Below are 134,887 nucleotides of genomic sequence, written 5' to 3'. Positions count from 1 at the left end.
GTGTTGTTGTCTTGTTGTTCTTTTCACTTTCTTTTATTTTCCAGAAAATTTGGATTTTTAACTTTTGATGATGAAGGTCTGGGATTGATTCCCTTCATCACGTTCCAATCCTATTCTTTTTTTTCCTTTTCAATTTTCTTTTTTTATTCATGTTTTTACATGCATGGCCTTTTTTAATAAAAAAAAAATGTTTATTTACACACGTGGTATGCTAAGTCATCTAATGAAGCGACACATAAGCCATGAAAAGTTAAAATTGGCCCAAAGGATCACAATTGCAAAGGGGCTAAATCTTAGGGGGCTAAATTATTATTTTTTTTTATTAGGGGGCCAAAATCTCAACATTAGCAAACTTAAGAGGTCAAAACTGTAGCTTAGCCTATTTATTATTTAGATAACAATGTAATCTTAGCCATCATTGCCAACAGTCAACACTACATAGGTCAATTGTATATGAGTCATGACCATTATTCCAATTGATAGTCATTAAGGAATTGATCATTCCTTCCTTAAGTATAGGATCATTTTATTGTATATATGTGGTCAACACTTATCAATAATATTCATTCAAACCGGAAATACAATTATTCATATAGTTACTCTTATAGTCGCGACAAGAGCACCGGTCATATTAAAGCAACTTCAAACTGTTCAACGCAAACCAAGGACATGCGACTGAAAGCTGCTTTGGATAATTGCATTGCTTCATACACCAAGATATCAAAAGAACTTGTGCCACAAGCTCAGAAATGTGTAGACAAAAGTGATTATAATGGTGTCAAGCAAAGTGCAACCACTGCTGGAAATAATTGGCTGATTCTTGTGAGAAGAAATGCAATGGCTATTTCGCCACTTGGAGATAGTAATCAATATGTGAAAAATATGTGTGCAATTACAGTCTCCATTGTTACCAAATTGCCTAAATCAATTCACCAAACTTTGACAGAGGTTGTTTAGTAATAATTTTGGGTTTGTCTTATTTGATGTATATATTGTATTGATATCTATGTCTTGTTTGGCTTTCATGATTTTTCTTTTATTGATCATTGTCCATAATTTGCAAATTATAAACAAATGGCAAGTGAAAAGCTGTGAGCTTGTTGTATTCAATAGTCTTTTAGCTAGGCAATTGTAAATGCAATTTATAAAGTTAGTTATTATCATATTATTTTATTTGAAGTGGTAGCTACATCTTGTAAAAAAGTGTGCTTACTAGGCTTCTTTTCCCCATCTAATTGTTGGATTTCCACTGTCTCTCTCTTGAAATTTTTGTTCATTCATCCTCATCACTTGAGAGAGTTTGTTTGGGGCCATTTTTTCTTTGAATCACCCATATGTATATCTTTTATCTAAATAAGTAGTTTCCATGTAGATTTCCTCTTTCATTTGTATTCTCTGTTTTGTTGTCTAAGTGTTGAGTTGTTTCGTTTATCATTTTAGTACGACATTGTTTAATTTTCTCATTTTCATTGCGGTGTTTGTTTGCCTTAGATTGACAAATCTATTTCGATCAATTATATATTCAATTTGACAAAGCGTTAACGTTGGAGATTTGGAGGCATATTATTCATATCACTTTGATTTTGTCACATTTGTATAAGCATTTTGTCATTTTATGTTATTAACGTGGATGTTATGATTTTTTTTGTAGATTAATCATTTTAAGTTTTAGCGATATTAAATTTGTGGTACTTTTAATATATTCTACCAGTTTGAAGGAATTAATATCATTTTTCCTCAAAATAAAATAAATTTGGTAGCTACGTACACAAGATGATTCAAAATTATTATATTAAAAACTTTGATTTGATTTGAAATAAAAGAATTTACACATCAGTTTGTAAGATCTAGTTCAACTAGCGATATCGATATTGTTAGACTTGATTTATTTGTCCGAATTCTAACCTAAGAACTCGTAGTTGTGTATGTATTTTAGAAGGTGCATGCATTTCGTCTACAAAAATAAAATTAACATCACTATATCCTTTTTAGTATGCGTAGCGGTTTATAGTTGTCAAAATGTATGTGCATTTTTCTCAAAAGCAAAAAAGAAAATAGGAAGAAAAAAAATATTAGACACCCAAATGTTATACAACAATTGGCAACAAGTCCACATTTGCTCATTCTCTCAAGCAAATAACCTCCTCTACCACTTCCAACCTTCTTCCCCAACACCCCATCCTAAGCAACACATCTCAACCACTCACACCAGACAATTCTGATAAATTAAACAGACATCTAAACCTATTTTGTTAGAGACCTCCCTCCAACCACTAGTCTAGCAAAAAATAACATTTTGGCCCCATCACCCAGAACCCCACAAATTCATCGTCGAACCAACTCACCACCCCTAAACATGGGCGAATGCAACATATGGCTTGGAGTGTCTATAGTCACACCATTTTTACCTCTTTTTTTTTATACATATGAAGGTTGTCAATAAGAATGAAATGTTAAAGGAAGTTGACGACTTATTCTGTCCTATTAGCAATTGTTGTTATTAATAGATTTGGACTAATAAAACTAACCCAAATAAAACTACTAAAACTGATATTTTGAATAAAAAGCACAGTTTTTAATTTCCTTGATCAATTTTTTTTTTCACTATTGTTTTAGCCATACCAAAAAAAAAATTCATGGATCCCACCCTTGCCCCCAAACTTGTTCCTTTACAAGTACTCACTATTTCTTTCCACCATCTAAAAACTTGTGCTCCTCCCTCCTTCACACGGTCACATTCCTTCCCAAAACAAGCTGCTAAAACTTTAAACCAAATGCTCCTCTATTTCACATGTATCCGTCAACATCATTTTCCTAATAGAGCCGTGTTAAACTTCATATTCCTTTGAACTCCCATACCCTTTTCCTCCTTATCCAAACAAACATATAGGTATATTTTACTAATATTAACATTCAACTTTTAGAAAATAATTTAGTACCACTGCAATATTTATTTTTGCAAGAAATATTAAATTTATATGCACTAATGTGGACAAAACAAGCAGATAAAGTGTTTGATTGCTTGGGCCTTGCGGATTTATTGATTTTGGAATCCACGTGCTTTGTTAGCATGTGACTTAGTAGTTGGACATGTGGCTTTGACGGGAAAAAAGAAAACAGCACATGATCGTGCAAAATACCGTATTTATTACCTAATAATGAGTGGATATCAATCCAACAAAAGAAAATAGTCAATGATAGTGTCTTGCTTACTAGTATTTCTTTGATAATGAATTAATGATAGAAAATTACTCTTCTCTCTTTTAAAATTATATTGCATTCTCTCTCAAATACTCCCTTAACTATTCGTCCACATCATCATTTATAAAAAAAATTATTACCTATTTACCGGTTACACAGGTTTAGAGGCACACCATTAATTTCTATTGATAATTTGTTCAAAAAAAAGTAAAATAGTGAAATTTGTCCAAAAAAAGTAAAATAGTGAAATATATTTTAATTTAACAAAGAATATAGTTTTTTTCAAAATTAACTATTTGTATGATATAAGCATTATAAAAGGATTTTTTTTTTTTGAAAGAATTATATAAGGACATTTTAACATTTATCTTATATGTGTTTTATTATATTACACATATAAAGTTGTTTTAATCTGAAAAAAGTTGTGTTTTATAAATTCCTCTATAAAATGTAATTTTTTTACAAATCCACTATCAAAAGTTGTGTTAAAAGTGGTCCATTGATTCATCGCTGCCAATTAATAACATTTTTTAATTAAAAAAAAAAAGGAATCAAAAGACCTTTGGCAAGAGATTGCTCCTAGCATTGCTCTATATAGATAACAAAAAAACATAAGATTGCAACTTTCGTATGTGTAATAATTTTCTTAAAACACCTCAAGAGATTAGTTTTTTGAGAGGCCACACCCTTGACTGTGTATTTGGTTTATGCCTCAACCCCTATTTCATTTTTCATTATGAATAATAATATGTTTACAAATATTGAGGTGGTACATTGGAGTGACAATATAGTTAAAATATATTATTTTACTTTAAAAAAATAGTTAGGATATCAGCTTATCACATTGACACAAATCACTTCTATTTTATTTATTTTTTTGTTATAAAAAACATTATCTGATAACAACATTTCTACCAAACAAACATCTCTCATGACATACGCATACACGGTTAAAAATTTGTTTAATTTTATAATTTAACATTTCTCATGACACATACATACATGGTCACACACTAGGCAAAATTTGGGTGTAATAGAATTTAGAAAAATGGATATAAAACAAAAAAATGGAATAAAAAACACAACACAATAGCATGCCATAAATAATGTAACGAAGAAATAATGTAAAGAATCCTTTAAAAAAATAATGTAAAGAAGAAATAGTTATTTTAGTATCTGAATATATATATATATTAAGAAATTAAAATGATATATTAATACAAAACAACAGACTATCTAGACGGCATAAGATGTAACATTTAAGACATCTGAAAAGTACAACAAGAGTTCAGCAAAAGGGAAAATAAACTAGCCAATACCCGCACATAAGAATGGGTTTTGGCATCAATTATGAAAGCTAAAATAAAAGTTTACATATTTAGCTTTAAACCACCAGAAGGAAAGAAGTTTAAAATCCTCCAATATCTTAGTCGGAGAACTTTCTTTATTTTGAAACAATCTGTCATTTCTTTCCTTCCATAACAACTGCGAACAAGCAAACCAAATCATATCCATAGCGAACATCGAGATTTGTCATAGCCGTAAGAAGAACCAAACTGATAGAAATGATCCACAATATTAGACGGATCTGCGGAGTAAACACCAAGCCAATTCCTAACCAACTGCCATAACTGGCCAAAAAATTGACAAGACTAAAATAAGTGGGTCTCTGATTCCTGTTGCCCACAACCAGAAACACCCAGTTGAGCCCCATAAGTAATAATGCCTCTACGGAACAGGTTTGTCTTAGAGGGCAACCTATTTCGGAAAAGTCGTCAAACAAACACGGAAATCTTCAGTGGAACGTCCTTCCTTCAAAGTAAAGCCATTGGGACATTCATAATGGTGGGCAGCCTAGATGTGAGCACTTGATAAGCACCACTAATGGTATATCCCACGACCGGATCAGGCGTCAATCTCCAAGAATCCTCAATATCAACCTGCAACACAACAGTTAGCAACATATTCCCACACTCCTCTACCAACGCCTCCTCCCACGCCCACAACCTCCTACACCACTTCCAAGCCTCTCCTCCCTCATCCCAGCCCCAAGGAAACATTTGTGCAACAATCGCCATTTTATTTTCTGATAAGTCAAACAAACAGCAAAACCTAACACAATGAGGGACCTCACCTACCCACTTATCCAACCAAAAAGAGAGATGACTTTGTTTCTGACAATGAGACGTAAATTGTTAGGAAACCAACTACCCGCCACCGCACCATCACCATCTCGGATGCTAGCTATCGTCCTCCACCGCACCGACCCCTCCCGCCCACAAGCCTTCAACCGACCACCAACTAAGCCGTATTTGGCGGCTAGCATTCTAAACCAAAGACCCTCTCTATCCACCAACAATCTCCAACACCACTTCCCTAACAGAGATAAATTAAACTCCCTAATTCTCATAACCCCTAAACCACCAACCTCCTTATCCAAACAAATGGATCCCCAATCAATCCAAGTAACTTTTATATTATCCTCACACCCACCTCAAAAAAATTAAATTAAAAGAGATTCAATAGAGACAATGACACATGAGGGAGCTTTGAAGAAGGAAAGGGCATAGAAAGGAAGCGAAGTTAGGACAAACTTTAGGAGAACAAGGCGGCCACAAAAAGAAAGATGTCTACTTTTCCAACCGGACAGGCGAGACTTAATTCTGCTAACCACAGGTTCCTAAAAATTCAACCGGCGAGGATCGTCCCCAACTGGGAGGTCCAAGTACAAAATAGGCAAGCTACCAACTTTACAATTTAAAACCATCACAGCTTCAAGTAACCAAGAATGATTAATATTAACACCAACAAGTTCACTCTTATGGAAGTTCACTTTTAAACCCGACATCGCCGCGAAAAGATGCAACTCATAGCCCTGACATTAGCACAACTTCTCTCCTTCAAAATGATAGTATCATCTGCGAATTGTAAGTGAGAAATGGAAAGAGATCTGTCCCTTCCTAGTTTGTAACAAGAGAAGATATTATTAGTAATCAAATAATCCATCATAACATGGAACCCCTGAGTCGCCAACAAAACAAGAAGTGATTATAACTACAATAGTCCTTTAATATATTAAAGGCTTAAATATGAAAATTGTCCCTGCAAATATCTAACATTTTGGTTTTAGTCCCCGTAAAAATATTTTTTTGGTTTTAGTCACTGCAAATATAAAAAATTTGGTTTTGGTCCTTGGTATTTTGTTTTAGTCCTTGTAAAATTGATTCATATTGGATTTGGTCATTGTAATATGTAGAATATTTGATTTTAGTCCCTCAAAATGAGGACTAAAATGAATATTATAGGGACCAATTTCAATATGAAATGATTTTACAAGGATTAAAACAAAATACCAAGGATCAAAACCAAATATTCTATATTTGCAGGGACTAAAACAAAAAAATATATTTTTATAGGGACTAAATCCAAAACGCCAAATATTTACAAGGACCATTTCCATATTTAAGCCTATATTAAAATTTTAAAATAGTCTATGATTGTGCATTTCCTTTGTCGAGGTAATCTCTAACGTTAAAATAGTCTTTCAACGATGACATTAACTATTTTTCATGTAAGATAGATATAACGATAAATTTCTATAAAGATTTGTATGACAAAAAGTAAGTACATATTAACGTCGATGATTATTTTGACTAACGTAGTATACAATCAAATAATTATATAAAGAAAAAAACAACAGAAATGTATAAACACACGGTTATGGGAGCATGTAATTGCCAACTGTAATGTCATAGATACATATCACCGTCACACCTCTTTCCTATCTTTCCTCAATCAAATCTGCCGTTAATCAAGATAACAACGCATTCCATTTCGAATCTTGAAATATTCATAAGGATCTTCCTTTTGAACAAATCTTATACTCATTTTTTCTATCTTTAGTATAATCTCGTACCCTTCTTTTCCCTTTACCCTCTCTGCATATTCCTCAACCCTCATTGGATCGATCTTTAAGGTTCCTTTCCCTTCTCTAAAAAGGTATTCATTTTTCTATTCTAATTACTTCTATTAGTTTAAAGTTTTTGTCTTTTTTCATTTTCATGGTTGCCCATTATCATCATTTACATTTTTATTAATTTTTTTCTTCTTCTGGGGTTGAATTTCTATTAAGAATCATTTTTTCTTTATAAATTATTATTTGAAATAAAGAAGATACTAAAAATTGTTGTTGAAATGTCTTTAATTAGTATAAAAATGTTGCATTTTTCCATTTTCATGGGTGCCCATTATCTTCATTTGGGGTATTGACTTTGAGGGTTAGAGGTTTTATATTTTTATTATTTTTTTCTTCTTTCTTTGATTGAATTTTTATGCGTGTTTATAATCTGTTTAAAAATGTTGCCTTTTTTTCATTTTCATGGGTGCCCATTATCATAATTTTGGGGTATTGACTTTAAGGTTTACATTTTTATTATTTGTTTTTTCTGGGTTTATTTTTTAATGTGTGTTTGTTAAGATTTATTAATTAAGAATAATTTTTTCTTTTCTTTGAGATTGCCATTTATGTTTACACTGCTTTGATTATTCTCTATAAAGCTTTTTTCTGTCTTTGTTCCTTTCTTCTCAAGGACTTTTTGTTTTTGTTTTTTTGTCTCTATTTGAAAATTGGGGCTTTTGGGTAAGCTTAAAGTTGTGTCATTTGGTTTACTTGTTCATGCTGCAACCTCTAAAGATAAAACCCATTTAAGGGAAAATTATCATAAGTTTGATAATTACGGTCGTGTCTTTTTGTGATGCAGGTTTAGTCCTTTCAAAGGATTATAACATTTTTTTTAGTAATTTGTTTTTAGAGGACTAGTGGAGGTAGTAAATAGAGTTTTAGAGAGGAAGAGAAATAGTTTTGGAGGTTAATAATTTACTTTATTACTGTCTGAATCTGTCTAACGTGGATGGTTTATGATTGAAGGTATCTGAATCGAGATTGAGTTGTTGTGTTGCAAGCAGTCATTTGATGGTTTATGATCAGTCAAGGAGTTAGTACATCATATTAATTGAGGAGGTTTTTCGTATACGATGGGTTGAATTCAAGGATTGAGTGTGGTGGAAGTTTAGAAGAATTGTGTTTTTGTAGTGTAATATCAAGGTGGGAGAATTTGGATTCGATTTCTGGTGTTTGGGATGGATCAACGAAGTGGAAGGGAGAAAGATATTGAAGTTGATCTTGAAAGTGGATTGCCACTAATCGAAGATAACTCAAGGAGAATCTCTATCATTTCTGGTGGATTTGTTGGAGGTTCTGTTAATGGCGAAGCCAGGCCAAGTTCTTATTTGAATGAATCAAATTTAAGTGAAGTTTCTGTGAATATGATGAAAGTGGTGAACAAGGCTCCAGCAAAAGAAAAACGGAAAAAGGCGTCGGGTAAAAAGGCTGCCAAACCTCCGCGACCTCCACAAGGCCCGTCTTTGGACGCAGCAGATCATAAACTAATAAAGGAGATGTCTGAACTTGCGATGTTGAAGCGTGCAAGAATAGAGCGTATGAAAGCATTGAAGAAAATGAGAACTGCGAAATCGTCGACGCCGTCATCTAATAGCAGCAGCATTGTGGCTATGGTTTTCACTGTTATCTTCTTCATTGTGATAATCTGCCAAGGTAAAATTTGTGGTACAATTAAATGTTATTTATTTATAATCTTCTTCACAACATGTAGGAGTTGAGCTCTAAAAGAATGACGACAAGAGTTTTAGATATCATTGTTTTACCATGTTTTGTGACCATTGGATCCTCCTTCATTTTCATATCTACCTATGCATATCTAATCTGTTTCCTCTGTTAGGCCATATAAAATTTTCATATTTGTACTTAATTAATAATTACTATGTTTGTGAATAGCGAGTACACGAGAAATCATGGGTTTGGTAAGACATAATAGAATTCTAGATGTTAGTATTTATAAATCAGCGAGAATTACTATCAAATTTCATCATGGTTTATCCAACCGTTTCTTTGGTATTTCTTTCTGGTGTGAAGTTTTGTTGCATTCATGATTGGATTAAACTACTCCCTGCGGTATTGTTTGTTTTTGTGCAATGTTTGGATTGACGGAGAGTTTAGAGATATCACGGTGGCACTGTGCTTTTGTTCAAACTCCAAAGTGTAGCTTATGATAGAATCACGATGGCACGCATAGTGATTCTGCCAAACTCACCACCAATCCAAACTTACAAAAAATTTGGTCAGCAAGAGAACACTTCGGCATTTTCTTTTCTTAATTAGAAGTTCCTTTTGCAGGCATGTCATCAACTGGAAAAAGCTCAGTGTCAAGTTTCCAAGGATCACCTGTATCAGCAGGAGGAACAGAGGAGGGTTTGATTTCGGTTCAGTACCAACTCAATCCATCAAGTGATTCAAATGCGCCGGGGTCGGAGTCCATCAAGTAAGTTGAAAACACACGCTTCTCATTAAGCTTCTCCCTTAGTGTTGCGATATTGATCCGTTGAATCCCCTCCTGGATCTCTAGAGAAATGTAAGCTATTGGATTAATCTAACAACTAAGAGACAACACTTCGCCATTTGATTAATCTAATGGTTGTAATTTCTCAAGAGGGGATAAAGAGGATCAATTTTCAATGTTAAATTTGACACGTTCTAATGTGAAATTTTCCGCTTGATGGTTGCAGTTTTGTACAGCGGGTATCAGGTTCAGATTTGCACGAAAAACTGAGGAGAGATTGAGGTTACTGCAATCTTTAATGACAAAAAGAATGTCATCCATCACTTGTGTATTAAAATATGAGATGGCTTAGTTTTGTTGTTGTTCTCATACAAACTTTCCTTTTTGTCTTGCAATATTTCTTTATTGTTTCTTTATGTGATTGGTAATTTATCCCTTTTTATGTATATTAACCAATATTGGGGGGTGAGTTAAATTACCATAGCAGAATTACCACTTGTTTTTCTCACTGGTTTGCCAAATAGGCCCTGTTACTTTTTTACCCTCAGCAACTTCCTGTTGCTCATGGTTGTTGACATTGAGATGGCTACTTTACTTTTGAAGATAAAAAACAATGGTTCTGATTATATTTGTTTAAATTAAGACAATTGTTTTATAGTGTTTTTGTTGTGTTACTTTTATTGATAATTTAAATCTTGATTCAAATTGCATTGATTTTTGTTGAGACACCCTAATTCCTAGCATCGAAGTGCCTTGGCAATTTGTTTAGGAAGAGTTCTAAAATCATGTTAAACCAAAGTTAAAAGGAAATTTATTTTGGACTTTATTATATTTTGAATTGCGTTTAGCTTAAGCCTAAATGGCTTCTAAGGTGAGAGATGTCACGCTAAAGAAACATTTAACATTTTCAAACTGTATTTTGTTAAGTGTGAAACTCTTATGGTACACTTATCACGTTAAAGACTAGACGTCTAAAGCGTAAATTGGATGTTTGATAGACTCTGAATTCATCTTAAAATTTGGATGGAAGTAAATAATACAAATTTGTTAGGTAAAAATGAGTTGAAAAAAAATATAAAAGGCTTAATAGCAGTTTTGGCTCCCTATGTTTCAAGAAGTTGCGATTTTGGTCTTCTAACTAAATAAACTACAAAACCGTCCCTTAAGTATTAACTTTTTTGCAGTTTTGATCTTCCAGACCAATTTTGATCAAGTCAAAGCTGACGTGGACGCCATGTTGGTGAACAATGACTACACGTGAAATCATAAGTCTTCATCATGGTTTGTCAAATTGTTTATTGTTGCCCTTTTTTCTTTGTATTTTTAAGATTATGGTGAATGGTACAAAGTATACAAGATTGTTCCCAGTAGTTTGGCTTCTTTTTTATCTATGTTTCAAGAATACATTCTCAATATGGTGTTTTTACCTTCTATGGTTTAGCTAGAAGTTCTCAACTTCTCAAGATATTATGAATAAATGAGAAGATTGTCAGACAAATCCAAATGGTTTTTTTTTTTTTTTAGTAGACTCTAATATTATCTATTTAGTCGAAATCAATTATATAATATTTCATTTGTAAAAATGAGTCAGATTAATGGATAGATCTAAAAGTTTCAAATTATTCAGTTACAAGATTCTACAATTCTTACAATTAATTTTGGCTAAGAACAAAATGGAATTCAATAGTAATTTTTTCAATCCAAATCGTACGGATTCTCCGCGTCACCACTGCTCTGCTCCAAACTTCCGCCATTGGCTTTTCTCACTGCCGGATTTCGGAGGTTTTGTTGGTTCCGTTTTGTATTTACAACCCGTAAGAGAGTCTGTTCTCAATAGCTTCGCCTCCTTTCACGGTGGCGGCTGCTCGTGGTTCATGATTGGTTATCCGCAAATCTTCTTGTTTTAAGTTGTTTTGTGTTTGTCTCAAAACTTGTATTGGGTCGGTCTCTTTGGTGCTACCGCCACCCACGATGATGTTTAGAGGTTCTGTTAAAGGTGGTGGTTCATACTACAGAGCTCTAAAAAAGACAGTGTGGCTGTCTTCAGGGGATACGTCATGCTTCTGTTGAATCATAAGACTCATTATGTTGTTGTGTTGATTTGCCTTGACGTGGTTCAGACGTCTCTTCACTGCAGTCAGAGTTTGTTGTACTCGAAAGAGCCGTGATGTTTGCTGTGCTTTTTTTTTTTTTTGAAGAAACTAAACTAACCCACCTAAATTGGTAACGGAGAGAGTCGAACCTGAGACTTTGAGGAGGAGCATACCCCCAGATCCCAAACTAATACCACTAGGCCAACTCAAGTGAGTTGATGCTTGTTGTGTTTTGTTGTCGCAGGGGTAGTTGGTCCGTGAATCTGTATGTAAAGCTTTATAAGCACCTTTTTCTTTTCTTTTCTGAGTTTAATAAATACTCACTCCAGTCATATTTATAAGCAAAAAAATAACTTTATGGAATAATTAATATATTTAGTCACATTTATAGATTAAATACATTAATTATTCAATGAATTTTGATAATTAACGTTTTGCTTATAGATGTGAGCAGAGGGAGTATATAAAAAATAAACCTGAAAAACTTAAAAAATTCAATGGTTTAAAATAAGTGTGTATCAAGCTACACAAAATCAACAATCTAAAAGTAATTATTATTCCTTTAAAAAAAGTAGTAACTATTATTATTAGGGTCTTGTTAACCACTGCGTTAATGATTCCATTAATAGAAACTTTGTCTTGAAAATATAAATTTTACTTTTTTCTTAACAATAATTAGACCAATTTTCGATACAAATTTACTTATCTTAATACTTTAACCAATGCCTCAAAGGTAATGGTTAACATTCTCATTATTATTATTATCCATTAATAATAAGAATTAAGAGTACATCAGCCTCAAAAATTATTAAATAAAGAGAGTACAAGTGTCAAGTATCCTATTTAACTACTATTATTACATCCACTACTACACTAAAGAAAAAGAAGTAAGGTTTAATAAATAACAAATCAACCCTTCAATAGTTGTTTAATAATAGCAGAAGCAACATCAACAAGCTTCTGAACAATACCATTTCTATCCCCTAAAGGTGACATACCAACCCCAGAAAATTTCTTATTACAAGAATTAACTTCTTTAACAGCATCAGAAATACAATAACTAGCAAACCCAAACCGGTTTTGATTTATAGCATCAGCAGCTTGTGGAAGAGTGTACTTCACAACTGGTATATATGATTCAGCACAAAATGCCAATGCTTTTTCCATTTCACGATCTGTAGTTTTCTTGATCAAGCTTTCAATGTAGTTCAATGTGTCACTTGCATTTGTGAGAATGTTGTTTACCATTACTAGGGCTACACCTTTGAGATCGGTTTTTGGAGCAAGTGGGTTTGAGTTTAGAATGGAGCTACATAGGTCGTAGAAGGGTGTTTTTTTGCATATTTGATCTATTAAATCGTTGGATTGGGATGATGTGAAAGGTATGGAAGCAAGGAGGATAATGTGAATTGCAAATGATGAAACAATGGTTATGGTTTTTCTCATTTTTTGAGGAGTGGAAGTGAAGGGTATGGAGTGGAATTTGAGAAATGAGAAGTGAGAAATGGGAAATGAGAATGAGAATGAGAAGGTGATTTCTTTGGCTTCTATTTAAGGTTAGTTTTAGTGGTTGAGTGAGTTAACAAATTGTTGGACATAGTTTTGTTTTCTTTTAGTTTAATATAATAGGATTTAAATCTTCTTGATGTGAAAAATATTTGAGTATTAAGTGGATAATTTCACCATTAAAATATATTAGGTTCTATAATTTATAAAAGTTGAATTTTCCGTTCGAGTCCAACTAACAGTTTGTAGGATTAATAGTTGTGGGAAATCGTCTTTGTCTTGTACATGATACTATTCGACTTGTGAGATTAATCTTTATAATTGTGTATGAGATTATCCAATTTTTTTAAAAAAAGGTATAAATATGTTTGTAATCGATTTTATTAAAAGGGAAATAGTTGGATCTCTAAACATCATTGTCGGTGTTTTTTCTTGAAATTCTATGTGTGTCCATTCTGTGGTCTTCCAATGTTAAAAAATTTACATCGCGAATAAAAAAAAAATTACATAGGTTTGTTGTTTGTTTTTTAACTTAACCATGGGCTACTACTTTTAATGGGTTTGATTTCACTCAAATTGTATTAGAGTTGATTGTATCTCTTAATGGACATAAAATATTTTAGCTATTGTCAATTAAAAATTAATTTTTTCCTACAAACCTTGAAGTGGGTATGTTTTTCTTAATCTATTTTTATATGTATCAAAAGGTAGCTTTTTCGTTAGGTTGAGAATTTATATTAAATTTGATTTTAGCATGGTACATTATTAGCATTCAAATATAAATGAATCACTTCACTTAACCAAAGGAAAAAAAATGAATCACTTCAAACCAAACTTAATTAACCAAATTATTTTTACAAAATTATTATCATTATCAATCGGGTCTTGTTAACCAATATTCCCGGAACACTAATTAAGCAACTAAAAGTGGAAAGAAAAAACAAAATCATTATTAAAAGCAGCACTTTTTCAAATTTCAAAAAGTAAAATACACAATTTTCGATAATATATTTCCTTTTATAATTCTTTAACCAATATTCCGGAGACATTTCCTTGTCAATAAACCACACTTACATCAACACATTGTTTAAGGTTTGGTTTGGTTTGGCCTCGTGTCACGAGTCACGGGTGTCTTTACTCACTTGACATGTGCTGCCAAAACCAAACATACTTTATTGTTCGTTCACTTCTTCCATGTAAGATGCCAAATTTGAGAACTTTCTAGACATTGCTCTCTTAATTAATTAAAAACCACTCTCCTAGAATTAAGAAAGACAGGACCACAGATTTGCTACTAAGATTTCGTTCATTGAAATAAAACAAAAACCCTCTTGATTGATTACACGCAATACATGATATTTTTATTTGTCAAGGATCAAGGTAGAATCATCAACAACCTCACTAAAAACAAATGCTAGCTAACAATTAGGTGTTGTAAATTAATTGTATATAAGGAGTTTGGACCTTGCTAACATTGACCACATTATTTATTCTTTAGTGTATGAATACATTTTCAATGATGGATCACAGTAGGGTGACAAATATAAGAATTAAGAATACTCTAGCTGTCCAGCAGATGAGTTTAGTAGTTGTTACTAGAAAGCTATGATACAGATATTGGATGGAAAACGTGCCTCATCCTATAGTTTCTAAATTTCTATGGCGTTGGGTCTTCTAAGTAAAACTTAATTAGTAGTTTTAAGGACAATAATATGCAGAGATTGTGGTTTTATTTGAACTCTAGGTTCCTTATTTTTTATGAGTTCAATATTGTGGTGTTGGTTTAGACCAATTTCACTGGACATATATGAAATATGATTAGATTTTCCACTTGCTTTGGATTTAAGGTAGGAATTCTACAATTGCTATACCAGATAGATATCCATTAATAAATTTAAATTGTGTTTAAATGTACATGATATTCATTATCTGTTGGAATATTAGTGTGATGTTGGAAGAAAAATTGGAAGATTAAACACCAAATAATTATACTTTGATCTAATGTTGTGTGAATTGAAAAAATAGAGTGTGGGAGGTCCCACATAAAATAGAACACACACATTAGTAGTGTTTAAATTGCGGTATTTAATTTTAAATACTTGATAATGATAAAAATAATAGTAATTATTATTTTTATTCGAGAATATCACTTCCTATAAATTTACCTTATGGTGGTTGTGATAAGAATAAGAATTTAATTAAATTTCTTATATTTCCTTCATTCAAATCCAATAGTTTGTTTCCTCCGCTTTTGTGGATTTGTTTCTTTTGATCATATCCACAAGTGTTGTTGAAATGATTAATGGATAAACTCCATTTTAATCTTATCCATTAGAGCGACTGTTGTCGCAATTTTCGCTAAAACAGTTACAAATTCTCTATATAAATAGAGGACTGCACTCAATTTAAAAAACACCAAAGAGTTTCATTGAGTTGTCGGAAACTCTTTATCTCTTCTCCCTTTCTTGACTTGTGTTGACGAGTCTTTCTTCTCTTCATCTCCTTTTTCTGTCCCTTCGGAATTAAGAGTGTTCTTAATACCATAGTCCCTTTTCGGTTTAATGTCCCTTCAGAATTAAGAATGCTCTTAAAACATAGTCCCTTCGATAATATATGTCCCTTCAGAATAAAGAGTACTTTTAAGATCATAATCCCTGTTTGGAATAACAATGTCCCGTCAGAATTAAAAATGATCTTAACGATATATATAAAAAGTGTTTCAATATTTTTCTATTCGAGGAGAAATGATGTATCACCATATTTGAGTGGTCGTAGTGCCATATTGATGTTTTGGAGAAATTAATATTAGAATGGTGGCAATACCATATTTGAGTGGTCTCAACACCATAACAGAGTGGTTACAATACCATATTAAGGTGGTTTCAGTATTAAAGAGTGGTCTTAGTACCATATTTGAGGGTGTAATTCTCGAACGGTTTTCTACGGTGCAGTAGTTAACCGCACAGTTGTAGCCGGACTTGTTTTATCCTGGAGACGGCGTGGTTGATAGTCTGTCTTGAACAATTTTGGGCAGTGCCACAAAACGTCTTAAAGAGAGCGATCTGGTCGTGACTCAACCTAATAACAACTTCGGCAGATAATAGAATTTGAAAATTCAAATACAACAGTGTGGAAATCCAAAAACAACATTATATATGTTTTTTTTAGAGAGAATTATCCATGATCACTTTTTGAACTTTCTACTACAATGTTAAATGGTTCTGAAAGCATTTTTTTTAACAAAGTTGTATAAAAAAAGTTCAATTTATTGCAAAAAAATAAATAAAAGAACTAACTTAATTAATTTTACTAACATAAATGACCAATATTTTAAAACTAAAATATTAATCCAATACAAATGTTAAACTTAAATAAACCGGTATAACCATGTTAGTCGTACAGCTTATTGAAGAAACATTCACTTTACTTATTGTCTTCTTAAGTTTGCTAACATGCATAGCTGCCGCCACCACATTATTGTCGTGTCTTGTTCTATTTTTACTTTCATTTTTTCTACTCATATTTGGAGTGAATGTTGTTAAAAAGAAGTTTTTTTTTTTTTTTTTTTTTTTTTTAAATGGGATGCTTGAATATGAATGAATTCTTTCTGTAAATAATGCATGAATGATTAAGGGGTTTTAAGTGGTAAAGCTTTCTTGTTTGGTTTAGATATTTTGGTTTGGTTCTCTTGTTATTATTGTGTAATATTTAAAATCTCTATAGATGTTGATGAAATTTTAGATTTTTACATATTGATTAAATTTTAGATTTTTAATAAGCTGAACTGAAGTGAGTATTGAGTATTGAAAAACATGCTATCCTAATTGTTGTTTTATGTTCTTTTCAGAGTCACCATTCATATTAGTTGCTCTATTTGAAACTGCTTGACTTTGTTTCTTTGTGCTATGATCATTCATCTCCAGTTCAGCTTGAGAGCTTCCATCTGCAATTTGGGTTACAGTACTGCTGACTCATGGTAGCAGTTGGATTTCGTATTTCTTTGGTAGGATGTTGGGCCAACAATACTACCAAGGAAATAGATATCCAGCCGCTACTGTCAGTCTTGGGGTCTGTTTGGATTGACTTATTTTAGTCTATCTACGTAAGTTTTGTGAGACAGTTTGGGAGAACGTATGAAAACAACTTTCATAAGCTTTTTTCGGCTTACTTGCATAAGCTCACCAATATAGCTTAAAAAACAGCTTATAGCATATACAAGAACAATTAAAATTTACTTAATCCTTTTCTATCAAAATAGCTTATGTAAGCTTATGAAAAAGTGCTTATCATGATAAGCACTTATGCTATAAACTGCAAATAAACTGTTTATCCAAACTGGCTCTTAATATGAAACATGTTGGCTTTCATGATATACCATGGCTTCCAATATTTGGTGTTCTATATCAATGTGAAAAACATGTTCAGTTGGGGATTCAAAACTTAACCTCACTGCATGTGGTGGTGTGAGTGCAAGTGATTATCAAGCTCATGATGTTATTTGGATTCAAAACTTGATCCTACTTCTGAAATTATGGGACTTTGTGGTATTGCTATTGCTGCAAAATCACCATATCATAAATTGTGTACCAGGGTTGATTGTGTCTGATAATTAATTTCCATGGTAGTATTTTGAAACTCATGATGTTTTTTGCCTTTGGTCTGTTGAGTCAATTAGGCTGAAACATGTTGAAATTGTAGCTCAAAACTAATGTTATCCTCATCCCCAGGTTTCCTTTTGGAGTCTTCAACTTGAACTTCCTTGCAACTAAAACCTAGGTGCTTCATAACTCACATTTTCTACGGGGCACCCCATTTTTCTTAGATTTTGGAACTTTCTTAAGTTGAACTATTGGACATTAGGGAATTTGTTGTATGTTTACTCTCTTGTCCATTTGAAGTTTTAAATTTCATTAATTGCTCATGGAGTTCTAATAATGTTCGATGTCTCTTTTCATTATTATGTTCTTAAAAATTCGTGTGAGTAAACTTAACATCACAAATTCCATTGGTACAGTATTTGGTTGTGGACATTGAGCTTGGAGAAGGAATAGCTGGTTCCGACGTATAATATGGTAAGCACTTGCTATCAACATAGTCTCTCGGTGGCGTTTGATTTGGTAACTAATTGTCTGTTATCGGTAGTTCAGTAGTGTTCCAGCGATTGTTGTGGCAAGTGCCTCTTCTACCGACTGTTGTAGTAAGTGCCTCTCTTATAAGTATAGTGTTCAAGTGTCTGATGTAGTTAAACTGGCCAGGACTGAAATAAGTGAATGGGATATCACTCCAGCCACCTCTATAATTGCTTTCGAATTCCCATACTGCAAACAAACATTCAAAAATGAAGCAGTGTGTTGATATTAAACCATTCATGTCTTTCACGGTGAAAGTTTCAACTAACAACTAAAAACTTTTAACAAGGTTTCATGTTCGATTCTCTAGTGCCAATTTCGGTGAACCAGTTTGACTTCTTAACAAAAAACAAAACACTAATGCTTTTGAGACAATTGGTTCATGAGACAGTGCAATAGCAATAATACTAAAGTTAATATCTTATAACTTCTATTTTCTATCCAATAGCATCAGAGCATATATGACCAAGAGTTCTACAATATTATGCTTGTTGCAGTGTTGCAGAATGCTATTTCTATCCATAAAGGTGAAAGAGTAGACCCTGAAACTTTCTTGTTACAAGAATTAACTTCCTTAACAGCATTAGAATGTACAGTAACTAGCAAAGCCAAAAACGGTTTTGGTTAATAGCATTAGAAGCTTGTGGGAGAGTGTATTTCACATTTTATCAAAATCCAGTGACACATGAAGTTATAGGAGAATGATACAGACCATAGACTCCCTAAAATGCAAAAAAATAAATAATCATTTTCTCATAGAAGAAGAAAAGTAATCTCTATAAATTAAAGTATAACTAAGGAAAAAATAATCTCAAAGCTCTCTTTCGTAATCTCTTTCTATCTGGCCCCTGTTCTAGAGAAGCATTTTCTGTCAAAAAAGAACATAAAAAAGGGTAATGAACCTGACGTGAATCGAACACGCAACCTTCTGATCTGGAGTCAGACGCGCTACCATTGCGCCACAGATCCATTATTGACCTTCTTTGCTTTGTTATATTATATACACATATACATATATATCATGACTATTGTATTTCAATTCAAATACGAGGCCATTCTCAAAACTACGATGGTATTGATTGCATTCTCAAACTACTATTGACTCAAACACAGTATGTTGGTGCTAGTTTGGTTTTGGGCTTTTATGGTGTTCCTTCGTGGACCGGAGGTTGTGCGGTGGTGGAAGCTGAATGATCTTTAGAGAAGGAGTTCTTCGGATGTGGCTCGGTGTTGGTGATGAGAAGTAAGTTCTCTTTTACAAAGGTGTTCTTTTGAGGTGAGTAGTGGTGACGAGTGATATTTATGTCGCTTTTTTTAGTGGCTGGTTAGCATAGGAGTCAGAATGTATTTCATACTTCATGTGTTTCATTTTGCATGACAAAAACTGATTTTAGCAATGATTGATTTTGTAAAATTTAAATTTAGTTAAAGTAATTTTTATGATTAAACCACATTTCATCATCACAGATTGAAGTTTGAGCCATCCAAACCTTGAAATCTAACATGATTTTCAAGTTTCAATATTGCAAAACACAAGGCATTGATAGTTTTACTCATTGGACACCAAGTACTTCTTACTTTGTCTTCAATACTAAAAAATATATATGTTTGCTGAGGTGCACCAAGTACTTTTTACTGTGTGATAAGGACTTGTTTGAAGTTACATTACCTTAACGGATCACCTGTCACCACCGTGCAACCCATGAATATACATACATATACTCACGAGGAGGAGATCTTAAGTCAATATCACCAAAGCAACTCAAGTGGATTATTATCTATTGAGTTATTGGATATTGATAACATTTCTCTCAATGAATTAAGGCAAAACAAGTCACTACTACGTTTCAAGTTCGAGCTAATAATCATCCGGATGCTAAATTATTTGTCTAACTTTTGATGTCAAATTTTTTTATGGAAAATTGTACACCCAACTGGCCAAGAGGATGGACAACTCCATCTTCCCAACCTTCTGTGGTCATTGTTGATAATACTCATGTTAAATACACCATTTTCAATCCTCTTTAGATTTCAATAACGAAAAAAACAAAATACTTTTTAGACTTCTTAACAAGTTGTTTTAGAATATTTATTAGCATTTATGTTAAATTAATACTTAATAACTTATTATGGTCGCAACAACCCCTTCAATAAAAAATTAATGGTCAAAACTGTGTAACTAACTGAACTCCACAAATTTGAGATTGAGAGTAACCTGATTCTCAAGATAACACAGATTCACAGCACACATTACAAATAGTATATACAATTCTGTCACAACTTTAATATTTCTAGGTTTTAATTAGACACACGAACTTTAGAAAAAGAAAACTATACAGACGAATTAAATATCATGAACTATATTGAAAAATCAGAGAGTACAACCGCAACAAAGGAAATAATAACAAATTATAGATAACAAAGCCAAAGACTCGATACACCTGACGAGTTCCCACAACACGTCATCAACCAACCAAAAGTTCCACCGTAACAGAGTCTCTTGAAAGCTCCGGCCAACGTTCCAATACGAAAGGTTCAACGCCGGCCACCGGAATACTGACCAAGGAAACGACAGATCTAACTCCGGCCACCGGAAGATTGACATGCCCCTTAACCATCTCGTGCCCATGCTTCTTCAAACTCTTTGAATTTTCGAATGGAATTTCCTTTTCAATTATTGAATGAAGTGGGTAATAGTAATATTCCTATCCTATTTATATTTTTTCTTTCTTGTTTGACGCATCAAAAGATATTTTTTTTAGATATATATACTCTTTTTTTTTGGTTAAGAGAATAACTTTTATCTTTTACTTTTTGTCAAAAAAAAAAACTTTTATCTTTTAATCTTAAACTACTATTTTCTTAACAGTATTAAACCACTCTTTGATTTACTCACTTTTTACTGAAAAAAAAAAAAATTTATAAAGTAAAAAGTAATTTTAATAATATTAAATTAAAGACCAACTCCTCAAAAAATAAATAAATTAAAGACTGATATTTAACCCAAAAAATAAAATAAAAAGGATACATAAAAATAAATTTTTTAGGTCTCTTAATATATACATAGACCGGAATTCAAACCCCCTAACATTTCACTTGTTCATCTTAAAAAGTGAATTCTTAATAGTTAGGTTTTTTGACAAATAAAAAAAAAGAAATAAATTTTTTAGAGTATATTTTTTTATTAAAAAAAAAAAAAGTAGTATTAGTCTCCGAATGATAAATGAGACAAGTGGATGGGCTGGAATGGGGTATATCAAAATAAATTGAAACAAACCATGTTCACCCAAAAATGAACTCACCTGTTATATCAAAATAGATGAACTTAATATTTGAAAATAACACCTTTCCACCATTAGATCATGTCATCTCTTGTAGGCATGGAGCTGTTCCTTAGTCTCAATGATTTGAATTAGGTTCAAGAGGCTTCATCGGAGTTGGAACTTCCATTGACTTGGTCTTCTGAGGAGTCTAAGAAACTCAAAAGATGGAGTCATGGAGAAAATGCCAACAAGGGAGAGAAAGATAGGCGAGGGAGAATATAGTGATGTGCTTCTAAACATGTTACTACAATATTAGGAAGAGAGGATATGGTAGTTTGATGAAGTGCCAACTACTTTGCATGTCAAAGATATTAGAGTTCATCCAAGAGCTCTCTCTTTGTTAATAAGGCTAGCCAACTACTTTATTAACAATTTACTTACAATTTGTTAATAACCTCTCTCTTTTCATTTTCAAAATTTAAAATTTGCGCACATTACGCATCATCTCATGAGGATGTGTGAATTGAAGATGCTCCCAATTATTTTGATATTGTCTTGGCATTTGATATATTGTCAAACACCTTATAATGAAATATTCTTTTCCATGTCAAAATAAATAAATAAATAAAGTCTAGCAACTTTTTCTATACAGATTAAGGTTATAGGGGATTTTTTTAATTAAAGATGTTCCAAAATCATCAAGATTAATTTAAGGGCTACAAGTAAAATACTTGGTTCTTATGTTCTGGCTAAATATGCTCCTTTGTATTTAAATGGCAACACTTCCAAACTATTAGTATTAATGGCATCTTTCCCTTCTTGCACAACGCAGGATAGGGCCATAAGAATTATAATAGCAACCAAGTTCGATTTATTTCAAGCTTAAACATGACAATGTCAACCAAAAACTCTTTATCCTAGAACTAGAAAGATGGTTAGTCATTGATATTGCTTCATACAAAAGTAAAGCTAATCAGAATAATGAAATAAAATTGGCCAAATTGCATTCTATATCACAAAGTAAACTTCAAGAAAAATATCCTAGAGAACAATTCAATAGACACCACATCCTTTGACATTGAGTCCTTCCCACTTGTAGTTCTATATTAAATTATACATGAACGAACATATAAGATAATGGAAGTAAAGTTTACATAGTTTAAAAACGGGAACATCATGGAGCTATCTAATAAGTGAAGGGTGTAAGTTGTAACTTCATTCTAAACAGCCGCAACGATGGAGAAATAACTCCTTCTCTAGAAACATTTGCAAATTCCAGCGGTCAAAATATATGAGCAATGTCATATGCAAATCTGTATATTGTCAAGGAACCACAACATGGTAGCAAGAATTTAAGTAGAAGATATATATGCAGGAACATCGGTTATTTTAGGTTGTGTTTAGTAGGATGCCCTGGAGTAACGACTGTTAAGTTGAGTGAGCATGGCAATGGCTGCTCAAGAACATCTGGGATTTCCACCCGTGTATTCATGACATTTCAAAGTTGTTATGAAACATAATTTATCTTACCCAAATCCTCCCCAACCCAAATTTCTTTTCATGTTTATGAACCAAGTTATGATGCAATTATGAAAAAACTAAATCCATAACTAAAATATATGATAATATTTAATTAAAATTAAATAGGCAATCATACTTCAAGTATTATTGACAAAGAAAAGGATACGTCCAGAACAGCACGAACGACTGCATAAGATCAAAAAAGGGGAAGTTATAATGTTGAACACATGCACATTCTAGAGAAAAATATATAGGGGGCGAGAAAGGATACACCCACACACCATTAATGAAACAAAGCTATATATTTTACAAATCATCACATTTCCTATAAGAACATTATAAAATCTCTTTTTGGACCGTAATAGCAAAAGTGAACAATTGAGCAGATTACACTGTACACTTGCTAAGATATAGACCACAGAAATACATGTTCTGAAAGATATCACACAATTGCATGAAAGTCATATATAATTGTTGAATAAATGGGTTAACAAGTATGGTTTTGCTAGGTGACCAGGTGTGGGAATCTTTTAATCCTCTTAGGCACTAATCTGTTACAGATAAGTAATCAATATCGGGTTAGATGCTTGGATTCTATGTAAGTTTTGGATTCTAGGGCACTAATCTGATAGAGAATGTTTTCAATGAGATTTCCATCTACCTTTGCTTGACTCTGTTTGTTTGTTATGTAACCTAGAAAAAATGATTTGGACTCTCTCTAGGTAATTTTAATATACTTATTCGTAAGTCATTCTTTGATTTTCTTAACCAATTTCTGAGTCCAAACAGATAAAAATTTCTGCCAGAGAAGGCCACTGATAATTTAAAAAGTTACTAGTAGATTCATAGGCTTGGGCAGAGTAGTACTTACTAGTATGATTAATACTAAAGGGAATTTTACATATACATAAGGCCAATAACACTCTGTTTCCAATTGTGTAAGTCACATGTACCTCTGAATTAGAAAATAGTCAAATAAAGCACATTTGCTTTACATTGCCAAGCAGCTAATTACATTTAGAGTAGGGCCATCTAGTGTATCTGGTGACTACAATATGTATCCTCTCAGTGGTTGAAACGTTTTCTTTCACAAGTTCAAACTTATGTGTAGAGTATCAGAAAGTATTATGGTAATGAACTTTGTAAGCTATCTCGTGGAATCTTTGGTTGGAGCAGAATGCTAATTTTTTAATGGAAAACATCTAAGGTACACGAGCCTTTTCCCAGTCTCTCTAAGTGCTCAACACTTTTTTTTTATAAAATACAAAATTATCAGGAGATATCTCATGGACATCTTCTGTCAGTTTGAATCTTTTTGCTGAAACAGTTTTCTAGACAAAACTTTGCCACTACATCTTTTATGGCATAAAGAATATAGTGACCTCAAGCATGTTGTTCAGGGGCTTCAAGTAGTTAATAAGCAAAGTGTTTTGCTAACCCTAAAATGTTGATGTGCTTTATTTGCTTTCCCTGACTTTCTAAATTTTATTTTCTTTGACGATGATATCCAGTTTCCTATTTGTATGTGTTTCTACCCATCTTATCCAAACTAATTTCTTCTTCAAAAGTAAAGTTTCTAATACACAAATCATGAAAAAAGAAAAATGAAGTGAACATAAACAACCTACCATTAGACCACCGAGAAAGCCATCAATCAGCACACGGTTCCACGAATCAAAGTATGTGTGGATTGAAAATTTTGCTTTGGCTATGAGCCCGACTGAAGTAAATGCCATGAGAAGTACGTAAAAGATAAATCCTTTCAAGCCTGTGAATCCCAAAATACCAGCAACAACTCCGCCAATTATAGATAAAAATGTCCGGCTGCAAAATAAAAAAAGAAAATCCAATTGTAAACCTTAGACAACATTGAACCAGGTGTTTCTTTTCATCTCCCAACCCACTAACACACACATCCTTGTTTCCCCTTTCTGTAAGAGTGTTATATATTCACACGTCAAGTGCTTGTGTGACTGTTTCATATACAAGGAAATAGAATCATACAATTCCATAATATACTAAAACTGCCACCCCAAACAACTTTGCCTCTCAGAATGTTCCATAATCTTGTAAAGAACAACAAAACTTCTTCTATTTCCGCTCTATGGTTCACCCCACACACATATAACGCTTCTAGTTGTATGTATATATTCAAGTCAACATAGTATTAAGAATGTGCAGTCAAACCAAACCTGTAATATATGGTTTTCATGTTGCTTTGCATATTCTCAGCATTAAAAGTCAACAACTCATTCACTCCATTGCTTGATTTCTTCTCTGATGAACCTGACCCAGAATGTCCAGCCATAATATTCTGTCTAATTTGATATGTTCCTGTGAACAAAAAGAAAACTGAATGACTTTTGCTGAAAGTAAATAAATAAATCACAGTGTTCGATTCTTAATTTTTCTTATAAGCAAATGTAGTAGTTATTTTGTTAGGGGGAGGGGGAAATGTTAGTAGCAGGGATTGAACCCTGGACTTCCTGCATATAACTCCTAGTGTAAAGAAAAACACTAAAGTGTTTGTCTGCTTGCACTTTGTTGTATATATATGTTTTTGTGTCTTATTGTATTCTTCGTTTAAATTTAATTGACTTTTCTGTTTCATTACATCTATGTTATATCTACTTGTCTAAATTTCAGTTTCAATAATCATGTTGTATGTTTTTAAATTTTCTTTTAAATTTGGAAAATAACTCCGTTATTAAGGGAAAATTTGTACAGAAAAAAGGTCCAAGCATAATTTCTAGTTACTTTTAGATTTCCTTTATATTAGTGTTACAAAGAAACACTTCACTGTGGTTAACAAACAGGTAGTTCTAAATCACATGGTCATACCACAAGTCATGAACTCAAGTCCGAGTCAGTACCATATTTGACACACTCACAAGTCACATGCATATATAATGAATAGGAAAAGTAGATTTAACCTACTGTATTTGATAGCTTTGTGCAAAACAATTTGAAGTTAGGCAAGTTACAATGTTCAAGTGGAGCTTTAGAAAAATCTCCAACTTCGGACATTTCTATCTGGATTACAATTATTTGACCACAACAACATTTTTGAATCCAGAGTACAAAATAAGGAATAAATAAGAGAAATTGGAGGAAAATAAGGAGACCACACAATATAAAGTCCAGAAATTATTCAATATGTATACGGGTATACCAACTAAAAGAGTTCAAATTAGACATTTTGATGTTTGATATATTCATGTTAAGCGCTAACTCTACCAATATATGCTAGTTGAATATTATCCCCCAAATAAATTGAAGAAACTTTGTGGGAGATATAAGATACATTGCTCCTATTGTTTGCAAAGTCCTCTTATGATTGGTGGGCTAGTTCCCATAAGGCTGATTATTTTCACATTTGTGTCCACATCTTGTCCCTAAAAATTACAAACATTTATAGAAAAAAATAACTTTGTCTTGGGGTCAATGGATTAATGTCAATGTACTTTGTATGTTAAGCTGGTAACTTTATTCGAAATAACCGATACACATGGTGTAACATGATCACTATGTCCAACACATTTTGTCACTTAAAATTTTAAAACTAGTTAATATTTTCAACACACTGTAACTTAAAATTTTAAAACTAGATGACCTCAAATATGTAGTACATACTTCTGATCTTTCTGGTTTAGTAGATATATTGTACTTTAGGAAGATGAGAACAAGTTTTGGTCCTCATGAGAGAGTATTCACAATCATTATAGGAAATAATTCCGGACACAATTTCTTTCATATTATACAGTGGATAACTAGATATAATTAATACAAGTCTCTTTCTTTTGTCAAAACGCACTACATTCACAACACTACTAATACCATATACTACTATTACCACAATTACAAACCCATTTCCTTTGCGTATGTCATACTCAATTTCAAGGAAGTGAACATAAATATCAAAGGGTAAAATTTTGATTAAAAGATGTAAACAAAGCATACACGAGCAATATTTATAAGAAAACAAACCAAGGGCCTATTTGGATTGGTTAAAGATGTAAATGAAAGATACATAAACAGTGCTTATAGGAAGGAAAACAAAAAACTAAGGACCTGGTTGGATTGACTTATTTGAGCATACTATACTACAACCGACATAAAAGACTATTTGAGAGAGCTTACGGAAACAACTTACGACATGTCCATAAGTTCTCCAGGATGGGCTGTAAAATCTGCTTATAGCCTGCTTATCTAAAAATATTCTGACTTATTTAATCTTTTGTTATAGAAATAGATCATACATAAGCACTTATTTGTATCAATGTATGATAATCCCTTAAGCTATAAGCACTTAATTAAGCATTTTAACCAAACAAGGACTAACGCTACTCCCTAACAAAGCCACCACTTAAGCTAAAACTAACTAACTAGTACTTAGAGTTGAAATTCTAAAAAAGGGGTTTCAAATCTGGATCAATCAAACAAAACAACAAAACTGATCTGGAGAAACTTTGGGTTAGATTGGTCAATTTAGAAATCACAGGAAAACAAATTAATCACTGTCACCAAAACTATCATAGAAAAATTCCAATGTTAATTACGAGAATCATTGTAATAATAAAGTGGATTAAATACCTAAAAATTGAGGTGAATCTGGAACAATGATCGATCGCGATGAAAAGACGATGGTGCTGTTGTTGCTGCGATGAATCTCACAGTACGAAGTAGTAGACTAAGGCGAGACGGAGATTTCTGAAGTTTAATTAATTATAAGTTTTATAATTTTTTTTCTTCTTTTGCTGACCTTTCCGATTAGTAAGCTGCAGAGATGGGCCATAAAATCAATAATATTAATAACAAAAAATGTAAAATTGCTCTTTGGGTCCCTTGAATTGCTTACAGCCCCCCAAATTGCCAAAATGCCCTTGTGTAAAACGATTGGAAGTTGCGAGTCAATCGAGTCGGGAGATAATAATTGCACTACATCAAAACATGAAAATAGTACCCTAAATGTGGAGTTACTCGCTCAATATCTTAAGTAACTCCTCCTCAGTCTAAGCCTCTATCGATATTGGGCAGCACTTCTGCTACAATCTTCTCGAGATCACTAGCATATAGAGGATGTTTAGTATATTCTGCACCATTATTCAAAGGTATTTTATAACCATATCTTCTATATGCCTTATCTTGCTCTATTATTACTGCTCAATTTGACAAGCTTTGATGGATAGTCTTTACATGAAGCAATAATATGAAACGAGCGACCTTATAGAACCAAGATCGAATGGCCAGTTTGTCTCCATAAATGGACACCACGTTTCATCATGTATAATATGCAACAAGTATTCATGAAATACTTGATCCATTTGATAAATAGTTCACTAAAGTACAACATAAGCATTATATTTATGAATGCTTGAAACACGTCCATTCTGCCTAAGCAATTACTCTGACAAATGGGGAAAAGACATCCAAAGGTCACACTTGATCCATTTAAAGATCAACAGATGTTCTATAACAGACTCGTCTTATTAAACAGGCCAGTCTAAAGTCATTTAAAAACCAAGAGAAAGAAGATATGTGGGTTGGATGGATCAGGTGTTCACCAATCTTTTTTCACGTTGAAGCTACATGACGTGGCTTTTGGTTTGATGTATGAGAAATGATATTTGTACAACCATTTTATAATAATTTTTGTGACAACTTTCTCTCTCATACTCACGTTATATTTTTACTTTCTCTCTCTCTATTACTTTGATTTTTATGCCAATGCATATTTTTCTTTGTAAAAACATGGTTGTCTATTTAGTTGTCAAGCAAATAGATGTTCAAATAACACTACTCTTGATGTATAGTATCATACACTAATTATACAATATAGAATTTTTATTATATTTTCAACAATGATATTTAGACATCTTTTATTTTCTACACTTATTTTCTCACTATCTTTCCCTTTCTATTACATCACCAACATATATATCACATCACCATTTTTATTTACTTCTCTCTCAAGATATACACAAGGTGTATGGATGTCCATACACATAATTTTTCTTATATTTACTCTCCATGGTCTTAATCTACAAAGTAGAGATAATACCTAGAGAATTAGTTTTCAATAACTCTAATTAAGTATCGTGTAAGTAATATCTTGCTATACGACCATCTGCTCCCTTAGGGTAGAAGCCACCAGGGACACTCTCATTACCACTTCCATATATAATCCTCAATATTTCTTGTGGAGTCCTTGGATATGATAGTGAATTATTATCAGCAGAAAGGATGTTTCCTGAGAAAGGAGATGTGAATCCAAGACCCTCATCTTTCACACCCTCATTCCCTAATTTATTCCTAAGGGTTGAGATACGATTAGTGAACTCTGCCACAGTTACTCCATAAGGATGCACCTTCCATGCTCGACGTTCGTATAACAATGTTCTTATAACTGCATCTTGGCCTGCTTCTACTCCTAGAAGGCCTGCAACTAGCTGTTAAATACATGCAACATTATTATACATCTAATGGTGAAATCATAGTACAAACATGAAAATTTGTAAGTAGATGCATGATAGTTTTTTAGTTATATACCTTCTTGGAAGTAGCATTTCGCAATAGTGGATTGGCTCCAACATAACCAGTAAGACCAACATAAGGAATCACATATGATGCAATCAGATAGTTGATATCATTTGCATAAGGATCAAAAGGAGGGTGAAGAGGATGTCCAAAGGCACTATCCATTATCTTGGCAAATGATGATTTGCTTAGATCTAATAAAGGTCTAGGAAATCCTCTCACTGTGCTCTTTATAGCCCTACAATAAAGATTCATACAACTTTACTCACACACATACAATGATTCAACTCAAAGGGAATGTATTTTTTAAAATTGAATTATTCAACACAATAACCAAATTAACAAGAAACTCAACTCAAGATATAGAGATAATAAAATAATATATATGATAAGTTATTAGATTTAAAAAGAGTTAGAGGGAGAACCTCAAGTGTCCAATTTCTTGCACACCAAACTGTAATATAACATCCCTAACAAGGTCACCAAGTCTGGCCACTTTTGCCCCAATAGGAGGAGGGCCACCCTCTGCTAACTCTGGAGCAACTACATCCAATCCATGACCTAATGATCCAAATAAAAAGAATTCAGCCTCCAAGTACTCTAAATTAAGAGGAAATTCGAGAAGATCAACATCTGAATAATTTTTGGGGGGAGTGAGCACAAAAGAACAAGATATTTGGGTCAAGATAAGGAAGGCATGCAAAACAACAATGGAAGCTGTGACTCTATTAACATAATTAGGTGCCATATTTTAGTCCCTTTCTTATGAGGACGATGGTATTATGATATGCCACTATATATATAAACAAATTGGTTCATTTTACCTACCTAAAAAACAAACTTTGGATAACTTTTTAAATTAAGATATTATTTTTAAAATTTATCTCTAATTAGTACTATTATTTTTCTTTTTGAATTCCAGAATTTATTATAATTACTATTTTTTACAAGATTAGGATTGCTATTGTATAACTTAAATTCCCAAATATTTTATGACAAAAGCAACTCCAAAGGTGACGTCGTTTGGTTGGTGGATATTACAAAACAAGATTCTTACTAGAGATAATTTACTACATCAACGAGTGTTAGCGCAAAATAATAGTCTTTGTTCGGATGGGTGTGACATGGAAGAAACGGTTAATCATCTATTTCCTAGTTGTTTGGTCTTTGTCATTTGGTACTTCAATGGTTAGAGATGCATTACGTTTTCTTATATTATTATCGAGCATGTTATTCAATTTCGTAACTAATTAATATATAAGAAGGTTTTTGAAGAAATTATAGTCTACTTTATATCTAATCTGGTTAGCTACAATGTGAATTATTTGGAAGGAGATAAACTCTCAAATTTTCTAACTTAATAGGTTTCAACACAGCGGCTTGTCGACAAAGTAAAGCTATTAACTTTTCCGTAGTTGAAAGCGAAAATTTCGGTTTTGTCTTTTGATGTTCAACAATTGTGGGATAACACATTTGTTTGTATGGGTTTGGTTACATAGTTGTGAGTTTTTTTCTTTTTGTTTTCTGTTTGACTAACATGTTGTTATACTTTGATACTTTAGTGTCATTTTCAAGCGCACCTTGTGCTAGTTTCGACACTTTTCAAGTTTAATATATTCCATTTTAATTTTTTTTAAAATCTCACATAAGGTTGGTGGGAATGTATCAATTTTAACCAATAAAAAAGAGTATATTGCTATCATATTTTATGAGAATTGTTAAAAAAAAAAAACTGATTTATTTTAAAAATACAGTTTTTTGTGTATGCAACATATACAAACAATGGGTAAACAGTACTGTGAGAGTTAACTTAAAATCAGAAATCTGGATAATCGTGCCACGATGGAGAAGCATCGCGCCACGATTGTTGAAGCAAGATTCTGAGGAAGCTACTGGAAATTTCGTGGCACGATGACCCTGTATCGTGGCACGATGGCATCGCTGAAGATAAAAATAAAACGTATTTTCAGTTAGATTTGTTTCAGTTTTTTAAGGGTTTACTTTCCACTATAAATATAAGCCTTGTATCAGATGATAAAGTGTGTAGAAAACAGGGTTTAGAAACCAACATTCAAACTAGGGTTTATAGAGAATTTCTCTTGGCAACAACACTAGGGTTGGGATTGTTTTGATTCACCTTAAACAAAGCACTATTAGGATTGAGTCTCTTGGTCACGGGAAGAGGCTGGGACTTGGGTAGAATTAGGTTTGAAAACTGATTCTTGGAACTCAATATCTCTTTGTAAAGAAACTCATATCATTATAGTGGAACGGAGAGCTGCTCTCTCCCCCAGACTAGGTCATCATTAGACCGAACTAGGTAAACAAATTATTGTGTTCTTTCTCTCTCTTCCTTTTATCTCTTGTCTACTTTTTGTTTGGATTATTTGCTACCCGCTTGATTTGATTACTTGGTATTAATTTGCTCCACGCATCAAGTTTTTATTGGTATGGTTTTCTCAACGAATTCACAAGTACTTTATGACCTGTCTGTTTCTACCCAAAAAAAGTATATACAATTCATTGGCCATATTCTACCTGCCTTTTAATTACCTCAACAACAATACCCAATTTAGAAAAAAGAACGACCTATCACCTAACTTTGATTTATATATATGTTCCATGCATGATTTGTTCACGTAATTTCCATTCAAGTTGAATTCACAATAAAAAAGAAATTCCATTCACGCTGTATGGTCATCATATTTCAATGTTAAAAGAAATTCTTATCTCAATGTTTGTGTTGAATATTACATTTTTGTTATTATTACGCTATGCTGCTAAGAAATCAATTTCCTAACAATAATTAAGATTGACTAAGAGACACCATTTTATTATTATTTTTTTTTTTTGAAGGGAGACACCATTTTATTATTTATTTATCACAAAATGAAGCGTGAATAAATGAAGCACTCAATCAAGTAGTTGTCGTGTGGTCACAACACATATCCAAATCATTTAGTAATTACTTCAGTAATAATAATTACTATTTTCTTCATACTTTTTTCAACGTGTGTGTACTTTAAATAGATAGTATAATGCTGATTGCTGAACACATGCACATTCAAGAGTGGAATATATAAGGAGATGATACAAAACCCTAACATAGATATTTCTATGATCTAAATAGTGTAAAGGATGAACGGATCAGATAAGATCAGCAAGACAATTACATATACCTCTTATTTTAAAGGGCAATGATAACCAATGCCCTAAAAAAAATTTAAAAACACTAAAAGTTTTTTTAATTGAAAATGACGATATTTAAACTTTTAAAAAAATTGAATAGCCGCTTTTAAATAAAATATATGTCTTGCTATTTTGTGTCTTTAGGAACAAGTTAAAGAATCTAAAATTGGAAGTTTTCCACAGACAATTATTTCTATTTTAAATTCCTTAATATGTACCGTTGAATATGAGTATAAGTGGTACTAAATCCACCTTTCTTGATGAAATGCAACTAGCATTCGAAACACCAAAATCATTACATAGATTACTTACCAATTCATTCTAGGGGATTTACAAACCATTCACAACAAATATGGATAACAAAAGTTTTTCTCCAAAAACCACTTCCAAGATAGATGTTTAATCCCCAAAACCACAATTTTACTTTTGACATTTTAGAGAGGAAAATATAATCATTCATTATCTTTCATATTGCTGATAACACCATGTGCCAAATTTAAGCATCTTTCCCTTTTCTAGTATAGAAGCAAAAACTTTCAAGCAACACAAAAAATGTTTAACACATAATCTAACACACACTTACCAACACACTCTTTTTAATTGGTTAAAATTCACATGGGTTTCCACTACTAGAAAAAGCAAAATTAGCGAGGGAAATTAGTGACGGAAAAAATGAAATTCCTCACAAATTCATTGGTCGCAAAATTTAGTGACGAAATTAGAGAGGAATTTTACGTTTTCCCTCACTAAATTTAGTTTTTTTAGTAGTGTTCACCAAATCATGTGGGTCACATATGAATTTGGTGGATCCCATGTGAATTTTAACCAATCAAAAGAATGTGTTGAAAAATGTATGTTAGAAGGTGTGTTGCTAGCATTCATCTCTAGGTAATACCGAAACAAAACCAATTAATCCACTTGAAGATTTCATACCAAATGGCCCTTGCAGTTTTACACATTCATCAAACAAATGTGTTTCCGACTCTCTAGCACACACACAAAACACAAGGAGATTCTTCACCTTCCCAAAAACTCTTCTCTTATAAAGATTTATTCTTGTACGGAGGCGACCTAACTATTATCATTTGACAAGAGAATATAACCACCTTTGATAGAGGATAGATTCCCCATAGATTTCCCCTCTTCCCGGTTCCATTGTAGAATTTGTAAAAGAATGAATGCAATTTATATGATTATATTGATTTTTTTAACTTGTGCCATTGGAACACTGATCATTAGCATTTTTCAATTTTAAAAACTATGCAACCTTACATTTAAATTTCAAAGACATAAAGCCCTCATTAACCTTTATCTGAACCATTAATAATTAAACATATCACCAACCACCAGTCACCACACATAAAACTCAAACTAGAAATATTAGTCGGTATATTTTAAGGGATGCCAATAATATGACTAGCTAGTTGATTCTTTAGTTTTCTTTTCTAAAAGTGGGAAAAAACTAATAGTATGATTAATGCTAAAGGGTTTACGATGGACAGTACCCGGCTCATGAAGTATGAACAAATTATCACAAGGAAAAGAAGCATTGCATTCTCTATAGCAATATTATAAAATCTCTTCTCAGCTATTAATAACAAATTAAAGTGAACTAAGTAGTTTATACTCCCTTAAATTATCACAAGGAGTAAGTGCTAAGAACACTATGCTTTCAATATTTACTTCAACGTTTTTACTCTTTTATATAAGATCTATTACCGCTTTATATGAGATCTATTCCTAAAGAGTGAGATCCACTATATTCCACTCAATACAAGACTATATATTAGAGTGAGTGTTAAAAAGAGAGTGTCTCTGACCCTCTTCCATTATATGCTTGATAGAGATAAGAGAAATACAAGATTATGTGGTAAGAAAACTAGATATGAACTCTATTGATCATTCAGGTTTATTAGATACTTTTTAGGGAGATGCAATCTAGTTTTAGTCCGGTGTATTCTTGAGAAAGACGGAAGTACTCATAATCCGTTGATAGAGGGAAGCATATTCTTCCATATTATACAGTAGATATAACTAATTACAAGTCTCTTTTTTGGTCAAAACACTACATCACAACACTAAGCATATTCTTCTTCCATATTATACAAAGTCTCTTTTTTGGTCAAAAGACACTACATCACAACACTACATGCTATATATAACGCATTACAAACTCATTTGAGGATATGATTTGATTACAACATATAAACATGCTATTTAAGAAAAATCAATATAATGTAGCTATTAGCCCTAGTAAGACTCAACAACTAGATGTCGTTTTATAGTTGCTTTGTATAAGTACAAAGAAAATACGAGGATCATGGATTAATCTACAAAGCAAGAAAGAGTATGTTGAGTTGACGACCTAGAACATAAATACTATTGGTCACCTCAAATCTCCATTTTTTTACAATGTCATCTCTATAAAAAAGACATCATGACTTCGAAAATATACTTTTATTGTGAACTCTAACAGAGTCTCACCAATATTTGATGTGTTGAGCAAATCAGTGCAACCAAAACCAAAAGGAATGCAATAATAATCTTGAACTCACACTACCAAAAAAATGGCTATTGGCCACACTAAAATTGCCATGATTTTTCCTTAGGCGTGGATAACAACAAAAAATGATAGAAGGGTCCACTTGCCACACTATAACTCTCACGGTTTTGTTTTGACCGTTGATAACTTTGACATGCTGGACAAAAAAATAGAAGGCGCGTAATACACATTTCATTCCCACACTTATTTTTCTCCAAAAATTTCACTCCACTTTCACAAGCCGCGCCAGAACATCCCACTCCTTCTTTCAATCTTTCATCCCATCATAAAACCCCAAAATCAGTTTCATCTTTCTTCCCCAAAGTCATGGCTTTCTTCAGAAAACTTAATCACATCTTTCTTCCCTAAACCCTAATCCCCAAATTAGTTTGTTACCATCCTCTGTTGTAAGCTTTCTCAATTAGTTCGAATTCGCTGCACCAGTTCGAATTCGCCATACACACAATCTACTGTAAGCTTTCTCTCTATAATAAGATGTTAATTTAATTTCCCTGCTTATCAGCTTGGTCTTCGCTCAATCTGGGAGTCACACGCTGTTGTATTTGTTATAGGTGCTTTTTGTCCCTCACGATTTGAAGATGTGAAGTCTGCACTTGGTTAGTGAGACATGATTTTAGTATTTATAAATAACTATATTTTTCTAGTGAGACACAATATTTGTTTACCAGATCGGTCTAATAATGACCTATTATGGGGGAGATAGCAACTCACTCCCTTCTACTGATCAAAAGAATAACTTTCTAGAGAGAATCCAAAAGGAATTACAAGAATCAATCTTAAAACCTAATTCTACCCTTTTCTCGAATCTCTTCTCGTAACCAAGAAACTCCATGATTTTGTATATATCTAGAAGGAGAATCCTTGATGATTCTCCCAACTCTAGGGATCTTACCAAGAGAAAGCCTACAAAATTTCTCCAACCCTAGTTTTAGTTTCGGCAGCAGAAACCCTTGTTTTTTCCCTAGCTGAAAACAGAAAAAAAACAGATTTTTATATATACTGCTGTCCCCCTGTGTTTGGTCGCAAATTGGCAGTAGCAAACTCAATGTTATACGCCTGAGCGCAAAACTGCCACGTCTTGATACAAATTGGCAGCCCTAAACACTGAAAAAATCATTTTATTATTTTTTGGTGATTTTCAAGTCAATCATCACATACTTGTCAGAAAATGGAATGGTTAATATCTTTTGGAAAACCAGAAATATGATTGTTCAAGCTGATCTCGACTTCTCTCCAACATAAGAGATTTTCTCTTTCATTCCTTCAGTTGTTTTCTCTGCTCTTAGTAATTGAGCAATACAATAGGCTAACCATTAGATATTGTTATAGATGTAGTTGACATACATAGAGTTACAATATGTTTTTTGAAATGCTTGTTAACTTTTTTCAATTGTTAATCTAAAAATTTATCAATTGCACTATGGAGCATATATTCAGTTGCATTATTTTAAAAAAAAAATGCTAACTTGTACCATTAAGGGACAAATAAGAGTCAAAAGTAGAAATATTGTATTGTAATCAATGCATTTGAATTTATTTTTTTTACATTTTATTAATTAAATGCACAAAATTTATTTTTAGTTTCTTAGGGCACAAGTTAGCATGACCTTTATTTTATTTTTTTATCAATTGTTTTAGATATGCATTGAATACATAAATTCAAAGGTTGATTGTCAAATGTATTATTTGTCCATAACTTCTTTTTTTCTTATAGATCAATTCTTTCAAGATTATTAAATCAACCACCTATTGTAACATCCCAATATTTTATATATGTATTTTTTTAAAATAATCTTCTTGACTTTCCACTTAGCTGTTCAACAATTTATTTTATGTGCGAGAAACTTTACAAAATCTTGACATTCTTTACTTTGGTTTATCAATTGAATCTGATTCCATCTATTTCATTTTTTTTTTTAATCAATTTGGTGTGACAAAAATAGGTTATCATTCCTTACATGATTTATTTTTATTCAAATCATTTACTGTTGTATTTTTACTTGTAACCTATTTTAGAGTTAATAATTTGTATTATATTAATTCCTTTATTTTATTTTTGGTCAAGATGATATTAATTATTTTATTAATTTGGTTTTCTATTTAGATATGGTCATACCACACGTTTTTCATTGTCTAATTGCCTAGTCAAATATGCTTCAAAATATCTCCTATTAAACTACTTTTTTTTTTTTTTGAGAGAAACCCAATTAAACTACTTATTAGCATCTCTTTCCACATTGGTTTGCCATTCAAATACCATTAGCATATATAATTCTCATACGATTTCAGTTATAAACCTTCTGCATAAAGACGTTTAACAAATATACCCCAGCAACCTCTTTTGATTATCCCATTCATCTTCACATTCTCTACCCATGACCGGCAATTAAAATTAGTTTCCAGATCCATCAATTAGATCGTATCATTTCTTCCCAATCAAATTCGTGTAAGTTATTAAGACTTCATGTCCTTCCATTTCATTCATATTCTTATTTTATGAAAGTACAATTTCATTCCATTTTTGTTTTCCTGAACCTGCCTCTATACGTAGGATTAAGAGTAGGCCTCCATTCGCCGTCAAATTGTGTTGATTTTTGGGAGTTGGATCGCGTCACATGATTCTTCGTTTTCTAAATTTCTATCATCAGAAAATGTCTCTAGTTAGAGGAGTTGCGTGTGTATTGTAGCTGCAAAGTCGAGACTCGTTCGTAGATGCACTTGGAAGGAAAAGTACCTAAAAGGTAAGGGCTTTTTCCCCATACGTCCATACAAAGTACTAGGATGATGTTGTGAATTAGAAGTACAAATTCTTATCTTTTGGAAAGAAAAACAACTAAAATATATATTTAGGTGGTAATATTTAACAGTTTACAAAAAATTATGCATGCTTTATTTGTTTTTGTGATGTTAGAAAAGAAATGTTAGATTTTTTTGAAAAACCAAAGAAAGGAAAAATATGATAATTGTGAGTATTATAAAAAGGGTATAAATTTTAGAAATAATGATTATATGGTTGCTGAAATTCTTCCTGGATAAATTAATAAATGCTTAAATTTATCATAGTATATATGTGACTATATTATTTCCTGGAGAAAAATGCTTGTAGTGTTATTTTTAGCATATATGTGGCTATATATTTCTTGGAGCAAAATGCTAAAGTTTATTTTATTTTCCTGTACAGTTAATAGTCTAAATTTGCAATATATGTATAGCTTAATTAATTCTTGTAGTTAGCAGACGATAGTTAATGTTCTCTATTCCGGTAGAAATAATTAAGTTAATATATGAGTATGGATGTTTTGGTAAGACTTAATATATGAACTCAAAAGATGAAAGGTAGACTCTCCTTTTATGTGGGTATATGTTTTGGATTGATGAACATAAATGTGAGATCGTTATCGAACTAAAATAATAATAAGAGAAATTAAATGAGCCTTTTATGAAAGATTTCTTTTGTCATGTACATGATGTTGTATTATTACTTTCTGTGTGGTTGCCTAAGTGGCGGGGATTGCATCTGTTTTTATTATCATGACATAAGCATTTGTGGTGTGCCTTAGTGGCGGGATAATATCATATCTCTTTGTGGTGCCTAAGTGGCGGGATTCATGATTCATTTTCATGATCATGCATCGCATATGCATCTGTGTGGTGCCTTATAGTGGCGGGTTATTTTTGTGTGGTGCATGTGTGGCGGGTTATATCTGGATCATGTAGTATTTAAGAGCATGCATTTTACACATAATCGCATTGCATTGAGTCTGTTATGCATTTGTGTGTTGATAAGTGATTAAACTATTATAATACAAAGGAAATGTGTGTGAACTTTACCTTAAAGAATATGACTTAAATGTATTTTTCTTAATTCTTTTTGATTGAGAAGTTTTGGTACTATCTATCTTATGACATTGTTTCTTGTGCTTTGAGTATGAACCAATTTGGATAAGAAAATTGACACTTACACTAACCTTTTAGGTACCAAAGAAGAGATAGTGTATGCTTCGGTGTTTTTGCTTGAAGCGCGCGGGGACGAAATTGAATTGTAATCTTAAAAATAATTTTGAAGGATATTTAGTTTGAGAATTTTAATTAAATTATGTTAAGAATTTTGTATAGTTTTTTTTTAAAAAAATTTATTATTGATGATAAAAAATAATAAATAGTAGTGATTTTCGAAAAAATAAAATGATTTAAACGTAATGTCTTGGATCAAAATCCGGAGCGTTACACCCACCATTTTCTTTCCTTTATTCCAAATGACTATTGACGATATCATCTATTTTAGGAATTCAGATTGTGTAGAATCTTATCAAGTCAAGAAGTACACATAAGGTGTATATCATCAACCATTAATAATAACTAAGTTCAATTCTTTAAGAGTTGGCTTAAGCAACATGTGTTGCTTTGACCATCGTTGTAATTTTTTGATCTGTTATTAGTTTTTAGGATACTATGTCTTGAATATTATAACAATTGATGCTTGTAGAAGTTTATGTATCATTGACGCATACATCACAATTTCATCAAAATAAAATTTCTAGTCTTAAAAGTTATTACATGAGGCTGAAATTCATGAGATGTTTCTTGTAACTAATATTATGTGTATGACACTTGTAATGTATTATAGGGGTCAGAAAAAAAAAATTAAAATATGTATACGTAGCTGAAGCTTGAACTGATTGATAAAGGCTAGTTTGAATTATACTATGGTATTCTGATATGTACCATGTATCACTCTTGACATTTAAGGAGGCAACCCCCAACACTCAATTTAATTTTCATATTTATCTTCTAGTTTTTTTTACCTAAGCAACGCTCAACACTCAATTTATTTTTCATATTTATCTTATATTTTTTTCATAGACTAACTTCTTGAAATAGAGGAGAGGCTAATTGTTTTTGTAACATATTTTTCACTGAATTATGTTTAACAAATTAAACACCGTGGTAAGGGTTTGGACTTTAAGCTTCAAGGACAAAATTCAAATTTCCTTGACCACAATTATAAAATAGTCAAATTTCCTTGATTAGTAATTAAGATTGCTGTCTAATTTGATGTCATTTTGGTTTAAGACACCACATAAAACACATCCATTTAAGGTTTAAAACAATTTCTACAATCAACAAATTACCCATGCAATCACATATTCTAAAGATCCGATATGATCCACATTTCAAACTTTGTAAATCGAGTCTAAATTATAATTATGAAATAGAGCGATGCTATATAGTATGAAAGAAAACATAGCAAAAGCTTCCCGAATCAAAACTAACCAATCACAATTTGTTGTTTAGCAGAATACAAGGAGGTGTTTGCTGAAAAAACGTAAATCAAGAAATAAATCTCCAATCAAAACTAGCCGGCTATTATCTTGGCCTATTCCCTTGACATTCTCTTGTGAGAAAAAGTATTTCCCTATGAAATATGAGTCGTTCAATATTGATCCAATTATTCAAAGTAATTCATTGATTGTGTGAATACAGGAGATTTAAGTCCATTCATATCGTATCCACAGGCCTAAGTTGCAGTAACCTTTAAATTTTTTCCAAAAAATACTAATTGAACCATATATATAGAGTGCTTATTATATATATTTCCTCTCCAGAATCTTTGTCTACATTGTAGAGGCAATAGCTCCTCTTTTAATTAAGTACATTAACCCTCAATAACTCTAATTAAGTACTAAGTAAGATTTTGCTATAACACCATCTCCTCCTTTAGGGTAGAAGCCACCTGGGACATGTTCATCACCACTTCCATATACAATTCTCAATATTTCATTTGGAGTTCTTGAATATGATAGTGAATTTTTATCACCAGCAAGGATATTTCCTGAGACGGGTTCATCTTTCACACCCTCATTTCCTAATTCATTCCTAAGCGCTGAGATGCGATTAGTGAACTCTGCCACAGTTATTCCATAAGGATACACCTTCCATGCACGACGTTCATATAACAATGATCGTATAACTGCATCTTGGCCTGATTCCACTCCTAGAAGGCCTGCAACTAGCTGTTAAAATACACACAACATTAAAATTATTTTAGTAGGTAGCGATGAAATCACGATAAACAAATAATTAAGTTTTTTTATATCGAGTCAAACTAATGTTTACGAAACTAACTTAAAATTTAAAAGGTGACACTATTTATAAACTATTTTTTAGCTTTTTTTTTTTTCTTTTCGAGTAAAACTTGAAATTTTCCTAAATAAAATCGCAAGTGAATAACACGCGTCAATCGGGTATTTTTTAAAATAGAATTGTGTCATTCTTTTATTACTAGTAAGTTTGAAAAGTTTTAATATGATGAGTATGATGATATACCTTCCTCGAAGTAGCATTTTGCAGGTTTGGATTGGCGCCAACATAGCCGGTAAGACCAACATAAGGAATCACATAAGATGCAAGCAGAAAGTTGACATCATTTGCATAAGGATCAAAAGGTGGGTGTAGAGGTTTTCCAAAGGCACTATCCATCACCTTGGCAAATGATGATATGCTTAGATCCATACAAGGCCTAGGGAACCCCTTCACTGTGCTCTTTATAGCCCTACAATAAAAATTCATACAATAGGTCAAATTATAAGATTCAAAAAGTACTAAAGAGATGATAAAAAAAAAAAAAAAAAAGTACTAAAGAGTACCTCAAATGTCCAACTTCTTGCAAACCAAATTGCAAGATAATATCCTTAATAAATTTACCCAGTTTGGCCATTTTGGCCCCAATAGGAGGAGGGCCACCCTCTGCTAACTCTGGAGCAACTACATCCAATCCATGACCTAATGATCCAAATAAAAAGAATTCAGCTTCCAAATATTCTAAATTAAGAGGAAATTCAAGAAGATCATCATCTGAAAATGTTTCTGGAGGAGTGCAGCATGAATAAGAACATGATTTTGGGATCAAGGTGAGAAAGGCAAGCAAAGCAACAATGGAAGCTTTAACTCTCTTAGCGTAATTCGGTGCCATGTGTTTGGCTCTTTCTTTATGATATATGGTTGCAAACTATATATGATGAATGCAGTTATATATATGAAAAAACTGGTTCATACCCACCTTCCCTAAATTAAAATATATAAACCCTCTTCGGATAATTTTTCTCCTAAGTATTAGTTTTTTTTTTTTTTTAAGGGTTCTCCTAAGTTTTTTATTTTTATTTTTCTGAATAAAAGGGGTTCTCCTAAGTATTAGTCTCTTTCTAAATTAACTATATTTTATTATTATTTTTTAAATACTTTCTAATTAGTATTTTTTTTTTTAAACAAAATACTTTCTAGCAATTTCATAAATTATTATGATTAAGGTTACTATTGTATAACTTAAAACATTGTCCCTATGTCAAAAAAAAAAAAAACTTAAAACATTGACCGTCTCAAGAAACAAATAACATTGTCACTACTCAAAATGATAATTGTAGAGATCACATTTAATATTTAGGGACAGTCCTTCACTTTGGAAAAAAAAAAAAAACTTAAAATATTAACTGAATTATTATAATTTAAAAATTCAAATATACATAGACACACTATACTACATTTCAGAAAATAAATATGGGACGTGGCAAGATCATGAAATATATTTGTTGCGATAAAATAATGTGTTTTTGTTGAGCATTATTTGGTGGGGGACTTCTTGGAAATGTAAAGATGATTTGTTTCTCCTTCATTTAAAGAGTGTTTCACGATACTATTTGGTAGGGTTGTATAACAATGATCCGATGAACTTGAAACATCAATATAAAGTTAGTTAAATTAGTTCGTATTTTTTTTTTTTTTTAAGTTCTGGTCTAAACCAATTAAATTGGACATCTATTACTTCAGATATATTCAAAACAATCCCTCGAAAACTAAACAAAACCATTATATTTATTATTATTTCTTCTATTTCACATTATATTAACAATTATATCTTAATTAAAAATATAATCTTAATTAAAAATATATTGTATTCATACATTTTTTTAAATCATTATAGATTTATTTTTTGAAAGTTTAGCTTATGTATTTGTTTTAACAGTATAAGAAATAATATATAATGTATGATTAAAAGTATTTACAATGGGTGGAGTACGTAACGGTACTTTACAACCTGTGGCATATATATCTCTAATCTAAAGGTTAATAATTAACTAACCATACATTTTAAACATATTTTTTAGCATCAAAATTTATTAAATAACTAGAGAAGTACAAACTGTTCTTAACCTACAAATCGGAAAGATTATAAGAGATACTCGTCCAACAAAAATAAACACCTTACATACATCAAGAACTAAGACAAAGAAGAGGGTTCGAGAACCATTCAAAATACAAATAAAGATTCCCCTAATTTTCTAGCAATAAACTCGAGGAGGCGGCAATCTCCCCCCTCCTAAATTTCGGAAGAAAAAATAACCTCCCTTAGAACTTCCCTAATTTTCCAAATTGTTGCATTCTAAATTGCTACATTTTAATCACTATATAATCCCTAGTTTATTTAGAAGAGAGTTGAAACAATGACCTATCACCTAACCATGATTTATACATATGTTCCGTGCATGAATTGGTCTGTGCACGTACGCAATCTCCATTCAAATTGTGGTGTCATCATATTTCAATGAAAATCTTCGGGATGAGAAAGTTTTTATTTCAATATTTTTATGTTGAATATTTCATTTTTGTTTTTTCCCACACGTGCTTCGTATTTGCTCTACGCAGCTAAGAAATCAATTTGTTAACATTAAAATTCATTAGTATATTGAAAAAAATGAAGCGTGAATAAAAGAGTTCCATACAAACTATTGTGTTAAATTAAAATTGGAGAATTGGAATTAGGTGTCAAAGTCAAACCATTGATACTCAATGGCATTATCATAGCTTGGCTTTTCTCCCTTCCTTCAATTGATTTGACATCATTTTTTTTTCTTCAGTGCGTATGTATATGCCATAGCCACATCACCAGATATGACTATTATTAGTAAGTGATTTTATTGTACAGATGTATCCAAATACGAATATTATAATCAGTTGGTTTGCTTCGGTTTTTAGGAAAAATAATTCAACCATTACAAAATAATTGATTTGGTTTGATTTGGATCAAGGGAAGGACACCTTTGTTACCTTAATTAATCCATGTTAGTTAAATATACTATGTAGTTCCCTCCAAAAAAAAAAACTATGTAGCCAGTATAATTGAGTTTTATAATTGAATAAAAAAAAGCATTTCCTAAAATTTAATTTTTTTAAACATTGGATGAATTAAGCATGAATTTTTTTCCTTTAAAAATAAAGGTATGAAATTTTAAACGTTCAAGGTTCAAGATAAAAGTAACAAAAATATGTATTTTGAAGTCAAATTTTGAGCTTTTAGGACGAACTAAGGAAGTTAGAATATTTGAGAGAAGGAAAATTTCTATTACTTAAGAGGATATTTTGATTTTAATTTACTTGCTTAGTTTACATATGATAGATTTTCTCCTATTTATAGACTTAGATAGTTCTAGGTACATCAATCGATTAATGTGTGAGAGAGAGTTCTACACAATTCTCTCTTTTACATATGTTTAGCACTAAGTAATTTTTTTTTGGAAAATGTTGTATTATTTTGTTATACAACTTTGCATGAGTGGATGGGACCTCACATTCGCACCATCAACGCTCCCTAGAGGTGGGGGTGGTTTGTCCGACGACCATGGGTTTTCTGTTGTTGAAGACCCCTCTCGCCTCCGCCACGTTGATGGGTTTGGTTTCTTTGTAGATCGATCCATTTGCTGGGTTTTTTGCTCAAAATTCATATTGAAGATGGATTTGTATCTCAGATCCACATGGTTGTCTGTTTTTATTTTATGGTCACCGTCGTTGTCGACGACCAAATAGGCCTTCTTTGAGGTCGATGTTGCCTTCTCAAACCCTTTCGGGTAGGTTCATCAAAACCGACTCATTCAGATCCGATTTTAATTTCTTTGCAGATCTGATTTGTGCTTCGATGGCTCTCCCGACCTCTTTTGTGGTTTCGTGGTGGAGCTAGGTGTTGAGCATGTTTGTCAACGTTTGTTGTGTTGTATTTCCCCACATACTTATTGGGAAAATGATTGGTAGACACACTTGTTTTGTACACCCTTTGATACCACTACACATGTGCCATTTTAATTAAAATAAAAAATAAAAAAAATTCACTCTCTCTCCTCAAATCCTCATCTCTCCCATTCTTACTCCTCTCTTTCTCACTCTGTACAAAACAAAAGAAACTCAACCCTTTCTCTCTCCAACTCTCTATGTTCTCCATCCATTCCTCCCCCTCCGCCTCGTCGCCGTTGCCGGACTTTCTCTCTTCTCCGGCCATCCATGGTGATCAGATCGGTGGTTGGTGGTTGTTTGATCAATGACAGTGGTGGTGGTGAGATTTGTATGTGAGGAAGTCGACGGTGGTAATGAGATCTAAGGATATGAATGACGGCGACTGTGGTGGGGAGCGACGGTGGACGTACAAGGGTCGAAGGCTGACTTAAGTTGTTAGATCTGACGGCGACGTGGTGCATGTGAAGTTTGAGGGTGATGACGGCGACGGTGGTGGGGAGATTTGAGGTTGAAAACGGCTTACGACGGTGGCCGGTGGTTGTTCCGGTGAGGGAGAAGAAAGAAGGGTCTGAAGAAGAAAGAATGTGTTGACAAAATTGTTTGGCCTTTGGACAAAATTATCCCTTCTTTTTTTGTTAAATGACTAAATTGCCCCTGCCATATGGGGTGTATAAGGATGGTATGCCACATGGAGTAGTCTATCTATCAGCACTCACTCGCACTCACTCTTGAAACTTTTAAAAGTACATACACCACCTATATGAGATCGCATAACCTTTATCTACCAGTCGCTTTCTTTCTCAACATTAACTTTAAACTTCTTAAAGGTGTTAAAACTTCCAATTTTCGCTTCAAGAAGCAGAAACATGTTTTCCTTAAATAATCACCGATGAAAAGGAGGAAATAGTTATTTTTACCTAGTGAGCTTGGCTTGATTTGACTAATAGATGTCAACATGTATAAGCTTGAGACATCACCTTGAATTTATTTCCAAGTAAGCATCATTCACACGGTTGATCTAGATGGTTGATTTATGGTAACCCTCACAACTTTTTTTTGTTTTGTTTTAACATCAAACTTAACCCTCCAAAGTTTAAATGTCAAAATAAAAGATGCTAAAGCCATGATGCATCATTATAGAAATCATTGAGACATATTTCCATGTCGTTTTGGATATTCAACAGTAACACCCTATTTATCGACATTACCTTGGCAATGAGATTATTTCTTCCATATTTGATGAAGATACTTAAATCTTTCATGTTTTTTTTTTAAAGAAAAATATTTCATGTTGATAACTTAGACTTTTTTAAATATTTTTCTAGGCTCAAAAAATTACTCTTCATGTTTGGGATATATTAGACATTTGAAATATATTTCTGTCTTCCATCATTCATGAAAATTAAAATATTGCCTAGTGCTCGAGTAAGCTCTACCACGTCTCTTGTTAAAGTTTATCCTTTCTCATAACAGTTTTTGATGAAATTTGAACCTCGTCCATCGTTGCCATGTCTAAATTGATCTCGGTTGTGGCCTCGTCCTCAACCTCTACCTTTAATTTGTTGGCTTCTCTCATTTCTTTGACTTTATTCTTTCTATTTTAGTTTCTTCTTGAAGAGTTTCTCGGTGATCTCTTTCTTCTTATCGTGCTTCTCCATATAAGCTTTCAATCATCCTTGAAGTTGTTTTATTTTCAACGTCTATAAATCTTTGGTTTCCTCGATTGTCACGACAATATGCTCGAATTTGAGATCTAATTAGTAGAGTATCTTCTCCATAATTCTTACATCTTCTAGCTTCTCAAAATATATTTTAATTAATTTGAAATAGCGATAACTCTAGATAAATGTTCAGAAATCATTTATGACTCTTTCATATGCAATGATTTGAACTCACCTTAGAGTTTCGAAAAACAACTTCTTTACTTTGCCCTCTCCTTTACAAGAGTTTTGAAACCTCTCCTATACCTTCTTAATGCATTTTGAATTTGAAATTTTCTTGAACTCATCTTTATCCAATGCTTGATAGATGAGGAATCGAGATTTCTTGTCTCTCTTTCTTGAATATTTCAAAACATATCTTTGTGCTTGAGTTAATAAATCATTGTCTTGTGATTCCTTACAACCTTTTTTAACAACCTCCCAAGTTCACCAATAAGAGCCTTTGTTTTCATACAATAATTATCATAGGTATTTCCTATTACAAGTGGAACTTGGAAGGATGTCGCTCCATTGTTCGCCGTGACTATAAAATGATTCTTTTCTGAACCTAAAGTCATATGCCACTTCTTTAGAAAATGATAAGGTTATAGAATCTTTTGGGATATATTTAGGAGGGGAGAATATTTGAGAAAATGACGATTTGTATTTCTTAATGGGATTCATTTGATTCTAATTTACTTGATTTGTTTACAAATAATTGGTTATTCTCTATTTATAGGCTTTAAGGTAGAGTTTTACATACATCAATAGATTATTCTCCTCACTTCAAAAGAGAGAGAGAGAGAGTTCTACATATTCCTTTCTACTACATATATTTAACACAATATCTCTATACTACTCTTCAACTTCTACACATCTATAGAACTTGAAAATTGCTCTTCTCCCAATAAAAAAACGATGACTCCCAACCTAACTGTCCAAAATACCCATGTGTGAGTTAACTCACATAGGTGTATTACCAGTGTGACTTAAGTCACGCTCGGCACATGACTTAAATCAACTTAAGTTAACTCACGTTGGGTTCTGTTATAAAAACAAAACAACACCATAGGAATTTTCAAAACTCCATTTGCGGTTTTGATCAACAAAGTTGCGATTTTCTCCAAACTTAAGTCATTCAATGGCAATTACAATCCCAAAATCAAATAAGTGTTTATTATCCTGTTGCATTGGTTTTTTTTTTTTTATTGAATTGTTAGATTTTTTTTGGATAAATTGTCACATATTTAGGTTTTTTTATTTATGATTTTTGATTTTATGATGTTAGATTTGAATGATTTGATTGAATTGTTGGATGTTTATTAGAGTAGAAATTGTTGATTAGAGTATAATTGACTAAATTATGGTAGAAATTGTTAGGAATTTGTGGTAGAATTTCTAACAATTAATCATCTCCCTCAAACAAGTCCTTCAACAAAAAAAACAGGTGCCCCACGAACTATCGAGGACAACCCAATTGACTTATGTGCTGAGGGAGATGATTAAATGTAATGGCTTGTAATGTCTTGGTTTTTTGGATTTTTTTTTTTTTTTTTATGTTTTTTGATATGTTGCGCATTTTGGTATTGAATAAAGTTGCGCATTGAATCAATTTGAATAAAGTTGTGTATTGAATAAATTCGAATAAAGTTGCACAAGAGCACGAAATCAATTCAAAAAATACACAATTTTATTTAGTTTTAATTTCATCTACGTTACATTACATTCTCCCTAAATATGTGGCATCATCATGATGTTGAGTTTTAATTATATTCTTGAAAGTTTTCTCAAAATGTTGGTATTAAAGTGTCTTATACTTAGTGTAGGGATTTGCGCAGTCTTTGAAAACTCAAAAGAATGAAGAGAACAGAACACTAGTATTCTACTAAATCAACTATATATATTTTCACATTGAATGACCTCATATAAGATGAGTAGCGACGTAAAGGGAATGTGTTCCATTACATTCTTTTGAACTTAATCTTACTGCTCTCCCAACTGACAAGTTTCAATTGACAAAGGAGCATGATCAAACACAAAACAACATCTTAGAGGTGCATTCCCTTTTTTTTTATTACATAGGTGCATTCTCTTTCGTCACACTCATCTTATACAAGGGAATTCGATGTGAAAACATATATAGTTGATTTTGTAAAATACATGTTGTGTTCTCTTCATTCTTTTGACTTTTCAAAGAGTCTTGCAAATCTTTACGCTATGTATAAGACACTTTAATACTAACATCTTTAACAAACTTTCTTGTAAAGGATTTGATTGAGGAATTTACTGTCACGATCTGCCACACTCTTAGAGAGGGAAATCAATGTGTAGATTTTTTGGCTAAGTTTGGAGCCTCTTCGGATAATGAATTGCTTCTCCATGCCTCCTCCTCCGGAAGATCTTCTGCCTCTCCTTCAGATGGACACAGCTGGAACTTTATATTCTAGAGAGTAGTCTCTAGTTTCTCCTTTTTTTTCTTTTTTTCCCTGTTTCGCTTTGTTTCTTTTTCCTTTCCTTTTAGCATTGCAACCAAAAAAATCAAAATGAATGATTGTGTAATTTAATATTGAAAATGAGTGTAACTGCTTTTGAAGCATATGGTAGGCCGATCTATTCAGAGGATAAAAATCCTCAAATAAAAAAGGAGTTAAAAAGAAAGATCACACATGTATGGATATGAAATAGAACTTTGAAAAAAATTCAAAATATGAATCCTGATAAGAAAGATGGAATCAAAATCCTCATAAATATCCCTTGATTATATGTATTCCTTTATTATCCCTTGATTTATACAATGTATAATGTTTTATTATATTTTATTAAACCAATATTAAGTAACTAAGATTGTAAGCTAATTTTCTGCTAGGATGCCATTTTAGTAAAATGCACCACAAAAACAAGTTTGAGATTCATAACTAGATTTTCTAATTTTTACGGTACCAAACACATGCATTTTAATATGTCCACGTGATCAAATGATTATATGGTCCACATTTCAATTATGGTAACAAATAATGAGTTGTTTAACCTTAATTAACGAGTGACAGGATACTCTTTAAGCATTTAAAATTAAGTAATTATTCTTAAAAAATGTTAAAATTTTCAATTTCCAATGCACTGTTTACACAAACTTTCAATGCACTCCTTATCAATTCATTGATCCTAATTGCAAAAAATTTAATATAAAATAAGAAAACACAGAGAGTATTTTCAACCAAGATTAATTATATCATATTGAATGCTTATTATATTTTCTCTAGGTGTCTTACAACCTACAAATAGGCACAATAGTAAGAGATTCAGTTCTTAACAACTCTAATTAAGATGTGTGTAGGAAAGATCTAACTATACGTCCATTTCCTCCCTTAGGGTAGAAGCAACCAGGGACACTTTCATTACCACTTCCATATATAATCCTCAATATTTCTTGTGGAGTCCTTGAATATGACAGGGAAGATTCATCACCTGCAAGGATGGTGCTGCCAATGCTTCCTGAGGCTTCATCAACTCCAACGTCTTTCACACCCCCGTGTCCTAATATATCTCTAAGCGTTGAAATGCGTTCAGTGAATTCTCCCACACTAACTCCATAAGGTTTCACCTTCAATTCGCGACGCTCGAATAACAATGTTCGTATAACTGCATCTTGACCTGCCTCTACTCCTAGAAGGCCTGCAACTAACTGATAAAATACATGCACCATTATTAATCACATAATTGCAATTAGAAAATGATGATTTCCTTAGGTTGTGTTTGAGGCTATTATACCTGTCTGGAAGCAGCATTTTGGAGGTGTGGATTGGTTCCAACATATCCAGTAAGGCCAACATAAGGAATTAGATAAGATGCAAGCAAAAAGTTGATATCATTTGCATAAGGATCAAAAGGAGGGTGTAGAGGTTTTCCAAAGGCATTATCAATCACCTTGGCAAATGTTGATTTGCTTAGATTTAACAAAGGCCTAGAAAACCCTTTCACTGTGCTTTTTATGGCCCTACAATTAGGATACATAATATTTACTTTAGTATTTTAATTTACTCATAAGATATATAATAAAACAATATATACGATCAAATTATAAGATTTAAAAAGTATAGAGAAAACCTTAAATGTCCAACTTCTTGTAAACCAAATTCAAATATGATTTGCTTGATCTTACGATCCTTCAGTTTGGCCACTTTGGCACCAATAGGAGAGGGCCCACCATCTGCTAACTCTGGAGCCACTGCATCCAATCCATGACCAAATGATCCAAATAAAAAGAATTCAGCCTCCAAGTACTCTAAATTAAGAGGAAATTCAAGAAGATCAACATCTGATAATGTTGTTTCTTTGGTTGCAACAACATTTGTGATAAGGGAAGCAAGCAAAACAACAATGGAAATAGTGACTCTGGAAGTGTAATGTGTAGCCATGTCTTAGGTCTTTTCTTATGATGATGATGAGTATGTTACTATATGATAATGCTCTTATATACAAATTTAGAGCTCTTTGGTTCATTGTATCGGGTCTCAAAAATATAAAGTTTTTCTAGAAAAGCAACTTTTTTCCTAAATATATCTATTTTTTCCAAATTATAATATATAGGTAATACTATTATTTTAAAAGATAGTCCTTAGTTGATACTACTGAAAAAGAAAATCATAACAATTTCTTTCAAAGGAAAAAATATTACTATTGTCTAACTTAATTAAAAAAAGAAAATCAATACTATATATTATATATAAGATAAAATTACTTGTTTAAAAAAATATATATAATATAAAATTATTATCAGTCAAAAAGTATCATTATTATTCTAGTACCCGAAAAAAAAAATCAAAATCTAATTTGCTTGCTTGTAATAAAAAAAAAAATTAAACCATTAATCTTTCAGAAAGTAAAGTAGTCCTTAATTGATCATCGGAAAAAAATAGTTTTTTATTTTATTTGCAGACTTGTAATGTTTTCACCGAATATATATCAATCAATTGTGTCACCTTATTATCTATGTGTTATATAATTGAATTAAGAGACATGATCCAAATCCCACATGTGATTGTTGCAATTATTAATAATTACAGTTGCTACTTCAAAAAACAATAATCCAAAGGCAATATGTCTCAAAATTAAAGTGCTCGAGTTTATTTATGTGAGAGACTACACATTGTATTTTTTAAGTCTTAGGGGCGAACTAGGTTTAAAAAATTTGTCATCACGAAATGCCTGAAAGCCACGACGTCGAACCAAGTCTATGACCTCTAAGACGGACTTTCAAAGAGAGATTTTTATCAAGCTAGAGTCTGACTCCCTCAGCCTATAGTGTGGGGGCTACTGTTCCGGATTGGGCTAAAGCCCAATCTAGCTTCGCCCGGGTTCAACCCTAGTCCACTAAATAGGCCACACCATACAATGGACATGACCTAAAACCCACCATATTATTGTGCAGGTCGAGGATTACACACGAGGTTCGAGAGCTAACCATACCTACACACAGACCGAGGGAAACTCACTAGGGCTGAGGGTTACACACGTCTGTATTATCAGGTACGATTGTCAGGATAAGGTTTGGCAATCAAGCCTTGCCTAACTTTTATATATAACCAAGCATTAGAATTGGAACATATATAACACTTATTACCCTAAACGTGGGACCTCTTCTCTTGAACCCTTGCTGACTTGGGTGTCGGAGCAAGTGAAGGTACAATACCCCATTCATCTCAATAGGGGTAGGTGGTCAACAACCTCACCAAAATCATCTCCATGCAGCAACTCAACTCTGCAGGCGGATGATCCAAGTAGATCTACCATCGTCTTAGGTCCAACTGGATGGTGCCACCATTTTTTTTGTGAAGTTGTATTTGTTTCTTTCAAAAAAAATTAATTCTATGCTTTTATTTTTTGAATTAGTATTTGTTTTGATACAGTGCTTTGTGCAAATATTTTAACAAAATTTTAAGGAAATTAATATAATCATCTAGGTCAAATGTATCTAAAGGTCATTTAAGTTTTTCGTTTTTTCCAAAGTCGTCTTTTAAGTTTCAAAAGTCCCAAACAAGTCCTTTAAGTTTCAACAGTCTCAAACAAGTCCTTTAAGTTTTTGAATCGTTTCAAACAAGTCCTTTTAGAGGATGATGGTGATGATTTAGATGATAGCAACAAAGAGCATTATCCACCATTTGTCATGCCTAAAAAGATGACTAATTTTAAGTGGGTGTTAGAGGCAAATTTGGTACGAAAAATGAGTTCAAGGAAGCAATTACCAACTATGTTATCTACAATAGGACTTGTTTGAAACGATTCAAAAACTAAAAGGACTTGTTTGAGACTTTTGAAACTTAAAGGACGACTTTGGGAAAAATGAAAAACTTAAAGGACCTTTAGATGCATTTGACCAATCATCTATTATAATATGTTAATTTATGATTACATAACTGGTACTATGTCTGACATCGCCGACACACGCTTCACTGTACAACTACGCACAATGATGCACCTCTTCCACATTACCCGTGTTGTCGTAATCCACAACAGTCATGAAAAAAATTCATGGTGATTAGCAACCTCATATACATATAATAATTATCACAATGGTCTATAAAAACATGACGTCATTTTACCTTCTAGAGACAGCGACTCATCAATCACAATCAAAAGAGGCTTACCAATTTCCAACATGAGTTGTATTAGTTGAACAATCGTTTATGTGATAACTTCTGAAACAACTATAAATTTACAAATAATATTAAATACTAACAACTATGAGAGAAAGAGAAGGTTATCACAAGTGTACAAGTATCATTTCTCCTCTCACACAATGGCCAAAGACGATAAAAATAGAAGTGTGGGGCATAGGAATCTTGGGACACCCCAACCGCATTCGTCAAGTCCATTACAACTCATTTTCATATAAGGTATTTGTACCCTCCTGATCTTTGACACAAAAGGTCTGCACTTTAACGGTTGAAGGTCACAAAAACCTTGGCTTCTCTTCAGGGCCGTCCCTGTAAAATTGGAGGCCCAACTCTCTTAGTAAAAATACGCCACTAAAAAAATTACAAATTTTTTATAAGAGATAAAAAACTATAATGTTATATTTTTTTAGAAAATAATTATAATGTTTGTTGGTATAACTTCGCGATTTTATACGACAAAGACGATTCTTTTATATGTAAATATGTAGTTCAAATGAATTAGAAGGAGAAGAGTGAGTATTGAAAACATATAGACCTCAAATTCATTAAAACTAGGCCTAAAAGAGACCTTATCCTGCTGAAAAAAAAATATGAACACTGCCTTCCCTAGGAGTTGAACTGCAGTCCCAAAGCATAAAACCACTGTGTTTTACCAATGGGCCACATCTTCAACTTTTTTGCATTTACAATTCTATATATATATATTTTAATATTTCGGTGCATTATATATTAAAAAATAAAAAGTATTTTGCGCCCCAAAATTGGGGAGGCCCAGCTCTATAGAGCTGTTTGCACCTCCCCATGGACGGCCCTGCTTCTCTTGGTGATCCTTAGCCTTAACGGCACCAAGGATTGAATATTAGACTCCAAAGTCTCAAAATAAAAATAAAAGAATCAAGGGAACATATCTTAATCAAGAAATTTATTCTTTGTAAAGGAATAATAATTAAAATTAAATGGTAGAAGATTATGATCTAGTCACAGCCCTTCAAACAGAATCAAAATCGAAGTAAAAAATGGGAAGAATATTGTGCTAGTCTTCTAATCTAAGAGAGATAAAGGCAATAGATAATAAGGTGACACAAAACGCAAAGTCCAAAAAGTTAAAATTCACTTCAACACATAACTTGAGGTATAATTAGGGATGGATGGACCCAGATCCGATGGATATCTACAAAAAATATCCACAATGAGTAGGGTAAAATCCCGCTTTAATAGATACGGGCTTGGGTACTATATTGCCTAGTTCCGCAACCCACATATACATATTTATATAATATGATAAATAATTTATTTATAATTGGTGTATAATTAATTAATTAATTTAGCTATTTAAGCCTAAACTTAAATCTAAAAACTACTTAATGCAATAATGATCTCTCTCACTGATATACAATTTTTGAAGAATGTTTTGGATGTTTTTTATTTTGTTAAATACTACGATTCTTACTATTTTATGAGCTGATTTGAAAAAAATTTAACCATAGTTTTATTTCATTTGTGATATTTTTATTGTCTTTTCATAATTAAAGTGCGGGTAATGAGTGCTACGAGTATATGGTATGAGGAATGACACTAAAATTGTTGTCCATGAAGATACAAGTTTGGGTACGGATATTTTTTACAAACGCGGGTATAAAAAATGAAACTGTAATACCTTACCCATAAGTACCCATTGCCATCGATCCCTAGGTACAAGTGCTGGATTCAGACGTTCTTTACAATGTTGGAAAGCTAAGTGAAATTCATATGCTAAGAGTGTAATAGAAGTTGATAAAAAAAAAAAATTATCATATGCTACACACTATATTGACTCTAGGTGGCTTATACTAGTTTAAGATTTAAGCCAAACTGAAACCAAATGAAGACAAAAATACAAAACCCTAAGTCTAAAGAACATAAACGCGGGTATGGTCATCTCAAATAGAACCGACACATACACGAGGATATGTTTAGTTTATCAAAAAATATGATAGATGTTAAATGATTCATATGAAAAGTAGCAAAATCAAATATGAGAAATATAGATCTTGCAGGGTCCTTTGTCTTGGCAATATCAGTTTGGTGTTATTAAGAAATGGAGGCAACAAAAGGAGAGGATCAAGGGCTTCTCAGGACTCTCAAGTGTTATCATTAGATGGGTTTTTTTTTTTTTTTTTTTTTTGTCAAGAATTCAAACCTCAGAATGGCATATATTATACATTGTTCTTACCAACTGAGTTAAATTCATGAAGACCATTAGATAAATTGCAAACATGTGGTAGATAATATACTCACTAAAAAAATATAGATCTTCTTTTTCTAAGGGTACGAGGATTGCTTTTTTGAAAATAGAGTGTTCTTCGCAGGGGCGGTTTCACCGCCCGGCGACCCCGGGTTCGATCGATAATTTTTGCGCATTAGACCCAACCCAAAAGCCAATTAACACACTTACAAAAAGAAAAATTTGAGCAATCTGAAAATTCTCACACGCAAATAAGTCTCGGAATTTTATTTAGCACACTATTGACGGGTTCATCTCTCTTATTTTAACGGGTTAATTGTTCAAATTGACCCTGTAATATACCTTATGTCTGAAAAATGACCCTTAAAAATACAAAACATATATTCTAGCATTGTAACTTAAATTTCTTCTTATTTTTGACCACCCTGTAATATACGTGTAGTCTAAAAATGTGACCTACATGTTGAATTTTTTCATTATTTTTTTCATACATGATTAGCACATTAAAATATAGCTTTACATAAAAAATTAAATTTCTTCGACTAGAGATAAATTAATTATGAATTTTCATTCCCTCATAATTATGAATTTCTTAAACAATTTATAATTAATTTGTATCTCGTTTAAAGACTACAAAATTTCACTGTGAAGGTTCTTATCATGTTCTAGTCATGCCTACAAAATTAGGGAACTAAATTTGACTTGTGAGTATACGCTTATGCGGAACAAAATTTCAATTTTCCACGTTTTGGTTGAAAAATCATAATAAATTTAAACGACTTCGAAATGCTATGAAATTTTACATATCCTTTTTATGTATTTTTATAGATGTCTCTGCAAATAATGAGCTCAAAATTCGATTTATAGGTCGAGATTCCATTGTTTTGTTTTTTGAGCTTTTGATACTTTAAAAATTCATAATTAATTTGTCGTTTGTCGAAAATTTATAAATTTTTTGTGTAAAGCTGTATTTTAACGTTCTTAACTCGCCTCTAACAAATCATGAAAAAATTCAATCTCTCGGTTGCTTTTTTGGACTTCGCGTATATTATAGGGTTATAAATAATAAAATTTTTGAATTACATGGTCAAAATACATGTTATTTAATTACATGGCTAATTTTCAGACTTCGCATATATTATATGGTCAATTTTAAATTGTAGTTTTATTGACAAAATGATAAACCTCTTTTATTTCAATTTTTTTAATTATTAAAATTAAAAAAAAAATGATTTATGACCGTTGATATAATTTGGGATAAATTTTTCGCCCGAGCTCCATAAATTTCCTGGCTCCGCCACTGATTCTTTGTACACAAATATACACAATCGATACAGTTTGCAACCTCTAGCATGTTTAATCATTTGGTTACATCTAATCATTAGCCATTGTACCTCCATTTTACCTCAACTATATAATCCTGAGTTTAGAAGGGAATTTGGAACTTGGAACAATTGCATATCACCTAACCTAGACTTTATATGTCTTTCATGCATGATTCTAGTACGCAATCTCCATTCAAACACCATTATATATTTCATTGTTTCTAAAAATACAGACAATTATTCACTTCAAGAATTTCTTATCTCCTTGTAACAAAGTAAAATTAACACCAATTTTTAAAAATAGAAAATATTTTAATAAAGTAAATATATTCTAAAATTTGAGATTTTTATTAGAATGTTCAATCGAATAAAAATTTCACATCCTTTTGCCAATATTCACACAAATTGTTGCAGCACCGAAAGGTGTGATATAGAGGAAGAGAAAGGTGTGATATAGAGGAAGAGAAAGATGTTAAAAACTGTGTTCATAAAAACAATGTTGTATTCGATCTCTCACATTACATTTACATGTGTTTTACTACTACGTTGTGTTCTCGTGACTATAAGAAAGTAATTGCGTGTTTTTTCATACATAAATAACTAATTAGTGTCACATGAGATCTACACGATCTTCACAAGAAACTAATGAAACATATAGGGGCTTCACACACATGCAAATCGAACTATAGCCATGGATGTAATAGATGAAGTTTCAATGGCACATATGCTAAAAGAATTACCCAATAGAACACTAAGAGGGACTCACCTAATTTTTTTTCAAACCATCCACTTTTTAGATTTCTTTTACTTTTGTTTTTGTCGAATACAATGTTCACTTTTATTCTTATCATATTTGTTTGCGATAATTTTTTTCTTTTTAATTTTTGGTTAAATATGTTTCTTCAGAAAAAAAAATTGGTTAAACATGTTGTTTACGATAATTTTTTTCTTTTTAATTTTTGGTTATATGGGTTTTTGGTCCTTATAAGTTGATCCAACTTTTTTATTTCTTCTAAAAAATTTATTCGACCTTTGGTCCTCTACAAGTATTCTATCATCACTTTTATTCTCTATTTTTAAGTAAACTCGTGTGAATGATTCGAAAATTTTGACTTTTTCTTCCGTCATATTAGTATATTATAGAATTCTATTTTTCAAAAGTTTAAATTTTGTTGACAAGAGATGAATTAAATATGAATTTTTATGCTTTTGGCCTTAAAAATTTATATTTTGTTTAAACATTATAATATTTTTTGTGTGAAAATTCTTATACTATTATAAACATTCATACAAAAACTCAATTAAAATTCAAATAATACACATAAGTTGATTTAAGAGTATGACCCAAAAATTATGATAAAAAAATTTTAAGGACAAAAAGTCAAACAATTATCTTTTATACAAAAATATTTATTTTTAACGAAAAACTATGGTTTCTCTTTTTGTAGGCAAATTTCTAATCGTTTAAGTAAACTAATATTTATACCCAATACATCAAACATTGTAAATAAGCGAGTGTCATGGACTGTATTTGGCAAACCATCGTTTTTCATGTCAACAGTTGTAACTCCTCATGCAATGAAAGATGAACTCGTTCTAAAAAAAATGAAAAAAAAAATCTCACATATTACAATTGATACTCAGCACATGAGTTTAAAAACGTCGGGATTGGATAACAAAAAAAAGTGTATTTGAAATAAAAACATATAAAGCACTTTTTAACTAGTATCACTCCTTGTATAATCGGAACCGTCCCGACGGTATTTTAGAGAGAGAAGAAGTAACCACCTTGTTCGATGTATAAAGAGAGGGACGAAAATAGGATAGTGTTGCACGCTTTTAACCAAATTCTAATATATATGTCAAGTTGTGATTATTGTGAAGGATTTAGCTCATACTCTTTACTTTTTGCTTTATGATAAATTTTTTAACTTTTTTTTGTTAAGTTTTCTCACTCTGCTTGTTTGTTTCTAGTGCACTTTTTTTTTTTTTTTAAATACCCTTCGTTCGGATTATATAATCCGAACTATATTTGGATTATATAATCCAAAACTTTTCAAGCCTTTTGGAGCTTGTAGCACCCTGAAGGATCTTGATGCTAAAGTGTATTGATTGAGTTCAGATTATATAATCTGGACCGATTTTACACTTTTTGGATTATATAATCCGAAATGTGTCAAACACCTAGTAAAAAGTCAACATTTGGGGTGAAAAATGAGGTTTCCAGAATATATAATATGAACTACATCAGCACAGAGACATTCTTGACTGGTTTGGTTGAAACATGCATTTGGCGCATTGGATTGCCTCTAAACGACATAACCATGCATTTGACCATATGTTCAAACAGAAAATTTAATTCAAAACAGCAATTAACAACACAATATAATTTTCAAAACATAAAATTAATCAAAAATAAAAATAATCGAAATGTTACATCACCAAATATTCAAACATAACATAATCAAAAAAATTCTTAGAAAAAAAAAAACATAATCAAAAATTAAAATTATCCAATGATTACACCTCTGCCACCCTCAACATTACGCCTATAAACCTTCCCTCCATGAACCTCTCTCAAGACTTCCTCAAAACAATGACATGCCTCAGACCTTTGCGGCACCACACCACTGGACATAACAACATATACATGGTCTCTAATACGGCTCAACCTTCCTCCCAGATCCAAGAACACATACTCTCCATCCTCCTCATCAGCAATCTCATCAAGGGCCTCCTGCTCTGGTGGTCTCGGAACCTGAACATCCTCTAGTGGAAGAATCATGTGTGGATGTGAGGCATTATAATACCATTTGATGTATCTGTCTGCTGCCTCCACACCCTACAGTGCATGGTGACCCAACTGTTGAGGTGTCATCGCATGATCAAGATGATGCTGAAAGCAGTAGGTGATATCCACTAAGGTCGCCTGGGGAGGTGCACTATCATGTGGATGTCTGAGGATGGTCTACCAATACCCAAACTAACGAAGCATCCGCTCCGGCAGATATCTCCCCTTGCGGTTACTGTATCTGAGCCATCAAAAGTAAAGGTTGACCCACTCAAACGGACATGCAACACGGTGCTCTCCATATGAGGCCATGATAACGCCCGCTAGACAAACCCACCCGTAGTACAAAAAGCATGGCGCGTGGATGCTGACGTTCCCGATATCCACCCCACGCACCCTTGTTGCCAACCCTTGAAATGATGATACACTCAAGCCTGCAACAAAGACCACCACATATAAATATACAAACAAGAGTTGGTAGTGCTTTACCTCCTATAATATAGGCCATTTTTGAGTTTGCCCCTGTAAAAAATAAAAATTTGAGTCGGTCCTTGTAAAAAAAAATTATTTCAGAATACCCCCTAGGCCATCCGACTTTGCATTTTCACTGATGTGACATACCGAGCCACTTGTTTCTAAGTAACTTTAGGTACAAGTGATGGATTCAGACATTCTTTACAATGTTGGAAAGCTAAGTAAAATTCCCACAATTTTATGTCTAATGAGAATTTTAAAATCAAACTCTAATATGACCAAGAGGGGAAGAGAAGTTGATAAAAAAAATTATCATATGCTACACACTATATTGACTCTAGGTGGCTTATTTAGAGTTTTAGGTATAAGATAAGATTTAAGCCAAACTGAAAAACAAAATGAATTATAAGAGACAAAGTTACAACTTTCAAACCGTTATAACACATAGCACACCGAATGAAGACAAAAATATAAAGGATGTATTTGTATGGAGGGTTTGGGAGGGGAATGGGGAGGAAGAGAGGGGAGGGTTTGCTTTTCGTTTTAAAATTATGGACACTATGAAATATTTTTTTAAAAATTAATATAATAATATAATAAACGATCATATAATACTTCAATCACACTTAAATTATTTTAGAAAAAATATGTTATATAGTTTAAGATTTTTTTTAAAAAAAATAACATCACTCCTTCCTCCCCCTCTTAAACTTTCAATCCAAACACACCTAAAGTCTAAAGAACAGAGATAGGGTGTTCCTCAAATAAAACTGACACATATACGAGGATATGTTTAGTTTATAAAAAAAATGATAGATTTTAAATGATTCATTTGAAAACTAGCAACATAAAAAAATGAGAAATATGGATCTCTTGCAGGGTCAGTTTGGTGTTATTAAGAAATGGAGGCAACAAAAGGAGAGGATCGAGGGCTTCTTCAAGCTCTTAAATGGATTATTTCTAAAGGACTCTCAAATATTATCTTTAGATGGATTGTAAACAAGTGGAAGATAATGTACTAACTAAAAAAAAAAAATCGTGTGAATATCTTCTAAATGAACATAAATCTTTTGCTTCATTTGTAAAACAACTTTTAAGTTATTTTTGTTTGACGATCAACTAATGATAGTGTTTATTCTCTTACATGAGCATCTATCATTTACTCTCTTCACAATACTTCTCATTATATTTTTAATTGTATCTTATCTTTCTTTTTTAGTCGTCGGGGTTTGAACCCCGAACCTTGCATATTCTATGCATTGTTCTAACCAACTGAACTAAGCTCAAGAAGAATAATTGTATTTATCTATTATTATAAATTAAATTATATGAGTTCGTTTGAGTGGAAAAATATATACACACACGATGGATTGCTTTAATTTAAAAGTAGTGTGTTCTTTGTAACAATCAGCAGAAATTTCATTCAAAACTAACAATTATTTCCTCCAAATATCAAAACAAACAAAGATATTTGAATACAACTCCTTGTGTTGTATTAAACAATTCATATATATATCTCTAAAGTTTTTAGTACCTAAAAATGGTTCACATCTTAATCTTATAGAAAGAAATAATCAATTGAGATTTTCATTTGTGATACATATACATATACATACATTTTGTATGAATTTCAATCTTAGTTTTTTCAATTGACAAGCATTTTATAATTTAATAAGTTGAGCAATTAAACAAGAAATTGGATAGCACTTTGATTTCCATATATATGTAAAGCCATAATGTTCAGAACTGCTTTATATTCTAACGAAAAAAGGAACAAAAAATGAAAAAAAATTCAAGATTAAAAAAACAAACACCTATCTACCTACATTCTCAATCCTCATTATGCTATTTTCTGGCCCTCTGATATTTCCAAATCATCATCGTCTATAATGAAAATTCCATCACCACCCTCAATATCATCATAATCAGATCCATCTTCCTCGTCTTCATCATCCCATTCTCCTTCATCATCCGATTCTTCTTCATCATCTGTGTTACCAACAAAAGTATTAAACTCGGGAGGAGGAGGGCAATCTTCAGTGATTGCTTCGTCCCTCTTTATCACTAGGTGTCGAATAACTCTTTCATCTCTGTCCAGCAAAGTCTTCAACTCGTTGATATATTTGGCGTCCATCTCGAAGTTCATCAAAATGTAGTGTGCGTTATTAGCTTTCTGGATTTTGTAAGCCAACTTTCTCATACCCCAATCACTGAATCTCCATACTCTTCCTTTCTTCTCCCTCAAAAAGTCTGCAAATGTTTTGAACAAAAATTGTAAAAAAGAACCAGAATAATCAGAAGTATGTTTAGTTATAAGATAAAATAAAGTAAAAATGATTTTTTTGGTTAAATACTTAATATACATGTTGCATAAATTTTTTAGAATTGACTCGTATGTCAAATAATTGTATCCACAACTAAGGTAATTATTAAAGAACTTAAGTTCAAATAGCAGCTTTTTCCGCCAACTGTATTGCCAAATTGTGGTATGCAACAGTGCTAAAGTGACGTCATGGCTGCTATTTGACAACATTTTGTACTAAATAGTGTAATACAGAACAATAATGATTTGGTCCAATTCCGCTACGGCATAACACTATAGCCTATATTTAACAACAGTGACATGAATGCCAGATAGAAATGGCAAACTAATGAACTCATTCTATTTGGCATCACGAGAATATAAATAGATTCGAAAAAATGTACAGGTAATTGCAATCTGTGAAAGGCTACCTTGAACTTTCTCATTAACAGCTACAACCTCTTCTGCATGTTTCTCATGAATCAAGTAAACAATCTCATAGTGGCGCACTGCATAGACAAAGAAGCAGAGTATTGTGAGATAGAGCACTTTACTGAATCTTTAAAGGGAACTGTTCACATTATTGTTATTAGGACACCAGGCATACACAAAAACACGCACAACAGTTCACAGCTATTATCAAATAAAAGAATTTATTAGATGATTGTCATGTCATGAACAAATGATATGTAGGTATCAATCTAGGAACGTAAAAAATGCAAAAAGTTAGCAAAAGATGGGCCTAACTAAATCCACCTAATAAATTTCTGATAAGACCCAGACTGTCCAAGAGAGCACGGTTATAACATCTAAATTATTGTCAGTATGGTTTAGGGCAGCATGATTTGTAAACATTATCTAACAAAGTCGGATAACCAAATAGTTTGTCATGTTACTGTTCTTTGATAATTTGAATAACCGTACACAACTACACATACAAGAGTGGATAGAGAACATATTTACAAAATGAAAATGAAAATAATTATTGAAGAGTGCTTATGAAATTCCTATGAATAAAAATTGCATTAGTTCAATGTTTCATATCATCTTGAACATAAACAAGAGAAAATTTACTTACATAGTTCAACGTCCATATCAGTTTCCACGTCAAGCTTTAGGGATTCATAGAGCTTTCCTGTACCAAAATGAAAATTTGGAAAAAGGGACAAACTCATAACATTAATCCAGAACCATATAGCCTACCAAAAAAACTAAAACAAATGGGATAACTGAACAATAATCACTCACTTTCATCATCATCTTCAAACTCCGGAAGAAGTTTACCATCCTCCTCAACTGTCTTCTGAAAATGACAAGTTGAAAATCCAAATTGAATATCAATGAAAAAATTCATCTCATAAAGAACAAATTCATCTCATAAAAAATTCATTTCAGTTGAAAACCAATATTGACTAGTCTCAATCATACACTTCTCTGATGTCAAATGCTAATAAGCTATGAAGCACAGACACTCCTCAAATTAGGCATGTCCCGGTGTCCGACACAACACCTATGATTACACTGAACTATGTCATTTTCTCAAATTATTATCCATGTCAGCGTGTCCGTGTCGTGTCCGGTGTCTGTGTTTCATAGCTAATAAGTCATACACCAAACAATGAGCAAATATGTATATTTCCTTACCCTAAATAGTGAGTTACTCTCCCATCTAACCAAAACATAACAAGATAAGATTTTGTAATATTGAAAAAATGGTTCTAAGAAAACTCCTTAGTAGTAACATTACAAGTGCAAATTCTAATGAATCATGAAAAGGGTATCTTATACTTAAACAAAACCAATGAAAACTAGCAGAAATTATACTAAAATGTATAGTATACCAAAACAAATTTGAGGGTATTGCAAATTCTACCAGCTTATAAGTATAAACTAAATAAATCTTCAAAAGGGTATCTAATTGTGAAAACAAAACAAATAAAAATTGAAGAAAAATACACAAAAATGAATAATAAACAAAAATCAAATAAAGGGTATGTGTAAAAAAACAACCTTTTTAAGAAGAACAGATTCAGGGAAGAAGCCGGTGGCTTCATATGATTTGGGCACAAAGCTATGAGTATCTTCTTTCTTATCTTTCTTCCGGGCATTCATAATGAGTGAGAATGATTTTCTGGGGTTATTTTGTAGAGAAAATTGGCGTGAAAACGATGAGGATGAAGAAAGGTGGTGATTTGGGAAATTGAAACGAAGAGGGTTTGATGCTAACATGGTAATGGTTTTTGGAGGTTTAGAGGAAGGTAAGAGATAAGAAGAGCCTTTAAATAGTGCCTCCATAGTTAAGACGAAATGAAGAAAAAGAGAAGAAATAACGTTTTCAAACGTGTATAATATGGTTTAACGTTAAATGTTTTTTTTTTTTTTTTTTTTTTTTCAAGTAGCCTCGTGACCATGCTCACACAATTTAATCGTGGAGTGTCCGGGGTTCGAACCCCAACTTCTGTATATAATATGCAATATTTCTACCAACTGAGTTAAGCTCACGGAGGATCGTTAAATGTTTTTTTAGGTGACTTTTTATTCATTATTTGTTTTTAAATAAAGGATAAAATTGAAAAAAAAAATGAAGTATAAAATTGAAAAAAAAAATGTTACATGAGTAATACAAAAAGAAACTATTAAAGTCAAAATAACTTTTTTTTTTATAGTGTCCCTGTGTTTTTTTTTTAGGGAAACGACCCTATGTTTCTTATTGTCGTGGATTTAATTAATTTTTAATTGATAACAATTAAATAGTTTTTTTTTCTAAGCAAAAGAGGATGTAGCAAAGAGCTAGCAACCCTCGAAATATATATATAAAAAGAGATAATAGATACAAAAAGAAGGGATGGGAAACCTATAATCAGATAAGCCAATTTTGTTTCTAACATAGGATTCCCTAACAAACAAAGGTATATTTTTCAAGAACTCGTAGTGATTCAGAGATAGCCCAAAGTTTGCAAGGGAATCAGCTACTTGGTTTCCTTCCTTGAAAATGTGAGTGACTATACAATGCATATTAGCTAATAACGTTGAACATTATTCCATCTGTTTCTGACTTGCCAAGGAACCAGAATGGAACTTTTAAAAGCCTGGACAACCAACATGGAATCTGTCTCCAACCAAAGAAAGTTCCACTGCTTTTGAGAAGCTACTCCTATTGCTCTCATGGCACCACACAATTCAGTCTGATAAGAAGTAAGAGTACCCAAACTTTCAGCAAAGCAACCAATACAGTACCTTCAAAGTTTCTGAAAACTCCAACACAGGTTTGGCCAGGGTTTCCCAAAGATGCTCCATCAGTATTACATGTAACCCAATGGAACAAAGGAGGCTTCTAGATGATTTCTGTGATAGTAGGAGCCTTTGGATGGTGAGTGGTAAAATTGAACAATTAAAAATAGTTCAAGTGAAGGGTAAAAATGAAAGAAAAATCCAATTAAAAAAGGTGCATCTCCATTATATATAGTGTTATAGATTTGTTAAAAGATAATCTAAAGTCAATATATGATATGATATAATTGAATCTATCAAACCCGTCTAGCTCAGTTGATAGAGTCCAACACTCTTAACTTAATTTTTTTTTTCACCCAAAAAAAAGCTTATCAAAGAATTGGGTAATGGTCTTTAACTTAAATAACAAATATAAGTCCTTAAAAATCAATTAATTTGTTGATTAAAAAAACCCTATTCAAAATTCAATGAATGGAGAGAGATATCATGCAGTGATATCGTTGATCTATTTTTTCACGTGTCACTCATCTATTAAAGGAACTGAAAAAGTGGAGCATGTTAGGATTGAATTCCAAAATACAAGGGGTTCTGCAAAAATTCTACTCTTGAAGCGACTATTTAAGGAGTTCAAATTAAGTCCAGAGCCGTAAAATGGATTCCAACTTGAAGTTAGATATTGTAGTTTGAGTAAATGGTCACTTTGGTTCTTGACTCTGCACCTCGCAGTCTTAAAGGTTCCTGACTCAGGATTAAATACAAAGTAGTTCCTGAATGTGCCCTTCCGTTATCACTTTAGTCCATAATGTTAAATAATTCTAGTAAGTGATTATGTGACAAAAGTTTTATGCTGACAAAGAGTATGAGGTGTCACAGGGACTAAAGTGAAAGTAGAAAATGATCATTTTGATCCCTAGACCGAAAAATCAATATCTCCGAAAATCAATAGCTTCAAACTCATCCCAACGAAATGTTGCTTTTCGTCAAGAACTGAGTCATCTTCCTCAATGAAGTTGTTTTGTGGTTGCGAGAGGCTTATTGTTAGGTCCCTGACATTAAACTTTTAGACTAATTCAAGAACATCAACATCGGGTTTAATGCTTTTCCAATAAAACAATCTACGATCAAAGTATATCACAAAGTGATTGGCGCGCAAGGACTTGTGCGCAAGGTTTTTGGTGCATAATGTTCGTGAGTGTTGTAGATTTTAGAGTACAATCTTTTATTCCTACGAAAAAAATATAAAAATATTGATCAAACTATGAATTAACTAACCATTGAATCAACCAAATCTATGATACAAAATAGGCATTGTGAATTGAAGTGTATTTATTGAGTAGAAAGAGAATAAAAGATGAAGCCAAAGTAAATCGAGATGCCATTGCTTATGCAAGGATCATAGCAATATTTTTGTTTCCACCGGAGCCTTGCATTCGTCTTTCACACAATCTAGCACGCACGCATCAAATCTATCTCCTATTGTTCTGGCATTGGCACACACAAATATACACCATTGTTCACAAAGTGCTTCATAGTATTCTTTTTGCTTAATTGACACAAATTCTTGAGATGGAGTGATGCATTCCACTTGTGTTGCAACTAACATAATCATCATTAACATAATTGCAAAACCTTTTCTTTTCATGCTTACTGCCATGATTATTTTCGATGTGTATCTTTTACCAATCTTTATTAGAATTCTCTTCTTATGTGATGTTTTAGGTCTTGCCAAAAGACAACAAGAGTTTTCAAACGTAGAGCTAAAGACATAATAATTAATTTTCAAATATAAAAATTCAAATCAATCTCTATTAGAATTCTCTTTTTTGTTATGTTTTAGGTTTTGCCAAAAGACTTTATTTATAGCTATAAAAAGTATACTAATAAAAGTTTTCAAACATAGAGCTAAAGACATACTAGTAATAATTAATTTTAAAAAAAAAATTAGAGTGCACTAGAAACAAACAGAGTGAGAAAACTTCAAAAAAAAAAAAACTTCAAAAAAAACAAGTAATAGTATGAGCAAAGCAAAACTTCACAACAAATTTATGACAAAGCAAAAAGCAAAGCAGAGTATGAGCAATATGAATCCTCTTTCATAAATAATCCGTTTGCTAATTTTACAACTTGACATATATATTGAGAAATGTTCGGTTAACGAGGAGCGTGCAACATTATCTGTTTTTATCGTCTCTCTCAGTCGCAACGTGGAACAAGGTTATTTCTCCCTATCTCTCTCAAATTCCGACGTGACGGTTCCGATTGCCGACGTGAACGATTTCTGACGAGACGGTTTCCACTTATTCTATGTTTAGTAGGGACGCGACAGTTTCGATCGCCGACGCGACGGTTCTGATATGCGATGAGACGGTTTCTACTTATTCTATGGTTAGGTTTAGATAATATTGACGAATAAGGTTTAGATCTATTCTTCGTATATTGATGAATTAGGTTTAGGTTTAGGTTTAGGTTTAACATCCACCACCATTCACTTGTTTATTTTGTAGAAATCTTTTCACTTTTTTTTTCTTTTCTTTTTTTATTTAGAATGTTTGATGGATTGAGTATAAATATTAGTTTATTTAAACGATTACAAATTTGCCTAAAAAAGAGAAACAATAGTTTTTCGTTAAAAATAAATATTTTTGTACAAAAGATGATTCTTTGACTTTTTGTCCTTAAAAAAATTTATCAAAATTTTTGGGTCATACTCTTAAATCAACTTACGTGTATTATTTGAATTTTAAATGAGTTTTTGTATGAATGTTTAGAATACTTTAAGAATCTTCACACAAAAAATTATAATTTTTAAACAAAATATGAAATTTTAAGGTCAAAAACCTAAAAATTCATATTTAATTCATCTCTTGTCAACAAAATTTAAACTTTTGAAAAATAGAATTCTATAATATACTAATATGACCGAAAAAAATTAAAATTTTTGAATTATTCACACGAGTTTACTTAAAATTAGAAAACAAAAGTGGTGATAGAAAATTTGTAGAGGACCAAAGGTCAAATAATTTTTTTAGAAGAAATAAAAAAAGTTGGATCAACTTATAAGGATTAAAATACCATATAACCAAAAATTAAAAAGAAAAAAATATATCGTAAACAACATATTTAACCAATATTTTTTTTCTTTTTGAAGAAACATATTTAACCAAAAATTAAAAAGAAAAAAATTATCGTAAACAAATATGATAAGAATAAAAGTGAACATTGTATTCGCAAAAAAAAAAAAAAAAAAGGTAAAAGAAGTCTAAAAAGTGGATGGTTTGAAAAAAAATTAGGTGAGTCTCTCTTAGTGTTCTATTGGGTAATTCTTTTAGCATATGTGCCATTGAAACTTCATCTATTATATCCATGGCTATAGTTCGATTTGCATGTGTGTGAAGCCCCTATATGTTTCATTAGTTTCTTGTGAAGATCTCATGTGACACTAATTAGTTATTTATGTATGAAAAAAATACACATGCAAATGCAATTACTTGCTGATAGTCACGAGAACACAACGTAGTAGTAAAACACATGTAAATGTTATGCGAAAGATCGAATACAACATTGTTTTCATGAACACAAAGTTTTTAACATCTTTCTCTTCCTCTATATCACACTTTTCGGTGCTGCAACAAATTTGTGTGAATATTGGCAAAAGGATGTGAAATTTTTATTCGATTGAACATTCTAATAAAAATCTCAAATTTTAGAATATGTTTACTTTATTAAAATATTTTCTATTTTTAAAAATTGGTGTTAATTTTACCTTGTTATAAGGAGATAAGAAATTCTTGAAGTGAATAATTGTCTGTATTTTTAGAAACAATGAAATATATAATGGTGTTTGAATGGAGATTGCGTACTAGAATCATGCATGAAAGACATATAAAGTCTAGGTTAGGTGATATGCAATTGTTCCAAGTTCCAAATTCCCTTCTAAACTCAGGATTATATAGGTGAGGTAAAATGGAGGTATAATGTCTTCGTGAGCTTAACTTAGTTGGTAAGAACAATATATAATACTAGGACTATTACCCGTGCTAACGCCCGGGACATTAAAAATGGAGAAGCTAAAAAAGTTCCGATATTATTCATTACATAAAAAATAAAATAAATAAACATAAAAAGTATTTAAGGGCATACAAAATATTGGGTCACACATTTTCGAATATCTCCTTATAAACTACATTTGAAGTGGTGCTGATATAATTCCCATTGTCATCCGTTAATAATTTCTTCAGACCATCCCTTGATGTAACACGTGATATTGCAACATATAGATGCCCATGTGAGATGACCGACTGTGGAAGATAGATGCCAACTTGCTTAAGTGATTGTCCCTGACTTTTGTTTATAGTCATTGCAAAACACAAAGCTATAGATCCAAACAGCTGCAACTGCCAACAGCACCATGACAACACCCTGAAACCACCAAAAACCTGCACAGCACCACCAGAAAAGCTCCCAAAATGACAGCAGAACCCGCGCAAGATAAAGGAATTGAACGTAAGGAATGTTGAATAACTAAATATACTTCGCAATCATATTTTCAATTTATAAACACAGAGCGAAGTGGAAAGCACAATCATTAAAGGTCAGCATCAATGGACATATTGGTGTGTTTGAAAAAAAAATACACATATGATTTTAAAGTATCAATCAATTTATTAACAGCATAATACATGATGGTAAAATCTATTTAAATATCATCAATTCACTTACAAACAAACCAAAAATGTAATGGAATAACAAAGTTAGGGAAAAGTTACAGGAACAACGATTTAGGATATATATAGTAGCATCTTCAACACACCTTGCTGATACGATGCCGCAGACGACAACGACGAAGGTGATGTCGGAATCGAGAGCATTGGTGAAGGGCGACGACAGGAGAGAGCTGCGGCGGCGGAGAGAGCGGCAACGGCAGAGAATTTTGTTTGAATGTCTGAGAGTGAGGTGGAAGATGAACAACTCAAAGGGCGAAGAGATTTTTTTGAGTAAAAGCAATCTGAATTCCAACACATAAAGAAGGAATAATGGGAGAGGAGAGAAGAGAACTTAAAAATGAAGGAGAAAGAGGTGGACATCGATAAGTGTGGAGTCAATTTGGGAATTGGAGGATAATTAATGAGTCAAAACTTGGATAAGTGCATAGGAAATATACATCAAATTTGAAAATTTGACTCAGATTAGATCAAAGGATGAGATGCATGCTTAGCCAAATGATGAGATCCAACGGCCTCCTTTGTTTTGGAGCCAAAACCATTTAGGTTTAGGGTTTGCAATTTCATTAGCAATGTTAACAAAGATTAGATGTATAAGTATAAGTATGATATGCAAGGTTGGGGTTTAAACCTCAGTTATCAGAAGAAGAAAAAAATCTCTTTTTTGTTATCTTTTAGGTTTTGCCAGAAGACCTTATTTATAGCTATAAAAAGTATACTATTAAGAGTTTTCAAACGTAGAGCTAAAGAGATACTAGTAATAATTAATTTTCAAATATAATAATTCAAATTATATAGTTTATAAAAGAAAGTAAAAATATGAATTAAATCAAAGAATTAAATTTCCATATCTGTCTAGTTGTTGTATCCTTATCATTTTCAAGAATATTACTATATAGTATACTAGGTATATAACCCGTACGTTGTACGGGTTTCATTAGGATTTTTTTTATAAATTTATTGGAAATAACAATTTCGGTAGCTGTAATGAATCATTTTTTATTTTAAAAAAATGACCTTTGAAATTTTTAAACTTCAGTCATTGCTAAGTAAGAGAGTTAAGTTAAAAGATTCTTTTGACATAAATTATGTGTCGTTCTTATGTATATAGAAGACACCGTCTTTGATAGACAATTTTTTTTTTGTAGCAAGAGTGAGATATTTGTAAGAATAAGATGATCACATGTTGAATCTTAACTTCTTTTAAAAAATAAAATTATTTCTATATATCTAGGCCAAATAAGTTAAATGTAAAAGTAAGTATATGACATCAACATTCAAACTTTAACAATAAGTATGTTAGATTAAATGTTCAAAGAGCTTTTCGAATCAACTTTGTCATGTGTAAGTAGTATTTTATATTAGATGAAATTGTTTTACAATCATTAGATGCCGGTATATAAACTCTACTAAACCAACCGTGTTTATGTCCATAATACATGTACAAATATAATCTATATGGACAACTTCTTAGTTGAGTTGCATCAATATTCTTTTTATACGACAAATTCAAAAAATTTATGTCAGACAATTTTGTTTCTATCATTTTCATGAAACCTAAGTAGATCATTTAACATTTTTTAGACAAAATATCAGTAAAAATAAGACGTATATATATTCATAAACTCATCAAGTTGTTCTGTTTTGATTGAATGTCTCCAACAATGATTTTCTTTTGATTCATAGTGAAACTTCAAGGTTGTACCTATAATTTAAAATGAGTAAAGTCAATAATTGAATAAATTAAATTAAATCAGAAAAATATAAAATGGATAAATAGCTAGAAAATATTGAAAATGTAAATGTAAAAATAAATGTATAACAATTTATAACAATTAACACTGCACGAATATAAACAAACTTTAAAATAAAATAAAAAAAAATTAAAGTTGATCTTTAATTGGTGCAAATATTAGACTTAAAAATATATACTTACATGAGTTGTAATTTTATAGGCTTCTCGAATATAAATCTCTTTTATCCTTTTCAACTCATCTACACGAAAAAATTATTCATATTAAATTGGTGTGAATACTATTGATGCACCAAAAACATAAATAAAAGTCTCTTTTATCCTCTTTTCCTCCTCTACAAGAAACAATTATTCATATTAAAAGATAAAATAAAATAAGAAAAAAGATAAAAATGTATACTAATAAATGTTATATCATCAATAAGATAAAAAGAAAGTGAAATAATTGGTAAATCTATATCTATATAATAGAGTTACTTGAGTCATTATTGTCTACCACAAAAACTAATAAATAGTCAAAAAATATAAGAGTAAGAAAGAGAAACAAAAGGGTATCATACAAAATTTAAGAGTATCATCCAAAAATCCTTTGGAAAAAGTGATGATGATCCAAAACTTCACCATTGAGCCCTTTCTTCCTACTCCATTTTTTTTCTTCTAATTTTCTTTATGTGGACACTATTTTGTTGGATGGATGGTAAGATGAATAGATCTCAAAGTCTTATCACATATTTATACACACAATGATCATGACTATGAATATGAAATTATAACCAACTTATTATTAAAATTTTGTATTAATTAATACAATGAGTGAATGAATAGTCATATTTAAGGAATGGAAGTTAAAGAATATGAATCAAATTGTACTTTAAAGGTAATTGATTGATGTGCTAAAGTTATTTTTTAAAATAATATGAAAATATCTTTAAGAAAAAATATGACAATAGACATTACTTAAAATTGTAAGTAATTAATTGATTAATTGTGTGGTTAAAATTGCAGTGTATATTATTTTATTACCCGTGGGTTGCTTTTTAAAAAGTATAGAAGTGTATGAGATTTTGCAAATTTATATAGAGTATTCTCTAACAATAAATTTATTTTTCAAAACATTTTTTTCTTCATATTGTTTATACCATATTAATGCCATTTTGTAGGTTTAATTGCAGGTATACTGAATTATGTATGGTTCTTGAGATTAGGCGTAAACATGAAGTTAAGATATCATCATTCAAGAATAATGATATGGCAATGGCAATAAATTTTATTAGAAAAATTGTGAAAATATTTTGAGTAAAAAGCCGCTATATTGTAACTTTTTTGAGTTGCAAATGCTTATTTATGTTCAACTTAAGTGAAGAATCAAGAAAGACACCTATTTTTATTTATCCATTCATATTTCACTAAACATTAAATTGATTTAGTGGGGGTTAAATAATGAATGAATTATTAGAGTATTATTGTTAAAAGAGAGTGGAAAAGTATCAATAGAGAATGAAAAATTAGAGCTCATTTGAACATGCCACATCATCAAAACTCTTGGATAAGAATAGTTCAAGCTTCAAATTCAAAGATATATAGATAGATAGATAGATACTTATGAGAAAAACTATAACATTTTCACGACAATTCACGAACTTTGGGAGAAAGATAAATGTTATCAAGATGCTAAGCTTGATTCGATTTGATTTTAAGAAAGCTAATGCAATTAGAAGTATGCAAGGTGCATGTTCCTCACTTGATACTAGGATTGAATCGTTTTTTCTTCAAGGATATGGAAGACCAAAATAATGGATGATTAATGTAATGGAAGGGTCAATGTTTTTATACTATGTGCTAGGTTTTCCGCTGCAGTAAGCATCTCTTGTGCTTATATGTAGTGTATTAATAAAGTTCTGCCTCAGATAATTTGCATTTTTCATACGCTATTTTAAGTAGCATTTGAGTTTATAACTTACCATTTTTTATTCCATTTTTACCCTTATTATTTAACCAAAAATCCCATTTTATCCTATACAATAATTATTTCTAAAACGGATGCACATATATCAATGGAGGCATGCAGCCACTCTACCTGTACATAAACCATTCCATTTTATTTACCCCTCTAACTGTACATGAACCATTGTGTTTCATTTATCCCTATGATCTGTTCCAATTGATTTTTCATCTGACTCTTTTAAATTTTAATAGCAACCATTTTTTTCCCTTCAAAAAGATCATCATTCAAAAAAAAAAAAATTAAACTAATATAACCATTTATTAATAAATTTTGAATTATTTTTGTATTAAAAAAAGTTCACTATTATTTATTTTTTAAAACTATGTCAAAGATTATTATTATTATTATGTGTTGAGTATATTTTATTGCTACGTTTAATTATTTATAAATTATGAACACTGAAAATTGAAAACAAAAATAAAATAACTTTTTAGGAAATAAAAATAATTTAATAATAATAATATATACGAGATATATCAAATTAATAAAATTAAATTGCAAAATTTTAAATATGAATTGATAAAAATTTAGTGTGAATTAAGAATGGCCTTTTATGTTATTTTATATTTATCAACTAGTTGAACCATTAATTTTACCAAATAATTTGATTAGTTTATCAGCTACCAACCATCAACTACAAGTCATCATCTATCAGTTATCCGTTATAAGTTAGCTTATCAGCTATCCACTATTTTTACCAAACAGAACCTGAATGTTCTCTTTGTCTAGGGAACCTCCAACTCCTTATCTCTTAGCTTCGATCAGTTGAGTTACTCAACCTCGTAAACACCAAAGATTAAAAAGGAATTAAACATGCTCGCATCTATCCTGCACCACTATAGTCTGTTACTTCACACGATTTGACCGGAAACAATAGGAAATATATATGTATGTTGTCAAATTTAAAGGAATGGTGCCCTTTTAGGCATGTATGAAAATTGAAATCACACAAATCTGTAGGTGCAGGGGATGTCCAACAAAAGAGATTTGCTGAGAATGGGATATCCCAACTTAGCCTCTAGCTCACACACCATAAGTAACATACTAGTAACTTAGTAACATCATCATAGAGCAAATATATACACGTAATTCTCAGAATATAAGAACAACCAGAGAATTCTTCAACAAAATAGAACAACCTGAGAAACCACAAACAAATAATACTTGGGTTTGATTTTTATGCAGTTCCACCACATAAATATGGCATTACTTTATCTTTTGTCAGCATAGCTAATGCAGTTTCTAACATTGATATATTTAACTAGATTCAATACAAAGCCAACCATAATCGTATATCACTCCAGTAATTATTATTCGAACTATGTATCACCATGGAGTTGAAAAATTTAGATGTAATATAGATATGAAGAGCATAGATGTATTGGTGCCGCCTCGGCTACTATTATATTTCATAGATATGTCTGTTGAATGTGGTTTTCCAGTAAAACATTCCTCATTAGATATGATCCATGAACGATGCATGATGTTTTGCATGCTAAAGATTGCATATTGACTAGGAAAATCATACGCACAAGGATCATTGCCCCAAGGCTGTATATTTTGCACGGTAAAAGTGATGAAAAAACAAAATTATTGGACAACAATATAGTTAAGAGATTAGGAAAATAGGGCTATACAATGACCTCCAAACTCTATTTTGGGGCATAAACAACAGATAGCAACTCTGAACTAATGCTTTTCAAGCCTTCAAAGTGCACAACAAGGCAATGTTACTAGTATGTTTAAACATGATCTGTTTAATGCTTTTTTCCTTTTTTCTTTCTTTTGCTGCCGCTACCAACGCTAGTGCCAGGATTTTTCATCCCATTTCCAGATTTGGGGGATGGGCTTTCTGTTGCAGTGCCACCGTTGAAATTGTCAAACGCGCCTGACTGTACTGCATTCTGTAACCACTCGACAAATTCTTCCTCGGTCATGGTTTCTTCAAAATTAGGTGTTGGCATATTAGGAGGAGTTGGCACCCGCCCACCCCTTTGAGTTGAAGAGCTAGTTCCTTTGCCAGGATTTTGTTTCGACATTATACTGGTGTTCACATGAAAACTTGGTTTATGTGTATTTGCTGGACATCTCATACCCTGCAATAAAATATACTAATGTTAATATCTATGGATCTTTTAATCTCCAGAGAAGGCTCAAAGTGCAAGCTATGAAGTGTTACGTGTGAAAAAACCTATGGATCTGTTAATTTTTAAACATTCAATGTTGGTATCTTATGTAAGCTGAAAAATAGTTCCCAGCATATCGAAACATTTACATGCAGATTCACTAGTCAAAACACACATGTCACGGTTGAGTTCTTAGATGATTTAAGTCAAAATATTGAAAATGAAGAACTAATTACCTGACAGATATACCATTCAGTGGCATCAAATATTTTGCTATCCGCACACACGTAAGCAGAAGGAGTGTCTACCTGAAGATATAACAAAATTATTCGATTTTAAGCAAACTCGTTCTGACTTCATATCTAATGCAGCCAGGAATTGGCTCAAATATAAATTAAAAGTCGAACTGCAGATTATAAGGTGTTCTCCAACAAGATGAATTTTTTGAAATGGTATATATTATTGATCAATACCTTCTGAATTAAGCCAAATAGAAATGGTTGAGAAGATTGTTCAACCCATCCATCACCATCCTTGGCTTGGTGAAAATCTTGACAATCCTTTAAAATGAAAAAACAGAGTGTAAAACATTAGTTCCATGCCAAGTACAAAAGTGATTTCTCTCTAAGGAATGTGCATGCTGACAGTGACAGAATACAGGCAAACATTTTCAAAGATTGAGTATTGCCAATTGCATCACTTGAGCATGCTTAAGGCTTCATTGAGAGACAGAAAAAAAAAACAAAAGGTGAAGAAGATACCTGGCACCATCTTGCCCGAGACTTTTGTTTCTTGGTGTGTATCCAGAGATGAAAGCCGCCACATCTTTTGCAAGCTATTCTCCTTGATTCACCAAATGGGTCCTCACCATCTGCGTCTGAATGGCCAAATCCCGAAGAAAAGAATCCATGTCTACTATTCTGGCAAAACAGTTTCAGCCACAGCTAAAGTTAGACAATAGAATAATACATTAAATATATAAAATAATTAAAAATGTGTTGTCAATCACAAATCACAGAAAGTAGTACTTTGTTCAAATTCCACTATGCTGCAGTGCTATAACTGCATTTCGACAACATCCTGTACTAAATCGTGTATCGCAAAACAATAGCGAATTAGTGATTTATTAAAATTCCACTGCACTATAGCAATCTCTTTATCTGCTATTTGATAACACTAGAAAAAAAAATAGCTACAAGGTTCTCGAAATGGCACCGGATGTTCAGATAGCACAAGAATCTCTAAGGGTATGTTTGGCAGTTGGGTTTTGAAAGGCTATTATATTTTGATATATATTTGAGATGTGAAAAAATGGAAGAATGTGTTAGTACCAGTATTATATGGACAGAATACTTGGTTACTGATGGATAAGATGGTTACCTCTTCAAATAGCTTCCAGAGGTGGTGGTTAGACAACAACAACAACAACAACCAAGCCTTATCCCACTAAGTGGGGTCGACTACATGGATCAAATTACACCATAGTGTTCTATCATAAACCATATTTGGATCCAACTCATTGACCTCTAAATCCTTTCTAATGGTTTCTCTAATAGTTTTCCTAGGTCTCCCTCTACCCTCTTTTAACCTGACTCTCCTCCATTTGATCTACTCTTCTTACCACGGCATCTACGGGTCTTCTCTTTACATGTCCAAACCATCTAAGCCTATTTTCTACCAATTTTTCTACTATAGGTGCTACCCCCACTCTCTCTAATGGTGTCATTTCTAATCCTATCCCGTCTAGTCTTACCACTCATCCAGCACAACATCCTCATCTCCACTACACTTGATTCTCATGTTGGCTCTAAACCGCCCAACACTCTGTACCATACAACATCGATGGTTTGACTGTTGTCGATAGAACTTTCCTTTCAACTTAAGTGGTACTTTCTTGTCGCATAAGAGGTGGTGGTTAGACAACGACAGAAAATGGCAACTGCTACAACAATGCAAAAACCGCAAACTACTAGCCAACCACTATGAATGTTATTTATGAACAATAAATATTTGTTCTTGACCAGAATGCATCAAAGGTTATAAAAATAAAATATAACTTTTATCTATAATTCCATGATACTAAAACAGCAGGAAGGAAACATAAATCGTACCCTACGTGGAGCATTCTGAAATCTGTTGAATACATTAAGAATTTCTTCTCTCCTTAGCTCATCATCATAAGCTTTTCTCTTCAAGGAATCATTTAGAATCTAGAAAATCAAAATAACCATACGAGTCAGGGAAAGGTTTCCTCTCTAGATTTTCAGTGTGAGAAAAATATATAAAACTGACCTCATATGCATTTTGAAGTTTCTTAAAGGCTTCTACGGCCTTTTCGTTTCCCATATTCTTATCAGGATGTACCAACATTGCCTGGTAATCAATGAAGACAGGTTATTAGTAATGAGAAGAATCATTAAGGAATGATAACACATTACAGAAAGGATTGTTGTTAAGCTATCAAAGACAAAATTCAACTTTTATCCAACCAGCAAAAAAATACAACTATTAATTCCATAACTCTGAAGAGTTTACTGCACAAAAAAAACAAAAAACAAAAAAACCCTGAAGAGCACAATATCTAGAGACACAAAAAGTAAAACATGGCTGTGCAAGTATTGGCACCAGGGGATAACCTTCTTTCTATATTCCCGCTTCAGTACTGAAACGTCTATATCTTGATAGCGCGTCAAGCCTAGTGCTGAATAGTGATCAAAGCAGTGCAACAATCGAACAACTTCGTCTTCAGAAGTTACATCAGAATCAGCCCCACTAGTCGAGGGGACTCCTGCATTACGATCTGCAGATGGTCCTGGTCCATTTTCAGAGGAAGAAGACGGAATTGATTCATCGTTTCCAAAACCTGGTTGACTGTTCATTCCAGCTCTTTGTTCAAATGGATTCGATCTACTCTGTTGATCTATGTTTTTCTTGAGAAAGTATATCAGAACATCACTCGAGATGAAAGCTAAATTAAAAGCCAAGAATAGACGAAGCCACCCAACATAGAGCCAAGCACAATAGACAGAATACACAGTGGTGATAAGAAGTGCCACGCGTTCATGACGTAACATAAATGCCAATCCTGAATTTCAAATTAAGTCAAAGTATCGGTAAGTGTGGCAAGAATATACATAAATCATCATATATCTATATTGAACACATATCTATATCGATGTCATATCAGAGTAGTCAATAGCAGCGACAAACCGCTACGGTAATCGTCGTAGCGGTGCGGAATCAAATAGCAGCCGCTTCAGCCACTATTTGATTTTAGTAGGAAATTTTCAAACGGCCATATTTTTAAAACCTTTTTGAGGGCATTTTGGGGATTTCGTAAATCCTAACATTTTTCAACACTTTCTCTCTTCTAACCTGCCCCACAAAACACACTCTTCTATCTTCCAACTGGTAAACAAGACCTGGGGATCTCTTCTCTCTTTCGCTGTTCTTTTTTCTTCCTCTGTTTTCTTTTGTTTTATGGTTTCTCTTGTTTTATGATTCTTTTATTTGTTCCTCTGTCTTTTGTTTTTTGGTGTTTTGATTTATGAATATTTCATGAGATTTGAGTGTTATATTTAATATTCGTATAATTTGTCCAAAAAAATCATCAAATATCGGTGACCGGTATTTGTCATACCGCTATACGCTATCCCACTTTTGGGGTTGGCTGCTACACACCGCTATCCGGGATTGACTACTGTGTCATATATACCCAACTTCCCGTAAAAAAAAAAAAAAAAAACAGCCAGAAGATTTCCGTATAAGCATAGAGACAAACAAATCACCTCCTAGAATGATGATAAATGCAGTTGTCCAAAAGCTACCATAAAACCACAACATAACAACTCCAATGATAGCAACTACCAAAGCTGCAATCACGAACCCAACAAAAAATCCAATCAAGGCAGCCAGGCCCTGATCAATTACAAAAATAAGTAATCACAGGAAGAGAAAAAATATATATAATATCAAATTTAAGAATAAAAAATAAAACGAACAGATGCACAAAGCATCAAAAAATAAGAAGCGTGTTAGAGAGAGAATAAAAACTAAAGCAATCATGCTTGCTATTTATGGAGTTCAAATTCACGAGTCGAACAGTTCTAAGCTAACTGAAACATTATTGCAAGAATCAGAACAAGTTTGACAGGGATTGTATCCAATATGTGCATTCTCATGATGGTGAAGCAAAATAAATGGAATTATAGAACAATAAAGAACAGGTCAATAGGGATAAATTTAAGTCACGTAGTTCAATAAAATGTACGTTTAAAATGAATTTTCCCTATGGTAATTAAATGAAGAAGTTGACAAGTTTTGCACTCGCATAAGGGGAAAATATAAATGACTGTGACTGAGTGATTCTATTTGAGTTAATCACAAAATGTAAGTTATCCAATTATCAAAATTTTCTCGGCATTCCAACTTGTAATATAATAGAAAGCAATAACAATTGTTACCAGGGCTTACCAGGACAACCAGAAACTTGAGCATCCCTATCATACTAATCACGGAGAATATGCTGCACCATATAACCGAGAAGAAGGATGTTGTACCCATTCGTACAAACGAATCAAAACCCCGAACGGCACAGTCCAACCAAAACACTGATAATAGAAGGATTATACTCCCAAAGTGCATGAGCCACGTCAGAACAATGGGATATGCCTGCTTAAATTTTGTTCTGAAATTAGCATAAGCTTCTAAAACGGTGGTTCTAATAGATGCAAATAACGGCTTCTGCCTGATTAGCCACTCCGTAACTGCGGTAAAAATGGAAAGAACTGACAACCGTAATCTCCTAATAGCCGGATGATCGGCAAGCTCTGAATTTTCTACCAAAACTCTCAACTGCAAACCTTCAACTAAATGGCTCAATCTACTCTTGATACTCTGTTGAGTTTGATTACGTCTACGAAAATTCCGATGTCCTTGTTTTGGAACTTCAACATTTTCATTTCCATTCTCTGAATTACTCCCAAAGGACGATGATTCCTCCAGGTCATGCTTATCTTTCCGAGAAAACCTCTCAGACTTTCGCTCATTGTTATTGTCATCACCAGCAGAACAACCCTCACATGCTTTCTGTGAAACACCATGACCACCATTTGCAAGTTCCTCCGCCGGAAAAACCTTCACCTGCCCTCCTTCATGACCTTTCATACCCGGAAGTACACCACCCGAACCCCCTTTTCTGTGATTAATTCCATTCTTCTGCTGATTACCCTTTCGAGCCATGAATCTTTTAACTTTTAAACCTTGATGAATTACTAAAAAAATCGACTCCAAGTTATTCCATTTCTAAACTCATCATCAGCACTCACACCTATCACTACAAGAAAACCAAAAACTAAATTCCTTAATCACCATATTCATATTCAATAAACCATTTCAGCATAAAACACTAGAAAAAATATGCATAGCAAGAAATTCATATTCAATGACCCATTTGAGCAAAAAAAACATTAAAGAAAGATGAATAGCAAGAATAACCCATTTGAGTAAAAAACACTAAAGAATATTCATAGCAAGAAATTCATATTCAATAACCCATTTGAGCATAAACCGCTAAAAAAATATTCATAGCAAGAACTTCATATTCAATGACCCATTTGAGCAATAAACCCTAAAATCGCGGAATTAACATAAAAATTAATTAATACACTAATGAAAAATATAATAAAAAGGGGAATTAAAAATTAAGACAAAGAAATGAAGAAATCCCAAAGTGAATAGTGATGAAATTTGACAAATTAAGCCAAAAAATCACTAGATCATAGCGAAAAAAACATACCTTGAGTTACGTAGCGCGATTATGGAAGAGAATAGAGTGAGTTTGATGAAGTATTGAAAACCCTAATTGGAAGAATTGAGTGCAAATTTTTACAGAAAGAAAGACAGTTTTCTTTTTCTTGACCGATACTGGCTATTGGCTAAAGCTATCAACCACTCACATCACATGTTCTATACTTCTAGTTCTAAGGATCTGTTTGGCAATATTTTTTTTCATTTTCATTTTTTCATGTTTTGCAATATTTAACCCTAATAAATTGGTTTTGGTCAACTAAAATATATGGTTTTGATCAAAAAGAGTAAGTAACAAGTTAACTCACTTTCAAAAAAACAAGTAACACACTTTTGTTGGTTTTTTTCAATATATGATTTTTAAGGTGGCAACTAGGCTATCCATGAAAGAATGATGGGTAATTTACCATAACCAATACACATTAGTCACATAAGCACATATTTATGAACTATCTTGACCCCACAAATAAATTGCTCATTTTCATTGATTGGTGGGTAAATTACCCATCATTCTTCAAAGGTAATTTAGAAAAAACCGATTTTTAAATACTTGAAATGAAATTCATATAAATTGTGTTTATAATTGGTTTATTTTCTTGCATAATTATGAATGGTGTGTAATAAAAAAGAGAAGCTACACTTCTCGGATAAGTGGAAATGGGATTCTCAAATGTGCGATTTTTGTAAGAGTAAATTGTGATTTTTTACCATTTAAATTTACTTATCGGAAGGGATATGCAAGGTTAATTTGATGGATGTGGTAAGAGAGTCAACGAGGTGAATGATAATGGAGTTAATATCTTCGGTGTAAACTAACAAATTAACTATTTATATTGATTGTTTGAAAATAAATTTACTTTGTCTAAATATTTCATATATTTTTTTCATTTGAGATGTCTAATGATTCATAACTATTTATTACTTTGAGTCCTAAATATTTATTTTTAAGTTTTTTAACTATTTTAATCAAAATTTTGATTCTTTTAGAAATGGACACTCGTTAACATTTCTCTATATATAATTAAGCAGGTTTTTTCTTTTGTTCCCTTTAGAAAACCAAACGCGAACATTGAATAAATTTTAATTTTATTAAAAGTTGTTTCATCTAAAAGATCAAACTCAAATTTTCTCGAATAATTCATCTTTTGATAGAATTCATTAATCACTTCAAGTGCCATTTTTAAAATACATTCATTTAAACATGCATGAGGAACCTATTGCAATTTCTCAAACATGTAAGTGTTCCATTAAAAGTAAAAGATAAAATATATTTTTCTGTCCGTAAGGGTAGCTCAATTGGTAATTACCAGAGATAATTTATGCAGGGTCTGTAACAGCCCGATTTTTAGCTAGATTTATTTTAATTACTTTTAATTGTGTTTGTGTGTGATTATTTATGCTTGTGTGTATTAATTGTCGTCGGGTGCATTTACGTGGATTACCGTATTAGAAGGGTATTTTAGTCATTTGACGGATAAGGGTAAAATGGTAATTTTGGTGAGAATTATTTTAATAGTTAGTGAGAACCTTTATTTTACTAAGTTACTAGTGTAGTGATTAGATTTTACCGTTAGTGACATTTTACCGTTATTAATTAAAATATCGGTTGGAGTGTAGTAATATTTTTGGTTTGAATAGAAATGGGTTAAGCCCACTAGAAACTAAGTTAAGCCCATTAGTAGAGATAACACTAGGGTTGTGTTAGGAGAACCAATTCATTCATTTCACAAACATTTCTAGAGAGAGGTAGAGAGAGAAAGAGGTGAAGAGAAGAGAAAAAGGGTTTTGGAGAGAAGAACTTGAAGAATCCAATTGGGTAAGCTTAGGAGCTAAATTGAAGCAAGAGTTTGGGTTAATCTTCTTCTAAGGTAAGGGGGTTAGTTATTATCATAATCATGTACAATTTTTGCATTTTCTCATGTTGTATGAAAATGGGTTGATGAACAATTGTTGCTAAATTCGTGCTCTTGCTGTGATGCTATTTTCTTGTGCATGAATTGATGATTATGGTATGTTTGTGGGTGAAATTACATGTTTCAAAGTATGTATAAATGTTAAGTTATGAAATTATTCTTAATTGATGAAATTTGATATGTTTTTATTGAAATGAGATGTGATTCATATTCCATTGATGTGGTTATTGTTAACTGATGCTATTGTGAGTGAATCATGATTTGGGTATACTTAATTGTGGATTGATGATGAGAAATAAATTGTTGTTGGTGGTTTTGTGAAATTGGTGAAGTTGAGTTAAGTGTTCAGGTGAAGGACCAAAGTGAACTTTGATATATATATATATGGTTGTTGACTGAAATTTTGTTATTGTTGGATGAATTGAACCTATGAGAATTTCTGTTTTCATGTTGTGGTTATGTTAGTTGAGTCGTTTGGGAGAAAACGGGTTTTTCGTGTGAAATGTCGATGTTTAAGCGTTTTCGCCAATAAGTGATTATGTGAGGTTTTGGAAAATGACTTTTGGGATGGTTAAAACATGAAATTTTTGTAGATCATGTTAGAGTCAAGTGTCAGGAGCGTGTAGGCGAAAACGGCATCAAAATCCGATTAACGGTTTGAATTTTACGCGCGAAATGGTGAAAAACGCACTTTTTGAAGAACTTATTTCTGGACTTGATGCTGGCAAAACGTGTCACGATTTGGTAAGCGTGTCACGATTTTGTTGGCCGAAAATTCAGTGTTTCTGGACGTAAAGTCGTGACACGATTTCTGCGAACCAGATCCTGCATATTTCGCTATTTTTCACCCATTTCCGCTTTGAATTGGATTTTGATGTAAACATGAAAGTTTTAGGTAATTTTGTTAGCTTTCTAATGGCCTTGGGTTGACGTCCAAATGATTTTTAGAACTTGAGTTATGATCAAATTACTACACATGGGTCATGCGGATTTTTTGTGAAAACTTATCATAACTTTTTCTTTGAGCCGTGGAACTTTTCCAAACTTGATATTGGGTTTAATGAAGTACTTAGAGTGAATAATTGAGTATGCATTTATGTATTTGGGAATGTGAATGTGTTGATGGTTTAAGAAATATTTTGGGCTGAGTTGAATCGGTGAAAACGGGTTTTTAGCTAAATGTTGTTTTGTCTTGGAATTTCTCATACGAACTTGAGCTATCCTTTGAACTAATTTCTAATAGTTTGTAAATGGCTTAAGTCCTTGGCTACATGATTGATTAAGATTGAATTGTAGGATTTCAAATTTGAATAAGTTGCCTAACTTTGAAAATTATCAATGTTGGCCGTTTGCCACATGATTTGGACTTTGTTGGAAATGTTTCTTTAGCAAATTGTCTTGTGAGTTATTGAGATTATTCTTGTATGACTAAGTGAAATTGTATGAATGAATGATTGTATTGAATATGATGTTTATCATGAGATGTATATGCTATCTTACTTGGAATATGAGAATGCTTGAATTGGTGAGCTATATGTGATAGTTGATGTTGAATGATTATATGTTGGATATGATGTTTGTCATGAGATGTTGTATGTTCTCTTACTTGGAATATGAGAATGCTTGAATTGGTGAGCTATATGTGATAGTTGATGTTGAATGATTATATGTCGGATATGATGTTTGTCATGAGATGTTGTATGTTCTCTTACTTGGAATATGAGAAATGCTTGAAATGGTGAAACTATATGATATAGTTGATGTTGAATGACATTGTTGATTATTGATAATCATGTTGAAGTGTGATGGTGAATACTAAGATTTAATTGTGTATGGGCATGTTTTCTTGATAATGCAATGTTGTGGAGATAATCAATATAATTGGGTGTTGTCCTATATATTGAGTTGAGATTGTGAATTGTTGTCGCATTATCGAGTCCTTATACATGTCCATGCATCATAGTCGTTGTTGCTGTAAAAGGGATGACTCTTTTACTTCGAGATTATTGTAAGGCAGGTGTGAGCCCTTACATTCGATGTGCAAGTGGCATCGAAAGGTGACGACCTTGTTGAGATTTGGTACCACATGCATTTATGTGTCCATAAGTGCATATCATAGCATGAGTCCTATGTGAATTATGTGATTGGTGATGAATTGAGATGAATGAATGTTGATAATGATTGTCTATGATTGATGTTGTGAATGAATATTTGTGATTGGATAAATTATTCATGTGATTGATATATGTGGATACGAACTATCAAGTGGTGATGTAAATATTTATGCATGACTATTATTATTCAAGTACATGATATTATCTGTTTTGATTATTATCTGGATTATGATAATGTAATGCTTACCCCCAATGGTTTTAACCGCCTACTTGCCTGTATGGGTGAGTAGACGTTGTGCAGGAGTAGTCTCGGTGAGTCTTTGCGTGGGATATCGGGAGCTTCCTCCGATATCGGTGTTGTGTCGGCTCTGATCTAGGCTTGTCGTGTCGGTCTAGATTAGGTTGTTATATTTTTTTCCTTTGAATTATTATTTTGTTGATGACTACCCGTATGTTTGGGTTTTGAGATTTATCTTTGGGATATGATTTATTTGCTCATGGCATGTATATATTTGATCACTCTGATTTGTATTCCGCTGTAACTGTTGAGGTTTACATACATGTCTATCGTTTTTTTTTTAATTTTGAATAAGACGTAATCTCTATTTCTTGAATAAATGTATTATTCGCATGTCTAATTGCTTTAATAGAAATAGGAGCGTTACAGGGTCCATGACAAAATATATATATATATATAGTTTTGCTAGAAGACACCTTTTATAAAGATGTCTTTTAGCAAGTTATTCTATGAGCATTTACTAAAAGACACCAACTAATTTTTATGAAGGTGTCTTTTAGCAAAGTTATAACTAAAAAGTGGAAATCACACTTTGAGGTGTGGCCTGCTAAAAGACACCTTCATGGGTGGCTTCTAAGAAAACTATATATATATATATATGAGTTAGGATCCGTTGACACCAGGTGTCAACGGATTTGTTGACACCAAATCCCAACCATTCATTTAAGTTTGATCAAAGGCTCATAATTTTTATTAAAGCTCATAATTTTCATTAAATGGTCTCCATAAATTTCCAACTTTCTTTGTTTCAATTTTGTGCTTAAAAAACCAGGAATGAAATCAGCCACCATTTGTATGTACAACCACCGTTTATTCAAGAGTTTCTTTTGGCAGATCTCAAATTATCTAACTATACACCACCAATTATTCAGAGCCAGTAAAGTAATTGGCTTGAAACTCAATTTGAATGAAATCATCTCAGTGCTCCTCTTTGTTCCTCTCTCAGTACGATTAATTTAATTTTATTTGATCCAAATGGTTTGGGATCATCCCCTTCCAAATTCATAATTCACTAATTCACCGTCTCTTTCTAATTCTAACCGAAAAAATTCACAATTTCCAAAAAGAAAAAAAGAGGACATTTAACACCTAAATAAAATTCATGAAATTGGAATAAAAAATTCATGAATTAATCGAACTGCATAATTGTTGTGAAATTAAATTCATGCATTATCACCACCATAATTGATCCAATCTCACGATGGCATCTCTAAAGAATTAGATAGAGAAAGCACCATAATTAAAAATGAAACACAGGATGAGAGAGGGCGAGAGTCATACAAGAGTGGATTTTTCAAACACAGATTGACATGAAACATAGGATGTGAGAGGCAAAAAATCAAGCAGATTTATGAGTATCATATCATATTCATTAACATCCAAAGAGTTAATAGCCGAGTAGAGGTGAGCAGGTATGGAACACATAAACAACTTAAATGAATAAAACACAGCTATTGGATTAATTAAGATTGACGGTTGGGATTTAGTGTCAACGAATCCGTTGATAACTGGTGTCAACGAATCCTAACTCTATATAAAATATATATATATATATATATATTTCTTACAAGAGGAAAAGTGTTACTTAGAATATCTCAATGAAGATGAGTATGATATTTTTCTTTTAAGAAAAGGTATTATATAGTATTTTAGTGAGGAAAAAAACCAAGCAAAAAGATGTATTACAAACCAAACAGGCCTCAACTAGTGTCCACTTTTTTTTCCATAAATGATGTGCAATCAATGAAAAGTATAAGTAGCTGTGGTTGAATAGAAAGGTAAAAAGATGAAATGGAGTTCCAGAAACTTAAAAGACTTTGATTTTCCAGAAAAAAATTGTGTGTGAATGAAGTGATTTATGAAAGAAAATCATTTGGTTGAAATTAAATTGAAAATCGGTCTGCTAAAAAGAGAAAAATACTTTTCTTGGTTACAAGAAAATAGTAACTTGTTTACCACCAAATAAAAAGTGTATAAAAGTATTGTCTTTTCCTCATAAAAATGTATTTCCTTTTTGTACCAAAGTGTTATACCCTGTTTTTGGACCTAAAAATACTGGGCCCAATTTCATTTCAAACTTTGTCAATTATCAAATTTCAACTGCACAGTTCAATTTGTCTCTGCCTCGCAGTATTTTCAATCACAATTTTACCTATGTTTTTCTTGCATAAAACCTTTCGAAATGTCTTTACTTGTCTTGTAAGTCATTCAAAAGTGTCTCTGAATCATTACATTGCTTTTTCTACAGTTTATTTCAAAAGTTGCAAAAAGTCATACAGAAGGGTATTTTGGTCATTTCCTGCAGTGGGACCCATTTTCATCCTTGTGACTGTCTCTGAGTCTTTTCAGATTGTTTTTTTTACATTTCATCAGTAAACCTTGTTAAGTTCATTTCAAACTTGCATCTGAGTCAGTGTCGAGTTAATTTGATTCTGTTTAGTTCATTTTTAACCCTAGGGGCATTTTGGTCATTTCACACGAAATTTTGGCATGGGGAGGTTACTTTGAAGTACCTCATTTAGGCCATTGGTTCGTTTTAGTCCGTTTTGTCAATTTTATTTGTGTTTCGCTTTACGTTTGGTCAAATTATGTTTTTTATTCAAATTTTATTTTTAATTGCATTTTGGTCCCTCAATTGAGGTCCCAAAATTGCATTTTTGTCCAAACTGCTTTTTTATTTCATTTCAAGTTTTTTTTAATTTTGCAGTCCAGTCCTTGTCATTTTCACAATTTGCAGATTGGTCCTTAAGTAAAAATAGCAAGCAGCGCCCAAGTGAGCAAGTCCAGGGTACGTGTCACAATTCCATTGGCTCAAGTGTACACATGTCAACTATATAAACAGTGAGTCAGATTCAAAGCCATTAACCACACGCCAACTCATAAACACAATTCCAACTTTCTCTCTCTCAGCAATTGAATCAAAACAGAAAATTCTCAGAATTTCTCAAGAACACCAAGAACAAAAACCCTAACCGTTTTCCAGAAACCCTAAATTTTCATCAGAATTAACATTTTCTGCATCAATCCTCAGAGATTCGTGTGAATCTTCATCACTGGATTGAAGATTCTCCTGCAATTCCAAGTGCGAGCTCACATTGAAGCAAGCTCAAGCACTGATCGCAGGGTTCCTCGCGTAAATCTAAGAAACATTGAAGCAAGCTCAAGCACGTAATCACAGAGAAGCAGAGAAAGAATCAGAGAAGATGAAGATGAACCGGTAAACCGATTTATTTTCGGTCCAAAAGCAAGCAGAAGAATCAAGAATCATCAAGAACAGAATCAAAGTTTTCCAAAGATTTCCTCCATTAAAGGTTTCAACCAAAACCTTAGGTAAAACTCATAATCTCTTTTCAAAAAGTGTTAATCATAGTTTAAGCCTGTAAACAATCACGTAAGCAAGCATATCAAAAATTTCCAGAATTCAAAGAAAACCGTAACCGTAAACACGAAACCTAGATCCATAAGGATCTAAGTTTTGAAAGCAAGAACGAGTACTAGAAGCGTAATCAAACAACGAAACGATGTAGATCTTTAAACGATCTAAACATTTCTTTTCAAAAAAATCAAAAATCAGTTTCAAAACCGCACGGAACTTTTTAGATCTACATCGTTTCAAACCGTATTTGAAAAAACAGCTGCTGGATTCGTGTTTAGGGTTGAAGGACGAATCGTTTGATGTAAAAATCTTTAAGTTCTGGAAATTTTTCACCGGAAAGTGCATAGGACTCGCCGGAGAAGATGAAGCTTCCGGCGGACCTTCAAGGTCTCCGCCGTGGCTTCATCCTCACCGGCGGTGAGGGTTAGAGAGAAGCGAGAGAAGAGGGAAGCGTAGAGAGAGAAAGAGATGGAAGAAATGGACTGGACCGGCGTCTACGTCCTTATATAGACGTTTGAACCGGTCCGGTTTATTTTGCTTCCATTTTGAACCGTAGGATCTAGGGTTTCTTTTGTTGAATGGCTGTGATGCGTTGTTGCTGTATGCTTGATTTACGTTACCATGCGCTGCGTGTTTTGAACCGTTAGATCTGGATCCGGATCAATCCAACGCCTCTGAGGCCTTTGGATGATCCAGGTCCAGTCTGTTTTGGGTTTTGGTTTGGGCCTCAGTTTTCTTTCACGTTTTTCTGCTTTTTTCACTATTTGCACTGTTTTTCTTTGCTATTTGAACCAATGTCTTGATTAAAAATCTTGATAAATTTCCTAGAAAATCCATGCTTACTTCTTGACATTTTCTTGATGTTTTACGGTATTTTTGCACGCTGGAATTGGCAAAATTTTTGTATGATTAATCCATGGCATTTTAATTTTTTCTTGGATTATTTCTTATGATTATTTTGTCAATTCTATCATTGATTTGTGAATACGTGATAAATGCCATTTGACATGTTAATGAGAGGTGCTCATGCCTACAATCTTATGTTTACTTTGCTGTTTTAGATTGATTCATGAAACCTTGATTGTATGAGCAATGTATGCATATTCTAAAAGAGGGTAATAAGATGATAATTCTATCTCAAAATTGGTATGAAGCTAAGCTTGTTTGTTTCTAATGATCCTATGTTTATAGCTTGAGATAAAAGAAACTATTTTCAAACTTGCTATAGCATGAGAATTAGAAGCTACAAATGCCTTAGGTTTCATATCAAAATTTTGGGTTTTTATTACCATTTTATTACTATCTTTATGGCATTTTATGCGTTTTTGCCTCTTGCTACTCTTTATGCTTTATTTCACTAACAAGTTTATTTCCATGTTTCATGCATCTCATTTAGCATTCCCTCCACTTTCTTTAGCCTAGCATTTATTTTTTGCAAGTTTTAATTCATTTGGTAATGTAATTTGTTATCATTGGTTTGTAGCTTGGCAAAGGGGCCATAGAATGTATTTAGGCAATTTCTGTAATATGGACTATGGACACTATGACGCACCGACACGCACACACTCACCTTAGATGTATGCATAGGATTGTATGGTTAGATAAGCGTTTAGGTTTGAACACTTAGATAAAAATCCAACTTTTTTCCAAAAAACATGCAAATAACTTCACTTGAAAACCTTTTTTTGAAAATAAAATGGAGTCAAAACTCCTTATTTTCCCTTTTATTTTCTTAAGTAAAACTTTCAATGAATCTTAACCTTTCTTGGACTTTATTTTTGCAAAATGACTAAACCCACCTCACACTTTCCAAACCTTATGCCCTTGAGGCCTCTCATCTCCTTTCTTCAAAATCTTTTTAAAAACTTAAAATCAACCAACAAAAACACAAAAAACATTTTTGAGAATGAACTACGAACGGTTTTGATCCCTTAAAAGGGTACGTAGGCAATGAGTCAAAACTCATCCAAGCCGAAATAAAAATCAAATTCTACTTCTTCTCACCTCCATTCTTAACTAATCACACCTTCCTTTTTTTATAAATAAGCAATAAAATTAAAGCGTAGAAATAAACTTAGGAAAGCGGTTCTTATGGAATACCATAATCGCTCCGGGTGCCTAACACCTTCCCGTAGCGAAAATGACCCCCGAATTCGGAAACTCAAGGGTTTTTCTCCTTTTACCCTTCCCAAGAAAAAAGAGGGATATCAACGGTCGAAAGGTACAAGTCCAATTAATGGCTTGGCACCCAAAAACCATGATAACAGAAATGGCGACTTCACTGGGGATTCTTTTTAGCGGGTCGCGCCTAGTTTTCCTTAGTTTATATTTACGCTTTGTTTTATTGCTTACATATGTGAATACTTGTTTATTTTCATTTGACGTGTGGGGTGAGAATATCAAAAGTCCTATACCCGGGCTGAGTGAACTTATGTTTAGGTAGAGATATAATCGACAATTCGATCCGGGGGTTGCCTCGTGTATTGGATTATGCGATCAATCTCACATAGCTGAGGCATTTTGAAGGTGATATTGTCGGCGTGTGTTGTCATGCTTAGGCACTTCACTTTCAATTGTTCGACGAAGCTATGAACCGTAGTTACCAAACCCATCCTAGCCTTTTTAGGACGTAGTGCGGTGGCTAAATTGAGTGTTGTCTCAAACTTTAGTCGTCACGCGATACTACACTCAAACTAGACCTTCTCACAAATAATCATGGAACGGGTGTCGTCCTGTACTACCATGATATATGTGAGAGAGGTTGCAGTTTGGGAACTGTGTTAGAACCTTGGTTACTACTATCCAAAGCATTAGTTCACCGGACGCCGTGTCCATCCGTAGCCCCGTTACTTTGAATCTCAAACCCACATTGTAACTAAACAACACAATCATGCATACATGCATTCATGCATAAACATTTTTCATGCATTCATCGAAGGGTTTAAACAAATGGAAATTTTTGTAAATAATCACAGGTATGAAGAAGACTAAGTGCTACAAGTTCAAGGAAGTGGATTTGGTTAGTTTGAGAGAGTTGGCACTCAAGGTCAAGAGTCAAACAGGGTTCCGACTCCGATATGGGGGATTGCTTACTTTGCTCCGAACCGATGTAGATGAGAAGCTAGTGCACACTCTGGTGCAATTTTATGATCCGAGCTTCCGTTGCTTCACTTTCCCGGACTTCCAGTTGGTTCCTACTCTCGAGGCTTACTCCAATCTAGTGGGTTTACCTATAGCCGAGAAGACGCCTTTCACCGGTCCCGGGGCTTCTCTTACTCCTCTGGTTATTGCTAAGGATCTCTACCTCAAGACTTCCGACGTCTCCAACCATCTTATTACCAAGTCTCACATCCGGGGGTTCACTTCGAAGTATCTTCTTGATCAGGCTAATCTCGGTACTACTCGTCAGGATACACTCGAGGCTATTCTTGCTTTGCTTATCTACGGGCTCATTCTCTTCCCGAACCTCGACGACTTCGTGGACATGAATGCTATCGAGATCTTTCATTCCAAGAACCCGGTTCCTACTTTGCTAGCGGATACTTACCACGCCATCCATGACAGGACTCTCAAGGGCCGTGGGTATATTCTTTGCTGCATATCTCTCTTGTATAGGTGGTTTATTTCGCACCTTCCGAGTTCCTTCCATGACAACTCGGAAAACTGGTCCTACTCGCAGCGGATTATGGCCCTCACTCCTAATGAGGTCGTCTGGCTCACTCCGGCCGCTCAGGTGAAGGAAATCATTATGGGTTGTGGAGACTTTCTCAATGTACCTCTTCTTGGTACCCGTGGAGGAATCAACTACAACCCCGAGCTTGCCATGAGACAGTTTGGTTTTCCTATGAAGTCGAAGCCCATCAATCTTGCTACATCTCCAGAGTTCTTCTTCTACACGAATGCTCCTACCGGACAAAGGAAAGCTTTCATGGATGCTTGGTCTAAGGTTCGAAGGAAGAGTGTGAAGCATCTAGGTGTGAGATCCGGTGTCGCTCATGAGGCCTATACTCAGTGGGTGATAGATCGAGCTGAGGAGATTGGTATGCCTTATCCAGCTATGAGATACGTGTCTTCATCCACTCCGTCTATGCCTCTACCTCTACTTCCCGCGACTCAGGATATGTATCAGGAGCATCTAGCTATGGAGAGTCGTGAGAAGCAAGTATGGAAAGCTCGGTACAATCAAGCCGAGAATCTAATCATGACTTTGGATGGTAGAGATGAGCAGAAGACTCATGAGAATCTAATGTTAAAGAAAGAACTAGCTAAGGCCCGGAGGGAATTGGAAGAGAAAGACGAGCTGCTTATGAGGGATTCCAAGAGAGCCCGAGGACGACGAGACTTCTTTGCCAGATACTGTGATTCAGATTCCGAGTCCGACGATGCTCCGACTACTTCCTATGCTTGAGGGCCTCATTCGTTTATCTTGTTGAAATTTCAAAGTCTTTCTTTTGAGAATGCTATGTAGTTTTGATTATTTGCAAGATTTCTAATTTGTTTAAAATTCCTTCGATGAAAAAATAAGTCTTTTGCATTTGCATTTGCATATCATGCATCATATGCATCATGCATTGGTCACAAAGGCTTCCAAGTGCTCACTATCTCCTGGTTTCTTTGCCTCAGTGTGAAAAGTGGCTCGTGCTCAGAGGATTTACGAACCTGATAGAATTGATCGAACCAGAGAATACAGAAGAAAGAAAAGGGCTATGGAAGAAGAGAACGCTCAGCTTCGCACCGAATTAGCCACTCTAAGGGAAGAATTGGCTAAAGCTAATGACGTCATGACTGCTCTGCTAGCTGCTCAAGAGCAATCAGCTACAGCTATCCCTACAACCACAGCTGCACCGGTGACTACAAGCGTGCTCCCAACCACTTCTGCGGACACTCGCTTTGCTATGCCAGTGGGGTTTCCGTATGGGCTTCCACCGTTCTTCACTCCCAGTACTGCAGCGGGCACTTCGAGCACTGCTAACAATGTTCTGATCTCTGCAACAAATGCTGCCTCCATCAATGCTACTTTGCCACAAACAACAGCGGCTGTCACTGAGCCTCTTGTGCATACCCTGCCCCAAGGTGTTAACATCAACACACAGCACGGAAGTATCCCCGTAACCAAGACCATGGAAGAGATGATGGAGGAACTTGCTAAAGAACTCCGTCATGAGATCAAGGCCAATCGAGGGAATGCGGACTTTTTCAAAACTCAAGATCTTTGCTTAGTGTCAAAAGTGGATGTTCCTAAAAAGTTCAAAATTCCGGATTTCGACCGGTACAACGGGCTAACTTGCCCTCAAAACCACATCATCAAATACGTCCGAAAGATGGGCAATTACAAAGACAATGATTCCCTTATGATCCACTGTTTTCAGGATAGTTTGATGGAGGATGCCGCTGAGTGGTATACTAGTTTGAGCAAGAATGACATCCATACCTTTGATGAATTAGCAGCTGCTTTCAAGAGCCACTACGGGTTTAACACTCGTTTGAAGCCGAATAGGGAGTTCCTCAGGTCCCTATCTCAGAAAAAGGAGGAAAGTTTCCGTGAATATGCGCAAAGGTGGAGAGGGGCAGCTGCCCGTATCACTCCTGCTTTAGATGAAGAAGAAATGACCCAGACGTTCTTAAAGACGTTGAAGAAAGATTACGTTGAGAGGATGATCATCGCTGCCCCGAACAACTTTTCGGAGATGGTCACTATAGGAACCCGTCTTGAGGAAGCAGTCAGGGATGGAATCATTGTGTTTGAGAAAGCTGAATCTTCTACGAGTGCATCGAAGAGGTATGGTAATGGACACCACAAGAAGAAAGAAACGGAAGTGGGGATGGTGTCAGCTGGAGCCGGTCAATCCATGGCTACTGTTGCACCTATCAATGCAGCTCAAATGCCTCCGTCATACCCATATATGCCGTATTCTCAGCATCCTTTCTTCCCGCCATTTTATCATCAGTACCCTTTGCCACCGGGCCAGCCTCAAGTGCCCGTCAACGCAATTGCCCAACAGATGAAACAACAGTTGCCGGTTCAACAACAACAACAACAGCAGCAATATACCAGACCAACTTTTCCTCCTATACCGATGTTATATGCTGAGTTGCTTCCAACTTTACTCCAGAGAGGACACTGCACGACTAGGCAGGGCAAGCCTCCACCGGACCCTTTACCTCCAAGGTTCCGCTCTGATCTTAAATGTGATTTTCATCAAGGTGCCTTAGGTCATGATGTCGAGGGGTGTTATGCTTTGAAGTATATCGTGAAGAAGCTCATTGATCAGGGAAAGCTGACTTTTGAGAATAATGTTCCACATGTCCTCGACAATCCGCTACCAAATCATGCCGCTGTGAATATGATCGAAGTATGTGAGGAAGCTCCTAGACTTGATGTCCGCAATGTCGCAACTCCTCTGGTGCCTCTGCACATCAAGCTGTGCAAAGCTTCTCTGTTCAGCCATGAGCATGCCAAGTGTCTAGGATGCCTCCGTGATCCTTTGGGTTGCCATGCTGTTCAAGACGACATCCAAAGCTTGATGGATGATAATCTTCTGACTGTCAGTGATGTTTGCGTGGTCGTGCCAGTTTTTCACGATCCGCCTGTCAAGAGTGTACCTTCGAAGAAGTGTGCTGAGCCTTTGGTGATAAGGTTGCCAGGACCAATTCCTTATGTTTCGGACAAGGCAGTGCCATACAAGTACAATGCTACTATGATAGAAAATGGAGTAGAGGTGCCTCTAGCCTCCTTTGCCACAGTAAGCAATATTGCCGAAGGGACTTCTGCAGCACTAAGAAGCGGGAAGGTTCGTCCGCCATTATTTCAGAAGAAGGTAGCTACGCCAATCACTCCACAAGTTGAAGAAGCAACTCCAACCGTTGTTTCACCCATTGCTACAAATATGAATCAGCCAGGCAAGTCTATAGAGGATTCGAATTTAGATGAGATTCTGAGAATAATAAAGAGAAGCGACTACAAGATCGTTGATCAGTTGCTGCAGACTCCTTCGAAGATATCTGTCTTGTCATTACTCTTGAGCTCCGAGGCTCACAGGAATACTTTGTTGAAAGTGCTGGAGCAGGCATATGTTGACCACGAAGTTACAGTAGATCGGTTTGGTGGCATAGTGGGAAATATTACTACTTGTAACAACCTCTGGTTCAGTGAAGAAGAGTTGCCGGAAGCGGGAAAGAGTCACAATCTGGCTTTGCACATCTCGGTAAATTGTAAATCAGACATGATATCAAATGTGTTGGTGGATACCGGTTCCTCCCTCAATGTAATGCCCAAGACAACTCTAGATCAGTTGAGCTACCGTGGGACCCCGTTGAGGAGAAGTACTTTCTTGGTCAAAGCTTTTGATGGATCTCGAAAGAATGTGCTGGGAGAGATAGACTTGCCGATAACCATTGGCCCTGAGAATTTCTTGGTTACTTTCCAAGTGATGGACATTAATGCATCCTACAGTTGCCTGCTGGGAAGACCGTGGATACACGATGCAGGTGCGGTTACTTCCACCTTACATCAGAAGTTGAAATTTGTGAAGAATGGAAAACTCGTTACAATCCATGGTGAAGAAGCATACTTAGTCAGCCAGTTGTCTTCTTTCTCTTGTATTGAAGCAGGGTCTGCTGAAGGGACTGCTTTCCAAGGTTTGACCATTGAAGGTGCAGAGCCTAAGGAAGCTGGGGCTGCTATGGCTTCATTGAAAGATGCTCAGAGAGCCATCCAAGAAGGTCAGACTGCCGGCTGGGGCAAGGTGATACAGCTCTGTGAGAACAAGCGTAAAGAAGGTCTCGGGTTCTCCCCGTCATCAAGGGTTTCCTCGGGAGTCTTCCACAGCGCAGGGTTTGTTAATGCTATCTCTGAAGAAGCCACTGGATCTGGTCTCAGGCCTGTATTTGTTACACCAGGAGGCATTGCGAGAGATTGGGATGCCATTGACATTCCTTCAATCATGCATGTTTCTGAGTAATGTGTCTTGTTGCTTTAATGCTTTGTTTTCAAAATAACAATCCTCTCGCTCTGCCCAAAGCGAGAGTGATATTTTCTGTAAGGGCATGTTTGTTTCGGCATTGCCGTTGATTAATAAAATTTTGTCGTTTCTTCCACGACTACTTTTTTTTTTAAGTGTTTTTCCCTTGGAAACAATGGTAATGCCAGAAAAAACCAAAACGTCTGTATTTTTCTTATTAATTTCAAAAATCTGCATGAAAAAGAAACTATTTCTAAAATCATCCAATCATTATATGCAGGCTGAACCATAATAAACCCGTTGAACACAGTAATCCTACGGTTCCTCCAAGTTTTGATTTCCCTGTGTATGAAGCCGAAGATAAGGAAGGTGATGATATACCATATGAGATTACTCGGTTACTTGAGCAAGAAAAGAAAGCCATTCAGCCTCACCAGGAAGAGATTGAGCTTATCAACATAGGTACCGAGGAAAACAAGCAAGAAATCAAGATTGGTGCTACTCTAGAGGAAGGGGTTAAACAGAAGATTATCCAACTCCTCCGGGAATATCCGGATATTTTTGCATGGTCGTATGAAGATATGCCAGGTCTAGACCCTATGATCGTGGAGCATCGGATTCCCACCAAGCCTGAATGTCCTCCCGTCAGGCAGAAATTGAGAAGGACTCATCCTGATATGGCTCTCAAGATTAAGAGCGAGGTTCAAAAGCAAATTGATGCGGGTTTCCTCATGACAGTTGAGTACCCTGAATGGGTTGCTAATATTGTGCCCGTGCCAAAGAAGGATGGTAAAGTCCGGATGTGTGTTGACTTTAGAGACCTGAACAAAGCCAGTCCAAAAGACAACTTTCCATTACCTCATATTGATGTGCTTGTTGATAATACTGCTCAATCTAAGGTGTTCTCCTTCATGGACGGTTTTTCTGGTTATAATCAGATCAAAATGTCTCCTGAAGATAGAGAAAAGACATCTTTTATCACTCCATGGGGGACTTTCTGCTACAAAGTGATGCCATTCGGCCTAATCAATGCTGGTGCTACCTATCAAAGGGGAATGACCACTCTGTTTCATGACATGATTCACAAAGAAGTTGAGGTATATGTGGATGACATGATTGTGAAGTCAGCAGATGAGGAGCAGCATGTTGAATATTTGACAAAGATGTTTGAAAGGTTGAGAAAATACAAGCTTCGATTGAATCCTAACAAATGTACATTCGGTGTCAGGTCCGGAAAGTTATTAGGCTTCATTGTCAGCCAAAAGGGCATTGAAGTCGATCCTGATAAAGTCCGGGCCATCCGAGAAATGCCAGCTCCACAGACAGAGAAGCAAGTCAGAGGTTTCTTGGGACGTTTGAATTACATCTCCCGATTCATATCTCATATGACTGCAACCTGCGGGCCGATCTTCAAGCTACTTAGAAAGAACCAGCCTGTTGTATGGAATGATGAATGCCAAGAAGCTTTTGATAGCATCAAGAATTACCTACTGGAACCACCTATCCTTGTCCCTCCCGTGGAAGGAAGGCCTTTGATCATGTATTTGGCAGTATTTGATGAATCCATGGGATGCGTGCTTGGTCAACAAGATGAAACTGGAAAGAAAGAACATGCTATCTACTATCTAAGCAAGAAGTTCACCGATTGTGAAACTCGGTATACAATGCTTGAGAAGACTTGTTGTGCTTTGGCTTGGGCTGCCAAACGCCTGCGTCATTACTTGGTGAATCATACAACTTGGTTGATATCCAGAATGGATCCGATAAAGTATATCTTCGAGAAAGCGGCCGTTACTGGAAAGATTGCACGATGGCAGATGCTTCTGTCTGAATATGATATTGTGTTCAAAACTCAAAAGGCAATCAAAGGTAGCATTCTTGCCGATCACCTTGCTTACCAACCTCTTGATGATTACCAACCAATTGAGTTCGATTTCCCCGATGAAGAGATCATGTATTTGAAATCAAAAGACTGCGAAGAACCGCTGATTGATGAAGGTCCAGATCCCAATAGCAAGTGGGGTTTAGTCTTTGATGGTGCTGTCAATGCTTATGGTAAAGGAATTGGGGCAGTCATTGTATCCCCGCAGGGGCATCACATTCCTTTTACCGCCAGAATTTTGTTCGAATGTACCAACAATATGGCTGAGTACGAAGCATGTATCTTTGGGATCGAGGAAGCAATTGACATGAGAATCAAACACCTCGACATCTATGGAGATTCCGCGCTCGTCATCAATCAGATAAAGGGTGAATGGGAGACACATCATGCTAAATTGATTCCTTATCGTGATTATGCGAGGCGTTTGCTGACATATTTTACAAAGGTTGAGCTGCACCATATTCCTCGTGATGAGAACCAAATGGCTGATGCTCTTGCTACTCTATCCTCCATGTTTCAAGTAAACCATTGGAATGATGTGCCAATAATTAAAGTGCAACGCCTTGAAAGACCTTCGCATGTGTTTGCTATTGGGGATGTGATCGATCAGGCTGGTGAAAATGTGGTTGACTATAGACCCTGGTACTATGACATCAAGCAGTTCTTGCTGAGCCGTGAGTATCCGCCAGGTGCTTCCAAACAAGACAAGAAGACCTTGAGAAGATTGGCCGGTAGATTCCTGTTAGATGGAGATATTCTGTACAAGAGGAACTATGACATGGTATTGTTAAGATGTGTTGATGAACATGAAGCAGAGCAGTTAATGCATGATGTACATGACGGTACCTTCGGGACCCATGCTACAGGGCATACTATGTCAAGGAAGTTATTACGAGCAGGTTACTACTGGATGGCCATGGAGCATGATTGCTACCAGTACGCCAAAAAATGCCACAAATGTCAAATCTATGCTGATAAGATTCATGTGCCTCCGCATGCTCTCAATGTTATGTCATCCCCATGGCCGTTCTCAATGTGGGGCATCGACATGATTGGAAGAATTGAACCGAAGGCTTCAAATGGTCATCGTTTCATCTTAGTGGCAATTGACTACTTCACCAAATGGGTTGAAGCAGCATCTTATACCAATGTGACCAAGCAAGTGGTAGCTAAGTTTATCAAGAACAACATCATCTGCCGATATGGTGTTCCCAGCAAGATTATTACCGACAATGGTACCAACCTGAACAACAATGTGGTGCAAGCTCTTTGTGAAGAATTCAAAATTGAGCATCATAACTCTTCTCCCTATAGACCTCAGATGAATGGTGCAGTTGAGGCCGCCAACAAGAATATCAAGAGAATTGTCCAGAAGATGGTAACCACTTACAAGGACTGGCATGAGATGTTACCCTATGCTCTGCATGGCTACCGTACTACTGTGCGCAGTTCAACCGGGGCAACCCCTTTCTCTCTTGTATATGGTATGGAAGCGGTTCTTCCTTTGGAAGTGGAGATCCCATCTCTCCGTGTGATCATGGAAGCAAAGTTATCTGAGGCTGAATGGTGCCAGAGCCGGTATGACCAGTTGAATTTGATTGAGGAAAAACGTATGGATGCCATGGCTCGTGGACATTCATATCAAGCAAGAATGAAGACTGCCTTTGATAAGAAAGTTCATCCTCGAGAATTCAAGGTAGGGGAACTTGTATTGAAAAGGAGGATAAGCCAGCAACCCGACCCAAGGGGCAAGTGGACGCCTAACTATGAAGGTCCTTATGTTGTCAAGAAGGCCTTCTCCGGTGGTGCTTTAATTCTTACACACATGGATGGTGTAGAACTTCCAAATCCAGTGAATGCCGATATAGTCAAGAAATACTTTGCCTAGAAATATGAAAAGAACAGCGTGATAGGTCGAAAACCCGAAAGGGCGGCCTAGGCAAAAATGCGCTTCCCGATGGATCGAAAACCCGAAAGGGCGGTCCAGGCAAAAATAAGGGACAAAAAAAAACAAATATGAAAAGCTCGCTGAGATTGTATACAACTCAGGCAAGAATGAGCGTCTCGATGAGCCGAAAACCCGGAAGGGCGGTTCATGCAAAAATGAGATTGAAACAAAAGGCAAGTAACTATATCCGGCCAACCACCGTCCCCCTTGGGGCATCTGCAGCTATTAATGACCGTCTTCATCTGAAGCTTCTGTACTTGTGAATTCAAAGTTTCTAAGAACTGTAGTGATTACTGTGTTCAATGTACCACCAACCAATAAAATTACCATTTTCCAAGCTTTGTGAATCCGTGGAGTCATGCCTTTGGCTGACCACCACTCTTATACATCAATTTGAGCTTGTGCTTTTGTTTGAAATTCTATTTTCTTCTACTTTCAAAGCTATATACAAAACATTTTCTTTCTATTTTGATAATGACAATGCTTGAAACAAACATTTTTTGAAAATTGAAAACTTTTTGTCTATTTTGAAAAGCAAACCTGAGCAACAGGGTACAATCAAATGAAACATGCATGAGCGAGGGTATGTGAATGTCTATTTCAATATATGCTACAAGCAGGTTCTCCTTCAGGATAGTCTGTGGTCAATGGCAAGAATGAAAAAACAGAATGAAAATGCATGAAAATAAATGAGCTCGCTAAGTTGAAAACCCGGAAGGGCGGCTTAGGCAAAAATGAGCACCCCGCTGGATTGACAACCCGAAAGGGCAGTTCAGGCAAAAATGGGGCATTGAAAAGAATTTATTTCCCCGGTGGATCGAAAACCCGAAAGGGCGATCCAGGCAAAAATGGGATGCAAAAAATGAATGAATGAAATTGAGAAAATAACATGCAAAAAGCATTGACCACAGATGCGATGTCCACGATACATCCGGCATTATCCCCAGTAAAGTCTCTCAAGATTCTATCCCCAGCAAGTGGCATACCTACCTGCCCTCAGCCATGGTTCCAATACGTCTCCCAACGACGTCATCTCCAAAGAGGATTTCCAAGAATGTGTAATATAGCACGGGCCACTACGTGCCCAATACTCTGATGTCTTGTCTTCCCCGTGAAGTCGTGCCTACAAAATGCCAACAGTCATGCATTACAAGCATTCATACATGCATAATCATGCATATTACGTGCCCATGCATTTAATAAAACTGTTATATCATCCATGCATATCGCATTTCCAATAACAATATCAGTCTCAATTCAAAACTCATGTCAGGTTCTCTGTCAAAACCTTGTAAGCCAATAATACCGGTCAATTTCTACCTTTCAAATCGAATCAACGTTAAGTCAATCTCAATCTATATTTTGTCAAAACAAACCAATCCTCAGTGAATATGTTTCTGTTTGGTCAAGTGGCTAGTTCAAGTCCAAGAACAGCTTGTACCTATCAATTTGCTTATGTTATCGGTCGAGTGCCCAGCTCAATCCGAGAGCAGCTTGTACCTGTCGATATGTTTCCGTTCAGTCAAGTGACTAGCTCAATCCAAGAGCAGCTTGTACCCGTCTATCTGTTTCTGTTCGCTCAAGTGGCTAGCTCGATCCAAGAGCAGCTTGCGCCTGTCTATTTTGTATTTGTCTCCGGTGGAGTAACCAGTTCGCATCCAAGAACAAGCTCGCACCTGTCTATTTGCCTTGCTTTCAGTCGAGTCACCAGTTCGAATCCATAAGAACAACTCGTACTTGCCAATTTTCTCTTTTTTCCAGTCGGGTCACCAGTTCGAATCCATAAGAACAACTCGCACTTTCCAATATCCCCAAGTGAGTTACCAGTTCGAATCCATAAGAACAACTCATGTTTGTCCAGTAACCTCTATCCCCTGTGAAGTGACCAGTTCGAATCCATAAGAACAACTCGCAGTTGTCTGTTTGTTTCATCCCCGGTCAAGTGGCTAGTTTGAATCCAAGAACAGCTTGTACCTGTCCAACTTGTTTCTAGTTTCCCGTTACTCTGCTATTCACTATCTTTGTCAATGTCCACCAATCCCGCAATGGATACGACATATTTTGTTAATTCCAATCCCCATGAGGTCTTGCATTCATAATCCAAATGATGCATGGCATGCATATTATTTGAAAATGGGTAGGCGTATTTTTACGTCCAAACACAGTGCAAATGCTAATATTTAAGTATCTTCGTCCTGTCAAGCCAAAGACTCCGTCTCTTGACTCTCCAGACAAAGAAACTTAAATAGGGGCAGCTGTTATACCCTGTTTTTGGACCTAAAAATACTGGGCCCAATTTCATTTCAAACTTTGTCAATTATCAAATTTCAACTGCACAGTTCAATTTGTCTCTGCCTCGCAGTATTTTCAATCACAATTTTACCTATGTTTTTCTTGCATAAAACCTTTCGAAATGTCTTTACTTGTCTTGTAAGTCATTCAAAAGTGTCTCTGAATCATTACATTGCTTTTTCTACAGTTTATTTCAAAAGTTGCAAAAAGTCATACAGAAGGGTATTTTGGTCATTTCCTGCAGTGGGACCCATTTTCATCCTTGTGACTGTCTCTGAGTCTTTTCAGATTGGTTTTTTTACATTTCATCAGTAAACCTTGTTAAGTTCATTTCAAACTTGCATCTGAGTCAGTGTCGAGTTAATTTGATTCTGTTTAGTTCATTTTTAACCCTAGGGGCATTTTGGTCATTTCACACGAAATTTTGGCATGGGGAGGTTACTTTGAAGTACCTCATTTAGGCCATTGGTTCGTTTTAGTCCGTTTTGTCAATTTTATTTGTGTTTCGCTTTACGTTTGGTCAAATTATGTTTTTTATTCAAATTTTATTTTTAATTGCATTTTGGTCCCTCAATTGAGGTCCCAAAATTGCATTTTTGTCCAAACTGCTTTTTTATTTCATTTCAAGTTTTTTTTTAATTTTGCAGTCCAGTCCTTGTCATTTTCACAATTTGCAGATTGGTCCTTAAGTAAAAATAGCAAGCAGCGCCCAAGTGAGCAAGTCCAGGGTACGTGTCACAATTCCATTGGCTCAAGTGTACACATGTCAACTATATAAACAGTGAGTCAGATTCAAAGCCATTAACCACACGCCAACTCATAAACACAATTCCAACTTTCTCTCTCTCAGCAATTGAATCAAAACAGAAAATTCTCAGAATTTCTCAAGAACACCAAGAACAAAAACCCTAACCGTTTTCCAGAAACCCTAAATTTTCATCAGAATTAACATTTTCTGCATCAATCCTCAGAGATTCGTGTGAATCTTCATCACTGGATTGAAGATTCTCCTGCAATTCCAAGTGCGAGCTCACATTGAAGCAAGCTCAAGCACTGATCGCAGGGTTCCTCGCGTAAATCTAAGAAACATTGAAGCAAGCTCAAGCACGTAATCACAGAGAAGCAGAGAAAGAATCAGAGAAGATGAAGATGAACCGGTAAACCGATTTATTTTCGGTCCAAAAGCAAGCAGAAGAATCAAGAATCATCAAGAACAGAATCAAAGTTTTCCAAAGATTTCCTCCATTAAAGGTTTCAACCAAAACCTTAGGTAAAACTCATAATCTCTTTTCAAAAAGTGTTAATCATAGTTTAAGCCTGTAAACAATCACGTAAGCAAGCATATCAAAAATTTCCAGAATTCAAAGAAAACCGTAACCGTAAACACGAAACCTAGATCCATAAGGATCTAAGTTTTGAAAGCAAGAACGAGTACTAGAAGCGTAATCAAACAACGAAACGATGTAGATCTTTAAACGATCTAAACATTTCTTTTCAAAAAAATCAAAAATCAGTTTCAAAACCGCACGGAACTTTTTAGATCTACATCGTTTCAAACCGTATTTGAAAAAACAGCTGCTGGATTCGTGTTTAGGGTTGAAGGACGAATCGTTTGATGTAAAAATCTTTAAGTTCTGGAAATTTTTCACCGGAAAGTGCATAGGACTCGCCGGAGAAGATGAAGCTTCCGGCGGACCTTCAAGGTCTCCGCCGTGGCTTCATCCTCACCGGCGGTGAGGGTTAGAGAGAAGCGAGAGAAGAGGGAAGCGTAGAGAGAGAAAGAGATGGAAGAAATGGACTGGACCGGCGTCTACGTCCTTATATAGACGTTTGAACCGGTCCGGTTTATTTTGCTTCCATTTTGAACCGTAGGATCTAGGGTTTCTTTTGTTGAATGGCTGTGATGCGTTGTTGCTGTATGCTTGATTTACGTTACCATGCGCTGCGTGTTTTGAACCGTTAGATCTGGATCCGGATCAATCCAACGCCTCTGAGGCCTTTGGATGATCCAGGTCCAGTCTGTTTTGGGTTTTGGTTTGGGCCTCAGTTTTCTTTCACGTTTTTCTGCTTTTTTCACTATTTGCACTGTTTTTCTTTGCTATTTGAACCAATGTCTTGATTAAAAATCTTGATAAATTTCCTAGAAAATCCATGCTTACTTCTTGACATTTTCTTGATGTTTTACGGTATTTTTGCACGCTGGAATTGGCAAAATTTTTGTATGATTAATCCATGGCATTTTAATTTTTTCTTGGATTATTTCTTATGATTATTTTGTCAATTCTATCATTGATTTGTGAATACGTGATAAATGCCATTTGACATGTTAATGAGAGGTGCTCATGCCTACAATCTTATGTTTACTTTGCTGTTTTAGATTGATTCATGAAACCTTGATTGTATGAGCAATGTATGCATATTCTAAAAGAGGGTAATAAGATGATAATTCTATCTCAAAATTGGTATGAAGCTAAGCTTGTTTGTTTCTAATGATCCTATGTTTATAGCTTGAGATAAAAGAAACTATTTTCAAACTTGCTATAGCATGAGAATTAGAAGCTACAAATGCCTTAGGTTTCATATCAAAATTTTGGGTTTTTATTACCATTTTATTACTATCTTTATGGCATTTTATGCGTTTTTGCCTCTTGCTACTCTTTATGCTTTATTTCACTAACAAGTTTATTTCCATGTTTCATGCATCTCATTTAGCATTCCCTCCACTTTCTTTAGCCTAGCATTTATTTTTTGCAAGTTTTAATTCATTTGGTAATGTAATTTGTTATCATTGGTTTGTAGCTTGGCAAAGGGGCCATAGAATGTATTTAGGCAATTTCTGTAATATGGACTATGGACACTATGACGCACCGACACGCACACACTCACCTTAGATGTATGCATAGGATTGTATGGTTAGATAAGCGTTTAGGTTTGAACACTTAGATAAAAATCCAACTTTTTTCCAAAAAACATGCAAATAACTTCACTTGAAAACCTTTTTTTGAAAATAAAATGGAGTCAAAACTCCTTATTTTCCCTTTTATTTTCTTAAGTAAAACTTTCAATGAATCTTAACCTTTCTTGGACTTTATTTTTGCAAAATGACTAAACCCACCTCACACTTTCCAAACCTTATGCCCTTGAGGCCTCTCATCTCCTTTCTTCAAAATCTTTTTTAAAAACTTAAAATCAACCAACAAAAACACAAAAAACATTTTTGAGAATGAACTACGAACGGTTTTGATCCCTTAAAAGGGTACGTAGGCAATGAGTCAAAACTCATCCAAGCCGAAATAAAAATCAAATTCTACTTCTTCTCACCTCCATTCTTAACTAATCACACCTTCCTTTTTTTATAAATAAGCAATAAAATTAAAGCGTAGAAATAAACTTAGGAAAGCGGTTCTTATGGAATACCATAATCGCTCCGGGTGCCTAACACCTTCCCGTAGCGAAAATGACCCCCGAATTCGGAAACTCAAGGGTTTTTCTCCTTTTACCCTTCCCAAGAAAAAAGAGGGATATCAACGGTCGAAAGGTACAAGTCCAATTAATGGCTTGGCACCCAAAAACCATGATAACACAAAGTAAGAATCTTTTCTCTCTCTCTCTCTCTCTCTCTCTCTCTCTCTCTTTTTCTTATTTTTATTTTTTATAAAAATAAAGGATATTCATTCATTCAAATTGATAGAGTACATCGATACAATACAAATCCAAATTCGCTAAAAACAAAAATGATGAATCTGTGAACAAACTCACAACATCCGTGTTAATAGCATAAAACGCAAAGTACTTATGCCTACAAATATGACTAATATGATTATATTCATGTCTCCAGAATACTCATGTCTCCGAATCTGCAGCGTTGACGACGCCAAAGTCATTGTGATTGATCTGATATGCACTTGCTCAAAGCTAATCTTTCAACCTAAATCAAATAAACACCGCACTAAGACGGGAAATAAAAAACACACTGCACAAAGACGGGAAATCAAAACAAACAAAGTCGTTCAGAGACGACAAAATCACAAAAACAAACGAAAGAAAACAGAAAATATGTGAAATCACTTATTCAATTAGGATATAAGGAAAAACAATTCGAAGGGGTGATTTTTGGGTCAAAATTGACCCTAAATCACCCCTCTAAAAAGAAGAAGAAGAAAAGGGTGACGACTAGGGTTTGAGAAGGAGAGAAGAGAGAGAGGAAGAAAGGGCGAGAGAGAAATCTGATCTCTTTTAAAATTTCAAATTTATGCCAAAATAATAAGCCGTCCTATCAAATAAGAATTTGAAAGTTGTCGCGAATTTTAGCTCAGCTGATAATATATGCAATGTTTAGGGTTCGAACTCCGACCACCAAAAAAAATTGAAAAAAATAATAAGAATTTTATTCATATAATAAAAGCCTAAATTCAAATCACAAAAACTTTAACAAGTTCATCATATCTAAGTTATCTAAACAATTTTTTGGACAAATAATCATTTTCATCCATGAACAACATCTAATGAGTATTTCTAATAGTCCATTAATATAGCAAAATTTTAAAATAGTCACCGGTTGTACACATATTTAGTCAAAATAGTCATTCGGGCATATAAAATCAACCAGATTTAATTAAAAATAATTTTCGAATTCAAAGACATCAATGTGTATTTAACTAATGAGTTGCACAATAAAGAACTATTTTATAATTTCGTTACATTGAAAGACTAACGTAGATATTTGTTATATATTCAATGACGAAAATGGCTATTTACCTTCTTTTTATACGATATGAAGGATATTTAACAAACTAAACTAGGGATGGGAACATCTTACAATTAAATAACCGAGATGCATACAGAAAATTACAGTTACGATTAACCGAAATCGAAAAGAAATGAGCATCAATATTATTATTTTTTGGTTAGTAAATTTGCACATGAGTTGGCCTCTTTGAAGCAATGTTAAATAGTGGCATATCAATCTGAATGACGAAGTAAATTAAGAAACTCTTTAAAAGAGGCTTGAGATAAGAGATGGTGGTTGAACAATTGAAGAAAACAGTTGCAACTAGGTATAGTTCATTTAAAAAGTGAGACGATCAAGATGAAAATGGCAATAATACGCATATCATGGACTAAACTCTACATTTCATTACCTAGAGAATTTTTGTGGCCAATATTGCAATAAGAGAAATGCTAGTAACATATATTTTAATATACATTTTTCAACACATTTTCTTTGATTAGTTAAAATTCATTAGAGACCCACTATATTTATATGGAATTCAGATGATTTGATGGAACTCATGTGAATATTAACCAATCAAAGAAAGTGTATTGAAAAATGTGTGTTAAAATGTGTGTTGCTACTTGTTAGCATTCCTCTTGCAATAAAATGACTGGGTAGTGCGCGCGTGGCTTCGATCAATCGATACATAAGTTATTAAGCATAATTTGGTATCAAATCAAAATCTCTTAAGGTAAAAGCATCGTATACTATCTTCATCAATAAGGGTAGATTCTTGTGTCAAAAATTGGACAATGCGAGAGTGGTAGTTGCATCCATTACACACAACAAACTCATGAACATCGAGTGCATTGGTTGGTAGACTAGGGTTTGGGTTTTGACTAAATCATTTGCCTTTTAAGAAAGGAGGTCATTGTCCTACTGTTTTCTAGTTAGTGTCCTACATAGTGGAAATGCAAATGAACGATCCCAAGTAAAACACCAAAACATGGCTAAAGAAATTGAATGCAATACATCTTTGATATGACAAGAATAAAGACAATATGCTTCAGCTGTATTCATCTATGCCTTCTTTTTCCCTTACTTAGTCTATGTTTGGTATTATGGTGGATATCTAAGAATCACGGTGACTCATCATGATTTTGCAGAAACTACAAAGTGTAGCCTTTTACAAAATCATTGTGGGTCATCGTGATTATGATATATCCACCGTGAAGCCAAACATATGCTAAGTAAAAAACCAAATCAATCGGGTGAATATGAAAATTCGCTCCAAACTAATTAAATTAGTTAGATTTTTGTTTATGTTTGGGTCAAATCTAAACAGAGACAAACAAAAATCAATCTCTATTGTTTTAAATATCAGTTTCAAGACATCCAAAACCGATCACTACACAAACCAAACTTTTTACTTCACACTTTATTAGTCTAGTGTAAATTTAAATTCAGCAAGAATTATGCAACATCTTAGTTACAACATCAACATTCTAAATAAGATTCCTTTGATAATGAAAGAATAAACGGAAAGAGCATATATGCTTTTAGACAAATATATGCAAAAACTACTATTTTTCTATATGGACTGCAGTATAAGAAAAGCACAAAATAAAAATCTCAAACAATATAATAATGTGTTTTGTGAAAAGCTTTGGATGGCATTTGACAAAAGAAAACAGCTTTTGATGCTTACAAAAAGGGAAACTATATATTACAATACAAGTATTACGGTGATTATATTAGTCTTAAGTTTCCTGTCATAAGATAAGAGTAACTAATTATTTAAAGGCTTAAATGCTCAATTAGTCCCTTAACTTGATATCAAGTATCGGTTTGGTCCCATAAGTAATAAAAGGTCCGTTTAGGTCCCTTAACTTTATTTAAAATATCGGTCTGGTCCTTTTTGTTAATTTCATTCAAAAAAACGTTAAGTTTAGAGACCAAACTAATACTAATTAAATAAGTTAAGGGACCAAACTATACTAATTAAATAAGTTAAGGGACCAAAATTTAACATTTTTTTGAATTAAATTAACAGAAAGGACCAAACCAATACTTTAAATGAAGTTAAGGGACCTAAACGGACCTTTTATTACTTATGGGACCAAACCGATACTTGAAATCAAGTTAAAGGACCAATTGAGCATTTAAGCCTTATTTAAATTTCAAAAGATTTTGTATTGACAATATAAAACACAGTAGAGTAACAAAAAAAAAAACACAGTAGAGTATGAATCAATATTTAAATTTTCTATTTAGTTCATGTGTGAATCGCTTTGGGATTAATATACAACAGAGTTTTATAGTATTGATTCATGTAATCAAGCCATCTACCTAAGCATAGCTCAAGTGATTGAGCTGAGACATTCAAATGATTTTGAGAAAGAGGTCCGAAATTCAAACTCCAACTACTAAGATAAAATACTAAGAACTAACATTTGTCTATTCAAAAAACCATTGCCGTTGCTATCATATGCGAATACAACCTAAATCTTGTTCAAGACTTAGATCTTCTCCAAGAAGGGGGAAGTTATAACCGTGTAATCAACACTACCAAATAAAGGATGAAAACAAAGCAACATTCTACATCTATGGTAAACCTTCGAATTTTTCCACCGAAGCATCAATAGTCTCAAAGGAATGATGTTACTGTGTGGTACAAAAACACGACATGGGATACCACATGTTTAATGCAATCATACTGAACCTAGTCGTCTCTATGTTCACTATATCTCTATGTGTTTCTCATACATTTCTATGTGTATATATGCATGAGAAACACGGAGAGATAGTGAACATAGAGACGATTAGATTCAGAATAGCACAAGCATGGCTGCATTAAATTCATGTTATACCTTAAAACAACATTGTTTGTCCATATCATGAAGATCCAACCAACAATGTTTTAGTAGTTACTTAATGCCCTAATACAACAGTCCTCTTTTTACTCGGATAAGCGACAAATACAGCTTTTAGAAAGAGATGCAATAGATATCTACCAACAAAAAACCAACTCAAATTGCAATAACAAATATATGTGCAAGAGTTATTATTTAATGAAACCACACCACAGTTATTACAAGAGAACATTGTCGAAATACTGTACCAGAAACATTAATATTTTCAGAAAATAACAGTTGCTAAATGAGTTTAAAATACTTGCAACTAGAAATAAATGTACAAAAGTTATCTAATGTAGTCACCGACATACCATGCCTCAGTTACACGAGAACATTGTGCTGCGATACGCATGCGCTGAAAACCATAACGGAAGTGTTGAGCTATACTTCACAGAATACATTTCTTTCCAAACTTGACTCCTGCGTTGATACACCAAAACCTGCTTATGAGTTGCCAAGAAAACATATTCAGTTGTCTGACTGATCGGGAAAATGCCTGGCACCATTCCTCTGATACACCTCAGACTCACCTTATCCACAATGCACCATTCATCTTTCCAGTAATCTTTCAGCACCCATATAACCATCCACGCTTCCGAGATCTGAATCACAGAAAGACAACCATCTAATTCCAACAGATAAGTCCTGTTTCCCGCTCCATAAATCGGGTCATACGGCAATGACATCTTCCTCCAAATATCACAACTCAAATCAAGCACGAGTATATAACTCGAGCTAACGGTCAACCAATGCAAAGCATTATTGACAAAAACAACTTGATTTTTATTCATATGAGTAAAATGCTCATCCTGAAAAGAAATCAACTTCCTCCATTTATTCAACTCTGAATCAAACACTAAACATATAAACTTCCCATCCGGCCTATGACCAAACGTCCTATGACTACCCGCAAGAACAACATTGAACTTCTGAAACGCCGAATCACAAGCCAAACCAACCAAAGTAGCTTCACCATCAGGATAAAACCGAGTCACGGGCCTCTCCCTACTCTTAGGAAGCAACCTAAACTCACGCGTAACCGGATTGCAAACATAATAAACCCCCATATCCGGAATACTAGAACAACACAACAATCCATTACAAGACGCGCGAACCTTAACTCTATCATTCAAAAAATTCAGCGAAAATTCGAAAACACCCCTTAAATTATCAACACAAATCAAACTAGATTTGGATTCTAACAATGAATCTGAAATCTCAACAAGAATCATAGGATTCTTCCTAGAAACATCATTGTATAATTGAATAAAATACTTATCCAAAGTCAACCTATACCATAATTTGCACACAGTTTTGCTTCTGAAAAGCGATTTCACAGGTAATCTTGCAAGAATCTGCATCACAACCTCATCTGGAAAAATCCCATCTCCTGATTTATCCATGATTGAAAAATCTACAACTATATAAAAAAAAAAAAACAATTTTTATTAACAGATTGAAACAAAAACAGCAAAAAATGAGAAAATGAGATTCTGGGTTGTGATAAAACAAGGTAAAGATTTGGAATTTGATTACCAGGACAAAATTCGGGGAATCCGATGAAACTGTGATTGTTGGAAGAGAGACAGCGATTAAGGTTAGAAAAAAAACAAAGCGAAAAGAGAGAATTTTGAGGTTATGTGAATGTGTGGGTGGATTTGGATTAAGTTAACAGTTTAAGGATTTGGATTTGGAGGAGATGAATGTGTATTTGGTCCACGGGGAGAAAGAGTGCAAAAATGGAACATAATGATTTTGGTCAATAAATTGAGAAATATGAAAATAAATATAGAAATGTTAAAAAAATGGGTCAAATGTTCCTCTGATCTATTTCTTTAAGAATAAATAGGCGATTACCTTGAGTTTAGCTCAATTGAGAGGAATATTTGCATATTATATGCAGGAGTTGGGTTCGAACTCCGACACTACACTTCTCCACAATTAAATTGTGTAAGGAATATCAATGGGTTTCCATGAGTACGGATAATATGATATATGTCCCCATCCCGTTGGATAAATATGATACATGTCGCCCCGTACCCTCGTGGGTAGGGTACCAATGGGTATTAAGGTATCCATGGGTATTCATGGGTACCCATGAATTATTGAATTTTTATTTTTTATTTTTTTTATTTTTATAAATAATAACTTCTTTTTACCAAAAAAAACTTCAACTAAACATCCATACATAATCCATTCAAAATTTCATAAATCATACATAATACATTATTCTTACATAATGAATGCATATGATATGCTTTATGATGTGAATGAAGTGGAAACGGTAAACTTAATAAGATGAATTAAAAAAATAAAAATAAAAATAGGTTATTAACGATGAATCTTAGGTGGGCGGTAAACTTCCTTCAATAAATTAACAACTTTAAGTAATAAGACAAGATAAGATATATAAGGATATTTTAGTAATCTACTTAATTTATTATCGGGTATGGGTACTCGTGAGTATGATACAATCAAATCCGTGTCCGTATCCATATAATAATGGATAGTCAAATACCCGTGGATATCCGTTTAACTACGTGCCCCGTGCCCGTGACGGATTTTATCCACGGGTACCCGTGGGCATGAGTATTTTTGCTACCCTTATGTGTGAGCTCTAGCCACTGGGCTATTTGACAGACAAAAAAAAAAAAGACAATTACCTTCTAATATCGTAAGTTTCGTCAATTAGCCTATGACATTAACAAAACTTCAATTATCCATCTAACATTGTACAACGTTAATCAATTTACATACTCTGTCAAATTATTCTGTTAGTTAACTTGACATGTCATTTGACTGTCTACGTGACACTGCCATATGTTTGACGTGTCATGCCAAGTTACATGTGGTAATGTTTTTTTGATAGTTTTTACTATTGTTATAGTTATAAAAAAAAACATACATTTCATTGGTGTCTTCGAAGAAGACAAACATGATTTATTAGGTTTGTTACAATTTAAAGATCATAATATTTATACTTAAAATATTAATCAAATCAAAATTTCATATAAATATCATTTATAATTTATATCATAATTGCACTGATGTTATGTTTCTGGAGTTACAAGTAACGTGGTTCCTAAACCATGTGAATTGCTGCTAGCGAAGGGAATTGAATGTCCTTTTCCAACAGTTAAACTACCCATTGAAAATGTTCTGTTCAAGACTTGTAACTTTCAAAGTAGTGTCTTCTATTAACATGGATGTATAATTGAACTTTAATGCTATTATTGAGAAGGGATGAATAATATATATTTAGTTAAGTATCATTTGATTGATCCATTATATATACACTCCTTGAATTCATTTCAGGATATGCTAGTATAATTCAACTTTATAGTCCATAAATGTCAGCATCCTCAACGAAGATGGTGGTGGTGCCTCATATTATGATGGTATCTCAAACTATTGAACGCTGCACCATCAAATGTGTTTGGGGAGTCATATTTGATTGTTGAAGTTTTGGATTATGATAATCATCAGGTGACCTAGAAAATAGAATGAAATATTCTCAAAGTCTACTGGTATAGGCTTTTTCAACCAATCGAGGTTAGTCCCTGACAATTCGAAGATCTTGTTATAGTCTTGATAATTTTTATTTAAAAATAATTGGAAAAACATACAATTAAGTTGTAGTTAAATAAATGGGTAAGGTTTAAGAATAACTTTTACCTATAGACAAATAGATATTACCTATGGACATCACATAATTGACAGTAAAATTGTTGTCTTTCAAACTTTTACCTACGGTAAAACAACATTTAGTGAGGAATTTAGTCCGTAGGTATACATTTTTTTCGTTTTCGTTTTTGCAAATTTTCAGACCCCTCTAATGTTAAGGCCTTGTTGCACTTGCACGGGGCCGGCTCTGGATTTACGCAATGAATTATTTAGTGAAAATTTTAGAGGGACTAAAAAATAAAATTTGAAAATTTTATAGGAATGAAAAACTTGTTTAATCCTAACTTTTATTTTCCGACTTGATGTGGTTTTCATTTTATTCAGATGAAAGATTAGTTTCGATCCAGTGCATATTAAATCAATGACTTTGGCATCATCAATATTACAAATACGGATGCATTGCTATTTTGGACATTTAGTCATATTTATAGACTTATATTTTGTCATTTTATATTGTACTGTTAACCTGAATGATGCGAGTTTATTTCACAAATTCATTTTTTTTTTTTTTTATAGATTTTGAATTTGTATTGTATCTCTTTAGTTGTTATTATCTTTAGTTTGTATAAATTAAGCATAGTCTCACCACTTTCATACTTTCAGGTGACGAAGAAACCAACATTAAGAATGTCAACGAGATCGACAAGCCATTGTTGAACTAGACATTATAAACAATTATGTGAGAAGTCACCACTGTTGTCATCTTATTACATCCCACATTGCCGCATCCATTAAGGCAGCAAACGATCCGGACATTGTTGATTATAATGATGACCGATATGAGTTGCCTAAGGAGGAAAGTCCTTGTATGTGTGACACATTTTGCTATTATAGATTGTATCGAAGGTTTATCATCAAAATCAAAATTAGAAAGAACTTTGAATAAACACATTCTTTGATACTTCAAATGCTCTATGAGGCTTGCACAACATTTACAGAGTATGAAAGATCAATAACAGATGCAACAACATTGCATGTCTCTTTGGGAATAGAGATTCCAACTACGATATGCTCGTCAATATGATGTGGAACTATTTCAATCCAATTCTAGTGGTAACCTCAATACCTGAAGTAATGATCACCATGATGTTTTTCTGCATGTACCAATGTTTGTCTTTATGCTCTCTATCGGTACATGCGAACAAACAAACTACGATCGTTCCTTCGGATGTTGAGTTCAAATATCAAGTCCCAAAATATCTCGACGAGCATATCGTAGTTCGAATCTCTATTTCTAAGGAGACTGTAAATGATGTTTCAACTATAATTGATCTTTCGTACGATGGAAATATTCTTTTTTACGTGCTTTAGAGATTAGTTGAATATTCCAGGAATTCATTTAGTTGGAGTCAATACTAATTTTGAAATCAATGTTATAGTAACGTGTGCTCCACACAACCTAGTGGTTGAAAGCTAGACGATAAACCTTCATCTTGAGCTCGTACCGCTGCTTTCCTTCGACGTAGTTCTATACAAGGATTTTCTTCCCGAGGCAACTCATATAGTCATTGTAAGATCCAACAACGTCAAAGACTTTCAATACCTCATTGAGAATGCGACAACGTGACTTCTATCATATGTAAAGGTGGTGATGGCTCACATGGTCGTTGATAGTGACTTCGTCAACAAGCGATTTTCAATCCTGTCGACGTTCTTGATGTTGATTTCTTAGTCACCTAAAGGTATGGAAGGAATGATGCGGATATAGTCGGTCTATGATATTGTCACCGTGTAATGGTTTGTCAACTTAGCCCTGTCAAATGTTTGTGGAATGGAAAAAAATTCCTCAATGAAATAATGCAATTGGTTGGTTTCTGATCCAATTCGTCGCGTAGTCGAACTCACTTATTAGAAAAAGACTTGATTGTTGTTGTTATTGTTGGTTAATTTCCGATCCAATAAGACATGTATGCTTTGTTTGTGCCTACACACAACCTGATTGTTCAATGTTGCGTGATTAACACAGTCCACTGAATACTATTCACAATTCTTTTGTGGTACATGTTTGAATATGTTATACATGACTTTTTAAGTATTAGGTACAAGAGGCATACATATCCGGCATACGTATCCTGTACAGGAGTATACATATTTTAAAGGTCTTCCTAACCGGTGCCCTTAGGGCAATGGTTAAGGAAACAAAAATAGTATATTTACATTGAATTCAACAATGTTTTGATTTTTAAAAAGTTAAATTCTTTACTTTTCACACCATTTTCCAATACAATGTTTCTATTTTTATCATCTTAACCAATGCTCCAAGGGTGCTCTTTAGCATTTCCCTATTTTAAATTATCTAGTTAATTAAATGCAATTATGTACAAGTTAATAAAATATAAATAATAAACAACTTAAGAGTCTTAAAATGTTTTAATGTTTTTAATTATCTAGCCTAATTTTATGTATGTTAGTTTTAAAGAAATTACCAATTTAATTAACAATTTAACAATAGTTATATAATAAAAAAACAAAGTCTAAAAGCTAATAATATTAGGATTCAATTAATTGAATTGAAGTGATTATAGTACTTCTCCTAAAATGAAACATCCAGAGGAATAAAGTTCGATATCTAATGGGAACAATTCTTAGTCGGATTTTAACCCCTCTTAGCCGAACTCTATATTACGTTGGGTCAGAGCTGTTCTTACGAATCCGGAGGCTCGGCTCTGTAAGTGAAAAGAGACCCGTAATAAAATAAAAATATATTTCATTGCCATGGATTAATTGTTTGGAATACAGTAATTGTAGCTTTTAGTCCTTTTAGAGTAATTTCTCCTTTCTTGTAGGTACCATCAAAAGTGGCACCTTACATTGGTGCTTTCATTGCCATGGCCTCACCTTCATACAATCTCTTAGCTCTCTTCGAACTATCAAGTTTGATACAATCTCTTAGCTCTCCGCGAGCACGTCCCTCAACATAAATCACTTCTTACGAATGAAAGTTCTTTTTGAACCATTAAGTCTTACACAAAACACAAGATCTATCAAAGCAACACATTATCAATGGTCCTCACGAACTACCACTTGTCGATGATTCAAAGTAACTAATCTCAAACTTGAAGTTTCACACAAACTACAAGTATCGTACGAAAATTATGTTCCCTTACAAATCAGTTCCCCATTGACTATAACCCCTCGGAGTATCATACAATATAAAGTTCCCACGGCATGATATGTGCCCTCGCATAGAACATCAAACTGCTAGAAGTCATCACTCTTCATTGCACCGGATGTTGTTCTGCTGATCATGTTAAATCAATTTCTTATTCCCTAAAACTAATTTTATTGGCTAACACCCTCGTTAACAATTTTAACATCCGTTATTTGCCTCTAAATTTGAAATTAAACCCTAGGTTATTTTTCTGATGAAATCGTGCTCAAGAATATGAAATGCCACATCTTTCTTTAATTACATCCTAGTTTTTATATTGAATATTGTTGTAAAGACATTGGATTTGATAGACAATGGGAATGATAGACACTAGTACACGACGACAATACAATGGACTGGGTATAGTTATACTATGAATTCTACACCTTTTTCCATGAGGATAATACAATGGACAAACTATAGTCACATCATCACTTCTATACCTCCTTCCCACAAATAAAACATATATAAATAAGGTTAATAGGTCTTTACCCCCTTGTAGTATAGGTCATTTTTTGTTTTTTCTCCTGTAAAATATTTTTTTTTTGATTTTACACCCGTGTAAAATATTTTTGTTTTGGTTTACCCCTCTATTAAGCCAAACAAAAACGAAAATTTCTTGAAAAAAAAAAAAAATTTGTTTTTGTTTGGCCTATTAGGGGGGTAAATCAAAACAAAAATACTTTACAGGGGGTAAATCAAAAAAATTATTTTACAGAGGGGAAAAACCGAAAATGACCTATATTACAAGGGTGTAAAGACATATTAACCCTATAAATAATGCGGACAAGATCGACCAAGCACTTGTTGACCAATCACTAGCACCGATCATGTGAGACTTCACCATCAATGTAATCCAATGTCGTCTTAAATTGTTGCATTCAACGAGTTATCAAACGTCATCAAGGTTGTTTATCCTAGCAATGACCAAACTGAACTGGCTCGGGCAAAAAATCCATGTATACAACTTTTTTTACACTGAAGGAAAGGAAATAAGCATTGATAATCTACCTTCACCGACTCAGTCACCTGTCTGAATATGTTTTGAACCATTGGCTAACTTATATTGTAAATTTAGGTGACCAAGAGTTGCGATACAATTTGCTGCAGAGGGTGTTAGTAACAAAGGTTTATCATCTAGCTTTAAACCACTAGTTTGTGTGGAGCAGACCTTTCTATAACATCGAAATCAAAATTAGTATAAAATACAACTAAATGAATTCTTTGATATTTCAATTGCTCTCAGAAGCTCGTACAAAAGAACATTTTCACTGTATGAAAGACAAATAACAATTGAAGCATCGTTTTCAAAATCTTTAAAAACAACGATTCCAACTACGATATGGCAATCTTTCAATCCAATTGCTGGTATCCTCACCGTCTGAAGTAATAACCACCATGATGTTTATATGTAGTACATGAAATCAAACATTATGTTGATTTTCACTTGGAAAGAGGAAGATACCATCGGTTAGATTGAAAGAGTGATACTCAATCCCGACAAGCATATCATAGTTGGAATCTTTGTTGGTAAACATAGTAGAAATAATCATGCAATTGTTTTCAGACTTTCATACGATTGAAATGTGTTTATGCGAGCTTCAAATAGCATTTAAAGTATCACAAAATATATTTTATTAGAGTTCAAATTAATTTTTAATTAGATGATATATAAAGTTTTCCTCCACACAACCTGGTGGCTAAAAGCCAAATGATAAACCTTTAGCAAGCTCCAACAAAAGAAAACTATTTCACAACTTTTCCTTGATCACCTGGATCTACATTATCATTTACCAAATCGTTCCCAACGAATTCACATAGTTGATCGGCTCGATGAAGGGGAGGTCATAACCGTTGGTTTCCTTCATTGCAGAAGAGTACTATACAAGAATTTTTTGCTCGAGGCAACCCATCTTAGTCATATCCAGAATCAACAATGTCGAAGACGTTCAGTGTCTCATGGACGCATCACATGGACGTTGATATAGTGACTGAGTTAACAAGTGTTTGTCGATCTCGTCGGTGTTCTTTACATTGGTTTCTTTGTCAGTTGTAGGTATGAAAGGGATGATGTGATTATGTTCCGGTGACGGGCAATGAGCTAACAATATCCCCTCGTTAATTTAATTAAAGAATTAATATTTCAAACTAAAATACTTGTATTGGTTTAGTCCCACATATTTCAAACTAAAGTATTGGTTTACAAAAAAAAAAAACAATTCTTTATATAAAAATATTAATTTAATTAACAATTATTAGAGAATAAAAAAAGAAGCAAAGGTCTAACAGCCAACAATAATAGGATAGCCAGTAAAAAATTAATAATAATATATGTAAATGCTCTTACATTGAGGGTTAATCGTACCATTCAGTTTAACATTTCAATTTACTTGTATTGGTTTAGTCCCGCGTATATTTCCTTCCCATTTAGATTTGTCAAAAAAATAAATAAATAAAGTTTTAAGATAATGGAAATATCTAGTTCCCATTATCTGTAACAAATAAACAATTGATTCACTGGTTTTTTCTTTATCTGTTGATGTTTTGTTTAAGAGGATAAATAAGAAAAAGAAATCTTTGATTCAACATTTTTAAAATTCGAGAAGGGTTACCAAATGTAGGTAGCATGACAAAAATAAATATGAGTTTAGAAATTATTACCACATAGAAGATGAACATTTGCTGTTAGTGTTCTTGCTGAAATAGTATTCCCTTTACCCTTTTTCTTCTCACGAGCAAATAGGGAAGATCCCACTCCTCTAGTTTAATTTTTAAGATTCCTATTTATAGACCCCAATATCCCTACGATAAACCCATGTGATCACATGAAACAAAGTTTTGTATTTTTCATTGCTTTTGAAAAAGTAAGCAAAATGCAAAGTTTGCAGAGATGGACAAGGAAAGAAAAAAGTTTAATTTTTGATAACTTGTATAGTTGGTGAAGACTAGAGCCTTGTTAGGAAAATGACAAAACATTTATGTTGAAACGAGATATCAATATGACAATATCTCTTATTTGGATGTTTTTCTATTTTTTTCTGTTCTTGTTTTACTTAATAATAATGAAAATAAAAATGATCCCAATATCATGCATGCACACATAAAATCACAATGATCAGTAGAGAATTCCTTCAAAATAAAAATAAAAAATATCAGTAGAGAAGTTTTACTTTTGACAAAACATATAATATATTAATTTAAATAAATTTTTTTATACACACTAAATAACATATATTAATAGGATCGACAAACACTTGATGCCACATTCACAATGTCAAAGCCATGTGAGACATCATCACCGTTGTCATCTGATAGCATCTCAGTTTCCCGTATTCAATGTGGTATTGGACATCATCGACATTGTTGATTTTGGAGATGAACGAGGTGAGTTGCCTCGGGTGGAAAATCCTTGTATAATACTCTTATACACCGAGAGAAAATAAAGTTGCGATAACGACCTCACCTTCGTCGAGGAGTTACATGTTTGAGTTCATTGGTAATGATTATATATATGAAAGTTAAGATTTAATGATTATATATTAGAAATCTCTTTAGCAACAATGATTCCAACTATAATATCCTCTCTTAGACCACATATGACTCTTTCAATCACACCAGTTATGACATCATCGTCTAAAGTAACAGTTGTCACGATGTTTGTCTACATGGACTCTTTCAGTACATGCAAAAATGCATCATAGTGATCGTTACTTCATACATGGACGTTAACATTGATTGGATTGAAAGAGTGCTACGCTACACAACCCCATCAAATACATTGCAGTTGAAATGTTATTGATAAAGAGACCATAAATAATGTTGCAAATGTTATTGGTTTTTTGTGTGTGAACACGATATTATATTTTTTATGATATTCGGAGAGTAGTTGAAGTATCAAAAAATCTATTTAGTTGGAGTTCGTGTATATTAATTTTGAATTCCATGTTATAAGAAGGTATACAATAAACCTTTGTGGCGAGACCCCAAATAAACAAAGTGTCATAATTAAGAACCCAAAACCTGATTGATATCTGTCGGATGCCTAATTAGGTGAGATGAATTTGGAGGTTTGGAAACGTTTTACCAATCGTGGCTATTGAGATGGCATACAGGAGCTATTCTCATAACAATTAATTGTGTATGATTATATATTTAATTGAAACGATGCAAAATAATAGAGGAACTTTTATCGTATACGCTGATGTCTCCAACATGTGAACACACTTATTTTAAAGCTTTTCAAACATCGATGAACGACAATCATGATAATGATGCCTTCCTTTGAAACCGACAAAATATGAGCAAAAACTTATCTGGTCTTTGAGTCTGATTGCTTGCGGCTTTCTTTCTAGCAGCGGCGATGATATGGATTTTCGTGTGTAGACCTTCATGAGGACCTGAACGTATGAATAATGGTGCACATGGTTGTCGATGCCTCCGTAGATGACGTTGATATTGTTTCTCGGCCGCATCACCAGTGATGGGGTTTGCGGCTGCGACATCAACGTCATGATCACCTCGGTATAATTGATTAGGTTTAGGGTTTCCAAATCACGATTCGTGATTCAGAAAACACGGTCAAGGTTAGTTTTACCTCTTGTTAAAAGTACAATAATCAAATTAGAATTAGGGTTTGTATTGTATTGGTCATGCCTCTTAAGGGTTGTATTTATAGCCCCTTACGGGCCTGATTTGTGGTTACTTGGCTAGCAAGTAATGAGGTTATTTAGGTAATTAGGCGGTTTCTAGAGGCTTCTAGAAACAGTTTAGGCAGCGCCTTTAATAAGACGCGCTTTGGGCCCAAAAGTCCATATGAAGTGCGTTTTGGCTTTATCAAGGGTGTTGAGGCCTATTGGAGGGTCAGAGAGCCCTTCTGGGGGTCTCTTAGGTCTCTAGGAATATTATGACGGTCCAATACTAATTTTGAATTCAATGTTATAGGAAGGTGTGCTCCACACAACCTAGTGGTTAAAAGCTAGATGATAAACCTTCATCGCGAGCTTGTACCGCTGCTTTCCTTCAACGTAGTTGTATACAAGGATTTTCTTCCTGAGGCAACTCATAGTAGTCATCACATGCAAGATCCAACAACGTCAAAGACTTTCAATACCTCATTGAATGCGACAATGTGGCTTCTATGATACGTCAAAGATGGTGATGGCTCACATGGTCGTTGATAGCGACTTCGTCAACAAGTGATTTTTGATCTATCGACGTTCCTAATATTGATTTCTTAGTCACCTAAAGATATGGAAGGAATGATGTGGATCGCCATGTAATGGTTTTTCAACTTAGCCATGTCAAATGTTTGTGGAATGGAAAAAATTTCATCAATGAAATAATGCAGTTGGTTGATTTCTGATCCAATTCGACATGTAATCGATCTCACTTAGTAGAAAAAGACTTGATTGTTGTTGTTGTTGTCATTGTTGGTTGGTTTCCGATCCAATAAGACATGTATGCTTTGTTTGTGCCTCCACACAACCTGATTGTTCAATGTTGCTTGATTAACACAGTCCACTGATTCACAATTCTTTTTTATATGTGGTACATGTTTGGATATGCTATATACATGACTTTTTAAGTATTAGGTACAAGAGGCATACATATCCGGTATACATATTAGGTACAGGGGTATACATATTTTAAATTATCTAGCCTAATTTTATTATTTATGTATGTTAGTTTTAAAGAAATTACCAATTTAACAATAGTTATAAAATAAAAAAAACAAAGTCTAAAAGCTAATAATAATAGGGATCAACTAATTGGACTGAAGTGATTAGTGTACTTTCCCCTAAGACGAAACATTTAAGGGAATAAAGTCTGATATGAAAACAATTTTTAGTCGAACTTTAACCATTTCTCGATTGAACTCTATATTATTTCATGTTCTTTTCCTTAAGAACCGAATGATTTAAAAAAATTAATATAATAGGATAACCGATGAAAATAATAATGGATACAAATAGTCTCCATTAAGAGTTGACTGCACCATTCGGTTTAAGTTTTCAATCTAAAAAAATACTAGTATATTAGTATACTCCTACATCGAAAGTTTGTGAAAAGTAGAGCATTGCATCCGTACAAACAAATTAGTTTCTATTACGATTAAAATTGAGATAGTGGAAACAACATTACTATTCTTTAAAAAAAAAAAAAAAAAAACTGGTAAGAAAGTGTTATCAAATTATTGACGATGTCGGCATGTTAGTAGTATATCTGTCCGTGTTTCATAGTCTCTAACAAATAAACAATCAGTGCTGAATCAAGAGAAGAAGTATGTGCAAAGGAGTGTTTGCCCTCTCCTTTTCTTTATTGTTTTCTGTCAATATTAAAAAAAGAAGAAAAACAAATCTTCAATTTATTTTATTTATTTATTTATTCAAGCCTTAATCCTTTTATTTGCATATTAGCTGTAACTTAGCTTTTTTTTCTCCATTTCCGGTTTTATCGATACATTCGTTCTGATAACTGGCTAAATTTTTTATCTGAGGGCTAGAACCGAACTTCTCTTGTTGTCGTGTGGGTCATCCAGTCAGAACATACTTCCACTTTAACTAGTGGAAGTGGGCCATCCATTTGAAACATACTCTCATCCAGACATAATATGAAGCTTGTCTAAACCACAACTAATTTGATTATATAATTTTTGTAACAACATACTTCCACTTTAACTAGTGGAAGTGGGCCATCCATTTGAAATATACTCTCATCCAGACATAATATGAAGCTTGTCTAAACCACAACTAATTTGATTATATAATTTTTGTAACACAAGTCTAATATGCTTTTCTGATCATATGTATATCTCATACATTTGCTGAGTATATTTTCTTATATTGCAAAATAAACTTATTTGATCAGGTTCTATTCATATCTTGTGAAGTTTGAATCACTTTTAAGGTCTTTTTACACACTCCTTGTGCTGGAAGACTATTTCAGTTTGGTAATACATTTTATTTTGGTCTGTTAAAAAAAACATTCCCTGCTTTTTCTCAAACAAAAACGTCAAATTTGTTGTCAATTCAATCACCAACTCAAACAAAAACGTCAAATTTCTCTAACAAAAATCATCAAATTTAGATGTTAACTTTTCCAAAACTTCTGATGTGGAAAATGTAAAGGTCGACTAGATTGCCGGTGTATCCTAAGGAACTAAAATGAAAGAAAATGAAGGAATTTTGGTTATTTTAAAACCCCGAAAGCTGGTTATTTCCTTCACGAGTCAAGAAATTCTATCCCTTCACAAGACAAATTATGCAGCCTTTTGATTTCTTGCCTATTTGAAACAGATTACAAGCAACACCCTACTTCTTCAAATTCAATGAAGATTTCAAAACTCTTTTCACAAACAATAAGTAACATATGATCTTCATTGAAGGGCATAAAGTTTGTGTTTTCTAATTAGTATCATGTGGACTGTGGTACTTAATGTGCTCAATAGGATGACCTCTTCAACAGTTCCACCAACTCTACCTGAAATACTGACTATTATTTATTACTCTTTAAGCTTCAAAAATTACTCTCCTGCACCTTAATAGTTAATTTTAGTGCTCATTCTCATCAAGGTACTTGTGTTTACTATATTGTTACTCTCTTCTTGTTTATTTAATTTGTTTTAATCCATAAGAAAATATCTGTAAACGATAATTTCTGAAAAAAAAAACACTAGATATACCAAATCATATTTTCATTTTGTAAATGATCCTTTCATGAGGATACTGTTTTTTTCCTTTCACCTTGGTTGGTTCAATAAGGTGCACTTCATCAAATTACAATACCTACAAATGAATTGCATATCCACAAAAATTCCTTCTCCAAAGTTTGAGGAGAGTGGTTCATCTACTTACTGTAATGTGTACAAGGTAATCACATAAAAGCACTACTTCTATCCATTGTCAGCTTTAGAATCACTACCTATCCTGAAGAACTTCCAGAATCCGAATCACTTGATGATGAGGAATCGCTGCCAGCACTGCTGGAGCCACTGGAACAACTACTGGCATGGCCGCCAGTAGCACCCATATCTTTATCTTTCTCAATCTCCATGGGGGGGAAATTGTTCACCGGCATAGTATCGCCAATGTCGACATCCTCATCAACAGTCTACTTCTCCCCCTCAGATGGAAGGGTTGCATCAACCGTCTCCCTATCAGGCAAGTCATCATCATCTTCAGCCATATAATCAAACTAAAACATAAAGCCTAACCAGGAATATTGGCAGCACAAGCACATACATGACATCGGGATCAAATTGAATTGGTTGTAGCTTATACCCATAAAATCAACATCTAAGTACAAATTCCAATATTTTGTCACATAGTTTCCCTGCTAGCAACAACATAATCCCACTGCACTGTCGCTACAACTCACCACCAATCCCCAATCCTCCTCAATCGCCACCTCCCTAAGGTCAATCTCTTCCACCTCCATACATTGGACAATACCAGATTAACACCAGGTTTTTTCGATAAACACTTCCAATTAACAGAATTCCCACCATTGTTAGGTGCGTTGCACAAACTCAGATTAACAACAGATTTACACTTCAAACCTATTTTTATAATTTTATCCCTTCCTTTTTCAGTTTATCTTTAGTATTGCAGTCACTACACGCCATAAACTCAAATCATTTGGACCATTTTCTATTCAATCACATTCTCTAAAAATCTCCCAAACACATGTTAACAAAATCTAATACCAAAAATATACCAAGAGCTAAACCATATATTGCGAACAAAATACAAAATGATCTTTGTACATTTGGCATGAGTTACCAAGTTAAACCAGACAGTAATAATTCACTTTAACCGAAAAATAAATACAAAAGATGATGAATCAAGGACAGTCATTCTGAAAGTAAGTGTATTGTACATCAAAGGTGATGTACTATGAAGTAAATGGAAGACGATAACTAGATCTTTTTACACAATGAATTTCCATAAAATGAAAACTCATTCAGGGAAAATACAACTACCTAAAGCCTGAAATATATACTTAATAGTTAATAGAAAATAGGAAGCTTGAGGAGTGGAAAGCAATTTCAGTGAAGATAACAAGGTGACAGGATCATGAACCTCTCAAGTAATAATCCACCATTGATCAAGTCTTCAACCCTGAAATAAACCATAATGAGATCAATAAGAGACAAACGTTCACATTTAAGATATTTTGGCAAATTGATTAACAAATCAAATGATGTTTTGTTGTAAAGTCATACCAAAGAAGCAAGCACCCATCTTCCATCAATCCAATATTGATGAGGCCTCAGATGATTATGTTCAAATTCCAGCACCTCATTTGAAGTCCAAAAGTAAACCTGATACTTGAATCCATTTAAACCATGACCAACATTAGATACTACACCTTCCCACCATCCATCATTATACCAAGCATCAACCCATTCCTGCCTCACATATCGACAAAAATGATCGATATCTGGTGGACGCGGTCTGATATCCGAAACATCTACCACTTCTTTCAGCTGTTGAGTTAAGTCATCTGTTTTCAAGGTTGAATACTCCACCAAGTACTTTCCATTTTGATATAAATCAACAACAGTTGCAGGATACCATGAACCTTCATAGCCTTGTTCATCACTTTTAACTTCTACATTTGTCCCTTTATAGAAATGTAAATCAAATTTGCTTCCATTATGTACAGTACTTATCATATCTCTATTATGCTTTGCACTCTCACTAGGAATTGGACCTTTCAAAATTAATTTTGTTCCACCTAGATTTTCGGTTTCATGGATCACATCTCCAAATTTCTTCACTCGCTCACTTGACTCCTGATAGGTACATTTCAAAATTAAACCAATTAACAAAATAAAATAAAAAAATATAAGCGAAATTAGGAAGGATAATGAAGCTTTTGGACATGATATTATACTATCTTATATCTAACTGTTATTGTAACCTAGAAGCGTTAACATTAGAATTTAACTTTGATCCAACTTCAATGAAACCAATCAGACAAGTTCAGATTAAATCGTATCGATAAATAGTGTCAAGATACTTGATAGTCTAATCAAGTCAAAGGGTAAGAAAAAAGAAGCTAAGTATTTTACCTTGGAAGACATAATCCATTTTCCATCAATCCAATCCTGATGCGGCCTTAACTTCGAAGATTCAAATTTTAATACTTCATTGTTCCTAAAACGAACGTAACACTCTTCGCTATTCACCAATTCAACAACCATGCCTTCCCACCATCCATCATTATACCATGCATCAACTTCTTGTAACCTTTTGAAAGAACCAAACATTGGAACATGAGGAGGACAAGGCCTAATAAACTTAGTTTCAATTTCTTCTTTCAGAACTTCAATGCCACCATCATTCATCAACAAATCTCTATGTTCAACTAAAAACTTTTCATTTCCTAATGTGTCAATAATAGTAGCAACAAACCAAGCACCTTGATAACCTTCTTCGTCGCTGCTAACCTCAACTATTTCCCCCTTTCTAAACTTTGGCTCATTTTTTGGCTTCCCTGTAAATTTGAATTTGATTTTAACTTTAGGCTCTTTCTTTATCTCTTGTGGTGGTTTATCCTGTAAAATGAGCTTTTTTTTTTCAAATGGCTTCATCAGTTTAATGATGATAAGGGCTTGTTTGTATTGGCTTATTTTTAAGCTGACGCAAAACAGATTATGCAAATAAATAAGTTTTAATGTATTATTCATAAGCTTGTCAGAGAAATTTACGAAAAAACAGCTTATGAAGATACAATTTTGGTTACTGAGAACTTATGAATAAACATAAAAGCTTTTTGCATAAGCTGTTTTTTCATATATTAAAAAATAAGTCAATCAAAACATGCCCTAAGGAGGAATCAAACATGATTGTTACACTAAGATAGTACATTTTACAATAGTATAAATACATAAACAAAAATGAATGAAATTTCTATTATAACATGAAATGAACCAACCCTTAAACTAATGAAACATAAACAACATTAAGAAATCAGAAAAATGATTATGGGTACGATGAAATAGAAACAAAAAGGTAGTTTTTTGTTTGTTTGTTTGTTTGTTACCTGTGGTTGAAGGAGAGGTGGGACCCAACAAGCATGAACAGCGTCACCAACAACATCAATGTAGTCCTCCTTTTCCTTTAACTGTTTATTGGGTCTTCTTTGTGTTGAATGCATTGAATTGAACAAGGTTCAAAGTTCAAACAATGTGTGGTTGTAATTGTTGTTGTTGTTTCAAATCACCATTCATGAAATTTTACATTGATTAAGGGTTTGTGGTTTCCGTAGTTTGAATTGGAATAAATGCAGAGGTTTTGCTTTGGGGTAGTACGTTTGTACTACTTTTGGGGATATACACACACAGCTATCGTATAATTAATGTTTATTTTGAGTTTGTTGTTATGTTTATGCATGCGTTATTTTAAATTTGGTAAGAGGGGGCTTTGCACGTAGCCATGGAACGCTCATGACAATCCTAAGAATGAGACATGTAACACTCATGACAATGCTAAGAATGAGGCCACTAATACGAGGAAAATACTTCGATGACTTTGAGTTTTTGTGACTAGTGGTGTTAAATGGTTTCGTCTGGTCCTGGCCTGAGCCATGAGCCAGTCCATATTACTGGACTAGTCCGACCTGGTCTGGCTGATGTATGGGCTATAAAATTTGAGTCTGGTCCGACCCTGGCATAGATAAGTGGCCCAATGGGTCGGCCTTGCATGTATTTCAATTTTTAATTTTTTTAAGTGACAAAATTTACAACAAAAAACTACTATTTTTCACATACATGCAAAAAGGATCAATAGTAAAAAAAACTCACAAAATAACTACGCATTGTCAAATATTATACTGACAAATTCTCCCTTTAATAGATGTTAATTCATGCTTCAGCTTTTCCTTTTCAATTGAAAGCACACTCATACAATCAAATTTTGCGGTGTTTCTACTAATCGATAGAAAATCAGAATTCAATACTTTTTTTGTTTCATTAGCCCCATCATACTCACCTAAACTAAAAGGAAGAACATGCTAAATAATGCTTCTAGAAGGTGAATCTCTGTAAGCCATAATATCAAATTTCCACCGCTTCAAAAATGAAGTGCTATCATCCATGTTTCTCTGGATGGTTGAAAATAATAAGGTCAATCTTTGTATTCGTTCCAACCACAAGGGCCCAAATTGTCAGTCAGTAGAGATTTGAAGTTAAGTTATGAAGTGTTAAGTTATTTGCTATAATGTTGTGTAGTATGTTGTCAAATTTCCATAATGTTATTTTTTTGTTGAATTTGAATCATTTGTGTATTGTTAATGTACTATCGAATTGATTTAATGTTATTAAATTATAAATGGTTATGTTATATTGTTGCTTATGAGCGAGTATTGTTGATGAATTTGTTGTACTACTCGTGCACTTGTATTTATGAGTTGTAAGTGTTTATCCATGTCATACAGTGTCATGGTAGTGAATATAAATGTTGATGAGTGCATAATGGAGCGCAATAATAGTTAACTGGCGTTGGGAGCCAAACAAATAGTTAACTATTGTTGGGAATATAATGGTCATTCCAGGGTGTCTGGGAGCAATTTTGAAAGCATAAAGAGCAGTTTTCATATACTCTAGCTTCTTTGGGCCTATTGTCAAAGTAGTGAAAACCTTTCTTGGACCTAAATTGGGCTTTTGTTTTATTTACTAATCCCACCGGGCTTTAATTGTTCCAAATAAACAAGAATATCATTCCCTATAAATCATAAAAAAAAGTTCATCAAAATTCAAACACAGACACACACACACCAAAAGTACATCATGGCACATTGTGCACTATAATTGCACATGGATATCACAAAGAGGAATAACATAGCTGTTTCTGAAACCTGCAAGGAATATATTTGTGATATTCATTGCACGAAATTGTTCTGTAAGTGGGTGTCACTCTTTTACCCGGAAATTGATGGTGACTATGTGGACCACAATTAATGGGACCTAACAATTTTAAAAAATAACCAACATAGATCGATATAGTTGCTAAATAGTTGACTCGTTTTCAACAACATCATGTGTTTAACTCGGCTCCCTCGTTAAGAATCATGTACCATCCGAGTCTTGAGGTCTATTCCGATCTGGATGAGCATCTATAGTTCAACTAATCGAAACTTTTATTGGGTCAAAACTCAAAAGTCATACCTTGTAGGATATAAGAGCACTTATTCCACTTCCGTTGTGCACTTATTCCACTCTTTAAGTTTTCGAGTATGCTCTGATTTTGGTTAGTTTCTGAAACCCAACTCGGATAAATTTTCACAAAAATTAAAAAATAAAGTAAAGTCAGTTTTTTTTCTTTCTTTCCCATTGAGAATCTTTGCAGGGTTAAATTTGTTCCTTTCTCTCCCTAAATGGGTCTCTAGTAGTACAGAATTAATGCCGGAACAGCTCAAGTTTGGCCACATGCAAAATAGCTTGGGAACATGTACGGTTTGGTATACACCTTTCATGTTACCCTTTATCCTTATGTGTTGAATTATTGATTACCTGATTTGGTTGTGCACAGTTAATCATCTAGAGTCACTTCTTGGAATAATTCGAAAGGGTACCCTGCATCTTAAACCTTTTCTTTTCACTAAGCTACGTAATATGTTTATAGTGTATATTTGTCCACCCTTATATTTTCATTATTTCCTACTATTGCGTGTGTCTCATAGTTTTCAAGCGATTCTTTGTCCAAATATGTGCCTTCATCATTTTTGCATGTTACTCATTTGTCACATCAAGTAACATGTGTGTGTACCCTAACACATAAATTAAATCATAGCTATTTTCTACTACTAGTGGTGTTTATTCAAAGTCTTTATGGGAAAGTTCATGGGCTCCACGTATTCCTTTTGAAATGTTTGAATTGCCTTATTTTTAAGCTTATGAAAGATAATTTGTATAAATATATGTTCTCTCACAAGTTTTTTTACTAGCAAAATTTAGATCAATTATGAATAAAGTAATTAATACATAAAACATACAAAGGATACTCCAATATACTACAGTATATGAGGCCAATTGAGTCTAGACAACCCAGCAAGTCACTATACTATTACAATAGAAATGATTGCACAAATAATTTTGTTTTTTGCTTGGATGCTTGTGAATCAATTTTTAAAGTTATCACTGCCGGATTGAGACTCTCATTAGTTACATGTGTAACCGAATAATTTATGGATGTTACTAGATTATTTTTTTATTTATCTAATTAAACACATTTACATTGTCCACGAGGTTAAACATTTACGAGTTAGACTTGTAATCTTAGGCTTATAATTGAAGAGTTTGGAGGGGATGGAATGAGAGAGTTTGAGGAGAGTAAAGAGAGGGATTTTTTATTTTTTTTCCACCTTATTTGATATACTGGTTTAATAAAGAATGACAAGAGAATCCTTATAATTAATATATTTTAATTTTGTGGATATATGTAAAAGATTTAAAGAATCTACCTAAACTCTTCAAAATCCCCTTTAATACATTTTTTTTTAGCATTCTTAAATTAGGAGATTTTATATTCCGAAGAAAAATGAACCTTCCAAAGTTCCCTCTTAGTTATATATCCTTTTTCATTTTCTTCTTCTTTTTTTCTTCTTTTCCAAATCTCTCTCTTCCACTCTCCTCCTATGCTCTGAAACAGACCGTTAAGCGACATAGTTCAAGTCTTTTACAAGACGATTGTAAAAGAGACCGTTAAGCGACATAGTTTAAGTCTTTTACGAGACGATTGTAAAATGATTATCATGATATGTTTGGATGAAGGGTGTTTAGAGGTCTATCAATCGTTCGAACCAACTAGCAGCTGCACAATAATTCTCAATACCCCCTTGATTGAAGTCGTCCAAGAAGATATTCTTATTTTGAAGGCAGAGAAAAATGGGCAATATTCAGTGTGAAACACATATTTGTATGGATACTAATCCATATGATTCCCACCTCCAAAAAACCTGGTTTATGGTCCACTATTTGGAAGCTCTAAATCCCTCCCAAAGTGAAGAGTTTTATGTAGAGAGTATGTCATGAATGTTTACCAACACGGGAGAGAGTTAATGATCGAGGCATTCCTTGTCCGAGAATGTTGTTCATGTGTGGCGCAATGGTGGATTACAGACAACACAAGTATGAGCCAAACAAATGAGGTTGCTCACACTTTAACGAGAGTGACCGCATTCTTAACTAGTCCCCACACTTTTATTGATGTAACTCCACATATTATTGAATTGATATCTAGTAAAATGCTATAAGCGTGTTCCCTTCAACAACAAACAAAATCAAAATATAGACTTGAATTAATTTAACTCTAAAGCATACCTTTAGTTAATACAATATTCCCATTCTCCATTTAATTTAAATAAAATAAAAAAATAGGGTTTCATATCGAGTTTGCATGATAGAATGCATAAGTGAAACTACCTAGCTATTTTAGATATAGTTTACATATGAATATCATGGACTTCCAAGGAAAGACCGTGAGGAAGATTAAATCGATCAATATTGAAGAAACTTAATACACATGTGTAGGGCTCTGAAATTTGGTCATAATATAAAAAGGACAAGTAGTGGTACTAAGATAACAAATATTGCCAAACCTTGTTAGCAACGTGTTGGCATTATATGTACATATATATGTACAGTACTACTGCATATCATTGATTTGTTTAGTTGGCTTATATATATATTCGAACAATCTTCTGAATAAGTCATGCATGTTATTATGAGAGGCAGAGGTCCATAAATTGTGACTTGTGAGGGGTCAGAAACACAGAAATAAACCCTCTCAAACCATGGTCCATCTTGCGCACGCCGATTCAAGGACACAGATATTTTATTTTATTTTTTCTAAATTACCATTCATATGCAAATAAGTGAATAAATCAATGTTTACTTCTTCAAGATCACTTGCATACAATACATTCTAAGTCTAAACCCCTTTCCACTTTGATTAGGAAAATAATCATAAAACTTTATGTAATGGCTGTTTGTTTGTAATGCAAGAAAAGTCCAAATATGTTTT

At 33.6% G+C, this 134,887-nt stretch overlaps 10 protein-coding genes, 2 long non-coding RNA genes and 1 other non-coding gene across 17 annotated transcripts; 2 read left to right on the top strand and 11 right to left on the bottom strand.

Annotated features, from left to right (window-relative positions):
* Nucleotides 1-6,933: 6,933 nt before the first annotated feature.
* On the top strand, nt 6,934-10,279 carry LOC11417466 (uncharacterized). 2 transcript variants are annotated; one of them, XM_003594656.4, is made up of 4 exons: nt 6,934-7,200; nt 8,129-8,815; nt 9,455-9,599; nt 9,844-10,279. In XM_003594656.4, exons 2-4 carry the CDS (start codon nt 8,341-8,343, stop codon nt 9,896-9,898), a joined length of 675 nt encoding a protein of 224 aa, XP_003594704.1. In that variant the 5' UTR covers nt 6,934-7,200; nt 8,129-8,340; the 3' UTR covers nt 9,899-10,279. The 2 variants fall into 2 exon arrangements, with proteins under 2 accessions (XP_003594704.1, XP_039686355.1); XM_039830421.1 differs by lacking the exon at nt 6,934-7,200 and adding an exon at nt 7,775-7,961.
* A 2,203-nt stretch (nt 10,280-12,482) lies between these two features.
* Nucleotides 12,483-13,258, bottom strand: LOC11412477 (cell wall / vacuolar inhibitor of fructosidase 1). Its single transcript, XM_003594654.3, has one exon. It carries the CDS (start codon nt 13,154-13,156, stop codon nt 12,620-12,622), a length of 537 nt encoding a protein of 178 aa, XP_003594702.1. The 5' UTR covers nt 13,157-13,258; the 3' UTR covers nt 12,483-12,619.
* Nucleotides 13,259-19,242: 5,984 nt separating this feature from the next.
* Nucleotides 19,243-19,314, bottom strand: TRNAW-CCA (transfer RNA tryptophan (anticodon CCA)). The gene has a single exon. It is a non-coding gene; the product is annotated as a tRNA-Trp (tRNA).
* Nucleotides 19,315-22,587: 3,273 nt separating this feature from the next.
* LOC11408789 (ER membrane protein complex subunit 6) lies at nt 22,588-27,879 on the bottom strand. Of its 2 annotated transcripts, none has more exons than XM_039830420.1 (5): nt 27,723-27,879; nt 25,322-25,463; nt 24,758-24,953; nt 23,296-23,365; nt 22,588-22,921 (listed from the first exon to the last, which is right to left on the bottom strand). In XM_039830420.1, the coding sequence occupies exons 2-5, from the start codon at nt 25,435-25,437 to the stop codon at nt 22,824-22,826; spliced, it is 480 nt and encodes a 159-aa protein (XP_039686354.1). In that variant the 5' UTR covers nt 25,438-25,463; nt 27,723-27,879; the 3' UTR covers nt 22,588-22,823. The 2 variants fall into 2 exon arrangements, with proteins under 2 accessions (XP_039686354.1, XP_003594697.1); XM_003594649.4 differs by having other exon boundaries at nt 23,296-23,315.
* Nucleotides 27,880-29,063: 1,184 nt separating this feature from the next.
* LOC11408788 (desiccation-related protein PCC13-62) lies at nt 29,064-30,456 on the bottom strand. Its single transcript, XM_003594648.3, has 3 exons — nt 30,092-30,456; nt 29,679-29,904; nt 29,064-29,578 (listed from the first exon to the last, which is right to left on the bottom strand). Exons 1-3 carry the CDS (start codon nt 30,412-30,414, stop codon nt 29,219-29,221), a joined length of 909 nt encoding a protein of 302 aa, XP_003594696.1. The 5' UTR covers nt 30,415-30,456; the 3' UTR covers nt 29,064-29,218.
* Nucleotides 30,457-37,623: 7,167 nt separating this feature from the next.
* LOC112419140 (uncharacterized) lies at nt 37,624-40,076 on the top strand. Its single transcript, XR_003009233.2, has 3 exons — nt 37,624-37,864; nt 37,970-38,159; nt 39,394-40,076. It is a non-coding gene; the product is annotated as an uncharacterized lncRNA (long non-coding RNA).
* Nucleotides 40,077-40,858: 782 nt separating this feature from the next.
* LOC11415970 (desiccation-related protein PCC13-62) lies at nt 40,859-42,473 on the bottom strand. The gene is made up of 3 exons (XM_003594645.3): nt 42,066-42,473; nt 41,746-41,971; nt 40,859-41,432 (listed from the first exon to the last, which is right to left on the bottom strand). The coding sequence occupies exons 1-3, from the start codon at nt 42,389-42,391 to the stop codon at nt 41,091-41,093; spliced, it is 894 nt and encodes a 297-aa protein (XP_003594693.1). The 5' UTR covers nt 42,392-42,473; the 3' UTR covers nt 40,859-41,090.
* Nucleotides 42,474-50,396: 7,923 nt separating this feature from the next.
* Nucleotides 50,397-51,604, bottom strand: LOC11412476 (desiccation-related protein PCC13-62). Its single transcript, XM_003594644.3, has 3 exons — nt 51,282-51,604; nt 50,946-51,171; nt 50,397-50,859 (listed from the first exon to the last, which is right to left on the bottom strand). Exons 1-3 carry the CDS (start codon nt 51,590-51,592, stop codon nt 50,497-50,499), a joined length of 900 nt encoding a protein of 299 aa, XP_003594692.1. The 5' UTR covers nt 51,593-51,604; the 3' UTR covers nt 50,397-50,496.
* A 10,745-nt stretch (nt 51,605-62,349) lies between these two features.
* Nucleotides 62,350-65,262, bottom strand: LOC11416822 (uncharacterized). Its single transcript, XM_003594641.3, has 5 exons — nt 64,978-65,262; nt 64,216-64,270; nt 64,046-64,102; nt 63,399-63,476; nt 62,350-62,915 (listed from the first exon to the last, which is right to left on the bottom strand). The coding sequence occupies exons 1-5, from the start codon at nt 65,260-65,262 to the stop codon at nt 62,506-62,508; spliced, it is 885 nt and encodes a 294-aa protein (XP_003594689.1). The 3' UTR covers nt 62,350-62,505.
* A 6,978-nt stretch (nt 65,263-72,240) lies between these two features.
* Nucleotides 72,241-73,364, bottom strand: LOC112419070 (uncharacterized). Its single transcript, XR_003009100.2, has 3 exons — nt 73,233-73,364; nt 72,856-72,914; nt 72,241-72,624 (listed from the first exon to the last, which is right to left on the bottom strand). It is a non-coding gene; the product is annotated as an uncharacterized lncRNA (long non-coding RNA).
* Nucleotides 73,365-76,140: 2,776 nt separating this feature from the next.
* Nucleotides 76,141-82,825, bottom strand: LOC11417095 (dnaJ homolog subfamily C member 14). 2 transcript variants are annotated; one of them, XM_003594638.4, is made up of 10 exons: nt 82,601-82,825; nt 81,277-82,138; nt 80,592-80,721; nt 79,440-79,888; nt 79,096-79,176; nt 78,915-79,013; nt 77,565-77,723; nt 77,277-77,363; nt 77,040-77,111; nt 76,141-76,773 (listed from the first exon to the last, which is right to left on the bottom strand). In XM_003594638.4, the coding sequence occupies exons 2-10, from the start codon at nt 82,042-82,044 to the stop codon at nt 76,435-76,437; spliced, it is 2,184 nt and encodes a 727-aa protein (XP_003594686.1). In that variant the 5' UTR covers nt 82,045-82,138; nt 82,601-82,825; the 3' UTR covers nt 76,141-76,434. The 2 variants fall into 2 exon arrangements, with proteins under 2 accessions (XP_003594686.1, XP_039686353.1); XM_039830419.1 differs by having other exon boundaries at nt 81,277-82,132.
* A 29,318-nt stretch (nt 82,826-112,143) lies between these two features.
* On the bottom strand, nt 112,144-113,786 carry LOC11413897 (F-box protein At5g49610). The gene is made up of 2 exons (XM_003594635.4): nt 113,561-113,786; nt 112,144-113,444 (listed from the first exon to the last, which is right to left on the bottom strand). The coding sequence occupies exon 2, from the start codon at nt 113,425-113,427 to the stop codon at nt 112,342-112,344; it is 1,086 nt and encodes a 361-aa protein (XP_003594683.1). The 5' UTR covers nt 113,428-113,444; nt 113,561-113,786; the 3' UTR covers nt 112,144-112,341.
* A 13,864-nt stretch (nt 113,787-127,650) lies between these two features.
* On the bottom strand, nt 127,651-130,239 carry LOC11420014 (protein AGENET DOMAIN (AGD)-CONTAINING P1). 2 transcript variants are annotated; one of them, XM_024776300.2, is made up of 4 exons: nt 129,909-130,239; nt 128,935-129,432; nt 128,083-128,655; nt 127,651-127,978 (listed from the first exon to the last, which is right to left on the bottom strand). In XM_024776300.2, the coding sequence occupies exons 1-4, from the start codon at nt 130,020-130,022 to the stop codon at nt 127,973-127,975; spliced, it is 1,191 nt and encodes a 396-aa protein (XP_024632068.1). In that variant the 5' UTR covers nt 130,023-130,239; the 3' UTR covers nt 127,651-127,972. The 2 variants fall into 2 exon arrangements, with proteins under 2 accessions (XP_024632068.1, XP_024632069.1); XM_024776301.2 differs by having other exon boundaries at nt 128,935-129,420; nt 129,909-130,238.
* Nucleotides 130,240-134,887: the final 4,648 nt, after the last annotated feature.

This window comes from Medicago truncatula, chromosome 2 (genome assembly GCF_003473485.1).
Source record: "Medicago truncatula cultivar Jemalong A17 chromosome 2, MtrunA17r5.0-ANR, whole genome shotgun sequence".
Lineage (NCBI taxonomy): Eukaryota > Viridiplantae > Streptophyta > Magnoliopsida > Fabales > Fabaceae > Medicago > Medicago truncatula.
Note: the sequence above shows the minus strand (reverse complement) of the source record. Positions and strands in the feature narration are given on the sequence as shown.

Excerpts from the sequence above, each read along its gene's own strand:
- LOC11417466 (XM_003594656.4), top strand. The coding sequence starts at position 8,341 with ATGGATCAACGAAGTGGAAGGGAGAAAGATATTGAAGTTGATCTTGAA. Across the intron at positions 8,816-9,454 it reads CATTGTGATAATCTGCCAAG|GCATGTCATCAACTGGAAAA; the intron begins GTAAAATTTGTG and ends TTCCTTTTGCAG. Across the intron at positions 9,600-9,843 it reads CCGGGGTCGGAGTCCATCAA|TTTTGTACAGCGGGTATCAG; the intron begins GTAAGTTGAAAA and ends TGATGGTTGCAG.
- LOC11412477 (XM_003594654.3), bottom strand. The coding sequence starts at position 13,156 with ATGAGAAAAACCATAACCATTGTTTCATCATTTGCAATTCACATTATC.
- LOC11408789 (XM_039830420.1), bottom strand. The coding sequence starts at position 25,437 with ATGGCTGGACATTCTGGGTCAGGTTCATCAGAGAAGAAATCAAGCAAT. Across the intron at positions 24,954-25,321 it reads ATGAAAACCATATATTACAG|CCGGACATTTTTATCTATAA; the intron begins GTTTGGTTTGAC and ends TTTATTTTGCAG. Across the intron at positions 23,366-24,757 it reads GCTTTCTCGGTGGTCTAATG|AATGTGCATGTGTTCAACAT; the intron begins GTAGGTTGTTTA and ends ATTTTTCTCTAG.
- LOC11408788 (XM_003594648.3), bottom strand. The coding sequence starts at position 30,414 with ATGGCACCTAATTATGTTAATAGAGTCACAGCTTCCATTGTTGTTTTG. Across the intron at positions 29,905-30,091 it reads CAAGAAATTGGACACTTGAG|GGCTATAAAGAGCACAGTGA; the intron begins GTTCTCCCTCTA and ends TCTTTATTGTAG. Across the intron at positions 29,579-29,678 it reads GAAATGCTACTTCCAAGAAG|CTAGTTGCAGGCCTTCTAGG; the intron begins GTATATAACTAA and ends TGTATTTAACAG.
- LOC11415970 (XM_003594645.3), bottom strand. The coding sequence starts at position 42,391 with ATGGCACCGAATTACGCTAAGAGAGTTAAAGCTTCCATTGTTGCTTTG. Across the intron at positions 41,972-42,065 it reads CAAGAAGTTGGACATTTGAG|GGCTATAAAGAGCACAGTGA; the intron begins GTACTCTTTAGT and ends TTTTTATTGTAG. Across the intron at positions 41,433-41,745 it reads AAAATGCTACTTCGAGGAAG|CTAGTTGCAGGCCTTCTAGG; the intron begins GTATATCATCAT and ends GTATTTTAACAG.
- LOC11412476 (XM_003594644.3), bottom strand. The coding sequence starts at position 51,592 with ATGGCTACACATTACACTTCCAGAGTCACTATTTCCATTGTTGTTTTG. Across the intron at positions 51,172-51,281 it reads CAAGAAGTTGGACATTTAAG|GGCCATAAAAAGCACAGTGA; the intron begins GTTTTCTCTATA and ends TCCTAATTGTAG. Across the intron at positions 50,860-50,945 it reads AAAATGCTGCTTCCAGACAG|TTAGTTGCAGGCCTTCTAGG; the intron begins GTATAATAGCCT and ends GTATTTTATCAG.
- LOC11416822 (XM_003594641.3), bottom strand. The coding sequence starts at position 65,262 with ATGGAGGCACTATTTAAAGGCTCTTCTTATCTCTTACCTTCCTCTAAA. Across the intron at positions 64,271-64,977 it reads AATCTGTTCTTCTTAAAAAG|AAGACAGTTGAGGAGGATGG; the intron begins GTTGTTTTTTTA and ends TGTCATTTTCAG. Across the intron at positions 62,916-63,398 it reads TGTTAATGAGAAAGTTCAAG|ACTTTTTGAGGGAGAAGAAA; the intron begins GTAGCCTTTCAC and ends AAACATTTGCAG.
- LOC11417095 (XM_003594638.4), bottom strand. The coding sequence starts at position 82,044 with ATGGCTCGAAAGGGTAATCAGCAGAAGAATGGAATTAATCACAGAAAA. Across the intron at positions 77,724-78,914 it reads TTCAGAATGCTCCACGTAGG|AATAGTAGACATGGATTCTT; the intron begins GTACGATTTATG and ends CTGTTTTGCCAG. Across the intron at positions 77,112-77,276 it reads TATTTGGCTTAATTCAGAAG|GTAGACACTCCTTCTGCTTA; the intron begins GTATTGATCAAT and ends TTATATCTTCAG.
- LOC11413897 (XM_003594635.4), bottom strand. The coding sequence starts at position 113,427 with ATGGATAAATCAGGAGATGGGATTTTTCCAGATGAGGTTGTGATGCAG.
- LOC11420014 (XM_024776300.2), bottom strand. The coding sequence starts at position 130,022 with ATGCATTCAACACAAAGAAGACCCAATAAACAGTTAAAGGAAAAGGAG. Across the intron at positions 129,433-129,908 it reads CACCTCTCCTTCAACCACAG|CTCATTTTACAGGATAAACC; the intron begins GTAACAAACAAA and ends GAAAAAAAAAAG. Across the intron at positions 128,656-128,934 it reads AATGGATTATGTCTTCCAAG|GAGTCAAGTGAGCGAGTGAA; the intron begins GTAAAATACTTA and ends TGTACCTATCAG.